Raw genomic sequence first — 131,482 nt, 5'->3', positions numbered from 1 at the left:
CAATGTTAACCACAAAAATAACAGATTAGCTAATAAGTCTGCAGTGAATATAAAATGACATCCTAAAACAATACCTTGAATGAAGAAACATAAATATATTTAAGAAATTGTGTCCCTAATGACTATGAAGCTGCAATACTAGCTGTGGACGGGCTGGGAAGGTTGCTCAGTGGTAGAGTGCTTGCCTTGCATGCATGAGGCCCTGGGTTCGATTCCTCAGCACCACATGAGCAAAAAGAAAAAAGCCGGTGGGGGGGAGGGGGGAGGCTGGGAAGGGATGTGAAGGGTAAACCAAAGGAGGAGGCTGCAATGCTTGGTAAGAAATGTACGCATTATCCTGCCCATGTAATTGTAACCCCTCTGTACAGTATGTTCACAAATAAAATAAAATTAAATTTAAAAAAAAAAGAAAAAGAAAAAAGCCGGAAGTGGCGCTGTGGCTCTAGTGGTAGAGCGCTAGCCTTGAGCTGAAGAGCTGAGGGACAGCACCCAGGCCCAGAGTTCAGGCCCCACAACTGGACCCCCCCCCAAAAAAAAAATACTAGCTGTGGACTCTACCTCCTGACTTTATTTAAGTTCACAGAAAAGCAAACTTCTATCTTGTTTGATGGCATTACTGTCTTACAGTCTACATTATGGACTGCTGAACCTAATCAGAGAAGTGACAAGCATATAGTAGTTTCATGAAATAAAATAAATATATTTCTTAGAATTAAGAAGACCCACACATTGCCAGTAAATTCACCATACTTCCTCAGCTCTATCCTTGACACTAAGTTCTTTTGTATAACATGATTTACTATTGCTTCAGTTAGCTTTTCTTGAAGGAGAAATTATGTGCAAATGCTTAAAAGAGACCTTAGGAGACAGTAAAATGATCAATATACCGTACTTTCAACTGAGTCAGGATCAGAGATATATGCTGGGGTTTGTGCTAAAAATTCAGGTTAGAAAATGAAGGTTATATTCATTTATATGTCAAAAATCTAAGAAGCCTCTCCTCTCCACTTTTTTTTGTGCCAAGCCTGGGGCTTGAACTCACGACCTGAGTGCTATCCCTGATATTTTTTGTTTAAGGCTAACACTATTCCATTTGAGCCTCCACCTTTTTTTTTTTTTTTTTTTTTTTGTATGTGTGTGCTTAATTGGAGAGGGTCTCACAAACTTTCCTGCTGCCCTGGATGGTCTTTCACTGAGATACTTAGATCTCAGCCTCCTGATTAGGCATTAGCCACTAGCTCTTGGCTGAGAAATCCTTTTTAAAATTATGACTTTACTTTCACCATACAGTTCTACATAGTCCTATGCAATCTGCAATCACTTTAATTCAGAACAGTTCAGTCATGGAAAGTGAGTGGGCCTCCAAATACCATCCACTCAGTCTATATACATAGTTGCTTATGTGTGGCTTCAAAGTTGGTATATACAGAAATCTAGTCATTCAGTAACAAAGTAAATTCTTGGAACTCAGATTTTAGATTTAAAAAAGAAAATTAAGTGCATTTCTTTAAAAAGTTTTGATCTGGGACAGCCAGGTGCTGGTGGCTCATGCCTGTAATCCTAGCTACTCAGGAGGCTGAGATCTGAGGAGCGTGGTTCAATGTCAGCCCGGGGAGGAAAATCCATGAGTCTCTTATCTCCAATAAACCACTCAGAAAACCTAAAGTGGCCCTATGGCTCCAAGTGGTAGAGTGCTATCCTTGAGTTGAAGAGCTCAAGGACAGTGCCCAGGTCCAGAGTTCAAGCCCCATGACCAACAACAAAAAAATGTTTTGATCTGGGAAGTTGACTGGAAAAATTCAAGAAGTTTCTTGTACCTATCATCTGACTATGTCAAAATCAACTAAAATTCTATTTCTACTCTTTCTACTAAAGAAATGCAGAAAACAGAGTTTATGGTATGAACATAAGGTTTTTGTTAACATAGTAAGAATACCTGCATTAGTTTGCTTTCCATAATTACAACAAATATCTGAAATCATCAGCATAGAGAGAAAAGGTTGATTTTGACTCATAGTTTTGGGAGTTTCAGTCCATGATCATTATCCTCATTGTCTTTGCACCTAGAAAGAGGTAGCACATCATTGAGCAGAACATACGGGGATGGAGAGCAGAACCACTCACTTCATGGCCAGGAAACAAAGAAAAAAGCAGGGAAGGGCTGGAGTTCCACTGCCCTCTTCAAAGGCATACTGTCAATCCCCTAAACTAGGACTCACTTCTTAAATGTCCCACCACTTCCTGCTTGCTTGGGAAGCAAGCCTTTACACATGGACCTTCGATGAATACTTAAGGTGCAGTACTTTTCTCTAGAATAACATTCAATAAATATAATTTGTTGGTAAATGATACAGAGGAAATTGGACATACCAGTTTTGTTTTTTTTTTTTTATAACTTGGAGAAACTGTTGGAAACACTTTTCTTCTTTCATGGCAAGTGTTTCCTCTGCTGCAAATGAACATATCTGTTCTGGTTTAGTCCAAAATGTTCATAGTTTATACTGGCAAAAGATTATATCCTTTTAGTTGGTTGAAAGTTGGTTGTTTTACCAAAAATTCCAAGCAGACTTCTTTTTTAGGACCAGGAGAACCTAAGTTACATATTGAACTCTTGCTGAGACTCTTGGATTTGAGATTGATAAGATTGTGAATGTGTGTGTGTGTGTGTGTGTGTGTGTGTGTGTGTGTGTGTATGTTCATTTTAATATTCAGATTCTCAGTAGATAATCTCTCCTAGCTTCTACCTTTCACATTCTTCTGAAAATAAAATTATTTTCTTCTAATCTTCTCAGTCTCCAAATAGCTCATAGTCAGTGTAGACTATGTTCCTATTTTAAACCTGTGAATGGCACACAATTTGAAGGCCTGGGCTTTCACTCAAAAGATTTGTAGGCCCCAAATGCTGGCTCTGACATTTTAGTTATATTTGGGAAATGTCAAAGACAAGCTAGTAAGATTTTAATGTTTTAAAGAAATATGCTTGAACACCAAAGAATAGCCTAGCACATATGTATGCAAACAGTTATTTTGGAGTAGCAAAAAGAAAATACTGTGAAAAGAGAGAAATGGAAAGCTGACAAGATTTAGATTGTGTTTCCATCCCTAAAATTGGTTTATTTGAGTATGGACTAATTGCACATATTTTTGCATCTCAGATTTTATTCTTTCATCAAATAGTTATTGACCATATCCACTGATTTCAGGCTATGGATATGGAAATTATTCACTTATTATCAAGTGAATAGATAAAGTACAATAAGCTTTTATAGTCACTGTCTTAGAAATATATTTTGTGAGAAATTAGAATGAATATAGAGAAAAGAGTCATCAGTTTTGTGTGAGAGTGAAGTCAGCCAATCAAGTCAGAAAGGAGGTGACTATTGAGATGAATCCTAAAAAATAAGTAGGTGCTAGCCAGGAGAACACGATTGTTTCTCACAGCCTGTGATGTCAAAAAAGGCACAGAGGGCGGCATAGCTGCTTACTGGGTGTGGCAATGACACTGAAAAGTGAGATGTGGGAAAGTTTCTAAGAGAAGAGTGCTGAAGTCATTGTATGCTATGCCGTGTCATACCAAGGAGTTTGGCAAGGAGGAACTGTTAAAAAATCTTTAGCAGAAGTGTGATACAAAATCATACTTGTATTTGATCAGAGTGGCTAGGTAAGAGAATATGCAATAATACAAATAAGAGATCATGGACAATCAAACAAGCCTTTACGTTTGTGTGTCTACATGCTCACCAACCTTTATTATTTTCTGTTGCTATCACTTTAGCTACCACATTATGGTTTGTATTGACATTTCTCTTATGATTAAGGGCACCTGTAGTAAGAAAGCCTAAATACTGGCCATTTGGAAATCCTGTCTCTGAATGGTCTAAAGTTAAAATTTTGCCTTTTTTTCCCCCTTAGGTTTGAAATTTTTACTTAGGTTTGAACTCAGGGTCTCACACTTGCTAGACAGGTGCTTTGGTACTTGAGCCATATCCCAACCCTTCTTTTGTTTCTTTTTTGATAGGGTCTCATGGTTTTGTTCAGGGCTGGCCTTGAACTGAGATCCTTCTAATGCCTGATTCCTATGTAGTTGGTATTACAGGTATGTACCACAAGGTCCACTCCCTAGTTTTCTGTTGCTTTTTTTCAATCTCTCTCGCTCTCTCTTTTTCTTCTGAACTCAACAATTATGAAATTTGGTATTTAGATTTCTTGAAGGAAAAAAATTTTCTCTACCTAGAACTCAGGGTAGATCATAAATTGCTATCTGATCAGTCTGATGGCACTTTTATAGCTCCTTTTCACTGAGTCCAGGAATTAGCAGAAGTCCTAGTTTAGCCCCTTCCCTGTAGGTTCACAGGAACTCCTGTCTCATATAAACATGGAAGCTCCAGCCACTAGCCCTGACACTTATATTTAGGTCACTGGCTACAGTTTTCCCTTGTCAAGAGGGTTCATTTTTCTCTTTATTTCTCAACTTCAGTTAGGTATTTCACTGTTATTTTTGTTATTATATTGATTCAGCATTTCTATATATTTACATCAGAAAGTTGCAGTTTATCAGCTCATTCTGCCATGATGTATGAACCTGGGATTAATGCAGGTCTTCATGAATGCTAGGCAAGCATTCTACCTTGTAGCCACACCCCCAGACCATGCAGGATCATATTTTTCATTCATTTTTGAAAACTATTTCAGACGTTTTGCTACAAGTTCCTATTTTATTCATTATCCAAAATATTTTCCTATTTCTAGAGTTATAATTTGGGAATTTAACACATTGTCAGGGAATACTGGGGAGGTGTGGGCCACACAGAGTGAGGTAGCAACTACACGTATATTTGGTAAATTAAAGGAATATAAATGTGTGACATTCAGTTTAATTCTCCCTATATCATCCCTACAGCCTGATAGGTACCACACAATCCCAAATTCTTTCTTGTTAGTTTCTTCTAGCCTCTGTCACTTTAGTAATTAAAATAGCAAATTGTTCCCTAAATTCAGTTTCTCTGTCTGTGATCTCCTCACAGACCTAAGTAGAGATATCCGGATTTTGCCATTTGAACTCTCCTGTTTGAGCTCTGCTTCTCTGGGGATGGATTCCCAAACTGTTACCACTTTAATATTTTCTCAGATGGATCCCCCAGGCAGTTTCAAATCCTGCCTTAATCATCCCATGCCTCCTGCCTCCACAGTTACCTCTTAGAGATCAGTTGCTTCACAACTGCACCCCACTGTGTCACTGTACAGAGCTCCCAGGCTCCCCACCGACCTGAGTCACCACACGCCCCCACCAAGTGTTACCAGCCCCCCAACCTCCGTCTCTACTCAGATAAAATCAGTATCACAGATTAGCATAGAGGCAGTTTCATTTCTAGACTTAGCTAGCCTAAGCTTTCTCAGTTGGTGGGAGACTTTTTTCTTCCTAAGGCATTATTCAAAAAGCTTTTTATTGTAGACAATTTCAACACGTACAGAATGAGAGAGTATAGTCTTAAGAACATCATGATCCCATTCTCCAGTTTTCAACAGTTTCAACTCATTCCAACACACCCATTGGATTATTTCCCAACAAACTCTAGGTGCCAGGTAATTTCAGCTATGTATTCAGAGGTCTCTTAAAAGATTTTTTTTCAAAGATTAAGTGCAATACTACTATCACATTTAAAATTAAAACCCTGAATATTTTCTTAATATCTTCAAATATTCAGACAGACTGTTTTGAATTGAAATCCAAATATGTATGCCATTGGTTAATGTATTTCTTACATCCTTCTTTCTAACACACACACACACACACACACACACACACACACACACACACACACACACACACCTTTGTAGTATGGAAAATTTCAGTGGCAGTAAAGGGGATACATGGTTAAGGGACATATTCTTCAAATATCAGCAGAGAAATCACATGTCTCCACTTTTAATACTCCTTACTACTCTTGTGCGCATGTATTGTTATAAAACTTTATTAACAAAAACCGTCAACTGGCTGGATTTGATCCATATGCTATAGTTCGCTTGCTTGTATTTTAACTTTTTAAAACATGCAATTAAATGCATATTTCTACATATTTATAGGTACAGTACATTAATTTGATATATTATACAATATGTAATGATTAAAGAAGAGCAATTAGTATCTCTTTCTCCAGTTATTATATCCATGTATTAAGCCCTACTACTATTCTTTTGGATGATGACAAGATAAAATGTATCACTAGACTTTTGCTTCACACACCCTTAAAATTGTCCTCTAGATCAGATACCCAATCTAAACCAAGCATAGTGATTCACACCTGTAATCCTAACCCTTGGGTAGCTGAGGAGGATCATGAAGAGTCTGGGTTCCATGGTAAGACCCTGTCCAAACAAAATGAAAACAAAAATAATCAAGCTTAACCCCATATAACCAACCTAAGAAACTTCTCAGAGTGATATCACAGAGAAACCCCTCTCCTATCTTGTCGGTCATGGGGCCTGACCTCTGGGCCTGAGCACTGTTCCTGAGCTCTTCAGTTCATGGCAAGCACTCTACCACTTGAGCCACATAATCACTTCTGGTTTTCTGGTGGTTAATTAGAGATAAGAGTCTCACGTCAGTCGTTCCTGCCAAGGCTGGCTTTGAACTGTGATCCTCAGCTTCCTGAGTAGTTAGGATTATAGGCGTGAGCCACTGACACCCAACTATCTTGGGAATCTTAACCATAACTCCTGTCTCCCCATGCTGGAGACCAGTTTACCTCTCAGACAATACTGGGATTTTTATTAGGTATCTTCCTTTTTACTCACTGTTTTTTGTTTGTTTGTTTCAGTCATGGGCTTACACTCTGGGCCTGGGCAGTCCCTGAGCTCTTCAGCTCAAAGCTAGCACTCTACCCCTTGAGCGACAGCACCACTTCCAGTTTTCTAGTGGTTAATTGCAGATAAGAGTCTCATTGGAAAGTGCAGGTAAGAGTCTCATTGGGGGGAGGGAGGAGGCTGGGAAGGGATGTGAAGGGTAAACAAAGGAGGAGGCTGCAATGCTTGGTAAGAAATGTATGCATTATCCTGCCCATGTAATTGTAACCCCTCTGTACAGTATGTTCACAAATAAAATAAAATAAAATAAAAACGAGTCTCATTGGCCTTTCCATCCCTGGGCTGGCTTCAGGCCACTATCCTCAGACTCAGCCTCCTGCTGTGCTTACTGTTTTTGCTCTGCAGATGTGATTTTTCTCTCTCAGGAAAGGGGAGGGGGGGAGGTGTACATGTGCCTATTTACAGATTTATATGTTTTTTGTCATGAACTCTGGGCCTTGGAGCTGTCCCTCAGCTCTTCAGCTCAAGGTGAGTACTCTACCACCTGAACCACAGTGCCACTTCTGGTTTTCTGGTGGTTAATTGGAGATAAGAGTCTCTCAGACTTTCCTGCTCTGGCTGGCTTTGACCTGTGGTCCTCAGATCTCAGACTCCTGAGTAGCTAGGGTTACAGGCATGAGCCACCAGCACCCAGCTTATATGTGATTCTTGACATTGAGAAGAAATTGTCAGAAGTCTACTGATGTTAGAATCAGAAGTCATGGTATGTCTTGATAAATAAGCATAAAAGGAACATAATAATGACAATGATTTGAAATAAGAAACTAAGCTCTTTTGCACCTTGACATTCAGATAAACCTTTGTTTATTCAATTTCTGTATTCAGTTGTTTGATTAGAGCTATAAATATATGCCATTTATGAGACTACTATCCTAAATATTTTGTTGCCCCTACTCTTCAATCATAACTATGCAGCCTCACTTCTTAACGGTTTTCAAATTCCAACCGATTATTCAACTGGAGGATTAAACCAGGCTAATAGTCAAAGACAAACAGACGATCATTAAACACAAAGAAATGGAACACATAATGCAAATATTTGACAATTTTATTCAATTACAAGATGATTTAGGTGTTAAGATTTATAAATACAAACACTGAATTTTTATTAATACAATGGTAAATGGTAGCCCTGGCTGTTCACATGGTTGGCCACACATGGATAAAAGTGACAAATATTTGTATGTTTGATAGAACAGGCAAACTGGTTGACTTAGGAGAAAGCTTTATATCTATCGTTGTGAATGAAACAGAGAAAATGGAGTCAAAGAGCCCCAGAGAAAAAAAGAAGTAAAAGGAAACCTTCTGAGCTGCCTATAATAAAGAAAAAGGAGAGGGAAGAGCTAGAGAAGGAGGAAGAGGAGTAGAAGGACGAGGAAGAAGAAGATGAGGAGGAAGAAGAAATCAAAAGTTCATAGAGTTTACTAGTAGAAAAAACTTTCAATTCATTTAAATAAATTTGATTATTTTCTTCTTCTGGCCTCAGAAGAGGCTAGAAGTAATACGAATGTTTTTCTGATCTGTGTAGATCTTAACATTGTATGTTAACTCTGAGTAAGGAATAAGTACTTGAATAGCTGACATAAATGTTTGAGGTAGTTATATGATTCCCCTTATTTTCATCTGAGTGTACAGAGCACCAGACAGAGATGAAATAATTTGCCTAAAATCACACAATAAAAAGTGGTACAGTCAGACTGAGTGCCAGTGGCTCATATCTATATCTATAATCGGACCTACTCAGGAGTTTGAAATCTGAAGATCCTAGTTTCTTTTTTTTTTATTTAATTTAATTTTATTTGTGAACATACTGTACAGAGGGGTTACAATTACATGGGCAGGATAATGCGTACATTTCTTACCAAGCATTGCAGCCTCCTCCTTTGGTTTACCCCCCCCCCCCCCCGCACCGACGTTGTAAAGCTCGTTTTGGACATGACAACTTGTACTTCTCATTGTTGCAACAGGTCCGCCTGTATCCTTAAACAACTGGTTTTCCCCCATCTCCTCCACAAGTTATACTGACATCAAATATAGTGAAAGCAGGGATTATACTGTGGGGGAGGGACATACAAAACAACAAAGAGATAATCTTATAAAGGCGTTAGAAACACATGCATGAAAGAAAAAAACATTAAAATACATATCTAAGGGTTCATTTTCCTGACATCACATTATCTGACCTTTTCCACTTGACTCATACCTATACTAGATATTGCAAATAAGGGAAACCATGGGACCTATGTTTCTTTGGGCCTGGCTTACTTCACTTAATATAATTTTTTCCAAGTTTTTCCATTTCCTAACAAATGGGGCAATGTCATTCTTTCTGATGGAGGCATAGAATTCCATTGTGTATATATACCACATTTTCTTGATCCATTCATCTACTGAGGGGCATCTGGGTTGGTTCCATATCTTAGCTATGGTAAATAATGCTGCAATAAACATTGTTGTGCTGGTAGCTTTAGTGTGGTCTTGTTTGTAAACATTTGGGTAAATGCCCAAAAGTGGGATTGCTGGGTCATAGGGGAGTTCTATGTGAAGTCTTTTGAGGAACCTCCATACTGCTTTCCAAAGTGGTTGAACAAGTTTACATTCCCACCAACAATGAAGTAAGGTTCCTTTCTGTCCACATCCCCTCCAGCATCTGTTGTTGTTAGAGTTCTTGATTTTTACCGTTCTAACTGGGGTGAGGTGATATCTCAATGTTGTTTTGATTTGCATTTCTTTTATGGCTAGGGATGTTGAACATTTCTTCATGTGTCTATTGGCCATCCTTCTTTCTTCTTCAGAGAAGTTTCTCTTTAAGTCTTTCGCCCACTCATTTATTGGGCAGTTGTTTCTTTGAGGATTTGTTGTTGGGTGGTTTAATTTTTTGAGTTCCAAGTATATTTTAGATATGAGACCCTTGTCCGTTGTATGGCTAGTAAAGATCTTCTCCCAATCCGTGGGCTTTCTATTGATCTTGCTAGCTATGTCATTTGCCCTGCAGAAGCTCTGCAACTTTATGCAATCCCATTTGTCCAACCTTTCTTTGATTTGTTGTGTTTCCGGGTCCCTATTCAAAAAATTTCGGCCTGAGCCAAGGAGACCTAGGGTTTCTCCTATTCCATCCTGTAATGTTTTCAGAGTGTCTGCTTTGACTTCAAGGTCTTTGATCCATTTGGAGTTGATTCTGGTGCAGGGTGATATATAAGGATCTAGCTTAAGTTTTCTACATGTAGTTAACCAATTTTGCCAGCACCATTTACTGAAGAGGCTGTCTTTTTTCTATTCTATTGTTTTAGCTCCCTTATCGAAGATTAGATGGCTATAGGTCTGTAGGTTCATTTCTGGGTTTTCAATTCTATTCCATTGGTCCTGAGGTCTGTTCTTATGCCAATACCAAGCTGTTTTGATTACTATGGCTTTATAGTAGAGTTTGAAATTTGGTATTGATATTCCTCCAGCAGTGTTCTTTCCGTTAAGGAGCGTTTTTGCTATTCAGGGTCTTTTATTGTTCCATATGAATTTTTGGATTGCCTCTTCTATTTCCTTGAAGAATGAGGTTGGAATTTTGATAGGTATTGCATTGAATTTGTAGATAGCCTTGGGAAGTATTGCCATTTTCACGATGTTAATCTTTCCAATCCAGGAGCATGGGAGGCTTTGCCATTTTTTTAGTTCTGTGTTGATTTCCTTTTTCAAGATTTTAAAGTTTTCATCATAGAGGTCTGAAGATCCTAGTTTCAAGGCAGCCTGGGCAGACAAATCCAAGATACTCTTTTCTCTAGCAGGAAATGGAGGTATGGCTCAAGTAGTAGAAAGCTAGCTAGGAGCAAAAAAAGCTGAGTTAGAGCACCAGGACCTGATTTCAAGTCCTGGTATTGGTACTGAGAGAGAGAGAGAGACAGACAGACAGACAGACAGACAGACAGACAGACAGACAGACAGATACAGAGACACAGAAACAGAGTTTGGATTCAAATAGTGTTTTTTTTTGGGGGGGGGGTTTGAACTCTGGGCCTGGGCGTTGTCCCTGAGCTCTTCAGTTCAAGGCTAGCGCTCTATCACTTGAGCCATAGTGCCACTTCTGGTTTTCTGGTGGTTTATTGGAGATAAGAGTCTCAAGGACATTCTTGCCCAGGCTGGCTTTGAACCGTGATCCTCAGATCTCAGCCTTCTGAGTAGCTAGGATTACAGGTGTGAGCCACTGGTACCCGGCTCAAATAGTGTTTTACTAGAGTCCATACTTTCAGGTAACGCTGTGGATGCAGTGGTGACAGTTATAAGGTTCCTGCTTCATAGTCTAGAAACTAGAGGAAAAAGTAAGAGACGGAAGAGCTAGCAGGAACAAGACCTGTCAGTGACAGCAGCACACAGGGAAGGAAACTAAGGACTAGAGAGCCCCAAACCCTTGACAATATATTATTGAACTCATAACCATTCTGTAAATCAGTGTCATCATTTTTCAGATGAAGAAACAAGCTTTAAAAACTTGAATAAGGCCAGGGGCAGAGACAGAAAGGATTGTGGCTGGCAGCCAGTTTGGGCAAAAGAAAAACGTTAACAACCCTATCTCAACTAAGAAGTCAGGCATAGTGGTTCCTTATCTGTGGTCTCAGCTATGCAGGAAGCATTGGTAGGCAGATTTCTAAGGTTGGCCCCTCGGGATAGGCAGAGAAGTGAGATTCTATCAAAAGAATACTAAAAGCAAAAAGGGCTGTGGGTATAGCTCAAGTGGTAGAGCTCCTGCGCAAACTAGCAAGTTCAAACTGCCAAAAATAAATAGAATAAATTCAAATTTTTTCTAAATTGCACAATCAGCAAAGCATCTAGAGCTGGAATTCAAGCTTACTTTCCTCCCCTGGTACCATTCCTCGTTAGAAACCACAAACAGGAAACTTTGAAATTATTCTACTCCATATATAAGGCAAGAGGCCTCAACACAACATGCCAGAATTTGAGGGATTTGGTGAATGCAGAGATTGTTCAGTGAAAAAAACCACACGAATGTGTGGCCCACAAATGTGTAGTCAAGCCCCACCCCAGTACCAAGAGACAGTCACATTGTGCTGACTACTGTCTGTTTAAGAAAGTAGAGGTATGTGTAGCATATTAAGAAGTAAAAAAATATGAATGGTTAAAATAAACCTTATCTGTGGAATTAGAGGAATGAGCTTAAAGTACCTAGAAAATTCTCCTACATAAAATACCTTCTTTCCTAATAATACCAGATTAAAATAAAGTTTTCTGTACTGGAAACCAATTCAAATAGATATACTAAATAAAGGCTATTACTATTTTGTGTCACAAGGCCCAACCAATACCAACATCATGTGTATTGAATCATACAGTATTTTTAAAGTATTTTTCAAGATTATAAAAACTCAAAATTTGTCAAAAATTCAAATTACTACAAAAATAAAATAATTGGATATTCTCCCACACTATAATTTTGTGGAAAAGAAAGCATATATATATTCTTGTTCATCTGTGTATGTCCTAGAACTCAGGGACTGTGTATTGTCCCTTAGCTTTCTGCTCAAGGCTAGCACTCTACCTCCTTGAGCCAAAGCTCTACTTCTGGCTTTTTGGTGGTTAATTGGAGATAAAGAGTCTTACAGATTTTTCTGTGCAGCCAGGGTTGGCCTCAAACTGTGATCCTCAGATTTCAACCTCCTGAGTAGTTAAAATTATAGGTGTGAACCACTAGCACTCAGCTCAGATATTCTTTTAAAAGCTTTGGAACTTAAATTCAGGAATATGTTAACAAAAGATACACTTAAAAGTAGAATGTATTTGTCCTGGGATGCTCTATTTCCTATACTTTTCCATCTCTACCGCTATAATGCTGTCTGGTCTCGTGATGATAATCATGATCTAACCTCTGAACAATAAAGACAAAATAATAAACTACTTCAATGCAACTTGGCGTGATATATTTGATTTCAATCTTTAAAATGTAGTTTCTGGGCACCAGTGGCTCACATCTGTAATCCTAGCTACTCAAGAGGCTGAGATCTGAGAATTGAGGTTCAAAGCCAGCCCAGGCAGGAAAGTCCATGAGACAATGTCAATAAACCACCAGAAAATCGGAAGTGGCGCTGTGGCTCAAGTGGTAGAGTGCTCGCCTTGAGCTGAAGAGCTGAGGGACAGTGCTCAGGCCCAGAGTTCAAGTCCCATGACCGACAAAATAATAATAATAATAATACTTGAAAGGAAAATGTAACCCAGGCAGAAAGTAACACAAAAGACCACATAGACAGAAGTCACGTAGAGGAAAAGACTTATTGCCAACAGAGTTAACAAGGCCAAGCTCTCATGAGAAAATGGGGCTGTCTGGTGCCTTGGAGGCTCCTTTTATACCGTGGGGGGCGTGGCTGAGGTGGGCGGTGCCTCGCCTACTGCGCAGGCGCCGTCTTTGAGGGCGGAAATTAGGTCTGTCTTTGAGGGCGGAAATTAGGTCTGTGTGGGGGCATTTCCTGACAATACTAATACAAGAAAAAGAAAAGAAAGTAGTCAACTTTGCTTATCTAGGTATGTATTAGAAAACTTTATTCTTTCTGGGAAATCTGAAAAATCTTTCTAGTTCCGTAAGAAATAAGTTTTTATCCATCGTACATCGAACAGTCCCTGACCCCTCTAAACCTGGGAACTGTGGGTCACCTGTGAGTCAGCAAAGGACCCACTGAGTTCATTGCCTTGATCTCCCCGCCTCTGAGATCTCTCCGTCAGTTGTGGTCCCGCCTCCCGGAGTCCCCTCCTCTTTCTCTTTTTCCTTACCATCTCTCTCTGCGTGCCTCGTCATGTGCACTTTGCTCTCCCCCCACCAATAACCTCTTTTCTGCCCCAACGTGTAGCAGTTTCCTTTTGAGGAACCTTACCATCTCTTTTAAAGTCCCCTATTCTGCTTAGAAGTTTGATGTATTTTAATGAGTAATTTTGGTAACTTAAAAATAGAATTTTTCAACTTGTTAGTGATTATAAATAGATAATATTTTAAAATGCCATTCGCTGCTGAATAGTTTTAACATTTTACTTGGGCCCCAGGAGGACTTTGTGGAGAAAACAATAACTAATTTTTTTCTGCGGGGAGTGGGGGGGAGAGTGTCAGTCTTAGGGCTTGAATTCAGGGTCTAGGCCCAATCCCTGAGCTTTTTTGCTCAAGGCTAGCATTCTACCGCTTTGAGCCACAGCTCCACTTCTGATTTTCTGGTGGTTGAGTGAAGATAATATTCTCATGGACTTTCCTGCCTGGGCTGCCTCTGAACCACGATCCTCAGACCTCTGCCTTCTGAATAGCTAGGCTTACAGACCTGAGTGGTTGGTGCCAGCCAGGCTCAGTTACTTAATTTTAATAGACCTGTGATGCATGTTCTCAAAAGTGTATGTGTCATTGACAAAAGCATGAGGCATGAGGCTTAGTTCTTCTGGTCAAGACCTATTACTGATCAGAATGGAATTAAAAAAATAAAAAGAATATTGAAGCTGGGCACTGGTGGCTCATACCTGTACTCTTAACTATTCAAGAGGCTGGTGCCTGGAGAATCATCATTCAAAGCCAGTCCGAGCTGAAGAGATCCTCGAAATTCCATCTGCAAATTATGATCAGCAAGAGGCAAAACTAGAAGCATGGCTCAAGCGGTAGAGTGCCTGTTATGCAAGTATAAGGTCCTCAGCTCAAGTACTGCTACTGGTTAAAATAAGAATATTGAGCTGGATAAGGTGAAGAGACTTCAGTAGGAAGATCCCAAGTTTGATCCCTTTGTTTTTAAATCCTGTCTCAGAATAAAATAAAACATAAATCAAAGTAAAGGATGTGGGCATATAGCTTAAGTAGTGGTATAGTGTTTGAGTGTGAGATCCTGGGTTCAGCCCCTAGAATAAAGACAAGATAATTAATGATCCAATTATGTAAAAAAAAACCCCACAAATTACACAAAGGAGTATGAATAAAGTATGATAGCAAGACATTATTTCCTTCAAATGTATTTATATGACAAATTAAAGATGTGTAGCTACAATGGCTTGTTCTAGTTTTTCCACGATAGTTTCAGTTTTAATAACCCATTTGAAACTACAAACTATTCATTTTGATTTTTGTCTTGAAGTGTTTGGACACTGTAGAGGGTCATACTCTGACATCGTTAGGAAAATATTTCTTATACTTTGATTTCAAATGATTTTAGCATTATCAGAACATTTCTAAAGATAATTTTCCCATGCATTAGAATCTTAGAATAATAGAGTAACTGATTTTTGAATAGGTCCTCTAATTGGCCTCAGAAATGTTATGAAATATGGTTTAGGCATACAGCAAAAAGAGATCTAGTTAAGAAGCTTTATTGTGCCAGAAATATCCTGACAAATTTTCTAGTCTGAGTCTTCATATAGCCCATTTATTCTAATACTTGAGTTAGGTAAGTCCATTATCTAATGCAAAGATAGCATTTCTACAATGTAAGGAAATATTTATATTTTCTTTTAAAAATGAAATTATTATTATTATTATTATGCAGTTATACAAAGGGGTTACTATTCCATAAGTCATGGTATGAGTGTAATGATTCCTGGTCAATGTCACCTCTTCCTTTGTTCTCCCCATTAATTTTAGAATGATTTTAGATATTAATTATATATCTACTTTTTAGGATGAATTTTGTAGTGATTCAATTTTGAATTGATAGGGTGACTTGTCAAAACAATGGAATAATTAGCCTAGAATAGAAATCTGCACACCTAGATGGAGTAGAGAAAGTAGATTCATTAAGAGAACAAAATGTCTTGTTTTCTTCCCCTTCAAAGAAAAGGAAGCATTTTGGCAGTCATGTATAAAGACAGGAGACATACAAATGTGGAAAGGGAACTTTGTCTTCACTTGCTTGATATCTTCTCAGAAATGCCTGTTTAATTTCCTCTCGTTTCTCTTTACAGTTTTTAATTGGTTTGTGTGTTTTAGACCTCAAAAAATAAGGTAGTCTTTTATTTTAAAGGGCTGTTTCTTTCCTTATGTCTATGCTTTGGATACAATTAGGTGGCTTCTGAGATATAATTGCTTATGTGTCGTGCTTATTTATATATCTTTTGTGACTGTTCTGATTTACTTCTTATATATCAAATCAAGGTTTTAAATTTACCTATTCTCTGAGATTAATTAAACAATTACATAGAAATGTTACATGAATGTAATCATTATTGCCTTATACTATGACCCTGAAGATTCTTTTTCTTTAGTGATAGAATCTTGCAATGTATACCAAATAGAAGAGCCCTTATGATCTTCTCTGTATTTAAGTAGAGTGGGTCTAAAGATTGTCACAGAAAACCAAAATCACGTCATGCCAGGGCACTGGAAATGAGAGAACATTCATGTCTATATCTGATTTCCTGGTCTTGTATCTTTATATAACTAAGAAATGATGCAAATTCACATAATCATGACTAATAGCTAGACCTTCCTCCAGCACCTGTGTGTGTGTGAATAACTGTATTAAGGATTCCTATCTATAGTTTATAAACATTTATGTCTAGACGGAAAAAATATAATGCAGTGGGTTGGGCATTACTTTTGATGTGCATAATCATAGTTTGCAGAGAACATCCAGACAGATCTAAAATACATAATTTACATACGGTGCTCTAAAAAGAACACCATCCCTCTATTTTTCCAGTCTAGAGAAAAAGATTACTCTTTTATTTAACTACTTTTCCTCTATGACTCAAGGGAACCTATGATCTGAATATATTTTTCTTGAGGTATTTTAAAGAACATATAAAATCAACAATAAATTTCAATTTAATTAGAGAAATATTTAAGAGTACAACTTATAGATATAATCTCTTGAAATAGAATAGTTGTATTCAAAAGTTCATAAGTATTTCCCTTTGTTAAAATGTCATTCAACTCTATAAAAAAATAAAAACTTACATACTGAAACATTATTGCATCTATTTATCATACATGGTGGACTATTTTGTGATTAAGTAGTTTAACCTGTGACTTGTGTAGATCATTCTCACTCAGCTGTTTAAAAGTCACACCAAACTAGATATTGATTTCTCTCTCTCTCTCTCTCTTTTTTTTTTTTTTTTTTTTTGGTCGTGGGGCTTGAACTCTGGGCCTAGACGTTGTCCCTCAGCTCTTCAGTTCAAGGATAGTGCTCTACCACTTGAGCCACAGCGCCACTTCTGGTTTTCTGGTGGTTTATTGGAGATAAGAGTCACACAGACTTTTCTGCCCTGGTTGTCTTTGAACTGTGATCCTCAGATCTCAGCCTCCTGAGTAGCTCGGATTACAGGCGTGAGCCTGTCTAGATATTGATTTTAAAACTTAAAGAAACCATTAATGGTTTCCTAAGTTTCCCCAAATAAAGTGAATCAACTGGGCAGAGCAAAACTTTTGGCCATCCTTTACAGTCACAATTCATGTTTCTATTATGTCATCCACTCCCCCTTCAGTGTTGCTAGGATGAGTCAGAAGCAGCTCCCAAGGCTCCCATTTTATCATTGTTTTATTATACTTTACTCTAACAATATTGTATCTCTTAGCTATAATGTTGGTAGTTCCCTCTCTATTTACTTTCCTAAAAATACCCACCTTAACCTTCCCTTTTCTGGCTAATTATCCCAACTCTCTTCCCATTCAAGCTTTTCAAAAGAAGGCTACATTCAGTCCTTCCATTCTTGTCTTTCGTGTCATGCTTTTGTTTTCTTTCTTTCTTATTATTATAGTAAATTAACTGTAACACAAACCTTGACATTTGAACCACTTTTAAGTGTATAATTCTGTGGCACTAGGTACATTTACATTGCTGTGCAGGCATCACTACCATTTCTCTCTAGAATGGTTTCATCTTCCCAAATGTATCCATTAAATACCAATTCTATTCTCCCTTCCCTGAAGCCTTGTCAACTACCATTTTACTTTCTGTCTCTGTGAGTTGGACATCTTGGGTACCCCATACAAGTAGAATCATACAGTGTTTGTCCTTTTGTGTCAACCAAGTTTCCTTGATGCTCTTTATTCTGACTCTGTCTTCTTCTACATCATTCTTGCCAAGGTCACCTGCAACTCTTCTTCAATCCTCTGAAAAATGGCCCTTCCAGTGACAGTCTAGTGTACTTGTTACAATTGTGTGTGTATGTGGCATATGAGTGTATTGTGTATGTGAGTGTGTGTGTGTGTGTGTGTGTGTGTGTGTGTGTGTGTGTGTATGTAGTTAAACCCAGTGCCTCGCACATCTTAGGCAAGTGCTATACATCCCAGTTGATGCAACCTCTTTTTGAAGACTTGACTCCCATCTTATTCCCTCAGGTCAAGCAAAACATCAGGTGCATGCTCAGATGCTTGTCTGCAGACAGGTCATTCTGACCTTGGCATAGCTGATAGCCCCCTCACCCTAGGTAGTGCATTCCACTCTGGGCCTGACCAAGGACACTGCCCTTGGCCTCCAAGACACCATAGCCCATTTTTTAAATTTTCTACTTCCTTGTTAAGCCCCATATAAACCCTACCCCACAATCCAAAGCCCATGGGAAAGTCTGTGTCCCTTGCTGGCAATAAACAATCCTCGTCTGTTGATGATTGAGTCCAGTCTATTCCTTTTCCATTCTCCTCCATTTTCCTAACACTCTTCACTTCCAAGATATCATTCTTTCTTGATTTCTCCTCTACATTTCTAAGACTCCTTGTAGGCCCCTCTTCACCTTAAATACTGCTTTTCTTCTGGGCCTCAGTCCCTAGCTGATCACACCCATTCCTGTGGCTGTGACCTTCTACCTATGTGTTAACACTAATTCTTTATCTCCAACCCAGATTTTCTCTGCTGAGCTCCAGGAAAGAGCCAGCATCTGTAGTCCAAGATCTCCACATGAATGTTCTAAAGGCAAGATGTTCATAACTAAATTTAACCATCTTTCTACCAGATTTTATGTCAACAAATGGAGGAAACTATCTCTGGAGACATTCCTGATTCATTGAGTGTACTTACTCAAAACATTTAATTATTTCTTAAGTTTTCTTCCTTTCACCCACTTAAGAGCTCTGGAATGCTCTTTCCTCTATTTTCACTGCTACTTCTATTTGCTAATTCAAGTATTACTCTCTTTTTCTAGAATCAGTGTCATGTCACAACCCCTTAAATAAATCTAGTACTCTTCAGTTTTCATCCTCATCTAAAATATTTTCTACCTGTTATCAGAATGACCTTTTGACAAAGAAAACATGGTCATGTCACTCTGAACAATTTTTGAATGTCTTCCATTGCTTTTAGATAGAAGTACAAAGTCCTCAGCATTGCATGCCATATTCTACTAGATCTGGTGTCAACCTTAGCCATTGCTCTCCCTCTTATAGTATTCATTCCTGCAGATACAATAAACTTCCCTGAATATACACTCCGCAGGCTATATCCCACTAAACACCAATTCATCACCCTGCTCCAGTCCTCTAGGAAATCTTCCTTGGAGGAGAGTGTAATGGATACTGTGGAGTAATGCTTGGATTCCTCAATCTCTTTAGGACAGAAGCACTAATTCTCTAATTGCTAAGAGTATTGATAACATAGATTTCAGTTACATTCCTTTCTAGGATTGTTCTTAGCCAAAGAAAGATTAAAGGCATACTTGCTTAAGGTTTTGCTTTTCTTTCCAGAAACAGCCAATATTTGGTGACTAATTAATTCATAGATATGAAAGCTTGGTCCTTTTGCTCCAGCGGGGGCAGCGCTGCAGGCCATCCTAGCTTTACGTTCTCTCATGGCTGGGCTGAGGCTTTATAGCAACCCTCACAACCCAGCTTCTCTTTCTGCCCCATTCAACTTCTTGTATTTGTCCCTATAGTGGCTGATCCTGAAAGCAAGACTCTTGCACACAAATTTCTGTTTGAATATTTCCGAAGAAACAGAATAGCAACCCTGGATTAGAGATCTTGATAGTACCACTTGCTTATTCCTATGGCAGCTCTTAAGCCACTGTATTATAATTGTCTGTTTACTTCAGTGAAAGAATTCTAGCCTTGTCTCTTAATCTGTAATTGCTTTTTATGCAGACTCATTACATCTTTTTGAACAAATGAATGTGAAACTGAATGCAGCAGAGATGCCATATTCAAAAACATCCTCATGATTTGGAGGTATTGAAGTGGGAGTTTGGGTTTGCCTGGCTCTATCTTGGCTACCTGGTGGATGGTAGGGTCTGGCATCTTGTCTTCAGGGTGGGGGGAAGGTGAAATCCCTGCCTCCCAGGTGATGGGTATTCGAATCCCTGGAGGCAGGAGTGGGGACTTGGATGCTAGGTTACTAAACCTGTCAGTCCAGTGCCTGGGAGACCAATTTCCTGTGACCCTGCCCACTGATCCTCACACTATTTAGGTCTGGACCAGCTCAGGGCCATTATGCCATGTCATGTCTCTGTGTTTGTGTCCTGTCTCCTGTCTTCTGGCTCTTCTGCAGTCACCATGGAGTCCCACTTCAGCTCTCCATTGGAGCTGAACTGGTTTGTTGGTATTGTTTTTGTTCTTTTTTTCATGGTTCAGTTCCCTGTGTTAAGTGTATTTGCTGGCTGCTGGTCTTTGAGACAGGAGTCCAACATGCATTTGCTGGCCTCTTAATAAAGACTCCCTCTCAAAATATGGCTTTTTCATTTTCTTACCATACAACAGTGTAACTTGGGGCAAATTCTATGACTTCTTTGTGACCACTTTAGCCAAGGGAAACTATCATTTCCTAGCCTGTAGATACTGCATTATGGTATAATGAAGTGATGGCATATAGTAGACAGTAAACTTAGCTGTTTCTTTTTAGATTGAATTCTACCTCCTACAATAACTTCCAGAGAAATAAATTGTAGTAATTTAGCCCTACTGAGGTGATCTTGTTAGCTCTCACTATCTTTTTTCTCCTCACATGCCCAGAATTCATCATTCTCTGCTACTGTTCTTATTTTAGAAGAGGAAATAAATGGCAACTGAAAGCAGCTACTCAGCCATGCAAGTCCTGGCTTGCTACAAGTTTAGATATTTATTTGTGAAGCATCAAATTTGCCAGTGGCAATAGGTGTGGCTAGGTGTGTCTGAGAGTGAATCAAGGGTAAGTATGTGACACAAATATAACACAGCAAGACAAGATGAGTTTCAGAGAAGTGGAGGAGGGGACAAAATGATTAACATAGAGCAATGGAAGGTTAAAGAGCAAGGTATCCCAAATTGAGGTACCTGATTTACCTGCTTTTCTAGTTTTCTCCTCAGTATTTGGAAAATCACTTTGCTCTGTTCTTTACAGACCGGTGGACCATGTTATAAACTTTGATAAACTGAGTAGGAGTAGAAGTATTGAGTCACAGCAGGAAGAAGCATCTAAGAGCCAGTGATCAGTTGTCAGGTAGGTGCAACCTAAAATGTTGAATGATATAGCCCTAGACATCTCACAAACCCAGAATAGAGTCTGACAAAAAAAAGTGAATTTTGCTCAAATTAAATAAATTTTGTTTTGTTAGATTCTGACATATTCATGTTAGTTTTTATAACTTCAAAATTTAGTCTTTCTTGATAGACACTCTGGGGCTCAGGAAACCTGAGACTAATCAGAAAAACCCCCCTAGGAACCCTACATACTTGTATCAGAGGGTAGAACTGGGGGTTTATTTATTTATTTTTGGTCAATCTCTTCTGTCAAAAAAGTGACTTACCTTTTCTCTCTGAACCTGCTGTTGTGTGTCTATTTCTGCTCTTAGTTTGAATTGCCTGGTACCTTTCTCTGTATTATTGTATTTTTTTCACCCTTATAAGAAATAGAACCCAAGCCGGGTGCTGGTGTCTCACACCTGTAATCTTAGCTACTCAGGAGGCTGAGATCTGAGGATCATGGTTCAAAGCCAGCCGAAACAGGAAAGGCCATGAGACTCTTATCTCCAATAAACCACTCAGAAAACTGGAAGTGGCACAGTGGCTCAAGTGGTAGAGCACTAGCCTTGAAAGAGCTGAGGGACAGTGCTGAAAAGCTGAGGGATAGAACCCAGGCCCAGAGTTCAAACCTATGATCAACCAAAAAAAAAAAAAAAAAAAAGAAAAAAGAAAAGAAAAGAAATAGAACCCAATTAGTCCAATTACAAAGTACTCTAGAATTAATCTATTTCACAGGCTTCCTTTGGATCAAGATACTAATTCCTCAGTTCTATTCACCACAGCACAGGGCTGCATCTCTGAAATAAAAACAACAACAACAAACATAGCTAATTATGCCAAATAAACTGTTAGGCCTCTGTCTCTGTCCGGACTGAGACAGGGGTTGTCCATATGTCCATATGCTATTTCCTTCAGTGAACTAATATACAGACTCTTCAGGCTAGGAAGAGAGTGGCTATATTGGATATATTGTTCTGTTGCTATGTCCTACTGACTACAGAACTGGTAACATGAATGTCTTGGTCTTGACTTAAAAATTGATCAGTGGCTTCTGAGTTGGGACAGCATTTAAAAAAAATTCCTTTTGTGGGCTGGGAAGGTGGCTCAGTGGTAGAGCGCTTGCCTTGCATGCATGAGGCCCTGGGTTCGATCCTCAGCACCACATAAGCAAAAAGAAAAAAGCCGGAAGTGGTGCTGTGGCTCAAGTGGTAGAGCCCTAGCCTTGAGCTGAAGAGCTGAGGGACAGCACTCAGGCCAAGAGTTCAGGCCCCACGACCAGACCCCCCCCCAAAAAAAATAAATGAAATAAATTTTCTTTTGTGTGGGTACAGGGACTTAAACTTAGGCCTTCGTGCTCACTTAGCTTTTTGTTCAAGGCTGGTGCTCTACCACTTGAACCACACCTCCACTTCTGATATTTTGCTATTCTGATATTTTGGAGCTAAGAGTTGTATGGACTTTTCTGCCCAGACTGGCTTTGAGCCACAGTCTTCAGATCTCAGCCTTTTGAGTAGTTAGGATTGCACACAGGAGCCACTTGTATTTGGCTATGAGAAGTCTTAAATGAGTCAAGAAAACTGGGCCTAGTGACCAAAGGTAAAAGCAGATTTCTGGCTTGTTACATACTTAAAGACCATGAACTTGATACTCTGAGAATGCTTTTGGATAATATTACACACAGAGGCAATTATTTTAGAGCAGTGAAATAATAACTTAAAATTGCTTTGATGTTAAAATACATATTCTAGACTATTTCACTTCATTTGGTAAACTCACTCATAAATAGCAAATACTTGCTGTTAGCATCATCATCCTACTGGCCTTATTCTCTTGAGAATAATCTTCATAATGTATGGTCTATATTTAATGTATAACTATTTGCTATTCTTTTAAAATGCTTATATCCATTTTATTGTCCTGTATTGCATTTGGGGTGTGTGTGTGTGTGTGTGTGTGTGTGTGTGTGTGTGTGTGTGTGTGTGTGTGTGTGTGTGTGTGTGTGTGTTGGAAGTAGGGCTTCAACTCAGGGCCTGTACTCTTGCTAGATTTTCTTGTTTGCAGCTGGTACTCTACCACTTGAACCACTCCTTCAGCCCAGCAGTTTGCTGGTTAGTTGGAGATAGAGTCTTGCAGACTTTTCTGCCTGGAATGGCTTCAAACTATCCTCTAAGTCTCAGCTTCCTGAGTAGCTAGGATTGTAGGTCTGAGCCACCAGTTCCCAGTACTTATTTTCATATTTAACTGCACTCCATAATATACACCTTTCTTGTTTTGTACAGTATCCCAAAATATCCCACTGTCTTCTCAAAAGATTTCAAATCCCTAATTATTCTCCACCTAATTGTGCATCAAAACTCTCATTGTATTTGAAGTTATTTTTGGTTTGAGATTAAGAGGAAAAAGGCCAATTAAACTACAATAAACTGAGCTATAGATTATTATTACTTGTACTTGTCTTTCAAAATAAAAGCAGTTTTTTTTTTAAAAAAGAAGAGATGTAGCTGGGCATTGGTGGCTCACGCCTGTAATCCTAGCTACTTAGGAGGCTGAGATCTAAGGATAGAGGTTCACAGCCATCTGGGGCAGGAAAGTCTGTGAGACTCTCATCTCCAATAAACTACCAAAAAAAGGCAGAAATACAGCTGTGGCTCATGGTAGAGCACTAGCTTTGAGCAAAAGAAGCTTAAGAACAGCATCTATGCCCTGAGTTCAAACCTCAGGACCAGCACACACACAACTCCCTCCCCCCCCCACCACCACACACACAACTGAAACAGAAAAACCAGAGATGTTGTCTTTCTAACTTATCACAGTACATTATTCCAACTTCCTTTCTCCACTAAGGACAGAATGGAGGTCTCCAACATGAGCTCCTGGTCTGAGGTGATGATCTGTAAGATAGGGATGGTAAATTTTTAATATTTTTTGAAAAACTATTGCTATAATTCATGAAATTTAGGGAGCTATTGTGTATAAAATTTACCCTTATTTGGGGGATGTTAAAAAGCTGAGAAAGGTGTGTCATAAATTCTACTGGGATGTGGTGCATGCGTTGGTACATTGTGGGGCCATGAGGGAGTAGAATGAGGACTGTGTTTTGAGACCAGAGTTGACTTCTGCTATTGGAGCTGTCACCAATATGGTAGTGTTGGGAGTTGACCACACTATTAAGAGGTGAGGCCTAGTGAATGAAGTTGAGGACACTGTCTCAGAGGGATTTGCTTTAGTTCTCTCTAGAAAGGGTTGTTATACAGTTAGTTTTCTCACATGCTTGCCATTTTGCATTTGGCCATTTCCCTCCCCACTTCTCTGCCATGTGATGATTTTGAGCCAGCGTCACCCAAAAGTACTTTCACCAAAAGGCATGCAGAAGAGGTTGCCTAATCTTGGATTTTCAGTCTCCAAAGCTATGAGCTAAGCAAACCTCTACTTTTATGAAATATCTAGCTTTAAGCATGTTGTTATACCTAAGTACACTAATACAGCTTCTACTCCTGTCCCTTATTAACTGTGTAACCTTAGGCAAAGAATTTAACCTCTTTGATCCTAAGTATCTATTTCTGAAAAGTGAAGAAAATAATAGCCATTGAGTGATTGGAGTTCTCAACCCTAGATGCTGCATGTGAAAGAAAGCTCCTAGCACCTAACATGTACTTAGTGGATATGAGCTGAATCTAAATCTACTTTCTTATAACAACCTTTAGACTTGAAGGGAAACATTCTTCTTTCATTAAGGAGGTGGTCAAGGACCAGAAAAACTCTTCAGAAAAGGCCTCAGCCATGTATCCTCCACCCCCTTTATGCTGTTATTTTTGTTCTTTTTGTGCTGGAGATTGAATCCAAGGCCTTACCCTTTGTAAGCAAGTGCTTTATCACTTAAGTTTGAGCTACACCCCAGATCTTTTGATTTTGTTTTGTTTTTGAGATATGGTCTTTCACTAACTTTGCCCAGGCTTGCCTTTAAACTCATGATCCTCTTGCTTCTAAGTAGCTGGAATTACAAGCATGCACCACCATGTCAGGCTGACAATACTGTTGACTCCATTAATAATATCTTGTTCTTTTTTCTTTAATCATGTATCTAGACTATTATATTTTCAGCCCCTATTGTTTGGTCAGGCACTAGTGATAAGAGGTAAATAAAGCATGATAGTATAGCTGGATTGCAGTCATTAGAGACAGGAAGGCATATAAGGGAGGAAGGCAGACCAGTGATAATCAATTCTTTTAAAATTCGCAAACTTGTTAATTAAAGAAACAATTCTTAAAAGGTAGCTTGCCAATGGCTCCCATAATTTGTAAAGCTTCGTGAAACTAGGTGTGATTTAAAATTCATTCTCTCATAAAGAAAATTCCCTTCTTTACCTTTTCCATCTTGCTTTTCTTCTCTCCTACTGTGTTTGTTATCTTCCCTTTCAAATAGAAAGTAACCCATCACACAAGGAACAAGCATGTACCTAGAATCTGAATCAAAATCGGTAGGAATGATTTTAGATTTATTTGTTTTTGTTTTGTGCTTTTGCATAAGGATTACTTTATAAAGTGCTCACTTTTCTTGGTGAGGTAATATCAGTCGGTGACAGAGCAGAGTGAGAAGCATACAGGCTGAGGAATCTGCAAAAAATTCAAATTTTGGCTTTGCTAGTTTTATAGACAAATTACCTAAACACATTGAGATTCGGCTTCCCTATTTGTTAAAATGCATGATAATATTTGTGGGATTATATTAACTATCTATGCCTATACATAGTACATCTTTGAACAAATTTGTTATTGTAATTCACACCAAGAACACAATCAAGATGGTTTGTTAGCCCTTGTATAATTGTACAAAATGCTCGACTGCATTAGTATAACTGAAGTGTATATATTAGGCACAGAATTTAACCGGATCTAGCTATAGCATAGTGAACTCTGCAAACTGGAATGGGTATATAATGGAGCTTTACTGAGTGGAAGGCAAAAACCTGGCTCATAATACAAACAAGCCTGAAGGTCTCTGGAATTAAATACTGGGTCAAAGTCTATTTTATGTCTGATCAGAGGTTCAGAGCAGTTTTGCTTTTAGTGCCTGAGCTCCTTTTTGTTTTAGGGAGTTCTCATCAGCAGAGGATGGATTCACTTCCCACCCCTAGAATGGAAGACCATTGATTCAGTTTCCATGTTCTTTGAAATGAGGACAGGTCATATGATATAGACCACTAAGAATTCTTGCCTGGAAAAGAAGTTCATTTGGGTAAAAGTGACTGTGGCAACCGTATCAAGATTCAATGAGGGGCTGGCAATGTGGCTTAATGGTAGAGTGTTTGCCTGGCATGCACAAAGCTCTGGATTTGATTCCTCAGTACCATATACACAGAAAAAGCCAGAAGTGGCGCTGTGGCTCAAGTGGTAGAGTGCTAGCTGTGAGCAAAAGAAGCTAGGGACAGTGCTCAGGCCCTGAGTTCAAGCCCCAGGATTGGTAGAAAAAAAAAAAAAAAAAGAAAAGAAAAGATCCAGTGAAGACTGGGATGTAGTTCAGTGGCAAAGTGCTTGCTTGGTAAGTGCAATGCCCTGGGTTTGATCCCCAGCAACAAAGAAAAGATAGGAAAAATACAGTCCAGGTCCGATGACATCAGGATCCAAGGGCCACCCAGAAGTCATTTTTCCTCCTTGTGACATAAAGAAGGTGTATATAATATATAATATATAATATATAATATATAATAGATATAGATATAAATAGATCCAGTCTCTTGGTCACTCTTGGTTCTGGCTGATTTCTTTTTTTTTTTTTTTTTTTTTGCTGCTGAGTGGCTTTAATGTTTAACACAACATCTAGGGAAGTTTATTTGTATTTCTCTAAATGGTACACTTTTCTTTGGAAAACAAGCCCTGTAGAGTTCCATCAAGTTGTGTCAGCCTAACACATATTTCTAGAGGACTAGCACATGCAGCATTAACTACAAGGATGGAAAACTAATTGGACCCTCTCTGATGAAACTCAAGCCATTTCAACAAAAACATTTCTTTAAACATCAAGGTAATGTGTCAGAACACATCAATGACAAAAGATTTGGTCTGCTAAGGAATCTGGCTTAATAGCTAAACACTTGAGACCATAAACCAGGTCACGTTAGAGCTTACAACAAACATCTTCACCTGCCCAAAACCAAGGTGAAACTAGAAAAAAGCGTTACTAATCTGCTTCGCCTACGGTGTCACAGTTATCACTTACAAGTAGAAAGAAATCTTGAACCTGGTTCCTTGGACTTTTAATTCACTTTAGGAGCTACTCTAAGTCTGCTAATATATTCACTGTCTGCTGAAGATAAAGTGCATTTCAGTTTTTGTGTCTAAAATATTGACTCTACCAGAGCTATGGAAATATCACCATGTGGGAAAAGCAAAGGCCAAAACTTTCAGGCACTTGATGAGGAGGTAAAGAAGGGGAGCTTGATGATGATGATGATGATGATCCGTGCAAAAAAGTGAAACCTTCCTCTTCTTCCTCCCCTTCCTCTCCTCCTCCTTCTTCCCTTCTGTCTCTGTTTCTCTCTGTGTGTCTGTGTGTGTCTGTCTCTCTTTTTCTTTCTAGACAATTGCTCTACCATTTGAGCTATGTCCCTAGTCCTTTTCTGCTTTACTTATTTTAAAATTAGGTTTTGTGTTTTTGCTTGGGGCTGGCTCAGACGGTGGGACCATATCTCCTATATATCTTGTAGTAAGTATGTAGGAAAGCTTTTTTTGTTAAGCTTGAGGTCCCATTGACTTTTTGTCTGTGCTGGTCTCCAATCAAAATGCTTCCCATCTCTGCATTCCAAAGAGCTTGGATTACAGGTGTGTACAACCTTATCTGGCAGATCTACCTTTTGTCTTAAAGATAAACTTTTTACACCCTTCTCACAGGAAGCAAGATCTTAGCTGGTGATGAGAAGGTTGGAAATCTGGTTTCAACCAAGATCCTTTTCTTAGGCAATACTCTAAGGTAGCTAAAATAGCCAGCCTCACTGCTGTGGTAAGCAGTACTGCACCAACATCATGATTGCAAGTAACTCCCACCTTCAATTCCTCTTCATTGGTTGCTGATGATGTGGAGTCAGTGCTAAAGAAGGAACAAGTAGCTATCATGTTTTCTGTATGTCCCTAAAGGTTCTAGAATTGAAGTGAAGCTTTAAGGAGAAAGGATCTTAAAAAGAAGGGATGATCTAAGGCAAAAAGATCACATCTTCTATTACTGTCTTCTGGAAAAACCTGTTCTCTTGGTATAATCTTGCCAAAAGCTTGCTGACCAATGCTTGAAAGCAAGCCAAGAATCATACCATGAGAGGTTGTATGGGATGATATTGGAGGTTAGATGCTTTGTCCTGAACGTCAGGCAGAATGTCCTCTGGCCTCCAAGCACATTAAGACATTTGAAAAGCACTTTCTTTACCCTGTATGGGGATATTTTTAGTCTTAGCTGTCTCAAAGTAGAAAATAAAAAACTCAATTGAATTTACCTTGTTTTTAATTTCTATGTTTCCTTGGCAACTATAATACTATACATAGGAAATATCTAGAGTAAACCAAGTAGTCACATGGACAATGACTATTTCACACCTCTATTTTGGAATTATGTGCAAAATTTGCCATATCCCATGTGTGGAATATCACATATTTAAATTGATAATCACCCCAGTTGAACATGATGTACTGTAATTAAATTATTAGTCATTGTTCTGTTGCATCAAAGTATTTGATTTCTGAACTCATAGATAAAATCTATAGTAAAGGTGGCTGCTTTACAAGCATTTTATCACTGACTTATATAAGGCTGTAAAAACAAATTAACAATGACTAAAGAGCGGGTAATTAGGGAAATTATTAGGTCCTTTAAAAAGCAGCAACAACATACTTACATAAAAATTTAGTCCCAATTTCTTTTTTTTTTTTTTTTTTGGTTGAATTTCTTTCATTTCCTTTCTCTTTTTGTTTTCTGTTCAGCTCAAGAAGAAGAAAGGAAAAGTTGAATTGAGACCCATTAATCTGGGGACAGATCATGAATATGGAGTTTTAAGCACTCACCTGATTGCATATGACATTAGGCTCAATTTCTTTTTTTTTCTTTTCTCTTTTTTTTGTCAGTCGTGGGGCTTGAACTCTGGGCTTGGGCACTGTCCCTCAGCTCTTCAGCTCAAGGCAAGCGCTCTACCGCTTGAGCCACAGCACCACTTACGGTTTGCTAGTGGTTTTATTGGAGATAAGAGTCACAGATTTTCCTGCCTGGGCTGGCTTTGAACTGTGATTCTCAGATCTCAGCCTCCTGAGTAGGTAGGATTACAGGCATGAGCCACTGGCGCCCAGCTAGGCTCAATTTCTAATAAGAGTAAAACTAAAAGTGTATTTGCTTCTCAATGACTGGGCATTAGAACTTTTTAGTCATCTGGCATATTTTAGTCATGCTTGGAATTCCTCCTTTATGAAAAAAAAAGGGGGGGATGGATTGTCAAACTTGAGCACCCATTCTTCACCTCTTTCTTTCTTTCTTTCTGTTTCTTTCTTTCTTTCTTTCTTTCTTTCTTTCTTTCTTTCTTTCTTTCTTTCTTTCTTTCTTTCTTTCTTTCGTTCTTTCTTTCTTTCTTTCTTTCGTTCTTTCCTTCCTTCCTTCCTTCCTTCCTTTCTTCCTTCCTTCCTTCACAACTCTCTCTCTCTTTCTCTCTTTCTTTCTTTCATTTTTATTGGTTGTGGTGCTTGAACTCTGGTCCTGGGCACTGTTCCTGAGCTCTTCAGCTCAAGGCAAGTGCTCTACCACTTGAGTCACAGCGCCACTTCTGGTTTTCTGGTGGTTTATTGGAGATCAGAGTCTTATGGGCTTTCCTGCCCTGGCTGGCTTTGAACCTCGATCCTCAGATCTCAGACTTCTGAGTAACTAAGATTATAGGCGTGAGCCACTGGCGCCCGGCTTTTGCCTTTCTTCTCTCTCCAATGTTCATCTGGCTCTTATGGCTCCCTCCTTCCTTTCCTTGTCATCTCCTGTTCCTCTATATTCATTATCTTCTAAGTTAGATGTTTTTTTTCTCTTTCCCTTTCTTCTCTCTCTGTCTCTCTATCTCTGCATAATGTTATCAAGAACAGATTAAGATTTCACTTCTAGCTTGTGGTTCACTAACCAGGTGACCTCAAGACACTTAATCTTACTAGATGACACTATTGTGTATCAATTGAAGTTTAATTGGGGCAATAGAGCAGTCACTGTGAGACGCACTGGGGAGTAGAGAGTCTGAAGTGGGTACTGGAAGATCAGAGGGTCCACCCATCAGTCTGTCGGAGAAAATGGCAAGTCCAACTGGTGAAATGGGATTACAAATGTAAAGTTGGTGGAGGATCTCTAAGGAGCTCTTGCATCAGAAGGTTTACAGTCAAGCAATAGCTATGTTTGATCAGTGGGGCCAGAGGGTCCTCCAAAGAAGCAGGATATGGAATGGTATGGAATCATCAGTTAGAACCTATTAGTACCTCTATCATTGTTTCTAACCACTATGATCTTCAGAGTGGCTGCTGCTTTACACCTGCCTTCCAAATAGCAAGCAGTGGGTCAAATCAGACCCAGAATCATACAAGGAAAAGGGTTCTGGAAAACTTAGGTCTGGCTCAACTAGATTGAGGGAGTGAAAAAGAAAATCACCACATGAGTCATTTCAAAATGAAGTTCGTGGGAGTTCATTAATGATATGAAAAGTAAATGGGAGGTCTGGGAAGGTGGCTTAGTGGTAGAGGGCCTGCCTTGCATGCATGAGGCCCTGGGTTCGATTCCTCAGCACCACATAAGCAAAAAAGAAAAAAGCCGGAAGTGGCGCTGTGGCTCAAGTGGTAGAGCGCTAGCCTTGAGTTGAAGAGCTGAGGGACAGCGCCCAGGCCCAGGGTTCAGGCCCCATGACTGGACCCCCCCCCCCAAAAAAAAAAGAAAAAGAAAAAGAAAGAAAAGTAAATGAGATTTCATACAAGCACCTAATAAATGTGAATTGTCATTTCTGTTTCAATCCATTTTTTTCTCATCTACACTCATCTACCTTATCTACCTTAGCACTATCAGCAAGTTTCTCCGTGTGGTGACTGGAATCCCCAGTGTTCAGAATGAGGAGTAAATGACTGGGGAAAGTGTAACAGACAAGATGTTATGTATTCTTTTCTAGCCAACATACACATGATGATTTTAACAACCTATTGACTAGGTAGCATCACCATTCACATTAAAAGATAAGGAAACTGAGTGGAGATAGTATTTACTTGCCCAAATTACATAGGGCTTAAACAGTACCAGCTTACATTAGAGTAATATAAGCCCAACCAATTTAAATACTGTTTCCATTAGGAGCAGGAATACCACCTGTAGGAAAATCTTCAGAGATACAGTGCCTTTAAAGCCAACAGAGGATTTACTACACAGTTCCTTTTTGATGGCTATTGTTTCACCCAAAGTTTGGACAAATTATATAAATGTTCTCCATGGTTTGGGATAATACCAGTAGTTAGAAAGAACTTGGTATGAGACATTCACTAGTGTAGCCTTGATCAAGCCAAAAGAATGTAGAAGTATTTGGAGAAGGAGATGAAGAAAACTGAAGTGAGTTAGCTGATAATGAAATATAATTTTATAAGCTAAAACATGAAAAACTTGTGCTCCAAAGGGACTCCCTAACCACTTTTAATGCATTCCTTGTGACATTTACTGAAACAAAATTGTCCTGAAGTTATTCTAGCCAATGTCTATCTTGTCCCTACCCTAAGTTCAAGCTGCCTCTTCAAGTTGGACTTGTACAGTCATGTGTGCGTGTATGCATGCGTGTGTGTGTGTGTGTGTGTGTATGCCAATGTTAGGGCTTGAACTCAGGACCTGGGCACTGTCCCTTAGCTTTTTCACTCAAAGCTGGTGCTCTACCATTTGAGCTACAGGTACACTTCTGGGATTCTGCTGGTTTATTGGAGATCAGACTCTTAAGAGTGAACAATGCAGCAGTGGTACTCACTGGACACTATGTTAAAAATGAGCTATATAACTTGTGTGTAAGGATGGGAGAGAAAAAGTGGGAGAGAGCGAAGGAAGAGGTACAGAAAGAAATGTACTCATTACCTGGCTATGCAACTGCAACCCCTCTGTGTATCATCTTTATAACAACACCAAAAAGAAAAGTCTTAAAAGGCCTTCCTGCCTGGGTTGGGTTTGAACCATGATCCTCAGATCTCAGCTCCCTGTGTAGCTAGGGGTTAAGGCATGAGCCATCAGAGCACAGCATGTACAGTCTTCGAAATACTTGCTTAAAAAAAGGTTAAAATGTAAAATGTTTCCAATTGGGCTTATCACAATTTCTCCTTATTTTTATTTACCATCTCTCTTTCTCAGCTTTACCTCATTGCAACTGCTTCTAACCCTCACAAAGTAGTGGTCATTAGTGTGACAGACTGCTAAGGGGTTGGCTGGTCCTGGATGTCCATCTGGAAAATCCATAGATGTAACCCATGGATTATCCATGTGGATGAAGCTGCTTAGACTTTCCAGTTCCTAACTCATCTGACTCTTATTCTTCCTATCTCATTCTTCAAAGTTCCTTATGGGTAAACTTGCCTCTAAGGTTATCCTCTAAGAAACAAAACCTGATATATTCAAGAAGTCAAGTGGGTAAACCATGCAATTTCATGTTTGTCAATTTTGACATTCATTTGATAAGTAAAAAATCATGAAACATAAAAGTTTACTAGTCACTGGAAGAGTAAATTGAAGAACGAATCTAAGAGTTGCTCCTAAGTAGGTACAGGTATAATCCCTGTAAATATACTTTAAAAAGATTAATAAATGCCCAGGTGTAGGATTGTTGGATTATAGGGGGAGCTCTATGTGTAGTCTTTTGAGGAACCTCCATACTGCTTTCTGTACTGCTTTCCAGAGTGGTTGAACCAGCTTACATTCCCACCAAGATGTAGTAGCGGTCCCTTTTGGCCACATCCCCACCAACATCTGTTATTGTTTTCTTTATAATAACCATTCTAAGTGGGGTGAGGTGGAATCTCAATGTAGTTTTGATTTGCATTTCTTTTATGGCTAGAGATGTTGGACTTTCTTCATGTGTCTATTGACTATTCTTATTTGCTCTCCAGAGAAGACTTTTTAAAAATTCTTTAGCCCATTTATTAATGAGGTGGTTGTTTCTTTGAAGATTTGTTATTTGAGGTATTTAATTTTTTGATCTCTAGATGTATTTTTGATATGAGGCCCTTGTCTGTTGTTTAGCTAGTGAAGATCTCCCAATCTGTTGGCTTGGTTATCTTGCTAGCTATGTCCTTTGCTGTGCAGAAGTTCTGCAGTTTAATGTGATCCCATTTATCTAGCCTTTCTTTGATTTGTTGTATTTCTATATATTTATTTAGGAAGTTTTGACTTGTGCCAAGGAGCCCTAGCATATCCCCTATCCCTTCCTGTAATATTTTCAGGGTATATGCTCTTGCCTTGAGGTCTTTGATCCATTTGGAGTTGATTCTGGTGCAGGGTGATATATAAGAATCTAACTTCAGTTTTCTACACAGTACAACCAATTCTGCCAGCACCATTTGTTGAAGAGGCTATCTTTCTTCCATCTGACAATTTTGGTTCCCTCATCAAAGATGAGTTGGCTATAGGTCTGTGGGATCATTTCTGGGTCTTCAATTCTACCAAAATGATCACATACAAGGCCACTTTAAAGCTCCCCACACAACCATGTTCATTGCAGCATTATTTGCCATAGCTAAGATATGGAACCAACTCAGATGCCCCTCAGTAGATGAATAGATCAAGAAAATAAGGCATATATACACAATGGACTTGTATGCTTCCATTGAAAGCATGGCATCACCCCATTGGAAATGGAAAGACTTGGAAAAAATCTTATCAAGTGAAATAAGCCAGACCCAAAGAAACATAGGCTCCATGTTTCCCTCATTTGTAATAATTAGTACATGTCTAGCATAGTCCTAGCAGAGGATCACAGTAGCTTAATAGTTATGTACATATGACCATAAAAATGATGTTAATCAAAATGAATGAAATGAATTCCAAGATATAGAAACCAGAGGTATTTTTTTTTAATGTTTTGTGTGAAGTTCTTTTTTCTTTCAGGTTTTTCCTTTGGTTTATCCCCTGTTATCACTGTTTGTTTGTTTTTTTTAGTTTTGGTACCCTGATCTTGTATATACAATTATCTGATTTGGGGAAGGGAAGGGAATAACAAAATAGTGAAACAAAGGACAAAGCATGAACCAATGCAGCAGTGATACTCACAAGACAATGCATTTGAAATACATTTGAGTCGGGGGGGGGGGGGGGCGGGGAGGGAAAGCGAGAGAAAACGAGAAAGGGGGTAACATTGTTCGACAAGAAATGTACTCACTACTTTTGTAACTGTAACCTCTCTGTACATCACCTTTACAATAAAATAAAGTAAAAACCTTTAAAAAAGGATTAATAGTCTAATTTTCTGTAGTATGGAACATGTGTGGTATGGTATGAAAGATTATGCTAGATTAACAAGTAGTTTTGGTGTGTGTGTGTGTGTGTGTGTGTGTGTGTGTGTGTGTGTGTGTGTGTGTGTGTGTGTGTGTGTGTGTGTGTGTGTGTGTGTGTGCGCATGCGCGCGTGCTGGTCCTAGAGCTTAAACTCAGAGCCTGGGGCACTGTCCTTGAGCTTTTGTTGCTCAAGGCTAGCACTCTACCACTTGAACCTCAGCTCCATTTCTGCCTTTTTCATAGTTAATTGGAGATAAGAGTCTTACAGACTTTAGCCTGCCATTGGCTTCAAACCACAAGATCTGACTTCTCAGTTCTCAGCCTCCAGATTAGTTTAGATTACAAGTGTGAGCCAACAGCACCCACCCAGTTTTGGCATTTTTTAAAATTTATTTTATTTTATTTTATTATTATTTTTTGGTCCGGTTGTGGGGCCTGAACTCTGGGCCTGGGTGCTGTCCCTCAGCTCTTCAGCTCAAGGCTAGTGCTCTACCACTTGAGCCACAGCGCCACTTCTGGCTTTTTTCTTTTTGCTTATGTGGTGCTGAGGAATCGAACCCAGGGCCTCAGACATGCAAGGCAAGTGCTCTACCACTGAGCCACCTTCCCAGCCCCTGGCATTTTTTTAAAAGGAGGTTGCTTGTCAACAATACTTGTATTACGATGTCACTTGTCTATAATGCTTGAGCCTGGTGTAGTGGTACACATCTATAATCCCCTCACTTGGAAGATTGAGATAGGAGGAGAGGAAGTCTAAGATGAGTTAGGGTTACATAGTAAAACCCTGTCTGAAAAAAAAAGTAATGTGGGTATTCATTGTTTTCATTAACTTAATGAAACCAGGAAAGTACAATGAAATGACTTATTTAGAAGATGGATTTAGCATTTTATGATAAAGATTGGCAAAAAGTTATGGCATCTGATTTAAAATGTGGGTTGTAAAGCCAATTATTATTTTGCTGGCTAGAATCTTCCATTTTCTGTTGAGATACGGAGATAGATGGGACTATGAAGTCCTAAGGAGCCATGGTACTTTGATCTCTCTCTAAAAGAAACCTGGTAGGTATTTGCATTTTTAAATTTCTCCTGGTTTGCTCACTTTACCCTGGTCTGTGTACCTGAATCTGAGCACTTGACCTATTCTTCTACCATCTTCACTATTCTGTTATCCTTTTCTAACACTGACATTACTAGAGAGGCTTTTGCTAGAGCTGAGGGTATAGCTCAGTGGTAGATCATATGCTTAGCCTGTACAAGGCCCTGGGTTTGCCCACTAGCACTGCAAAAAAACAAAAAACAAAACAAAACAAAAAAATCCCCAACAACAACAAAACAAAACGAAGAAGCTTTTGCTTGTTTGGTATTTATATCAAATTACCACATTTATTTGAGTGTATATGACACTGTTTTTCTAACCTGTGGAAACAACTAATTTCTGCCCTCAATAAATAAATGTATCATTTATAGAATATAATAATTGGTATTGAAGTTCTTGATTTAAAAAATAGAGAAGCTAGGTGTGATAGAATACACCTATAATCCTAGCATTTAGGCTAAGGAAAGAGTACTCCAAATTTGAGGCCAGTTTGGACTACATTAACAAGATCCTGTCTCAAAAAAGACCTATATCTAAATAAATAAAGCTGTTGAAACAAAAAGATCTCACCAAACTGATATTATTCTTTTTTTTTGTCGGTCGTGGGGCTTGAACTCTGGGCCTGGGCGTTGTCCCTGAGCTCTTCAGCTCAAGGCGAGCGCTCTACCACTTGAGCTACAGCGCCACTTCTGGTTTTCTGGTGGTTTATTGGAGATAGGAGTCTCACGGTCTTTCATGCCCGGGCTGGCTTTGAACCGCGATCCTCAGATCTCAGCCTCCTGAGTAGCTAGGATTACAGGCGTGAGCCACCAGCGCCCGGCTCTGATATTATTCTTTTGAAAGACAATATTAGCTTAATGTATAATTAAAAGTTCAGACTGTATGAAATCATGAATTTATGTAATTAAATAAATTAATACAAATCCCAGTCTTCATAACACTAATAAAGACTTCCAGGGTACATTGCATTTTTCCCATGTCTATCCATAGCATATTCACTATAATGCACTTTTAGAAAAAAGGTCAAGGCTTTTTTTGAAGGCTAAGAAATATGCAAAGTACCATGGAGAACTATGGACCTTAGAACCTGACAAATAAAAGCAGCCAAGTAATTTATTATATATTCTGGGAGAACAAGAAGCAAAATATTTGGATTATCTTCATCATTGAGTGAGGAATGTTCTAGAAAAGGAGTTTAAGTAACTAACAATTCTACAACAACAGCAATGATACTGATGATTTATCCTAAACAATATTCTCCTTGGCTAGAATTTTAGGATTACTTGATAATTTGAGTCTTTTTTTTTTGGTCTGGTCGTGGGGCCTGAACTCTGGGCCTGGGCGCTGTCCCTCAGCTCTTCAGCTCAAGGCTAGTGCTCTACCACCTGAGCCACAGCACCACTACCGGCTTTTTTTCTTTTTGCTTATGTGGTACTGAGGAATCGAACCCAGGGCCTCATGCATGCAAGGCAAGTGCTCTACCACTGAGCCACCTTCCCAGCCTTTTAGGATTACTTGAGTTGTGATGTAAAACAGAATTACCTGCAATGATATCAATACTCTAATTGACACTATCAAGTTTTTTAGCCACTAGCCATGTTGACTACTGAGCATTTGAAATGTGACTAAATGTGACTGGATTTTTAATTTGTTTTAGTTTTAATCAATTTACAGTTAAGATTAAATAGCCACACATATGCACAGCTCTGTATATCTGTATATCAGTATGTATATATGTATTTGCATTTGTTTTGTTATATCCATATATACTTGCTAGTAACATTTTTCCTCATGTACTAAAAGTGTAATGATAGTGGACAACTATGCTTGAGGCCCTACTTTCATAGAACTTTAATGTAGGTTCATGGACTATATGGACATATAGGAAGTAATCACACAACTAGTGGGAATTGGAAGACTGAAGGTTGTGAGATTATCCCCTATGGTTGCTACATGTGAAGAAAACCAGTCTTTACAACACCCTGAAGTCTTCTGATTTCTCCTAAGGAAATGATCTCTGACCTGGATCAGCAAGGCATTTGGCTCTCTGAAAGGGATGCATTTTATCAGTTTATGCTGCGGAGATCAAAGATCTGGAAGAAAGAAATTTAGATAATTATCATCACATTGACTACACATGTAAACAAAAATCACTGCTTCTCTTTAGAAAGAAGAAGAATGTTGGGAGCCTGCTGACTTAGGAGCATTAAAGCTATCAAAACTGAAAATAGAACAGTTGATCACAATATATCCAGGGAGTTTCCAATCATTTTGATTCAGAGTGTCCAAGATGAGGCCCCTTAAGAGCTTCTTTCTATGCTATTGAAATGAGTATAGAAAGCACACATACACACATGTTCATGAACACATATGCACTGGGGTAGAATTAAGAGGTCAAAGGCCAGATGCATTACATTTTCTTAAAGAACTATTTTGAGATGTTCTTGGAAAGATATATCCCTACCGAATACTAACTAGGTTTCCATATAGGTGAATTATGTCTCTTGTCAACATGTTGTATGAAAGAGTGCTATTCTCTTCCATTTAAATTTTCCCAGTATCCTAGGATAGTTATCTGGGGAATAGCTGATCTGAGGGTTTAGGAAACAAAACCATCAAAAGGAAAATAAATAAGAATTCAAATCTATATTGCATGTACAATTCCAATCTCCCTGGAAATTCTAGCTCATAATCATATTTAACTGTGAAATGATACATGGTAATTTGAAGATAATTATGTACTCTCAAATGAGAAGCCACTAAAGTATGGCAGCTCAGAATTAAAGTAGCATGTGACACTCTGATTTTACTAGCTGTAACTTTGAGTTTGGAGTCAGGGTGGCATTGCTCTTCAAAACATCCTGAATCTCATAAAATATCCAGACAGAATTTCCAGGACATACATTTTTGTTCTCTTCAAAAGAGTAAACAAGCTGAGTGCTGGTGGCTCATACCTGTAATCCTAGCTACTCCAGAAGCTGAGATCTGGGAATCATGGTTTGAAGCCAGGCAAGGCAGGAAAGACCATGAGACTCTTATTTCCATGTAACCATGAAAAAGCCAGAAGTAGAAGTGTGGCTCAAGTCGTAGAATGCCAGTTTGAGTGAAAAAGCTAGCTGCCTGAACTCTATTCTCTTCTCTCCTGTCTTCTCCTGATCAACCTGAGAGTATTTGAATCAAGTGACACACATACCTATATCAGAATTAATGTTGCATTTAATAACAGAAATCATCATGTACCATACCTACAGAACATTCTGGGAGTGTGTGCTTCATGGAGCCACCGAGAACTCTTGAGTCAAGGTAGCACTTACCCTAGGCTCAAGACCTCCTTGAGAAATGGGAGTGACAAGATGTGGCTCCACAATTCAAGTCTGCAGATGTCCCAAAGCCTCTGAACTTTATCGCTTGTACTGAGTTCAATTTTCTTTAAAACCTACATGGATTTTAAAAAAAAATCAGAATGTGTTCTCAGTCCTTCCTGGAAGTACTATGGGTCATAGTTAAAAAATGCATCGTACCATATCCCTCTCTTTCTGGTAAAGACCTCATGCATGGTGAGAAAAAAACGCAGAATGGCCTGTAGGTATGTATGGTAGAGAGGAAAAGAGAGTTGACCCCTTATAGCATTTTTTTTTTTTTTTTTTTTTGCCTGTCATGGCGCTTGAACTCTGGGCCTGGGCGCTGCTCCTCAGCAATTCAGCTCAAGGCTAGCACTCTACCACTTGAGCCACTTCTGGATTTTGTTTTTCTGCTTATGTGGTGCTGAGGAATTGAACCCAGGGCCTCATGCATGCAAGGCAAGCACTCTACCACTGAGCCACCTTCCAAGCCCCCCCCTCCCCTCCATAGTATTTTTGAGGGGAACAATTAATCCATTCAAAAGTTCAGATCCCTATGTCCCCACCAACTCTCACCACTGTTCCATTGGGGCCCAAGCTTCCCCATGAGTTTTGGTGGGGATGAAACATATTCAAATCCTAGGATTATTTTATTAGTTAATTCTCACTGTATTATTTTAATTAATCCACTCAAGACCATACAGCTAGTAAGAAATGGGTAGGATTTGAAGATTTGATCCTAGTACTGTCTGACTTCACAGAAAATGTCTTTGTCACTCCTGGGATGCTGCTTTATTTGAATTTCTGTGAAACTTTGGACAGAAAAGTAAACTCTTAAAACTTTAAGGCAAATGTCTTTTCTTTCAATTACATATTGCAATTGTAGTCATATGTAACAGAACTTGGGACATACATAGAATATGTATATAGAATAATAAGAGTGCTCAATGTAGGCAAGTTAAAAGAAGGACAAACGTTTGAAGACATACTCATTCTAATTTTAAATCACATAAGACTAGTGATCAGATAGGAAATCAGTATATTCAGAGGATAAAAACTATTCAGAGATGGGCTGGGAAGGTGGCTCAGTGGTAGAGCGCTTGCCTTGCATGCTTAATGCCCTGGGTTCGATTCCTCAGCACCACATAAGCAAAAAGAAAAAAGCCAGAAGTGGCACTGTGGCTCAAGTGGTAGAGCGCTAGCCTTGAGCTGAAGAGCTGAGGGACAGCGTCCAGGCCCAGAGTTCAGTCCCACGACTGGACCCCCCCCCCAAAAAAAAAACAACAACTATTCAGAGACATTTTGTAACACTAATTTTAGTGACATAGCAGGAAAGCATTCCTAAAGGTACAACTCCTATGTCACCTATAAAAATAATGCCATCAAAATGTGTAAAATTGAATCCAAGTTTGGTGGTGCACACCATTAATACCAATATCCAGAAGGCAGAGAAAGGAGGATCACAAGTTTGAGGCCAGCCTGGGTTATCAAGGCCTGTATTATACTGAAGGCCTACATGGGCCAGTTCTTGCCTAAAAAATAAGTGTATGTTGGGCTCCTGTAGTTAACACCTGTATTCCTAGCTACCCAGGAGACTGAGTATCAGAGAATCTCAATTGGAAGCTAGTCCAGGCCAAAAAAAAAAAAAAAAAAAATCCAAGAGATTCTGATCTCTAATTAACCAGCAAAAACTGGAACTATAGGCATGGCTCAACTGGTAGAGTACTAACCATAAGTGAAAAAAGGTGAGTGAGAGCACAAAGCCTTGAGTTTAAGCCCTAGTACCTGTACACACACACACACACACACACACACACACACACACACACACACACACACTCAGAAAAGAGAAAGAAAAAAAGAAGAGGAGAAAGAAAAAAATTTGAAATTTTTCTTAAGAAGATTGTATATGAAAAGATTAGTTGCTGGGTGCTGGGGGCTCATGCCTATAATCCTAGCTACTCAGGAGGCTGAGATCTGAAGATCACAGTTCAAAGCCAGCCTGGGCAGAAAAGTCTGTGAGACTGTGATCTCCAACAAACCACTAGAAAATCGGAAGTGGCGCTGTGGCTCAAGGTAGAGCGCTCACCTTGAGCTGAAGAGCGAAGGGACAGCACCCAGGCCTAGAATTCAAGCCCCACGACCAACAACAACAAAAAAGATTCGTTTTGGCTAAGCATTTAGGACATTGCCTAGGACATAAAAACTGTGGAATAGATATATGCTGAATAATGTGAAGTATCTAGCATAAGATACCCAATGTATTATTCATAATCTAAGATGGTGTCTAATGCTTAAATATTAAGAAGATACTGTTAACTACTGAGAGTATATATTTTCTTTTTTTAAATCTTATTTTGGTACTTTTTTTGGAATCTATTTTTGTACTTTTGGAAACTATTTCTCGTATTAGTTTTCATTAGAACACACCATTAAGATATAATGCTTTCACAGAATGTACAGGGCTCTGGGTCTGATCCCAAGCAGCTGAAAAATAAAAATATGAAATAAAAATTTTACTTTGCTGAGCATGATGGTTTATGCTTGTAATTCCAGTGCTCTGGAGGCTCTCAAGTTTGAGGTCAAACTGGGCTATATAGCAAGAACTTGTGCCAGAAACAGAGAAGGGAGGGAGAGGGGGGAGAGGAAGAGGAAGAAGAAGAAGGAGGAGGAGAGGAGGAGGAGGCGGTAGGAAAGAAGGAAACTTCTATTAAAATATTCAGGTTGACAATTGAAGTTTGTTGTTTTGTTCCCTTTGAATAAAAATATTTAGCTTTGTTATTCTAGAAAATGTAATCCATCCTGGAAAGCTATCTTTAAGACAGGGCTGGCATTGCTAATCTTACAAGCTTCCATGATCTGGATACAGATTTACTGTAGTAAAGAAAAATTTGAGTCAATTGTCTGAGGAACAGGGTGTGATTTAGTTAACATTGCCAAATTTGTTTCAGCATGTTTAGAAAAGTTGCCCCCGAACCAGCTGTCATGGGTATTTCTTAAATTAAAATAATTCCCACTGAAATGTTCTGAGATTCTTGGTGTCCAAGAATCTCCTAGAATAAGGCATTATAGAGTCTCATGAGGACAGAAGTGTTTGTCTTTTACCTCTGCAGGTTAAGGGCAGGCAATATACATTCATGCTGATTGTGGAAGGAGGGGAAATTATTTTTGCCACAGTTTGGCCATATAATGAACCATATTATTGTGTTTAAGTTTTGGGTGATAACCTTGGTTATTATTATACAAGGTGGATATGACAAATATAAGCCTGTTTTAGGACTGTCACATGGACTTGGATTCTGTCACAGCTAATGCAGACCCAATATGGTATCAGCTGGACAAATGTTAAACAGAACAATTGCTGCCTCCTGTTGCTCTTAACACAAGTGTTTGGTGGGGTGGGAAGAAGGACAGTGGATTTGCTATTCATGGACAGGCTCTTTTCTTTTTCAATCTGCAGGCTTTGTAAACTAATAATTAATTGTGCATGATTCTTAAGGCTGGACAGATGAGTTAGGTTTGGTTTGGCTATGGAGTAGGCATATCTCCCAAGGAGATCCTCTGGGAGAAAAAATTCTCCAAAGGAAGCACAATATGACAGATGAGCTATCAGGCTGAAACAGGAGTCTAAATGGGTTCATCTTTGTCTCATCTTTAATGGAAGGAGCTAATGAATTAAGTTGCTCCTGCTGCATTAGAGTGCCTCAGTTTCCTCTGCTTAACCAGTCACTTATACCATTGGGACAACTGCTTGCAGAGGGAGAAGATACTCTTGCATGCGAAGCTCAGTATGAAATTAGTTCACATTGGAAGGCAGTATAACCAATGAGTTATCAGTTGTTCAGGCTTTCCCTGTGACACTAGCCAGAGGCCAGGCCATCTCAGGCTCAGGAAACAAAGGAGACTGAAGACAGCCAGGCTTCCATTTAACAACCCCCACAGTATAAAAGTACACGAGGAGGAGGGCAAGTGGGGGCTTGGTAGGATAAGATTTGAGGAAAGGGACACCTTTCCCAGATGTGTTTAGAGCTGTGGTTGAACTGACCACTCACCAGCTGGGAAACCTTATACAAGTTATTAATTATCCTGGATCTGGCTTTCCTCTTTGTAAAATGATAAAGGGAATAGCTATGCCATCAGCTTGTTATGAAGTCCTAGTGAATATGTGTAGAACATTCAGGTCTGTGCCTGGCAAACTGTAAGTGCTCAATAAACATGAGCTCTTATTATTTCCGGCTCAGGCTCCCACTCATGATGTGACTTGGTTGGTTCATCTAAAGCTTGAACCAAAAGAGGATTGTTTCAGAATACAGAGGTGCTTTTGAGTCTACTTCATAGATGGAGTAAAATGTACACAATCCTTCGGAAATAGCCTTAAGTAGGATCACACCTGCAACGAAGTGTTATTTGGCTAATTCAATATTAAGAGTAATAAAGAGAATCTAACTAATTTTCCTTTTCTTTTGGTTGGATATAAGTGTGAACACAGGGCCTTGTCCTCGAATTCCTTTGTTCAAGGCTAGTGTTCCACTTCCAGCCTTTGCGTGGGTAATTGGAGAAAAGAATCTCCCCAAAACTTTTTCCTCCCAGGCTTCAAACCAACGCCCTCAGATCTCAGCCTCCTGAGTAGCTAGGATTACAGGCATGAGCCACTAGTGCTTGGCTAGTTTTCTTACATCTATATTCACTTAATAATAAAATAAGATATTTAGTGTTTTACATCCTCATCTGCTCAAGAAAGACAAAGAACTTAACAAAACATTGGATTGTTAAGAGCAGTTTCTTTCCTTTGCTGAAATGCCTGGTCTTCACATACTTAACCAGCCCACACATGGCCAGGAAGTTGGAGAGGAAGTTAACTTGACACAGATATCTGTACAAATCTACACAAGGGTCTGAGTCAAAAGGCTCCCACACAGAGTGAGAATGTGAACTTCCAAAAGCTATCTGGTCAATTCAGACCTGAAATTCCACATATCATCAAGACCAACACAGCCTGTTGAGAAAATGGGTAGACATTATTCTAAATGTGTCACATTAACGGTCCCAATTAGAAAAAGGTGGCAATGATGTGTGTGTGTGTGTGTGTGTGTGTGTGTGTGTGTGTGTGTGTGTGTGTGTGTGTGTGTTTGTGTTTGAAATTCAGGTGTGGGAAGAACTCAACAGCCTTCTAGATTAATCTTAGCTACCTCCTTTTTAGACTTGTCAAAACACAATTTAAGATCATTTTGGAAGTTATATAGAAACAACATGGAAGCATAATTCAGGACATAAATGACAACAAATGATTTTTGTTTGTTGTTTGTTGGTCATGGGGCTTGAACTTTGGCCTGGGTACTATTCCTCAGCTCTTCAGCTCAACACTAGCCCTCTATAACTTGAGCCATAGTGCCACATCTGCTTTTCTGATGGTTTGAAGAGTCTCATGGACTCTCCTGCCTGGCCTGGCTTTGAACTGCAATCCTCAAATCTCAGCCCTCTGTGTAGTTAGGATTACAGGTTTGAGCCACTGGCACCCAGCTAAAAGACTTGGCTACAGTTTGATCTAAAAAGATATCCTGAGTACATTTTGACCCAAGTTTAGCTTCCTGGTATAATCTAAGGAAGGAACTAGTAACACCATCATAAAATGTTATTGGAAAGTCATTGTCATAGAGTGTTGCTTCTCTAATTAGGCTATGATAATAGATCTCTGACAAATCAGCTCTGAGAAGAGCACTGTAGAAAACCTCGGCCTTAGTAGCCATAGAAGGTAAACACGGAAGGGGGTTGTTACTACATAATTTTCATTCAATATGTTTTCGGGGGAGGGGGGAGTCCGGTCCTGGGCCTGCTCTTCAGCTCAAGGCTAGCGCTCTACCACTTGAGCCACAGCATCACTTCAGGCTTTTTTTTTTTTCCTGCTTATGTGGTGCTGAGGAATCGAACCCAGGGCCTCATGCATGCAAGGCAAGCACTCTGCCACTGAGCCACCTTCCCAGCCCCATTCAATCTGTTTTCTTCTTATTCAAAGAATGATGTTTCCAGGACAAATTATGTGAATACTTTATAAATAAAGCTCAAAATCAAAATGCTGTAGTTCATAAGGAAAGAAAGTTTAAAAAAAAAAAAGACTAAAGGAAGAAAAGTTACATTTGACCATTTGAAAGCTTGGATACTACCCTACAGCAATGGTAGGATCCACCATAAACCACTTAATTTTTCCTGTGTAGGGACTTGAGTAAGCTAATCTTTCAGGTATCAATTAGGAACAATTTGTGAACATTTCTACCGCGACAACACAGCACAAAATAAAGTGATTGCTGATTATTCGGCTTAGGTGATCAGTGGAGACAGCAAACCAGTCAGACAAGTTTGAGATTGATTGACTGCCTGTCTTGATGACTGACAAAGCTTTAATTAGCCAGTTAATTGCAAGCTTCCCTTACCCTTTAGTGCTCAGCATATCTGACTGTGGAGTTGTGTTCTTTTCTTGGTGAAAATGAGCCATGTTCATATCACTAAGATCTTAAAAATAAAACCACAGTAAAGGTGATTGCAAACTAGAGAATGGAAAGTTTTTTGTTGACTTTCCATTTTCTATTTCTTTTCTGCCTCCCAAAGATTGCCTCCTCATTCCCTTAGGTCACTTACCTTGTGTCCAGTGGCTGCAGATTTGAGGGACTATCATAAACCAGATGGCTGGCTCTCACTTGCAGTTTCTGACTGAGTAGATCTGGGGTGGGGCCTGATAACTTGCATTTCTAACAAGTTCCCAAGGGATACTGATACTGCCCATTGTGGACCTGACCACAGTTTTCACACAAAGGAAATGGGCCCTTTGGTCAGTTTCTGATTTGCTTTCCTAACAGTCAGTGGCTGGCCCCCATAACCCTCTGCCTTATACTGAAGTAGGCCTGGATCCCAGGCCTCCTGACAGTCTCTTTGGTGGCCCCCAGTGGGAGCTGATGTGGAGGCCCAACTTCCCCACATCTACTCCAATACAAAAGTCTATATTTTATATGGTTTGTGCAAAGTGAGGCTTGAACTCTTGCTTGTCTTTGCTTGCTTGGCTGACACTACCACTTGAGCCATGCCTTCAGTTCTGGCTTTTTACTGGTTAATTGGAGATAAAGAGTCTCTCAGATTTGGGTGCCTGGGTTGGCCTCAAACTATGATCCTTAGATCTCTAGCCTCTTAAGTAGCTAGAATTACTGCATGAAAGGACAGTAGTGATGAGGGAATTACACAGGAACAAATAATATGAAACTGAAGTTATACCTAATTGTTTGCTATACTGTCCTTCAGCCTTTTCTTTCTCATCATCATCTCCCATAAGGAGATCCTTTAGATATTTTCCCTCAGATTATGCCCCACTTCAAATCCCACCCCTGCCTAGGAAATTTAAGTGCCACAGTTACATCGTGTGTTTATTTACTGTGGAAGTTTGTGCATCGTTAATCCCTAGGCTTTTCTTCATCCACCAAGAGGCAATTTTTACCCCTATGAGGATGACATCATCTCAAATGAAAACTGCATGTCCTAGTAGGGCAAGGTGAAACCATGATGGAAACTTAAAACTATTCCTGGTCCCCCATGTAGACGTCTGTCTGTTCTAACCTTGTATCAGTGTTCCCAAGACTTCCCTGTTCTGTCTGAGAGAAACCAAGAGCAGCTTAGCTCTTGCCGATTTTCCCCTTTTTGTTTGAGACAGGCTCTCTCTATGGAGCCCAGGGTCACCTGAATGGAGCTCACTGTATAGCCCAAGCTGGTCTCAAACTTGAAATTATTCTTCTTCCACCTGTCAAGTACTGGGACTATAGATATTCTCCATCACACCTGACTTGTTCCTTCTCTTTTACAAGAAATCCTTCCCATTATTTTCCTTTCAGGGTTGGAAAGTGGGAAAAGGATAGTGGTAAAGTCAAGCCATCTAGAAGATTAATTTTTTTCCAGCAGTACTGCAATTTGAATTCAGAGCCTTGTGCTTGCTCAGTGACTTGCTAGGCTGACACTTGACCGCTTGGGGCATGCCACCTGCCCTGTAGTTTGCTAGTTATTTTAGAACTGAAGTCTAGTGGGTTTAACTGCCTGGGCTGGCCTTAAACTATGACCCCTCCCACCCTGCAATGTCTCATGAGTAGTTAGGATTACAGGGATAACCTATAATCACCTGGCTCACCTGGGAGATCTCAACTTTGCTTTCCTTCTTAATTCCTAATAAATGGCCTTAGGTTCAACCCTGTTTCTTTTTTGTCTGACCTTGGAGTCTAATGATACCACAACAGCATTTCCCAAAGTCTGAGTGATCCAGTCAGGAAGAACCCTGTTGGATTTTAGTGAGACAAGTCTCTAGCAAGCTCTAGTCCTCTGGGAAATATCCAGATCAAAGTTTCTTCTCTGCTGGGTTGTGCAGAAAGTTACAACTGTCCCTGCAGGCTTTGGTTAGGTAACTATGTGAACGTCTTTCCTTTCCCTCCTCCTCCTGCAACACTTATTCATGATGGCTGCCCATACATGTGCCAACACAGAGAAAAAGCAGCAATTTTCAGAGACAAAATTGTCTAAACAAAGGACAAGAAACCCTTGTTTCCTCCTTAAATAAAACAAACATATCTGTCCCATAGTACTGGGCCCACAAGGGAGATTGTTTTCCATTTTGTTATGCAGAATGTTTTCAGTTCTTTTCTTCTCTTACCAGATAATTCCTCAACCCTGAGGAGCCTGTTAGAACATCTTGGCAGCCAACAGAACCCTCGACCCCAACTGAAGCTTAGAAGTGGAAGCTTTCTCTATCTGAGGCTGTTATTTCTTTTATTGAAAGCTAAAGTAGAGGACAAGAAGCCTGCTGTCCTGCCTAGGGTAAAGCTCTGGAGAGAACAGGCAGGTGGTTGTCTAGGAAAGTTTTTTTTGGGGGGGGAGTGTCCGGTCGTGGGGCCTGAACTCTGGGCCTGGGCGCTGTCCCTCAGTTCTTCAGCTCCAGGCTAGTGCTCTAACACTTGAGCCACAGCGCCACTTCCGGCTTTTTTTTTTCTGCTTATGTGATGCTGAGGAATCGAACCCAGGGCCTCATGCATGCAAGGCAAGCGCTCTACCACTGAGCCACCTTCCCAGCCCTGTCTAGGAAAGTTTTGTTCTACTTGTCACATTTGTAAAAAGTAGAAATCTGTTTTATGAGCATAGAGTGCTCACTTATGCTTTTGCTAAGTGGTTAAGTGGAAGAAAGATCACTTAATTCACTAGGGAAGATTTTAGATCTTGCCCAAGTGATAAGTTGCCAGTCAAGACTCAAGAAGACAGATTGGGTTGAAAACCATCACTGATACACCAGAAATATTGGATACTTTAGAATGGCCAACATCTGCTATATCAGTGGCTGCATATTAGACCTGAGTAAGTGACCTAGTTAAATTATTTCTCCTCCTTCTCCTCTTCCTCCTCCTCCTCTTCCTCCTCCTTCTTCCCCTCCTATTTCCCCTCCCTCCCCCTTCCTTTCTTCCTTCCTTCCTTCCCCTTCCTTCCTTCCTTCCTTCCTTCCTTCCTTCCTTTCTTTCTTTCTTTCTTTCTTTCTTTCTTTCTTTCTTTCTTTCTTTCTTTCTTTCTTTCTTTCTTTCTTTCTTTCTTTCTTTCTTTCTTTCTTTTCTTTCTCTTGAAACAAGGTCTTGCTATAGTCTGTAACTCACTATATATCCTAGTTTGGCCTGTAATTGTTGATCTTCCTGCCTCCAGAGTACTGGGATTACAAATATGAATCACTGTGCCTGGCTTAGTGTCCCAGTTTTAAGAGACAAATAAAGTTTGAGAGCAAAACCTAGTAACAATTACAGGTACCCTAACTGAGCCCCTCATTCTGCAGTGAAGAGTTCGATCCAGACAGTTATCTAGCTTGTGAAGGAAGACCCAGAACTCAAATCTGAACTCTTCTAATTCCTGTGTAGATGGTTCTTTCTAGCACCCCGTGTTAGTTCCCTGGGTTCCTTCCTGTTTTTTTTTCTTTTGTTATTGTAAAATTGGGGCTTTCACAGATATCTCTTAGATGTGATAGGCCTGAAAGGCCTGTCTAGCTTTTGGTTCTAAAATGTTGAAGAACTAAAAAGGAGCAGGATGACTCTTTTGACCTCTGTGTGTGAGTGGGGATAGAGAGAGGAAGCCACAGAGGAGGTTCAGACTAATGAGGAGCATCTTCGTGTAGTTACTTCATGAGCAACATGGGAACCAAGAAAGGAAACAGGGAAGCTAAGGGCAAGGGCAGGCCCAGGTTTCCCTTTTCTTCTCGTGTTTCCTTTCTAGCACGTGAAGCAGTAGCAGCAAGACTGAATGACATCAGCAGCTTTGCTGAAAAGGAAAACAGAAGTGGAGGGTGTATGGGAAGAGAATGAGCAAGCTGGACGTGCCTGACCTAGAAAATGCAATATGGTTATCCTGCAGCTTAATATGTAGAAGGACTGTGGCCTAAACTGCAGACATGGTGCCCGCCTTCATCTGTAATTTGACCTAATTCAAATAAAAATAAAGAAATGCTAAACATTGATTATAAGTCAGACAAAGGTTATGGGAAATATATATATATAAACAAATATAAATTTTATATATTTATAATGTCAGGAAGGTTATTATTGAGGAGAGGTGCTTACTAGTACTCAAATTACTAAGACAATGTAACTGGTATTGGAGGCAAAAACAAGATTCTATGGTATCCAGCATTAAGGCTATAAATTACAGACACCATCAGAACGTTTAAAGAGAGAAGTGAAGGGTCCATTCTAGATTGTGGATTGAAGTTGGTTGAGGGATTTGGTGATGAAGAGGTTATCAGGTGACTGTAAGCAACTGCTTCTAACTAGCGACTTGAGATCACTGCCTGTTTTCAAATTTAGTCTTAAATATTTGCATCCCTAGTTTTCGTGAAGGGCCCTCTTGCTACTCACAAATCTGCTTATAGATGACTAATTGTTCTTTGCACTTGGGTAGTTAAGCAATCGAAAAGGTTGTATGTGCAAATTCAGGGATTTAGAGACAAACATAACTGTGTTCGTGGTTATGTAACCCGAAGTTGAAAATGGAAAATTCATAGGCAACCTGTGAAAATCATTACTAATGTTTTCCTCCAAAACAACCAAGAAATAAAATTACATACTCAGTCACTAGAACACGATAAATGTGAAAATTTTCTAGTGGCTGGTGCCTTGTTATTTGAGTTATAGGATCTATATTAAAACAACACATAGTCAAGCAACAACAAAACTCCCTAATTCACAACATTCTGAAAAGTGATTTGGCCATTCTATTTCAGGATAAGTGGGTGTAGAAATAAAGCTTAAGCAAGTCCAGGATAGTGATTTTGTATGGCAGTAACAACTAATGAATCACCAAAAAAGTTATTTGTTTATTTTTTCACAGTAGAGTTGTTCCAAATGGCTTCCAAGACTTTACCATCTTCTTCCTCCCCAACTCCTCACTGCCATGTGGTCATGAGTCACATGCACAGAAGGGGTATGTATCTCTTCTAGGCCCAGTGTTTTAAGAAGTGAGTGGGGCTTAATTTTCTCTTCCACATCTATTGGTTGGAAGCAGATGGTAGAACCACACAGGAAAATTTGAATGGAAAACTGTTCTGAACCGTGTGAGGACATCTTGAGGTATTCCACTTTGTCTTTCCTAGCATGTCCATATCTTATTCGCTACCCTCCTGAAAGTCACTTAGTAACGGTTTCCATTGGTTATCAGGTATCACAGTGTCTGTATATGGAGTTTGCAGATTTAGGACTCCATTGGAAGTCTTACAACAAATGCCTGACACTTGGACATTATAAATTCTATAGGACTCTAGACATTTACACAGTGAGACCAAAGGAGGATATTCTTATGAGGGGATCACAAAGGTTTAATAGCTATGGGCATATGATCATATAAAATAATATTTATTGAAATGAACCCCCAAAAATAGAAACAAGAGATTTCATGTTATTTTGCTTCTTTTTTTGTCTCCTTCTTTATCACTGTTTTTGATTTCTGTACCTTCTGTATGTAAGTTTACCTGTTTTGGGGAGGGTAAGGGGGAGAACAGAAAGGGTGGGACAAAAGATGAACAATACAGCAGTGACACTCACTAGACACTATGTTAAAATGAACTATACAACTTGTTGGGGAGGAGAGTGGGCAGGAAACACTAGGAGAAAATGAGGGAAGAGGCGACACTGTTCAAAAAGAAATGTACTCATTACCTGACTTACATAACTGTCATCCCTCTGTACATCACCTTTACAGTAACAATAAAATAAAAAAATATTATTTTGGCTTAGCTTAAAAAACCCCAAAATCAAATGCCTGTAGGATAGAGAAAGAGTATGGTATTTAATATGACAGTTTCTTGGCAATGTTAATGGATGTTTTCTAAAGTGGAAAAGTGGGTAGTGCCAGCAGCCTGGCTCAAGTCCTCCCTGTGCACTGTGTCCTTAGAGTGTTACTTTCAATATGCTTGATCTACACCATCAGCTCCAAATTCAAAATACTCATTGAACACTTGAAGCTTAAATTATTCCAAAACTAGTCTTTGTTTTATTATAAAGGTAGTTGTATGATAATTAGGAGGTTGGTTTATGGTGTTAGTTGTAACCTTGGTAACAGGATGTAAATGAAACATGTGCCAGTAGATAAGACCAAAAGTCCGTTGGTGCAATGCTTATTCTTATAGTCTTTAGTAAATAGAATAGGCAAAAAGATAACCTGGTAATATTTTTCCTATTTCCTTTCACCTGATAGGCAGGTAATAAAGTCCATTTGGTTAGGACTCTGTGTGTGTGTGTGTGTGTGTGTGTGTGTGTGTCTTTTAAGGTACAGTAACTGGATGGGAAATGTGCCTCAGGTGGTAGAGTGCAAGGGTGAGGCCTTGAGTTCAAGCCCTAGTACGGCCAAAAGGTAAAAATTAAAAGTAATTAATTGAAAAATACAGCAACAGATTTAACATGCTAAATCTTGGTGTTAACAAAGCACAGTGAGTCAAACTTTATATTTTGTTTAAAGTAGTTTTATGTTTGTATTGCTATTATTCCTAGACCAAGCCTTCCCACAAGAGTGGACCAGAGTTAGAGGTGAGGGAGGTGACAGAACAAGAGGTCATAAAAATGATGAAAGGCCCCTTAGGGACACAAGAAACTAAATATTGATCTTTGTTCTTTCGGTAAGGACTCTCAGATTTCTAAAGCAGTCATTATAGCCATGGTGGCAAGGGTTCATCTGATATGCCTTTTAGCTGTAGTCCCTTTCAGCACTGAAGAATGGCTTGTTGGTGGGGGTCAGCTGACAACCAAGGAGTTCTCTAAAGTATGGCTTAGAATAAGGGTACTTACACATTCTTCCTCATGTGTTATGTAAGGTATTTGGGGTATGCAAAGAAGAAAGCAATGGTGCAAATTCAAATGATTACTATCCTTCCAGGAACACAGTTGGGAGTCATAGATTGATCCTAGCAAAAACACTGCTCTAAGCACTTGTGGAACTGTAGCTTAGAGTCCTCTCTAGAGCCAAGGTTATAGTCTACAAACTCCTTTGGGCTAAATAGTGACTAAATAGTGATTTACCTTAGAGTTAGCATTACATAGAAGATTAGTTTTTTGTTTTTCTCCTCTCTGTAAGTTAATTCCTAATAACATGGGATATTTTGTTAAAAATCAAATAATCACTTATTTACCTATTAGTTTACTGATTCAGTAAATATTCATTGTGTGGCCCCATATGCCAGGATCTGTTAGAAGGTGTGAATTCAGAGATGCACAAACGGAACAGTTTCTACTCCATAGGGGCTGATACTGTAATAAGAAAGTGTGAACAAACCACTCCTACAACACCATGCTTACAAATTAATAAAATACTTATAAGTGGTATGAAGAAGATAGAAGATGGACTGGGCCAGAGGAATAACATGAAGCAATGAGTTTGTTAAATGGGCAAGATGACCTTTAAGCACAGATTCAGTATATTTCTCTTTCTTTCTTTGTATGTCTTTCTTTCTTTGTATGTCTTTCTTTCTTTGTCTGTCTTTCTTTCTTTCTTTCTCTTTCTTTCTTTCCCTTCCTTCCTTCCTTCCTTCCTTCCTTCCTTCCTTCCTTCCTTCCTTCCTTTCTTTCTTTCTTTCTTTCTTTCTTTCTTTCTTTCTTTCTTTCTTTCTTTCTTTCTTTCTTTCTTTCTTTCTTTCTTTCTTTTCTTTCTTTCTTTCTTTCTTTCTTCTTTATTTCTTTGGCTGGTCCTGAGACTTGAACTCTGGGCCTGGATACTGTCCCTCTTGCTCAAGGCTAGCACTCTACCACTTGAGCCATAGCACCATTTCCAGCTTTTTCTGTGATTTAATTGAAGATAGGAATCTCATGGACTTTACTGTCTGGGCTGACTTTGAACCATGATCCTCAGATCTCAGCCTCCTGAGTAACTAGGATTATAGCAGTGAGCCACTGGTGCCTGGCTAAGTTCAGTCTTAAAGGAGATACACACTTGCCACAATTGGGTGTATTCAAATAAGTAATCTTTTATTTTGGAAGACAATTTTGAGACTAAAATAGACTGTAGAGCTCACTCTTCCCATAATAAGTTTTCTTTCTGTGGGATATGAGATTGATCCTAATCAGCTAGGTGATCTTGAACTGTACCATTTCAGTGACCCCAAATAATCTGTTGGGTTGTCTGTGATAGCAAAACCTTGTACCTTATTTGCAACCTTAACTGGGGACAGCATTACTTTCCCCTTCCCTTTCTTCTCCTTCCCCTCCCTTTCCCTGCTTCCCTCTCCTTTCCATTCCTCTCCTTTCTGTCCCTCTTTTTTCTCTCTTCAACCCACACACTTGTACCCACACAAGTATACATAGTTTATTTTCTCAGTACAGTCATTTTCACTGTCCAAACTACAAGGCCCAGGACCTGTACTTTCCTTCACTAAGGACATCAGAGTCACCTGGTAGATATAAAGAGAGGGCATGGCACCATTATTTGCAGGCCAAACTGAGGCAGCATCAGCACCACAGTTGGTTTCTCAAATTCTTCTCCAAGATGACACTACCAATCTTGAGAAATATTCTGAAGTTGTATCCTAGTTTCATTAGAACTATTAATAATATCTACCATGGGCATGGGATGGAGTAATATAATGTCAATGTTTCCATTGTTAGCAATGCAAAGTTTGATCAACAGGTCAAAGAGGCATCTGCCAGGTTTCACCATGCTGCAAATATTGTACTCCTTTTATAATTAAGAAGTATTATAACAGGTAATATTTTGAATTTTTTATTCTTGGACAATACTTTTTGCCAAAGGATTTGCTGCTCTATTTCCAATTCCCAGATCCATGAATTTGTATTGACTTTCTTGTGCCATTCACAAGCACATGGATATTTCAGAAAGGTTGGGAGTGAAGAAGTAAGGACACTAAGAAAATCTAGGGGCTATTTGTACCTTTTCAGTTTATTAAGTGCATTGAATAATAAAGGTTTCATTAATAACTCATTTAGTGGTAAAGAATTACATTTCCCTTGATGTAGCTAAGAAATAAATTATAATAAGGCTAGATAGATAAATTGTTTCTAGTATTACTGAAAGAAACAGATGATACAGCCAAGTCTTTTGTCCCTCAAATATTCTTAAACAAGTTTGAATCCTAAATTTCCTTTTCTCTTTATGTCTTTAAATGCCAGGGTAGATTTATAGAACAGAAAACTCTGTGGTGAGCATAAGTAACAGTATCTTTGCTTACAATCATTAACCATAAATCTAGATCAGGTAGATTGATTTTTCAATATCACTTTCAAAAATCACACTGCAGTGGCTTGTGTGTGTGTGTGTGTGTGTGTGTGTGTGTGTGTGTGTGTGTGTGTGTGTGTGTGTGTGTGTGTTATTGGGGTCTTGAGCTTGCTAAGCAGGTACTCTACTACCTGAGCCATTTCCCCAGTTCTATTTAGTGGCTTTTATGTGATAAAAATCTGATTTGAGTCTTTCTAAGCACCAGGAGCTGTCTTGAAGACTTCCTGTGGCAATGTAATCCATGGGGATAATTGTATTAGGATAATAGGGTTGAAATGCTTCATAATTTAATGAGTTTGTGGATTTCTTATTCCCAGAATTATAAAAGAACCTCTGTGAATGTCAAATCCAGTAATTATCAAATGGAACAGAATTTGGCTCTCTTTAACCAACTGGCACACTCTTTGTAGATAACAACATGATTTGATATTTATAAAGTGCCTCTTCCCCACACCCACTCTTAGATAACAAAAATTCATTAAATATAAAGTTTTACATAATTCGATAAATTCAATCTTCTAGATTTTTCCTAGCCTTTCAATTAGATATTAAAGAAGAGCTATCATTCTTTTGGAATAGGCATTCAGCTTTTCCTAGCACAGGAACTGGCCTGCATTTGCCAGAACCTGCTGAATAAGGGTGATAATAAAATGCAAAGTCCCTTTGGTGTTGGAGTAATAAATAATTGAGGAGGAGATGAGAGCAGGATCTAGTCTATAAGTGGCCTAAGGCCCAGTAGATTCCTTTTGGTATTAAGTATACATATTTATGTTGATTTGGATTAGAAACTCACTCTTTCCAAATGTCCAAAGAAATAGAGAGATGGATAATAATAATAGGCCACATTTACCTTCTAGTTATTTAACATGAATATCACCTATTCCTCATCAACAACCCTAAGAAGAGGTACAATAATTACTTTCCCTCTTTGAAAGATGATAAAAACTGGGACCCAGAGAGATTAGGCAACAACATCCTGGAGAGAAATCTGGCTGCAAACCCAAACAAACAGTATGACTGCAGAGTCTGAGATCATGAGGACAGCCAATATTACTTCCCTCTCAAATGCTGGGGCCTCTTCATGGAGGGGGAGGGAGATTTATGGCACTTTTCATAAGAGGATCAATAAGTGCTTTGCTAGTACATAATGATCACTTCCCACAGCAATCCTTTAACTTAATGTTTATACCAAGAACTGGAGGCATGTCATATGGTAAAATGACTTGAGAAAGGCATGCCCTGTACTCCAAGCAGATTCAGGAAGAAAGTGGAGATGCTCTACCTCTGTTCCTGAGAGTTTACCATGAACCAGGGCTCTTCTCCATTCCACTTCATGAAATACACACCACATTATTCCATGTAGCATGCTCATCCGATACTCATTCTGCATTTCTCCCTAGGGGCCAACATTCCTGGCAAAGAAGAGTGAAACTAGGATAATAGCCATCATAGACATTATGAAATTGCTTCTTATCTGAATTCATACTCTAACCCTCTTTAGTGCTTTCATAAACCATCACAGGTGATAGATTTTTTTTATGACTTATGGGTCTATTTTGCCTTTCCATTTGTGCCTTCTTCACTTTTAGGATAGAGATCAGATAATAAAGAACGAAGATTCACCCTGTAGTGACTGCTACATGAGATTTTATTTAAACCTAATAAGTAGACAGAGAATCTAAAAATGCAGTACATTCAATATAGTTTTACTAGGTACTAAATACTTCCAAAAGTTGTTTTTTTTTTTGTCGGTCGTGGGGCTTGAACTCTGGGCCTGAGTGCTGTCCCTCAGTTCTTCAGCTCAAGGCGAGCGCTCTACCACTTGAGCTACAGCGCCACTTCCGGTTTTCTGGTGGTTTATTGGAGATAGGAGTCTCACAGTCTTTCCTGCCTGGGCTGGCTTTGAACCGCGATCCTCAGATCTCAGCCTCCTGAGTAGCTAGGATTACAGGCATGAGCCACCAGCGCCCGGCCAAAAGTTTTTATTAAAACGTTACCTAATGATAAAAATCCTTTCATCTACCAAGTATTTGTTTTTCTTCTTAGATGTAAAGCACTAAAGTGGATGCTGAATAAAACAAATAAAAACAATATCCTTGCTCTTAAGATACACTCTTGTGTGTATTCAGCCTGTCCGGGACAGTCTTGTTTTACATGTTTCCCTAATGTAATTATTTCACTCTCATAAGTATCTCAATTCGCATGATAAATTATGTATACCCCAGTAGTATCTTCTCAGTAGATGATGTTTTGAAATACTTGTAATTCTCAGACATAAATAAAAAGTACAATCAGGGAAGGTCCAAAAACATGTATTGACATTCAGTCTTCATTTTGGAATCACTATTTCTGTCACTCAGGGTCAATTTAAATAAGTTCATTGGGAAAGGGTGACATTTCATTTTTATATTATTTTTTAAAAAGCAACTATTGTCCAATCTCTAATAGAAAATACAATGGGATATAGAAAATTTAACATGAGAGAATATTGTAGTAAGTAAAGACCGTATGTATGCTATGCTTTGCTCCAGTATTGGCAAGAGCAAAAGGTGAACAGGACACAGTAGGCCTTTGGAGCAAGAGCAGTATCAGGTAGACCAGCAGAAGCAATGGTCAAGGACATTGATGTCAAAGCCTCTGATCTTAGAATTCAAAATGACCTCCATCTTTTCAGCTTGGACTCCTTGGTCTTTACCCCACTTCTAAAGGTACTGGTTTTAAAAGCTAACTGTGACATGCTAGGTGAAAGTTTGGTGTCTCTAGAACTTGTAATTATACATCATATTATGTACTGTTGCCCGAATATGTATATATGTATGTATTTTGATATTGAAGACAAGCTATTTTTAGTTTCCTTTTGGGTATGTTTGGAGAAACTCTTAACTGTTGCTATGCTGCTATGGAAACGGTATCCACGTATACTGACATGTTTACAATTGTTTAAAACACTATAAACTTTCCAGGGCAAAGGCAAACAGCTTAGTTCTATCAAAGTTGCTTCATGTTTCTTCTCTTCCTCCTCCTCTCCCTCCTCCTTCTTCTCTTCCCCCCTTCCTCCTTTTTCTTTATTAATTTTTCATTATTCAAAACCATGATGGAATCTATTTCATCGGTGACTGCATAAAAGATATCTTTCTTTTTTCTTTTTCTTTTTTTGTGTGTGGAAGTGCTCATCATTTAATACATATCACATTCACAACTACAGCATTGCTGAGAGCACATGAAACTTTTTTTTAATGAAATCAGAAATATTCTTTGGTCTGGTTAGGAATTGAGAATTAAATGCTTCCTAGATTTCCATGTGAGAGGTGTAAATAATACCTTTTTTTTTTTTTTGGTCCAGTCATGGGGTCTGAACTCTGGGCCTGGGTGCTGTCCCTCAGCTCTTCAGCTCAAGGCTAGTGCTCTACCACTTGAGCCACAGTGCCACTTCCGGCTTTTTTTTCCTGCTTATGCGGTGCTGAGGAATTGAATCCAGGGCCTCATGCATGCGAGGCAAGCACTCTACCACTGAACCAACTTCCCAGCCCTAAATAATACCTTTTGAGGGTATGTTGATAATCTGTCAGGTGTAGGAGATTTTGGTAGAAGTTTAAGTGATCGTAATTGGTGTATGCAAAAATGAATATAAGGACTATTCTAATTGCTAGGAAACATGCAAACTCAAACAAGAGTCTTCTGGACTTTTTCCAAAGCATAGGGGAAAGTAGGTGCCAGACAACCTTTACATTTTATTTTATTTTATTTTTTTGCTTATGTGGTGCTGAGGAATTGAACCCAGGGCCTCAGGCATGCAAGGCAAGCGCTCTACCACTGAGCCACCTTCCCAGCCCCAACCTTTACAATTTTTGGAGAGAGATTTAACAAAGCCATAGGAATGGAAGTGAATAAGAACACGTTTGTTTAAAGATCCAGAGAAATGATTTCACCAGGGTATTTTCTAAGAGTCTAAAAATATTTGAAAGTGGAATCTGTCATTGTAAATCATACCATGGTAGGTCTGACTACATGAAAAAGGACAAACACACCCTACTAGAGCACAATTCTCATAGAATTTTAGAGCCAGAGTACTCCCCCCCCATTAAAATGCCCCCTTTCCAAGATCCCCCCCATTAAAACGTTCCCTCTTTCCAAGATTTGATCTCTATTTTTTGAAAGTATATACTAAAGGAAATTTAAGCTATTATAGAGTCTGTTTTTCTTTCTTTCCTATTAAAATCTCATTTTTGCCATCTTTCTGAAATGGTCATTTTAATTCACACATAAAAGACAAAACAAGCATTGACAGAAGTCTCCTGGGAGCAGAGCTTCGGAGCACGCTGGCTGCAGCAGCGAGCTACATCTGCCTTGCATCTGTGAACCAGCCATCCAGAGCCAGTTCTGCTCCCTGGGCCCTTTCCCAAAAGCATTAACGCACTGTCTCTGCTTCAGCTCACCAGCAGATATTTCATTCTAAACCCTTCCTAGGACAAGGTTTATGTGATTTTTTTTTCTTCCCCTTGGGAAGGATTCCTCCCTGCTTCTTGGAGCTTAGTAGGGGCTAAGAAATGTGACCCCAAGGTCATGTTCAGATTAGAACCCAGTAAAACCTGATGGGCTTGTTACAGAAGGGTTAGGATTGGGGGAGTTTCACTAGGGTGATCAGAGAAGGTTCTAGGGGAAAGTGAATCTAGTTTAGGGGCAGCTCAGGAGGCCAGGAGATGAGGCCTTGATTCCTAAGTGGGGAGCCTGGGAATAGTAGTGCTGGCAACTGAATCTTCTCTGGATGATGCTTGAATCTGGATGAAAAGAGGCAGGAAGGCAGGAGCAGCACTGTGGCTTTACCCAGACTGCTCTCCCAGGCAGCCAATAATTGGCTTACTCATTCAGATTTCTCTTCAGAAGCAGCTTTCCATCTCCTCTGATGCCTCAGAGGGGATTTCCCAAATTAACCTTTTCTCTAAGCTTTGTTGAGAGACTGTTTTTGAGGGCTGATGAAGGAATTTCCCTATTTTGACCTAACTCTTGTCTAGAGAGACTGTTGATCTTCATCTGGGGATTTTCTCAATAACACGTTGCTACTTTCTGTTTCCCAGGAGTTCCTGCTCTCTGGGAACTAAAAGAATTTGCAAGAGAAGGGGGCAAACAACTTTTAGGAAAAAAGGAAGGAGAGTGTCTTTCATATAGTAGTTCCCCCTCTCCCTCTTTTTGGCTACAGTGATACTGCATTTGAAAATGAGGCCAGGAGACCTGGCTGAGAGCTTTAGTGTTGCTTACACTAAGTATTTAGATTGTAGTTATGATGAAACATATAAGTGATTGTTTAACTTGAGTATCTCTCCTAGTTTGGGATGGATAGGAATTCATATGTTAAAAGAAACTACTAAAGAAATAGTTTCTGAGTGCTTTCTGTGTGACATATAATATATGCTGTTAGGGACTTCTCATTTGATCCTGGTAACAACCTTGACAAATAGGCCTTATTATGACCCATCTAAACAGATTAGCAAACCAAGGATCTCAGAGGTTAGCTAACAGCCCTATTTCCCAGCTGATATTAAGCAAAGCTCCACATCTGTGGGAATCCCAGAACCCTGTGTTGATACTTAAATAGCTGTAACTTTCTATGCAGTTTGGGATTTGTTTCATGGGTCTTTGAGGTGGGAGGGACCTTGAGAAGCAGATCTCCCAAAACCAGAGGCAAAAATGTTTTCAGAAGTATATAGGCATGAGCCACCAGCACCCAGTTCTGCCCTTGACTTCTTATTGCATCACCTGCAGATGATGCTGACTGGGAGATCTTAAACAAAATGTATAAGATGCTTCAATTAAATCCATTCGTTAGCTCTTCAGAGAACCTTCATCTTATCACTGCTGTCATCTTGCAGCTAGTGTTGTTAGTTTTATCAAGGTTCTGAGGGAGAATTCCTTGGGGACTGGTCTGTGGTGGCTTAGATCCTGGGAAAATTGTGTTCTGGAGTTAATTTACCTTCTTGATTCTTGATTTGATTTCCTCCAATCACGTGTGTGTGTGTGTGTGTGTGTGTGTGTGTGTGTGTGTGTGTGTGTGTGTGTGTGTGTGTGTGTGTGTGTTTCTCAAGGGAATAGGTTATTAGCCACAGTTGATCTTTGCAATGATCTGAAAATATTTTCAGTTCCACCATAGGGGTAATCAGCATGTGAAGTGCTACAGGCCTCCTGGGAGGCAGCAAGGCTGAGGTTCTGGGAGTTCCTGAATAGACGTTGCTGCACTGGCTGCTAGACCTACCTTGCCCATGGTGCACTTCACTGCAGTTCTTCCTCTCGTGGGTCTGTTGGGAGAATCTTGCCATGTCCTCTTCAGTGGGCCCTGAGAGTCACCAAATGCTGGGTGCTAATTGCCAAGTGATTTACCCACATTAACTTGCTTGATCCTTGTACACGAAGGTAGGCGTTCCTTTTCTTACCTATGAGGAATCCAAGGCTGTGGAGGGTAATGATTGGCTCAAAGCCACCTTGTTGGTAAGTGTAGGAACCAGAATTTAAATATTCATCAGTCTCATTTCTAGTTGTGGTTTTATTGGGTATAGGGACATAAGCCATTTTCACTTACTTCATTTTATTCCATTTTAATGTTAGGGATTGAATCCAGGGCTTTTCATTTGCTAAGTAAGCAATAAAGTACATAAAGTACATCCCAATAAAGTACATCCCAGCTACTAAATCTTAGTTTTTAATCACTAGGAAAATAGTGCAGGCACACATACAGGCTATGTTATCATTCCAAGTAATCATGCAAAGGAAAGAGAACAAGAACCAATCAGTAAGATGCATGTGCCTGGGAAGGGGATGGCACAGGCCAGAGGCCCAGGTTTAACACAACACAGCATTTGATAAAGGGGCGGGGGGTGGGTTGGGGGGTTGTCTCTACATTGTGCTAGAGGGGCATGACTTTGTTACGTCCACTGTTGCCGGGGCACCTCTTAGTGGAGCCCTGCAACTTCAGGAGACTAAGTAAGCAAGACCAGGGTTAGGCTTTCATCCTATTCTGTTCAAGTACTCTCTCCCCCCAGATCTTCCCAAATGTAGCACAACGCTTCCTAACCAAGCAGCCAAGCATTTACCTTTGGTGTTCACTCTCAGATATGAGTACACATGATCAAAATTACCTTTTCTTTCAAGGATGGAGTGTTAATGCCCTTTCCACCATTTTCCTGCAGGTAGATAGAAGTGTGGAGGGAGAATCAGGAGCCTGTGTCAGGTGCCAGGGGAAGGGGGTGGATCTGATTCCCATACCCATATCGTTGATATGGGCCTCTCATGTATTTCATAGAGTCCAGGCTGAAAAATGTGATGTGTAGGAATCTCAAGAAAAGCACAACCCCCCCCCCCCAACCAAGCTGTGTCTTGGTGACAAATGGGCACATTAAAGGAAGCCTCTCAAAGTGCTAATCCTGAACCCCCTGTCCCAGTTCTGTATTTTACATGATTTTAAGCTCTTGAATATTAGAATCAACGCAAAATATCCTCCAAGTCCTTTTTGCTCTCCAAATTAGAAATGATCTCATAGCTTTTGTTTCATGGCTGCCAGAAAAAGGTGCATTTGACTTACTGTTATAAGGTGGCATTTCTAACATATAGTGGCATTCCTGGTATATGAGAGGTTGGCAACAAACAGAATTATACCTCTTCAAAGTCCAGACCACTAGCAGAAACCTCCCAGCTTGCTGCTACCTGGGCACCAAGAACAATTGGTACCACAGAGGGCCCTGGCTTGATTTGACAAGGGGGAATCTACATTGTAATAATGAGCTTTCAGGCACTGAAATGTGAGCTACAGAAAAAGCTGAAATGACTCTTGATCCTAAATGTGCCATGAATCTCTTCTATTTCTACTTCTTTGGATTAAAGTACATACTGGAACCAGTGGCAAGTTGACATATTATTCAAACGTGGTGTACTTGTTGATTTCTTAATTTTATTGAAAAGATGGAACACTCCATTCTTTTAAATAGATTCCTGCTCCTACGTCTGGCACTCATTGGTAAAGATGCTTATTTCCTTTTACCTTTTTGATCATAAAAAGCAGTTCATGTTTTCTGTATCCATCCAATGGTGGGCTTTGTTGTGGCAGGTGTATGGGGGCTGGCTGCTCCTGGAATGTCTCCAACTGGCAGGTCACCAGGGCCTGCACATGTGGTACTCTGTGCTCTGCTCCCACTATTGCACAGAGGCCTGGTTGCCTCCAGAGGAGCTGGTATTGCGTGAGAGCATGAGGCCCTGAATCCTTCTGAGGTTCATTGTCACTTCCCAGGTCATTGTAATCCTTGCTGCTCTCAGAGTTAGTGTTCTTCATCATTCCGCTGTAATGGAATTGGATAGTTGTTAGTGTAGAAATGAGTTTTCTTATAGTTTTTCTGTCCTCTAGATTGAAATTATTTTATAGGTAATTATAATCCTAAAAATTAGTAGTTGTTAGTTGTTTTAAAATACCTTAGCAATAAGTTCTTCTCTGCAGTATATTATTAAATATGATTTCAACATTTATTCTTACAAAATGAAACTAGGTGAGAAATGAGCTGTGTACACGAGAAGTGATAAGACATATTCCTTTGGGTGCGGGGATACTGTCAAAACTATTTAAATCGACTCAGATTTAAAACAAAACTGTGCAAATATTATACCTTAGATGTTGTTTGAATGTGATAATGAGCAAATAGGTAAAGCTCCTTATTCCCACCCCTCCAAAAGAAAGAAACAAATACAAATGTACCTTTGGGTTTGAAAACATTGGAGCAAAAAAAGAGAATTACACCCAAAAGTAGTCACTAGAGTTAGATCTATCAGCAAAGACCTATTCCTCTTTCATTTCTGTCTTTTCCCAGCCCTTTTCTCTTGCCCAAGGCTCAGTTCCTGTCCCATTGTGTTGGTGGAAAGGAGACTTGGGGTATAAGCAATGCTGAGTGCTGAGTAAGTAGACAAGCTCTGGGCTCATGCTTTACCAAGACATTTCCTCTGAGATAAATGACAACATTTTGAGAAGGATGGAATTTGAAGCCCTAAAAATTTATAGATTTAAGAAGGCGTATTTTGTATATGAATGATCTTTTATAATAGAGATGAATTTTTAATCTCTGAAATGACCTTGTCCAGAAAAGAGGATTCATAGTTTAAGTAATTCCATAGCAAATTAATTTTCTAGTAATTACACAGTATTTACTAGACACTTATTAGATACTAGACATGTTTGCTTACTTGAAAAAATAAGTCATTCACTGGGCAATTACTAATTTTTCACATTAATACACAAAGCAAACATTAAAGATAAATGGGGTAGCTACAGTTCAATTATTTTGCATCTTTTAAAGCAACATTTTCTCAATTTTTTTCTAATAAAAATTGCATTTACTTAGAAGCATTCAGAATGTCAATGAAAAGCTACAACTTTTTTTTCAATTACAGAGTGGTGTTCAGTTAACAGAGCAACAATTATTTCATATAAGACAATTATTTTGTAACTTCAGACAACTAAAGATGATAAAACTACCATCCCTATATATGACTAATTTATGCTGTGCACCAAGAAGAACCTGCATTAAATTTCCATGCCAATTTACAACTGCTATACTGTACCAGGTAAGATTAGTGGCTATTGAAAATATCACTAGGATAGGGCTATCTAAAGACATTTTGTAGTGTGTTAACTGTACAAAAAAAGACATTGGACCATTTGAAAACAAATCTTACTCAGCCTTACATTTCAATTTTTTTCTTTAAAAGGAGTGAGTTGTGTACAGGGAGGTTAAATGCCTTATAGACAAGGAAAAAACAACAGTGCTAAAGCCGACTTATTCATCATGATCCTCTTCATCTTCCTCCTCATACTCTTCATCTTCCTCCTTTTTCTTTTTCTTTTGTTTTTTTTCTCTTGGGGGGTCTCAACTATGTTTTATCATTTTAAAAAATGTACAGAGGGGTTATATACATAACCTCTTACATACATAAGGCAGACCTCCTTTTTCTTTAAGTAGCATTTTCTAAAGGGTGGTATTCATTTTCTCTAACTTCTCTAACTTCTCCCTCTGATCACCTCTTAACTTTTCTCCAAACAGATTTTTTTTCCCTAGAAAAAAAATACTGATCTTTTGAAAGCCACCAAAGACTTACACTTTTCTGAGTTCAGTGGTCAGTTCCCAGGCCATATCTTTAGTTCCACTGACACAGCTATATCTGTAGTATGTGACCCAGCTGATGTGATGATTCTTTCCTCTGAAATAGTCTCTTCCCTGGGCTTCAAAAACACCATTTATTCATCTATCTCCTCTTCACTAGGCATTTCTTCTCAGATTCTTTTGCTAATTCTTCCTCTTCTCCCTCACCTCATAATCATGAAAGGTTTCAGGGCTTGGTCCTCAAGCATCTTTTCCTTCCTGTCTTGGTGACTTCGCTCAGTCATGGTCTTGAATGTCATGTAGAAGGTCCCAAATGCATTGTCTGTAACGCAGACTTATCTCCTGGCCTGCAGACCTATACCAAATGCTTGCTAGATGTGTCAAATTTAAGTCCAAACCTGGACTCTTATTTTTCTGTTTGAAACTACCTATAACTTCAGTTAAAGATGACTCTATCCCAAAACTTTAGAGTCCTTTTTTCTCTCCTCTCACTTTTTCTTTTGTTCCCAAATATTGTTGCTTCTTCCTTTAAAATACAGCCTAAATCCATCAACTTTTCACCACCTCTACTGCTGCCACTCTCACCTCTCTCTTGGATTATCACAACAGCTTCTTATTGAGTCTCTCTGCTCTGGCCTTAGAGTTCAGTGATTAACATGATGCTTTAAAAATGTAAGTCAATCATATCTCTCCTTTGCTCAAAGCTTCCCAATGGTGCCCCATTCCACTCAGGATAAATGTGAGTCTCATGTCCTCTTCACTCATTCCATTCCGGCCACAGTAGTGCTCTTACTGTTGCTCAAACATACCAGACATGTTTGATCTCTCAATCTGAAATTTCCTGTCTCCCAGGAATACGTAGTCATGTCCTTCACACTGTTCTCAGCTTCTCAGTGAGAAGCCACCTACTCTGTCACCTACTTACAACTTGCCTTGCCTTCCCTCTCCACACTCAGCACTCCTTATGCCTATCCTGGTCTACTATTGCCCTTTCCAATTACATGTATCCCATCTTATAACATGAGATATAGAAATCACTTTCTTATACTTCTAGTTTATTTTTGTCTTCTACCCAGACTGTAACTGTATAAGCATTATCATCTTTGTTTTATTCATGGATGTATTCTAAGCACTAGATTCCAGTCTGCCACATGGCAGGAAATCAATAGATATATTTGAATGACTGAAAGTCAAGACTTCAAAGATGAGAATGAAAGGAATGAGAAAACTGTAACTTTTTTTTTGGTCTGGGTTAGATTGGGAGAGTGGCTGAAATAGTAGAGCACTGCCTAGCAAAGCACCAAGTCCTGAGTCAATTCTTTTTTCCTTTTTTCTTTTTTGTCAGTCATGGGGCTTGAACTCTGGGCCTGGGAGCTGTCCCTCAGCTCTTCAGCTCAAGGCTAGTGCTCCCACTTGAGCTACAGCGCCACTTCTGGTTTTCTGGTGGTTTATTGGAGATAAGCTTTTCATGGCCTTTCATGGCCTTTTCCACCCCGGCTAGCTTTGAACTGTGATCCTCAGATCTCAGTCTCCTGAGTAGCTAGGATTACAGGTGTGAGCCTCTGGTGCCCGGCTCTGAGTCAATTCTTAATACACAAGGGAAAATAAAATTCATATCTGTGTTGATTCAGAAACAAGATTTTTAATCTCTAACTTTCTGATGACAGAAGTGAGCATATGACTGTATATCCACAACCCCTTGGTCATCAGTGGCTTTTAAAGAACTTGCTAAACATCTCAAATTTTCATCCTTCTTTTGTAACCTCCTTTTAAATTTGCTAAGTATTTCTACTTTAGAGTCTAAAGGATGGACTTGATCAACTTTCATGTTCCAAACAGCTTCTCAGTATTCATTCTATACTGCCTTTTAAGAATAACAGTATGAAGACTCTGGATAGTATTATTAGTATTCATAGCACTGTTAGGAACTTGGAACTCATGTGATCTGTTTTCTCACCTGAGAGCAGGTTGAATTCTAACACCAAGTTGGTTTGTGTGCAAGATCATCATCAACCTAGGTCTCCAGGTCTGATGACTGTTAGAACTGCTACATGTTGTGAGACAGGCCTGACATAGTCTAAGTTATTCTCTAGTATTCTCACCCATGTTGGACCCTTTTCCCTCCTTCTAGAAGGTTTTAAGTGGATTTGCTGTAATAACTGTGTTATGCATGTGATAGATAGAATCTATATGTTTAAAATAAGTGACTTACATTTTTACAAAACAACTGTTTATTTCTAACGGAGATTCTATTACTTAAAGAAACTCTACTTGAAAAATAAAAGCTTCTCACTCAATTTTTACCAGGGTTTAAAATTACTGTTTTACTTCTAAAATTAAAAACTCTAGGACTAGAATAATGTTATAGAAAGTTTGGAGTGATTTAAAAAAGTTATCCATAATTCCTTCTGACTATTATGATCATTTGTACGTATTTCCTATATGCATACTGAATACTAAAAAAGTAATACCAACATCACTGGAACATAAAGGCTTCGAGAACTCAAACCTTTGTACTTTCCTATAGTCCAGTACAGAACTCAGTACACCTTGAAAAAATTATTACCAAAGGAATGAACGAATATTAAGGTTTGCTGAAGATCTGAAACTTAATTAAGTACAAGCAATGCTGGTTGATGACTCTGTTGGTTCACAAGGAGAGAGAGACCAAAGTCCTAACACTCAACAAATATCAGCAATTCTGTAATTTCCTTTTGTGCTCAGACATCTAAGAGTAGTAGCACAGAGGGAGAAGTATGAAATCAGGTGGTGACGTGGTTACTCTTTTACCTTGCTTAAAAGCATAGCACTAATTCCTTTTACTTCTCCATTCTTTGTCTGCAGGTTGCCTGAGCCTAGAATGGCCTTCAATCTTTGTGACAGGAATGGAATGTTAATAAATCGGATGCTATTCCTAAAATAAAATTGCAACTCAAATTTGAGAGGTAGACGTAAAAGCCTGAGAGACATAGGTTTGTTGTTCATTTAGATCACAAATGTCATCAAAATTAGAATCCAAAAAGGTTAGGTAATTTCTAAATTGAACACTCTTTCTTAGAATAATTACCATGTTACAGCATCTGTGTACTTTGGTAGAATATGAATAACACTTTATTGCTCAGAATAATGTTCTATTCTTGTCTCCGAATAATACTTGACGCATTTGCTCTTATACTCCCTGACTCCAGGAAGGGTGTTACCCCATGGGGCTGCCACACCCTCAGCAGCGAGGTTTAGTTTTGCTGGAACTTTTCAGATACAAAAAAAAAAACAAAACAAAATAAAAATCTTTCTCTACTCCCTATTTATTCACAGGCATGAGACCTGAACTTTAGATAGTTTTTTTTTCCTAACTCTAAATTGACTGATTCAGGCTCATGGCAGTCACCATAAAAGATGGTAGCATGGAGAAGATTATAGAAATCTCCCCACCAAAACATGTTATGGGAAGGAGAGGCCCACCAGTCATAATTTGAAAGGCCTTTCATGGAGTCTTACAAATTCTCATTGCAGCAAGCAGTGCATAGATACTTTCCTTGTTGAGCAAATACACCTGGGCATTCTGGACATTTCCATTTTGATAGTAGGTGAAGGAGGTTGCTGAGCTTAAATAATAGCTTGCAGAATTTCATGTTTCTAAGACTGAGTCTGAACTTAAGGAATGCTAATCTGTCTCCTTTTATAGCACAACACCCACAGAATTATACAGAATTTTGTCTAAAATGACATGAACTTGTCTCAGTCTGAAAGATGATCACTTCTTGCTAGGACACAGCATTGCCTCTAACTTAAAAGGCTATAAAGGATGTAAGTAAATAGTAACTGCTTTTAGGACATTTTCCCAGTACTTTAGTGTATTTCAATTTCAAGTACAGGAGTATGAGATATGAGTTGTTTTTACTAATCTCTACTTCATGTTCTTTAATGATGACTGCCTTTTTCTTGCTGTTAAAAAGAAAATCTTTTACTGTGCTCATGAAGTAATGCATCTTTTTTTTTCTTTCTTTTCTTTTTTTGCCAACAACCCATTGTATTTTATATTTCAAAATTGCTAGTAGATAAATCAGGCACCTGTGGCTCAGGCCTGTAGTCTAAGCTCCACAGAAGACTGCCATCTGAAGACTGAAATTTGAAGCCAGCCCAGGCAGGAAAGTCCACAAGACTTTTATCTCCAATTAACCAGTGAGAAGCTGGAAGTAGTGCTGTGGCTCAAGAGGAAAAGCACCTGCTTTGAGTGAAATAGCTAAGGAAGAGGGCCCTCGCCCTGAAGTGAAGCCCCAGTACCAGCATATACACAACACATGTAAGATTTTTAAGGTCTTCAACACAGAAAACAATAGGATACGTTAGTGAGGCGATGGATAAGTGGTGTCAGTCAGATTTTTGCTGCTGTGACAAAATACCTGGGAAAATCAACTTGAAGGAGGAAATATTTATTTTGGCTTATGGTTTCAGTCCATAAAGCACTGTTTTAGAGTCTCTGAGCTAGAACATTATGGCTCAGAGTGTGTGGTAGAGCAAAACTGCTTACTTTATGGCAACCAGGAAGTCGAGAAAGAAAGGAAGGGGCTGAGATGATATATGGTCCCTGAGGACATGCCCCGAAGGACCCATTCCATTCAACCTACAACTCATCTCCCAGATTTCATTCACCTCCAACAGCCCATCAAATTATGAGCCCATCAATGGATTATGCCATTGATCAGAGTCTTCATGACCCAATTACTTAGATCGAATCACCTGAATCCAGTTCACATGGATCTAATCACTTCACCAAAGTCCCATCCTCTAAACCTTGCTGCTTTGAATATTATACCTTCAAAATATAAAGCAGCTTTGGGGAACATTCCATATCTTACCTATAACAATAACCAAATTAGCTTGTTTGATTCCTTTCTACTCCGTTGTCCTCCATAAATACATGCAATTATTTAAAAAAGAAAAAAAATGTTTGTAGCCTTATATACCTTAAAAATGATCAATGGAGACTGTTGTTGGTCCTTATAGATGTATCGTCCTCTTCTTCCATAGTTATAGAAACATGACTTTTTAAGCTTGGATGGGGAGTTCCAGGAAAAAGGAAAAGAGTCTCCTCTCCAGTTTCCTTTGCCGGGGACTAAGAGCAACAATTGCAGGTTGTTTCCCTTATCAAAAAAATGTTTGGAACCAGAAGTTTCTAGGACTTGGACACTGTGTTTGAATTTTTGAATGGTTGCATGTACATAATGAGACATTTTGAGAATATGATACAAATTTAAATGTGAAATTCATGTTTATTTCATATACACGTAGTCTGAAGGTAATGTAGTATTTTTAAAAATAATTTGGGGCCCGAAACAAAGCTTCAAGGTGGGGAACTTTGGAGCTGTTCACAATTTGGATTATTGGGTTGCTCAACCTAAATACGCCAACTTCTGGAACTTTACTTAAATGACAATGGTGTTCACTTCTTGCCCTTTTTTACTCCTCCTCCCTCTGCTGCCTGTATTAAAGATGATGATGATGACAACGTTGCATATGAGAGCAGAAAGGCCATAACAGTCTCCTATTATTCCTATTCCTTTCTATTAAAAAATACACTATTTTGACCTGATATGGTGTGTATGCCTATAATCTCAGGTATGCAGGAGGCAGAGGTAGGAGGATCATGGTTTGAGGCCCCCAGGGAAAAGTTAGTATGAGACTCTATCTGAAAAGGACTTGGGGTATAGCTCAATTGGTAGAGTACTTGAGTAGCAAGCATGAGGCCCTGAGTTCAATCTCACTACTGCAAAAGAAGACAAAGGTGGAAAAAAGAGAAAAAAAAGACACATTATCACCTTATTTTGTTTAAATGACCATTCTACTTCCTAAAATAAAAGAAACATCTAATGTGCACAATCGCATGCAATAGAAGACTAAAAATTCTGTTTAGCAGAATCCTGTTGGCTTATTAGCACAACATCCACTTTCAGAATTAATCTATGTTCTTTATGTTGATATGGTTATAGTGAGAATTACCAAACTGTAGAACATGACCCCACTTTTGGTTAAAGAATGAGCCTGAAACCCAGGCACCAGTGGCTCACACATATAATCCTAGCTACTTAGGAGGCTGAGATCTGAGAATCACCATTCGAAGCTGGTACGGGAAGAAAGGCCCATGAGACTCTTATCTCCAGTTAGTTCAGGTTCCACGACCTACAAAACAAAACAAAGCAAAAAACTCCCAACCAACCAAAAACATGTAGGAGAACCATATGAGGGTGAGTTGCTGAACAGCACTTTGCTGTGTCTAATTTCCCTTTACTCTCACTATTCCTTTTAGATCTTCTTTCATCTTACCCATTTTGGAGCGTAAGATGCTGATTTTTTTTTTTTTTTGTCAGTTGTGAGGCTTGAACTCTGGACTTGAGTGCTGTCCCTCAGCTCTTCAGCTTAGTGCTCTACCACTTGAGCCACAGAACCACTTCTGGTTTTCTGAGTGGTTTGTTGGAGAGAAGAGTCTCACGGACTTTCCTGCCCCAGCTGGCTTTGAAAGGTTATCCTCAGATCTCAGCCTTCTGAGTAACTAGGAGTACAGGTGTGAGCCACCAGTGCCTGGCTTGCTGATGATTTTTAAACTATTGCTTCTCTTTAGTTCCTTATTTATTTCAGTGCCAGGATTATAATAAAGCTTCTCTTAACAACTGGATAGATGAAAACTTGCCCTAATATGAGCTCTTTTTGGAATTCCTTCCTGCAAGTCTTGTGATCTATATATACAATTCAGAACTTGACACATGAGATGTGACTGTAACATATCCAAAAGATTTCCGCACACATGCTGCAGCTCAGACATCCAATGTATTTCATCAAATGCACTCACAACCGGGAGTTTTAGTACAGCCACGTTGCCATTTCTTAAATTATCTTTGAAATTCCTCCAATTTCCTCATTGCCCTCATTTTCTTTAAACATCTGATATTGATGGAGATATATTACATTGTCACACTAGGCTTCATTGGGAATTACTTCCTGCCATTTGCAAACACACACACACACACACACACACACACACACACACACACAGATTCATCTTAATATTTGCAATTATTGAGTATTTTTCTTTTTCCTCTCTTTCCTTTCTCATGTAATTATCAGATACACTTGCCAGTCCATCTTTTCAAAATTTAAGAAAGAAGAAAACAAGTAAGTTATAATATAACTTGAATTTGTCTAGGGCTTTAACAGTCTGCAAGTACAAATATGGTCCGTATAAGAGAAGAACCATTGTTCTGCAGATGTTGCCATGTTACATATGAAAGGACTTACCCTCTGCCAAGCCTTGTGTTTTATTTCCTTGCGATGCTAGAGATTGATCCCAAGGCCTTGTGCATGCTAAGCCACCAGTTCTGAGCTACGTCCCAGACCACAGACAGTAGCAGGCTTTTCACATGGGCTTCCACAAGGAAAGACTATATGTACTTCTCCATATTAGCTCTGTTCAGGGCTGCTGCTTTCAATTTCCAACCATGTCAGGACTCTGGAAGTTCTTATTTTCAGTTTTTAAAAATTAATGGTGGAAAATTAATTCTGGTTGGTCTACTTAGTTTACAGCTTTGCACATTGTTTCTCTAAACTTCTAGAAAACATGTTATTAGAGTTCTCTGTAGTAGGCAGTCTGACGGGCAGTCAATGTCTAAGCTCAGAGTAGAGAATTCTCATTGTTTTCCTAACCCTGTGAACACATGTGGTTAAAAGACAGAGTTCAAGGGGGCCACAGAGAGACTGGGACCACACGTCCTTCCTTCTTGAGCTCAGCCTCCCTCTTTTGCTTTTTTCTTTTTGGGGGGGGGCAGAGAGGGGTCCAGTCATGGGGCCTGAACTCTGGGCCTGGGCGCTGTCCCTCAGCTCTTCAGCTCAAGGCTAGTGCTCTACCACTTGAGCCACAGCACCACTTCCAGCTTTTTTCTTTTTGCTTATGTGGTGCTGAGGAATTGAACCCAGGGCCTCATGCATGCAGGGCAAGCACTCTACCACTGAGCCACCTTCCAGCTCCCTCTTTTGCTTTTTGATCTTGATAGTTTTTTTAATTTAAATTTTATTTTATTGTAAAAATGATGTACAGAGGGGTTACGGTTACATAAGTCAGGTAATGAGTACACTTCTTTTTGAACAGTGTTACCTCTTCTCTCATTTTCTCCTAGTTTTTTCCCCTCCCTCCTCTCCTCCCCCACAAGTTATACAGTTCATTTTCAACATCTTCAACATCCTGTCTAGTGAGTATCACTGCTGCATTAGTTCACCCTTGGTCCCACAATTTCTGTGCTTCCCCTTCCTCTTCCTAAATCAGACAAACTTACATACAAGACAAGAGGTCCAGAAATTAAAAAAAAAAAAAACTGTGACAGAAAAATACTGATACTTTAAAAAAGAACACAAACACTCTGTTGCAGATGAGATCTCCTGGCCATCACACAGTAGCAGAAAGATCCATGAGACTGGGAGCCTTGTCCATTTTCTTTAGGTTTCTACTCAGTGCCAGTCATCTACTAGTTGCTCAGTTCTTATGTTAGACCACCACGGTCCCCAGCTGTCTTCCATGTAGAAATGGGAGAAGGTTTTCTGAGTCCAAATGCAAGAGAATTAGATAGCTCCTTTTCTTCCAAAGTTCCTGATGATCACAGTTATTTCCAAGTTCTCCCTTAATCTCTTTTCTCAAAGGACTTAGACTTTATCTTCCAATCATTGCTGGGAAACAAAACATCCCCAACTCTATCGAAACTCAGACTTAACTTCCTGACTGATATACAGCATAGAGTGATAAGAGCTCTACTAGATGAACATAGAGGGCCAAATCATAGGGCAAAGAAGCTGAAGCAGCAAAAAATGATGGACAAAACTCTGCTTGCTGCATATTTTTGCCTTTGACTTGTCCTCTGTATTTGGTCTTTGAAACCTGACTGTAACTTCCTCCTCATTGTTTCATAATTTCCTCTTTCTGACTATGCAGTTCTTAAATATTGGCCCACTGGTTGGCAAAGAGAATTGAAACGTTGGTGGAGTCCCACTGCTTTCCTCCTAGTATTTGCCTTTCCATATTGCTTGCTCCAGCCAAACTGGGATATGAGATAATGGACAATGAGAACTCCATAAACTCCCATGTGTTCAAATCAGTGGCCACTGACAGACTGCACACAATGTGTCACAGAGACTAAAAGAAAGCTGGGGTATAGTGATAGAGATAAAGCATGTCAAATCACTTTATTTTAAGGTAGAGTTCTAGCTAGAACTCTAGAACATCATATGAAAGAAAGAACCCTGGAAGATAAGATGAAATAACACAGAAGAAGCAAAGAGAAGTTTAGAGTGTGCTATGAAAAATGAATAGGATTTTAATCGGTGGAGTGGGGTGAGAGAACCATGTAGGCAATGACAACCTGACCACAATTCAATCTGCCAAAGAACATATGATGTAAATGCTTCTAGTATTCTCTTCCCACCTTGATCTGTAATGTCAGTCTCTTAAAAACAACCTCCTAATGGACACTGGTGAGGAGAACCACAGCCAGTAGAACAGGGGCATGGCACGTGTTCACTAAGGATAGGGCTCCACTGAATAATGCTGCTGGCAAGATTTTAAAAGGAAGAGGAAAGTAGCATGCTGCATGTCAACTGTGTGGTCCAATTTTTACATGCAAAGCAGATGGCTGTTAAATGTTTTATCCCTGGTATCATCTGCCTTTATAAACGCCAGAGAAAAATTGAAATGGAGGATTCTATCACGTTAAAGAAATTTTTGCTTATAATTTGTTTATAACATAGTCTTGACTAACAGGCAAGCTCCCTGGTCCCTTGGGCCATACTGTAGGTGCACACACATTTCAGAATGATTAGCCTTTCCCTCAGAGCCCTATAAGCCATAGGAATCAATATGTGGAATGATTTATCACAGACAGATTAACATTTTCTATTGATTTCTTCTGGAATGGGAATTTGTGCCCACCCCAGGAGCTTTATTATTATTATTGTTTTGTATAGACAGCTAGAAGATCCGTTGTCATTTCAAATTTTGCCATGCTTTGATAATGGTTTTTATGAACACTCACAAGAGGCCCTGGTACTTTCAAAGTCTTGCTAAGATGTATAGAAGTAAATTTCACTTGCCTGTCGGTGCCAGCAGGGCACCTCTTGTCTCCTGAAGTAGAGGCTCAGTCCCTTACCATGAATCTGAGGTCTACTGTCAGCTTGGGGGCTTTGAAAGACTGGAGAGAACCTTTTCTTTCTTCCTTTTGGAAAACCAGTGTCAAGTGGAAATACAATCTTAGGTTGCACATCTTCAGAAAAACCAGGCAGTGGTGCCCATAGGATCTGGCTTTCCAGCTGGCTTCAGATAGTGCTTTTCAGACTTGGACTTTTGCAGGACTCTTCTGGGAACCTGATTAAGATATAAATTCTGATTCTGAGATTCTGCATTTCCAACTGGCTCCTTAACCTGTTCCAGGACTTTAAGCTTATCCTTTCCCTGGTTGGGTCCTTCTTGAAGATGAGATTGTAAGAACAGTTTGCTGAGCATGCAAAGACGACTTGATGACAAAAAACCCTGGCCAAATGTATAGACCTGTCCCATCATTCCTTCTATTCAGAGTGGTTTTTGAAATTAAATTGTAAGATCTCATTAGGTTTAAAAGGAAAAGATGTTTCAGGAACAGATCTGAAAGACAGAGTGAGCTTGTTCCTACTTAGGTGTATCTCTGTCAGGGTGAGGTTAATAGAGGAAAAGAAAGAAAACAAATGGTCTATTCCTCTTTTCTGTACTTTTAATTCCCTACCTTGTTCTAGACATGTTAGGCACAGAAAATATATTATAACAGGAAAACCAATATAGAAATAGTCTATTTTGGAAAAGCAGACATTGAAAGCATTTCCTTTCAGCCTCTTTATTTTTGTCAGGAAGCTTTTACTCCAAGAGACCCTACACACAAAATACCCAGCCGTTGTTCAGCATTTCCCAGCAAACAACATTATCTGTCATTGTTCTTTGTGTTCAAAGATACTTCTAGCAATGATGTTACTATTCCTGTGTATGAATCTGGCAGAAAGCCCTAAGATGTGACCTAATTTCCAAATCGCTTGTCCTTCTGGTGAGTTGTGATTAGTAAGACCTGATGGATTTCATAGATGTACCCTACAGACTCCTACAGACTTTGAAAAAAAAAGAGTTGGGAGTGAAAAGGTTTCCAGATGAGTTAGCTTGTCTGACTAGATGATTTTTTAAAAAATAATAGCTTTTACCTATTATTTGAAGGAATGAGGTAGAAATCAACTCCCTATCTTTTCCTTTTTTTTTTTTTGTCGGTCGTGGGGCTTGAACTCTGGGCCTGGGCGTTGTCCCTTAGCTCTTCAGCTCAAGGCGAGCACTCTACCACTTGAGCCACAGTGCCACTTCTGGTTTTCTGGTGGTTTATTGGAGATAGGAATCTCAAGGTCTCTCCTGCCTGGGCTGGCTTTGAACCGTGATCCTCAGATCTCAGCCTCCTGAGTAGCTAGGATTACAGGCGTGAGCCACCAGCGCCCGGCTTCCCTATCTTTTCTTTCTGTTAAAAGCTTGGGAGTGGAAGAGGATTAGGTGATTTGTTGTTAGTTCTAGAAGGGTACATCTTGGTACATTTATACTCAGGCTAACCAGAGGGAGAATGCTTCTGTCAAGACTCCTATCCTGAGTGGATCTTGCAAGTTAAATTATAACATTGCATTATGCTTAAGAGGGAAGAATGCTTCATAGAGAAGGCATTTACCAAGCTTTTGAGGGACTGCTGTGCACTGATTAAATGACAGATGGTGCTCAGCTTTTACAATGTAGGAGTGCTGAAAGAATGTGGGGTCACCAGGAAGCCATAGAAAATCATAAAGTAAAATATGGTGTAACTTGTTGTCAGCTTGGCATAATAAGGGGAGGTTCCAAAAAAAATCCCAATCACAAACTGAGGAAAGTAAACTGAGATGGAAAATGACGGTACTTCACATTTAAAGGCAGTTCCATCTCTAGTTTAGCTATGAGATGTTGGGTAGTGTTTAAGGGCCTTACCCTGACAGTAACTTCCCTTGGTCTTCTGCAATTCTAACTAATTAACTACTTACTATTTGTTGAATGCACACTTGACTTTTTTTTTTGGTCATCCCTATGTAACAGAGAAAAACTAAGATTTAGAGAGTTTAGGAACCCAGGCCAAGCTTAAACAGCTAATGGAAAACAAAGCTGGCATTTGAGAATAACAGTCTGACACAATGCATAATTGCTTTTATGTTCCTAAGACTTTTGTTATTGTTGGTGGTTATGGGGCTTGAATTCAAGCTGACACGTTTCAGATTCTGGCCCACCCAGTGGAGCCCTAGTTTGTCTATGCCAGTTTGTTTATGAGGTGACAACTAGGATTTGTATTCTTGTCTCTCAGGGCTGTTTTCCCTTTCCTTCCTCCCTTCCTTCCTTGCTTCCTTCCTTCCTTCTTTCCTTTCTTTTTCTCTCTTTCTCTTCTCTCTCTCCCTCCCTCCCTCCCTCTATCTATCCATCTCTGTCTCTGTCTCTGTCTGTCTGTCTGTCTGTCTGTCTGTCTGTCTGTCTGTCTGTCTGTCTGTCTGACTGTGATAGTCCTGGGACTTGAACTCATTGTGTGGGCACTGTCCTTGAGCTTTTGTGCTCAAGATCATATCTCCACTTACTTCCAACATTGTTTTTGGTGGTTGATTGGAGATAAGACTCTCATAGCCTTTCCTGCACAGGTTGGCTTTGAACTATGATCCTCAGGAGTCAGCCTCCTGAGTACTGGGATTATAGGCATGAGCCAAAGGTACTAGGCTCTCCCAGGCTTTTTACATCCTGGGAATCTAAAGAAGTGTTGGACTACCGAGGGCAGCTTCCACTCACTCTCTTCCCTTACACTTTCTCATGCCCATGTGATGGAGCTCTTCGCAGACTAGGGTTCTGTATTAAATACCGTTCTGCTTGGGTGGGTGGGGCTGAAACACCCTCTTCACCCTTAAAGGCAGGTGGCAAAGGACAGTGGGAGGGGGAATAACCTAATGATTTTTGCTTATCTACTTCCTGCTTAGTCCATAGTCTACACTTATGTACCTTTTATTTTAAATATATATATACTTGCATTTTTGAAGAAAGAAAATTTCAAGGAGTTTTACAATTTTTAAGTTTTATAATTTAAGCCTTATGAATTGTTTTGAGTTATCATTATTATTGTTATTATTTTGTCAGTCATGGGGCTTGAACTCAGGGCCTGGGGACTGTCCCTAAGCTTTTTTGCTCAAGGCTAGAGCTCTACTATATTGAGGCACAGCACCACTTCTGGTTTTCTGGTGGTTAAGTGGAGATAAGAGTTTCATAGACTTTCCTGTCCTGGCTGGCTTTGAACTGTGATCCTCACATCTTGGCCTCCTGAGTAACTAGGATTATAGGCATGAGTCACCAGTGCCTGGCTTTAGTTAATATTGTATATAAATGAAGGTATGGATTATAGTATTTTCTTTTTGCATGGAAATCTCCAATTAAAGTACTAGTTACTGAAGACTATCTTTACTGAATTAACTCCATATCTTCTGTCTCTTCCTTGAAAGTTAGGTTGAGTTATTTATTCTTTTTTGTTAGTTAGAAAAACAAAGTATGAACTGCTTTTCATGAACCTTTTTTGGGGGGTGAGGGGATTGGATTTACTTAGGAGCATTCAGAGTATCAACAAAACAGCTGCAACATTTTTTTCAAATACAGAGTGGTATTCAGTTAGCAGAACAACAATTATTTCATATAAGCTGCATCAGACAACTGAAGATGAAAAAACTACCCTCCCCACATATACCTAATTTATACTGTGCATCAACGAGAACCTGCATTAAATTTCCATGCAGTTTGCAGCCCCTATACTGTACCAGGCAAGGTTAGTAGCGATTGAAAATACCACCAGAACAGAACTATCTAAAGACACATCCAGTAATGTGTTAACTATACAAAAAAAGACACTGTACCATTTAAAAACAAATCTTACACAGCTTTACATTTCAATTTTTTTTCTTTAAAATGAATGAGTAGTGTACGAGGCAATTAAGTATTTTAAAGACAAAGAAAAGAAACTTTGCTAGAGCCAACTTATTTATCCTCCTCCTCTTCATCTTCCTCCTCTTCCTTCTTTTTCTTGTTCTTTTCAGCCTTCATAACTCTCCCCCCTCCTTTTTTTGGCTGCATCAGGTTTTCCTTTAGCTCAGTAGGAAGAATATCCTTTTCTTATTTTTCCTTCAGCTTAGCGGCCTTCTTTTCATAAAACAGCTTGCCATCTGCAGCGGTGTAGTTCCACATTTCCCCCAGCCTTTTCACAACATCACCAATAGACATGCCAGGACGTTCCCCTCTGAGGTTAGGGCCATACTCAGAATAGAAGAAAAAGAAGATTGAAGGAGGCCTCTTGGGCATATTGGGATCCTTTAACTTCTTTTTGTTGTTGTTGTTTCCCCTTTAGGAGGGATGAAGGTTTTCCTTTCTCTTCCATAAAAAGCCTTGTCTGCCTTGACCATGTCTTCAAATTTCCCTTTCTCTTCAGCATTTTGAGCATTTCATAGAATTAGTTCTTCTTGTGCTCTTCCTGGCAAGTTTGCACAAATAATGCATCTGATGACATTTTGCCTCCTGGCTTCTTAGGATCTCCTTTGCTCCTTTATGTAGTTTTCCCTCCTTGAGGCAGAGTTGCTCAGTGCCCTCTCCGGCTCTCACTCCTCTGCTCTGTCTCTATGGAGCTTCAATGTACTGCAATGCCACTCATGTAGCTTAAACTATTATTTATTTTAGAAGTAGCTACTACTTCCATCCATTAGCTTCAATTCTAAGCTTGCTAAATATCTTTGGACATTATAATTTAGTCTTTTAATGATTTTTTTTTTACTGGTCCTGGGACTTGAACTAAGGGCTTGGGCACCATCCCTGAGCCTTTTTGTGATCAAAGCTAGCTCTCTACCACTTGAGCCACAGTTCCACTTCTGGTTTTTTGATGGCTAATTGGAGATAAGAGTTTCATTGACCCTCCTGTCCAGGCTACCTTCAAACTGTGATCCTTAGATCTCAGCCTCCTAAATAGCTAGGGTTACAGGCATGAGCCACCAGATGTCCAATTTGTATTTATTTAGTCAGTCGTGGGGCTTGAATTCTGGGCCTGGGCACTGTCCCTCAGCTCTTCAGTTCAAGGCTAGTGCTCTACCATTTAAGCCACAGTGCCACTTCTGGTTTTCTGAGTGGGTTATTGGAGATAGAAGTCTCCCAGACTTTTGTGCCTGTGCTGGCTTTGAACCATGATCCTCTGATCTCAGCCTCCTGAGTAACTAGGATTACAGGTGTGAGCCACTGGCACTTGGCTGTATTCATTTATTTATTTATTTATTTTTGGGTCCGGTTGTGGATCCTGAACTCTGGGCCTGGGCACTGTCCCTCAGCTCTTCAGCTCAAGTCTAGCACTCTACCACTTGAGCCACAGTGCCACTTCCAGCTTTTTTCTTTTTTCTTATGTGGTGCTGAGGAATCGAACCCATGGTCTCATGCATGCAAGGCAAGCGCTCTACCACTGAGCCACCTTCCCAGCCCTATTCATTTATTTTTTGAGACAAGATCTTATTATGTAGCTCAGGCTGTCTTTGAACTCATGGTTCTCCTACATAAGCCTTGCAAGTGCTAGGATTACAGTATGTGCCAACATGCCCAGTGAGCTCAAAGTTTCTAAAGAGGCAATAGAGTGAAAAGAAGGTTGAACTTTTTTTAGAAGTGAAATAAGTGGGCATTTATAAAGCAATATTATTAAATATTAATCGATCTCATTTGTGATTCACTACTTAAGGGCTCCTGTGACCAATGTACAATTTCCTTCATGTGATCCCTATTTGTGGTTAGGACCAAGCAATGCATGTACTGGATGCCATACATATACACATAAAGATGTATAAACAACACACACACACACACACACACACACACACACACACCACACACACACACACACACACACACACACACACACACACACACACACACACACACACACACACACTGAGCTTCATCCGCATATAGCCAGATGTCTCCTGACAGCTGCCTAGATGTTAGACTCACCTTGTATATATCATGGATCTCTTCATGGGAAAGCTTTTCTGCTTTCTTATTTTCTTTATTGATGCCAAGGTACGTCCTCTCAGGTTGAAACCTGAGCAAAGTGCTATAAGAGCAGTAGCTGCTTGCTTGCCTAGCTAATCTAGGATTCTTCTGTGGATCAAATTTATTGTTTAATTTATGAAGGCATTTTTAATGTCTTTTGTCCAATCCTTGCTATATTCATAAGATCTCACAGGCTGTTTTCAATGGTTCTATTCTCATATCTGTATAATTCTTTAGTGCTTGGGGATGGAAGTAGGTGAGTAGGTGAAAGTCTTCACACTATATTCACACTATATTTTCTCTTGTTCTTTGGTTTACTCTCAATAATATTATTTCTTCCATTTCCAGTTTGTAGGGAAGAAGTAGAGCCTGTGTTTTGATGGAGGGGTTAATGGAAATAGAAGTACTCAGTGAAGTGTTCAATAATTTCTTTTGAGTGAACTTACAGCAAGCACTCTACCACTTGAGCCACCCCGCTATCCTAAGAGAAGTGGAGAGGGAATACTTAGGGCAACAACAATAAACAATGGATCTATGTCCCAAAATGCTCATATTGTATTAAAATTAATGAAATGCATTAGGGAATATTTTACTCTTTCAGGAGCCACATCTATGTGAGGTTAATCTCCTAATTATATCTCACCTATATACAAGATTCTATGTGGGTTTTTTTTGTTGTCAGTCGTGGGGCCTGAACTCTGGGCCTGGGCGCTGTCTCTCAGCTCTTCAGCTCAAGGCTAGCACTCTACCACAAGAGTCACAGCGCCACTTCCCGCTTTTTCTGCTTATGTGGTACTGAGGAATCGAACCCAGGGCCTCATGCATGCAGGGCAAGCACTCTACCACCGAGCCACCTTCCCAGCCACAAGATTCTATGTATTTTAAAAGGTTTTGTTTTTTTGTTTTATAAGTTGCTTGCCTTATAACATAGAATGACACAGATACCACAAAGATTAGCTCAATTAATATACTCAGGAACATGTATAAGAGGGGAACATTGTTCATGCAAATGTTTAACTGGATAAGAGCTATGATGACAATGCTTAATTCTTAGCAATCAGCCCAGTCTCCGTTATTTTCGTATTTCAGGGCTTGAGAAAGAGCCGGTTTGTGGAACACTAGTGATTGCACCTTGTCTGTGTTGGAATGGTGGACATGGCAAGTCTTAATCCAGTACAAAGAGTAGGGAAGCTCCCTTTATAAAATTGTCCCTCGCTGAATTAAAAACCAGGGTCTTTGAATTCCTTTAGAAGTTCTGACATCCCAGCCCCCAGCACAAAGCATCTTGAATATTCATCAGGGGGCGTGGCCCGTCTACAGACTGGACTCTGGCAGCTGCAAGCAGCAGAAAACGCTCGCCAGCTGCGCCTAGGGAAAACAGTTCCTGTTTTGTGTGCTGACTGCACGTCCAGCCTTCAGACGGCCACATTGTGCTTCTGTGGGAGGGCCTTTGTGAAGGCGAATGGAGGTTTCAGCGTAGGACCTAGAAGCTGCAATTCAAGAGGCCTCAAATGTCCCTACCACCCACCTGCCATTGCAAGTGAAATTCCAGCAAGAAAAACTCAGGCATATCCTCTCCATTTGTCCCTTTTTAAGAAACAAATAGCCCTGTGTGAATAATTGTAGGCTTTTTATCCTGTTGTGGCTCCTCCCTCTTTTGCTATTCTCTTCCTTCTCAGGGATTACAACTGCTCCTCACTTAAAAAAAAAATAAAATGATGTCATGAAGTCATGTCTCTATCTCCCTCTACTCTGCTTCTTCATCCTGACCTGCTCCTTACCTTAGTAATATAGCATAGTGCATAGTGGCTAAGAGCTAGACATTTAAATTCAGAGTCCAACTTGACCACTTATACGTACTATCAAAGTGTCCCATTATCCTCTGCCTCAGTTTCTTTATCTGCATATGGAGAAAATACCATCTATTTTGTGAATTTTCTCTAAGAATGAAATAAATTATTTATAGAAATGCTTGAGTGCCTGGGATGTAGCAAACACTTAGTGTTAATTCTTATTATTTCACCTTTCACTCAATAAGCCTGGCAGATGATGGCTGAGAGTTAAACCAACTGGGAGTCAGCCAGAAGTACACTGGAAATATTGGATGTGGAACCCCACAGAAGCCAAAGGCCAAGAAAAAATATCCTCCAAAATCAAAGAGGAGGTTTGGACCTCAGATAAAAGAGAGATGAGTCTGGGATGCAGCTGAAAGGGAGAGCGAGGGTGGAAGTGTGGGAAGCCCTTAGAGGAAGGATCCCACAGTGTCTGGAGGTAATAACCACATACCACAATGAGCTGCTTAGTTTGCTTTTAGGTCTGTCCCAGATCCTAGTCTCCACTCCACTGGTTCTGAAAACTACTGGAAGCCTCAGGCTCTGGAAGCAGGAACTTACCCTTTAACTTGGAGTTTTCAGGTTCAGAAGTTGAGCTCTTAGATACTCCACTGCTCAAATCTCCCTGTCTTTGTGCTGCCATATTATCCTCAGCATGACACTCCCGTAAATGATCCCAATGACTTTGGTTTTACCTACTTTCCCAGATGTTCTGTGTGTCCCACCACACTCTGTCCACAGCACATTTTATCCCCTTGTAATTCCCACTAGTTTCCAGGTACATCAGTCTTATATGTATAAAATAAAGTAGTTAACCCATTGCATGTTTAGAACGATTATATATAGTTAACCCATTGCATGTTTAGACCAATTTTATACATATACATATATACTATATATAAAATATTTTATAAAATTGGTCTAAACATGCAATGGGTTAACTACCTTATTTTATCTTCCCAAGCAAAGGAAAAAACATGGCGTAGTTTTGTGCACACATGTGTGTGTGTGTGTGTGTGTGTGTGTGTGTGTGATTTTTTTTTTTACAGTTAGGTTGACCAAATTTTTGACAACAGATATAGGATATTTTGGTTCCAGGAAACTAAGGGAGGGTCTGAATTTCTTTCTCTTTTAACTTTATGTATTTATTTATTTTTGAGGGTCTGAATTTCATAGTCATTCTCTCTTGTTCATATGCCTGTACTTGTGCCACTCCAAAACAGTGAATTTTACAATGGAAACAGAACTGATCATAACTGTAGCTGTTGCAGAGATGCAACAGATATATTATTTTAGTGATTTTCTTTGTTACATCAGCATATCTATCTAATCTTAACTACTAATATGCCCACTGCACTCTCTTGTTTTGGTGACTCTATAATCACATTCTATTACTTGAACTTACTCTCTGCCTTCCTACCCTGCAGTAGATTGCTAGTATCCTTGGAGTCTCCTCTGTGCTCTTCTAGCACTGTGTTCAAGTTTCTACCTGGTAGGATGGATCTTGGCTTCAGCAAGGAAGATGGAAAGCAGGAAGAGAAGTATATGTGGCAGAGAAAAATAGGTGCATGATGTGGAAGATGAGTTTGAGAATGGACATCCAGATGAAGGTAGGGATCCCCCCCCCAAGTGTATTGTTCATAATCAATAACATTAATAGCTTTCAGGCAACAAAAAACTTCACTCTTTCTTAAATCTTTGAGTTAATTAGGGATATCATCAATCCCAAGAATCAGTTATAAAAATGCAGTTTACAATGGCAGATGACATACCATCATGGTATATTTGCTGAGCATAATAAAAGGAAGGAAGATACAGAGAGAGAAGAAGAAAGAGAATGAACAATGAATAAAGGCCAGTTTTCTCTGGGTCAGGGGCACTGCTCCAAGGTGACATCTGCTCATGAGCTGCTGGATGACTTTTTTTTTCCCATACTGGAAAAATTATCCTTGTGATCTGCAGATCAAATTCCTTATCCATGGGCTTATTAATTATTTTAGACTTCTTTTAATCCAGTCAGGGGAAACCTTCACATGACCTCTAACTCTCTGATGGCTCTACTGTTTTTACTGGAATCGTCATCACCAATATTTTATTTGTTAGCTTTTCACTGAGTGCCAATTAGAGCCAAGTCACCCTGTCAGGGGCTTAAATCACATCCTCAATTTCCAGACTCTCTAAGATGATCTTCATTTTCATTTTATGGATGAGGAAATTGAGTTTTGGAGACATTTAGTTGCTACAGGTGAGTGATAAGAGTTGGGTTTAAAGCCAAGACTGGTTGTCTTCTAGCTCATGCCCTGTGAGATTTTGCTGCTTCTCAGAGTCTTTCTTAGGCCCTCCATCTGGGCCTTTGTTTAGCAATGTCTGTAACTTGTGGGGCACCTGGGAGTGCTTCTTGACTGGTTTATTCCTTTGGTTCTCCAAATGTAAAGTGGACATATATTAAGGATGACCTGCTTTCCTGAGGGTTTTCATGGGCTGGATAATTAGGCACTCAACTGCTTGTTGGAACTCTGAAGCATATTAATTCAGTCAATTAACATTATTAAGTCCCTGCAATGGGTAGGATCCTGAGGCAGGTGAAGACATGGGAATACTGATCTGTGGATACATTATGTTATCCATTTCCTCCTTGCTTTGCAGTTCTGTACAACACCCTCTCCCCCCGCCCCAACCTTTAAGTGTGCCTTTACCTCTATTTACATGTTTTTTTTTTCACTTCTCTATATGCCATTCCTGAGCTCTTCAGCATCCTTGCTTATACTAGTTTGTTGGCAGTAGAACATAGCACAATTTCCCCATAGTCTTTAGGAAACACTACTAGAATTTAACTAGTAAGCTAGTAATGTTTCACTCCTTGGGTTGGAATGTACCAAAATCAATATATATATATAATCTATGAGCTTGAAGGAGCATATTTAAAACTTTTTTATTTCAAACATGGTACCTAACCTAAAGTGGGTTATCCCACAGCAGTTAGCAATAGTAATGATAGAACTTTCATGTTTGGGGCTCTTCACTAATGCAATCATAAGCCCAAGATACAACAGTCCTCTGATTCCCAGTCTGATCTTTCTCGGTCTCTGTTCCAACCCATGAGATAAATTCAGCTGTGAACAAGTTCAGGATCAAGTTCACCCTGTCTTGAGCCAGCTCTCTAAAGATGAAACTGTATCTTATTCTATTGAGCTCATTTTCTTACATTTTCATTTTGTATTTAAAAAAATACTTTGGTTCCTCATTTTAAAATTTTGGTTAATAACTTAGTTATATATTTATTTTTAGCAGCTAGACAGCTTCTTAGAACTTTGCTTTGAAAAAGTTTAGAGTTTTTTTTTTTTGTTTTAAACATGTGTACACATTTGCTTCTGTTCCTTTTCTGGTGACTACCAAAAGAGTAAGCCTGCAGTTGGCAGTAAGCCTGGGATAATTTAATTTCTACTATTTGGATTGCATTAAGTAATATAGTTAACATTTCAAATATTTCATTATCTTAGGGACATAAGAAGGAGATCTTCAGAGAATAAGTAATATGGTGAAAGGTGCCTTGATAAAATGTGTGTTGAGAAAAAGGAGCATCTCTGTGGGCCCGGAGCCAAACTACTAAGAAGAATCAGTGGTGAATACTAGCCCTTGAGGAAAAAGACAGTGTGGGTATTCGTGCTTCTCTTCATCAAGTCTGTGTCTACTTCTTAGAACATTGGGCCTGTGCTAAGTGTTGTTCAAAACTCCATCTAGTGACCTGAAGCCATAGACTAAAGGGAGAACTACCATTCAGAGAAACAACGGTATTTAAACATTTGAACTAGCCCCACAAAGAAAAAGATTACTGTTAAATCTACTTCTTCTGGCATCATCTCTGGAAACTAGATTTTTATCAGAAATGTGAAGATGGGTTACGATTTTTAAACTAGTTGTTGTCTATTGGCCTTTTTCTTTCAGGATCCCTTGACTATCAGAGCTTTGTCATGGAGGATTCAAATTCAGCCTTATGGGCTTTGTCTTAACCCTTGTATCAACTCCCCTGACAGCTTGTAGGTTTGAAAGATGAAAGCCAGAAGGGAGGGTTTCATAAGCTGAGGATCAATTAGTGATTTCTATGATTAGGATCGTTTTTAGAACAAGGTTTTCATGTGATGATGAACATGACAGAAGGCCTGAAAGATCATAAATGTCAATCATGGATCAAGGAGTTCAATGAGTCTCATATGTTCCACTTTTTGTCTGTGATTATTTGAGATAATCATGGATAAGAATGATGGCTACTGAAACTCATCCTTCACATTAGGATTTCTTTTTGAAACACCATGGCTCCTTACTTACCTTCATTTCTACTATTAACTTTGGAGGAAATTTCTCTCTAGGAATGTCAGCCATGCTGACCTTCAAGCCGATTCTGCTGTCTGTGAAATCAATGATTCTATTCATCATTAAGTCACTGTAGGTCTGGTGTTAGCTAATTTTAGAAACTCTTCTTTCCAGGGAAGCCATCAAAGGGCTTGGTTTGCCTTTAAGAAGGTAAGAAATTGAAATACTCAGCTAAGAGTTTAAAAAATTCTTACTAATATAGAAAACTTGAGATTTGCTTGCTTTAATATCATTCAATTACATAGATTTTTAAAACCTTCTAGAATTAGAAGAAATACTATGGTAAATGTCTTAAATATTTACTCAAGGATATTTATTTTCACAGGACCAGAATGCTGTCATTTCCAGATGGCACTTCCAAACTTTCTTTCAGTTTGGAATTGGTAACATTTTGTTGTTTTACTAAAGCAAAGCAAAGTAATAGTAAGGCAGCTCAAGGCAAGTAAGAAGAATGTATTTTCAAATTAGTTTTTTAAAGCTGTTGTCTTTGTGTTCTCCGAGTCTACATCTCAGGCAAGTGGAAAAGAGCATGTGTGATGTCATGTATTCCTAAAAGCAACTAGAAATATTTGTCAAGCCGGACCCTAGTTGTTCACATCTGTAATCTTAGCTACTCAAGAGGCTGAGATCTGAGAGTTATGGTTTGAAAACAGCCGGGGCAGACAAATCAAGAGATTCTTATCTTCAATTAACCAGCAAAAAAGCTAGACGTGGAGGTAGGGCTCAACTGGTTGAGTGACAGAAATGGCTGAGTGAACAAGCTGAGCAAGAGTGCAAGGTCCTGAGTTTAAGTCCCAGTACTGGCATAAAGAAAAAGAAAAGGGAAAAAAAAGAGAAATATTTGTCCCTATAGTTTTGATATCGTCAATATATTTAAGCAAATAATTAGTGATGTGTGCAAAGATTTTACTACAAGTTGGTAGTAGTTAGAAGTGGGAAGCAACTTAAATGTCCAACATTAGGAGAATTTTAAAATAAATACAGGCACATGCAGGCACAGTGAAATTCTAGTGGTCACTGGGAAGGGTGCTGCAAGGGGCTATTTAGTGGCAAAAGCAGGGGAGAAGATGTACTGACTGAAAACATGATCTGCAAAATAGTATAGACATTGAGTTTAGCATTTTGAATCACATACCTCTCTGAGAATCCAAGTGAAAGTGTCCCTTTACATTGGGTCTCCTATGTGTTCTCTTGTTTTCTTGACTATGGTTAGTTAATTGGACCACATGGTTGTTTTAGCCATGGTGGGATTTTCCAAGTTTCCTTTGTCAGTTTACTTTTTTAGTTGTTGTTGGTCCTGGCGCTTGAACTCTGGGCCTGGGCGTTGTCCCTCAGCTCTTCAGCTCAAGGTAAGCGGTCTACCACTTGAGCCACAGCACCACTTCTGGTTTTCTGGTGTTTAATTGGAGATAAGAGTCTCATGAAGTTTCCTGCCTGGGCTGGCATTGAACTGTGATCTTCAGAGCTCAGCCTCCTGAGTAGCTAGGGTTACAAGCCTGAGCCACTGGCAACTGGCTGTCAGTTTACCTTTAAAATAATAGTTTTTCCCTCATTTGCAAATTGGGTACATCATATAATACTAAACAAAAAAAAGTTCATGAATAACTTTTAGACGAGATCTTCTATTCATTCAGATGTTTTATATTTTCTCAGTGCTTACTTTCAATATTCACTCATCCATTCATTCTCACACGTAAAACACTGCACACAGAGCCTTGCACATAGTAAATGAGCATATAAATGTTAGCTTTTACTTCACTGGCATGCATTGGTTTATACATTTGAATCTTTTTGAACAACTACTTTGCACTTGTCTAGCCAGTGATTAAATCAGATAGGATTCTGCTTTTCTGTAGCTTCTTTAGACATCAACTCCTAAGAAAAATAGGGATACTGTCACAAGTAGAGATGAGGTATAATCTGAGGGCGTACTTTGGACGCTTACCTCTTCTGAGGTGTCAGGGAAACTGAGATCCTAAGTGTCAACTGAAACTTCATTGAAAGTTGGTGGTGGGGGTTGGAGAGGAAAGAGCAATGCAGGCAGAGGGAACAGTATGTGAGAAGGGCCCTAGACCTGGATTCCTAAAGGTTTTCAGAATTTAGAAAAGTTATACTCTTAGTCATTGGTAGCCAAAGGAGGTATAAGTGTAACTAACTCCTCTAAAGTGAACTCCATTCTGTTTTCTTCCTTAATTCTGCTTAGAAACTGGGAGAATAGATGCTTGTTGCATTTGTGGTGAGCTTTTCAACCACTCCAAGGGTCTATAGGATGTATTAAGGGAAGTCAGCAAGCAAGGTTAAAAGTATCTTTAATTGGAACACCTGGCCCTGAAGCCTAACTTTCCCTGGAAATTTCAACAACGTTATTTCAAAATTATGTTTGGGGGAAAAAAAGTGTCTGCTTGTCCCTGTAGTATGTATAGATGAACTGACTTGCTTTCTTTGGAGCTATTTAAACTCTCCAATAACTGTAGGGATGGTGGACATTTCTGTAGGTGCATACGGTTAAGGTGGACCTTCTTATCAAGTTTCAGTTAGATCAAATTTTACAGCAGCCTTGAGTCTCTGCAACCAGACTTTCTGGAAGAGAAATTTCAGTGTAAGTTCAGAGACAGTGGTTGTGGAAGGACCATTTTGCCAACATGAAAGATTTAAAAAATATTGTTTCCTATATTTAAGCATTACTAGCTTTCAAAATGCCTTGCCTTTTTTCCCCTCTCTCTTCCTACATAGTATCATGCAAACTAATATTACAAATGAATACTCAGGATACTGAATTATTATTATTATTATTTTGTCGGTCATAGGGCTTGAACTCTGGGCCTGGGTGCTGTCCCTCAGCTCTTCATCTCAAGGTTAGCGCTCTACCACTTAAGCTACAGTGCCACTTCCGGTTTTCTGGTGGTTTATTGGAGATAAGAGTCTCACGGACTTTCCTGCCCAGTCTGGCTTTGAACCGTGATCCTCAGATCTCAGTCTCCTGAGTAGCTAGGATTATAGGCATGAGCCACCGCGCCTAGTGCTGAATTATTTATAAGAACAGGCTACTGATGTGGATGGGAGAGAAGAAATAACAAAGCAGGAAATAATAATGTGATTGAAACTGATAGAGTAAAGGGACATAAGCAAATGCAGTGAACAATGTCTCTAGAGATTTACACCCACGGAAAAGCTGTGTGCTGTCACTTGGTTCATGTAGATCTTGACTTGAGAATAGAAACAACACCTGGGGAATTAGCTGCACTGTATTATTTAACATCTTATTTATAACTTTCCAGCAATTTCCATAAGCAGCATTAGTTAGTTACAGATGTCTTCAAAATCAAGACCACAGACTCTGATAGCCATATTTTGTAAGAAAGACGATTTGTAGTACCTTTCTGAGGTTTGACAATTTGGAACCTTCCGGTTCTTGCCTATTCACTATTGTATTCTTACAACAGGCTACGTCAGCAGTGGCAATTAGATTTAGAAGCTCTATTTAGGGATCTTTCCAAAAGAAATATCTAAAATCTGTTTCTAAGGACTTTCTTGTTCTTTTTTTTTTTTTCAGATGTGAGCGGCCAAGACAGTATTTAGATTTGGGCTATGAGCCAACAGGAAATCTCTAGGGCTGTCCTTGAGATTGGGGTACAGAGGAGCCAAAAATCTTCAGAGGGGCGGCTCTCTTTGTGGAAAGTTATTCCATGGTACAGATGTGGGCCCCATGCTTCCAAATGAACTCGATCAAGTAGGTTCTTCCAATTTTCAAGGTCTGAATCTGATTTCTTCATCATGCAGAGAAAGCATATTTAAATTATATTATAGCCTTAAAATTAAAATGTAGGCCATTCTCTTCACTTCTACTAAGGATTTCAAAGGCATACAAAGCATCTCACAATGTGTTTGCCCGTATGCAGGCCAGGATGTCTTCAAGAGGTCAGATATGCCTTTTTCTCACTCTGGCTTGCTCAGGGTCTGGCATAGAGGGGCCCTTCATAAATGTGAATGCAAACAATACAACAAGTATAGAACACATTGTATAGCCTATACTTACAGACCTCTGTAGTGGGACCACAACATTAAGTCACATTTAGTATCCCTTTATGAAAGCTTTTGGTGTCTCCACCGGGCTCTACAGGAAGTTAACCCCCATCCCATGCTCTTAGGTGTTCCTTAGAGGCTTCTAGACTGAGAGCTCATGTGTGTTCAGGAAGAGGACTAAAAGCTTCTTCTCTAATCGTATTTCTGAGCCACCATACTAATTGGCTCTATATTGTTAGCCTTCCCAGGACCAATTCCCACCCCAAACCCCAACCCTGCCTGTGGCATCTTGACCACTCTGCCCCAAGTCTGGTACATATCCTTTTCTTGTTTCCCATAGTACAGCAGGGCTACGCTGTAATTTAGGGCAAGACCAGATTGAATGTTTAGTGCTTGGGGCTCACAGCACAGAGAAGATGCTAGTGATTGCTGCTAAATTGAGCCAGAGGCTCAAGTGTAGCCTCATCACACTCGAAGCACTCAATCTGCCTCCACATGGCAAAGGTCAGCTCATTCCCATTGCTGAGAATCCCTTGAGTTGTCTTAACAAATTAAAATCCAAGAGTGGGAGAGAAGGAAGACCTCACCTGACCTCCAGATCCCCAGGAGATCAAAGACTTTTCCTCCCCAAGTTCCAATTTCCTGTCCTTAAGAACTGTCTTTTCCCAGGGCAATAACTACAAGAATATTCCTTCACTTGTTTTAAGGAAATCCCCTTTTCTAATCATAACCCTCAATGCCAAGCAAAAGCAACAATGTCAGACTATACATAGCTTTAATTCAACTAAATTGTGAAAGTGAACTCTTAGTTTATTAGCTGAGAACCTACAACTAAGACAACTTAGGTTTACTGAGAAAGTGTTTACATCTATGTAACTCAACAAGGGATAGGTTTGCTCTTACAAAAAAAATCAGTATCTCTTACTGTTTTCTTGAAAAACAAATCTTTTACAACTCTTAAATAGACAATTTTCCAGTTTCTTGTCATTTAATTACTTAAGAATGCTTTCTACCCAGGACACTATATTTCAATTACAACAAGCTAGAGGAACTGAAATGTAGTATCTTAGAAAAAAAACAGAAGAAAAATATGGTGCCACCCATACAAAGTCTGTGGTATAGTTGTGCACCAAGGTTAAATTTCAGTTTTGGTAGTATTGTAAATTTGAGGTAGCCTGGGCCTGGGCCAAGTAGCCAAGAAACCAATGAGTTAGTGGCTCATGCCTGTGATCCTACCTATTCAGAAGGCTGAGATTCAGAAGGTTGAAGTTTGAAACCAGCCTGGGAAGAAAAACCTGAGAGATTCTATCTCCAACTAACCAGCACAATACTGGACTGGAAGTGTGGCTCAAGTGATAGAGCTGAGCAAGTGTGAGACCCTAGTTTCACACCCTGGTACTGATAAAAAAAAATCACACGAGCCGGGCGCTGGTGGCTCACGCCTGTAATCCTAGCTACTCAGGAGGCTGAGATCTGAGGATCGCGGTTCAAAGCCAGCCCGGGCAGGAGAGACCGTGAGACTCCTATCTCCAATAAACCACCAGAAAACCGGAAGTGGCGCTGTAGCTCAAGTGGTAGAGCGCTCGCCTTGAGCTGAAGAGCTGAGGGACAGCGCCCAGGCCCGGAGTTCAAGCCCCATGACCGACAAAAAAAAAAAAAAAAAAAAAAAAAATCACACGATTTCTTCATTTTGGGAAGATATACCAAAGTTAAGTGCAATGTTAACATTAGGGGAAGTTGGGTGAAGAGTATAGAGTAACTATTTGTAGTATGAGTTCTCTACAAATACAAAATTATTCCAAACTAAATACATTATAACATAAAACAAACTGGGACATAGATTTCAGGCACCATAATTAAACAACCGGTTAGTTGAATATTATATTTAGTGTCAGTCTTTTTATTTTTAATTATTTTAATTATCTTTAAGTAGTTGTACAAAGGAGGTGCCCTATAACAAAGCAGTTTATGAATACAGTGCATCTTGATCAGTGTCACCCCCTTCAATATTCTAACTCCCCCTTGATCCATTCCTTCCCTTACTTTTCTTAATTTTGTGGTATATAAAGTAAACTTGTGACTGCATTCCCCCTCTCTTCCCTCCTTCATTTGTCTGCCTTCCCCTTTTCCTCACCTTGGATATATCCATTTTCCAGTGTTGATTTTGTTAGGCTTTGACTTAGTCTTTCTAAAAGATTTTACTGCTTGAGCTTACCATAGAATCTACTATACTTCAGTTCATTCATGTGTAACCACTTGTATATAGCCCAGCCTAAAGTGTTTACTTCTATGTCCCTATAAATCTTTTTTTTTTTTTTGGTTGGTTGTAGGTCTTGAACTCTGGACCTGGGTGCTGTCCCTGAGGTCGTGTGTGTGTGTGTGTGTGTGTGTGTGTGTGTGTGTGTGTGCGCTGTCCCTGAGGTCTTGTGTGTGTGTGTGTGTGTGTGTGTGTGTGTGTGTGTGTGCTGTCCCTGAGGTCTTGTGTGTGTGTGTGTGTGTATGTGTGGTTTTTTTTTTTGTCAGTTGTGAGGCTTGAACTCTGGGCCTGGGTGCTGTCCCTGCACTCTTTAGCTCAAGGCTGGCGCTCTACCACTTGAGCCACAGTGCCACTTTCAGTTTTCTAGTGGTTTATTGGAGATCAGAGTCTCACGGACCTTTCTGCCTGGGCTGGCTTTGAACCATGATCCTCAGATCTCAGCCTCCTGAGTAGCTAGGATTAAAGGCGTGAGCCACCGGCACCCAGCTGTGCCTATAAATCATATAGGCACATTCTATCTACCACAAATTAAGGAAATCAACCATGTAACCTTTGTTTCTCTGGGTCTGGCTTACTTCGCTTCACATAATACGTTCCGGATCTTTTCATTTCCTTACAAATGGTACAATATCACTCTTTCTAATACATTAGTAAAATTTCACTATCTATCTATTTATCTATCTATCTATCTATCTATCTATCTATCTATCTATCTATCTATCTATCTATCTATCTATCTATCTATCTATCTATCTATCTATCACATTTTCTTGATCCATTTGCCCATTGAGGGGTATCTGGGCTGATTCTGTAACTTGGTTATGATGAATAGTGGTGCTCTGAACAAGTTCTAGTCTTTTTAGAAATCAAGACAATTATAGGAACAAATAGTTTATTTTATGTTTGGTTGTTTGTTTTGTTTTATTTTGCTTGAGACTAAGTCTTAATTATGTAAGTAAGGCTGGTCTCAAACTCTTGATTTTCCTGCTTCTATTTGTGTACATAGTTCTTGTAAGAAAAAACTACTTTCACTTGAAGGTTAAAATGTTATAGTTCAGGATTTCAGAAGGAATTTACTTACTATGAGATGATTTTGAAAGAAACCTTACAAATGGCTGGTTGTTCTTCTTCCACTTTAAATAGGCTACATGGACCCCATAAGAAGAACTATTCATATCTCATAATGTATCTTTGAGTCTGCTCAAATAACCTTATAAGTGTATAATTGAGTGTTCTGCTGCACCAATTTTTGTGGAACAGATGATTTGGGCTGGAACATTTTTATGAGTAACTAATGCCAATCAGCCACCCAGATTATAAACACACACACTTTAGCGTGTTCCTGTAGAATGTCTGCCTTGGAGTAAAGCTGTATCCTACAGATTCTTTACAAGACTCTATAACTCTAGTGGTGGCTCTCTGCCAAAATCAGTGCTCTTATTTCTTAGGCTGCTTTGGAGTAGAAGAGGCTCTGCAATTCAGCATCATAAATGGATTCAGGAGAAAGTGACACACTGAACTCCCACCTTATTTGCTTAAGAGGAATCTCTGGGCCTGGACTGCTATCTCTCCCCTTCTTGGACAAACCCCATGGAGTCCCATGTTGAAGATGGCAGAAGTGCTGTTAGGCCTCATCCCTTGGCTGATCGTATGGTATGATGCTATCTGGTGTCCTAAGCCAGTCCCCTAGCCTGAGACATGACAGAACTGACCTACAGGCTCTCTGAATTAGTGGGTTTTAGATAAAGCCCCATGAGTGACTTCATCTAGAGACCCTGACAAGTTGTCCTGGGGAGTATGACCTGGATCTATGATCTTCCATCTCTTTCTTGGGACTTACAGAGTCCTGTGTACCTGTGGGCCTGTGACTGATTCCAGCCATGATCCTGACCATCTCATTTGCCTATTCAGAGCTGACTCGGTGGGGAGTAGACTGGCCTTTCCTTGTGAGAAGCTTTTCCTAGTTTTCCTACTAGATGAGGATATGCAGCACAAGGATGGGCAAGAAGAATTTGGTCTAGATAAAGTGGAGCCAGTTCCTCTTTTTATGAAACCTGAAACTTGCCATCCCTGGCTTTATCAGTGTTGAGTTCTGATCAATCGGATCAGTCATTCCTCCTTTGTGAGGATGGAGAACTAGATGGGAAGAGAATTTGGAAATTCTCCCAAGAAGGGAAGAAAGTGAAGGTCTGTAGAGGAGATATGAGTAGGATATACCTATTGATTCAGAGTGCTTGAGGAAGTTGTTAAATGTGCTTCCTGAGTAAATCTGTTGGATTAGCCTAATTGGTCAATTAGTCTCATGTCAATATTTAAGAAACCTTGCCAGACATGATGACTTTGGTTTCATTGTTTGCTAACCCTGGCTTTTTTGGGCCACACCTTCTGGGAGAGAAACTCCAAGTGAACATTGCATAATAGATACAAAGGTAATGGATCCCCAAGTAGCCAAATCACAGCCACATACCTCTACCCAGGGCCTGCCTCAGACAGGGTTCGAGTAACTCATAGGTCACTCTAACATTTTTGGGGTTTGAGACAATTATCTATGGAGTTACATAAATGTTCTGGATTACAGTAGTTATGACATCAAATATATTTTTGAATCACAAGTTGGAATATTAAAAAAGGAAGAGATTGATTTCTGAAGAAACTGGTCTGTCTTTTTTTTAATCATTCATTTCTCCCACTCATGCTCCTTAAGAGGAAATATTGGGTAAGTTAGGTAGGTAAGTTCTTCTGTTATTTAAGTCTTTGGCTGCTTAAATCCTGCCCACCCTCTGAAGTAGTGTAGTGTCTGTCTCCAACATCTGCAGCAGCAAAACTCATACTCTTTGATGGTATTTGGATGCCAGGCAAGAGAGGTGGGAATGTGTCCCTGGGGTCCGAAAGGAGTAAGTGAAGAGAATTGCTAACTATGCCTTAGGTCTCTGTAGGCCAGAGGTGAAGTCCAGATCCAGAGCATCAAAGCTGGTCATGTGTGCTTAAAATGGTTTCTCTGTGTTCATGTGGGGAATGGGCTCTTCCAGAGCATGGCCCCTCTTGCCTGGCTTGGAGGGTAGTCACTGTATCTTGTACTCCCTCCCAGGAGGCCTCCTTGGAGGAATTCTTGCAGTTCTGAATGGAGCCACCCTTGCTGTGTTGTCTGCAGACTTGTCCTGCTGCTCTGACTGAGGGTGAGCTTGCTTTCCAGCCTTTCTTTCAGGAACATCCAGAATGAATAGATTATTTTCAATTCCCTGCTGGTCTGTTTTTTTGCAGGGGTGGGGGGAACTGGGAAGACCTGTCCTAGAGTTGGGTCTGGGGCTGGACATCATGATCCTGTATCACCACACTGTGGTCAGCCAGGGCACCAGGCATACTCCAGGAATTGCAACACTTGCCCCTTCCCAAGCCTGGTTAATAGTCCTTTCCCTCAGAGTTGTCCTTGCCATCATTTCCTTTCAGATTCACTGAGGCCCCCCACAAAAACTTGATAGCCAAAACCTAAGCTGGGCTGGAAATTACTATGTTCCCTTCCCCAACCCTTCATTTCCAGCTTCTAACTTGGCTGTATGCTTTCTTTTTAAAAAGTATTATTGGTATTTTATTTTTGTTGTTTGTGGGGTTTGAACTCTAGGCCTGGGTGTTGTCCCTGAGCTCTTGAGCTCAAGGCTAGTGCTCTACCACTTGAGCCACAGCACCACTTCCAGCCTTTTCTGTTTATGTGGTGCTGAGGAGTCGAACCCAGGGCCTCATGCATGCGAGGCAAGCACTCTACCACTGGACCACCTTCCCAGCCCCTGGCTGTACGTTTTTATAGTAGTTGGATAACAAGTACAGCTGTGTCAAAAGTGTGCCCAAGTCCCTAATAAACCTGTATCAGTACCATGGAACTCCCAGTCTTTTCTATTCTATTACATGGATGCTAATTTATGCTCATGGCTCTACCAGATAATTTATGCAGACACTTAAAGGAAAGGGAGGGGATAACATAAGTTCTGCCTTACAAGATTTAAAATTGGTATTTTATCTGTTGAAACACTATTTCTATCCACCCTAGGATGGGCACATACATTTATACAGAAGTTATAGCCTGAAACACATGATTTTGTTTATAGACTCAAGATATCTTGTGGATTTCAAGACAGAAATGATGCTGTCCATAATCATACTTTTGTTAAGATGAGGCAGAACATTATGACCAAAAGGGAAACATTAAAAGCTAAATTTGAAGTTTGACACTATTAGAACAACAGGGTTGGCCCTTAAGTGCTGTATGTTGAGAACAAATTGATATTCAGTCTTAAAGATAGCATATTTTTCTCAAAACTTTGAAAGACTGGGACATCTCCTTTTTGAATATGGGATGGATTGCACTTCAGTATTCTCCTGAGAAATTCATACCTCTAAAACTATTTAGGAAACTCAGCGATGGGGTAGACAAGGAAGCTTCAGTGTGAAACTATTAGATAAAAGCTGTTGCTACTTGAGTGATACAGAGGTGAGCTGAAAGATGGTTCTCATGTTGGGGGACACCGTATACAACACCTGCTTTGTGGGCTAAACAACTAAAGGGTTTACCCTGAAGAGAGAATGCCCCTGACTGTGCAAAAGGCCGCACTCTATGGTATACTGGCTTCCCATTCACCCATCAAGTTAGGATACATTTTTTTTCTTCTGTCATTAAAAAATTATTTAGGAATTCATAAAAATTCTTTCATCTCACTTCCTATCCCCTGTTTAGATTTAGATTTGCTTCTGATTGAAATACAACTGAGGAATCACACAAGCCTGCTCCATCATAAACACCTTATTTGTAAATAAGCAAGGAAGAGATTATAGAACAATAATGAGTTCTACAGCTTTGGGCAATGTGAACCCTGTGAGCAGCACATAGCATTTCCTCTTCTGTCAGCATGGAGCTAATTGTGTATCCTGGAAAGAGGAGTTTGATGAAGCGCCTTCTAACTCATGCAGGCCTTGTTCTCATTTGTGGCTGTATATACTTGGAATAGATCAGTGCTTCCACTAGGGTCTTTGTTTTGTTTGGTTAGTAGTTCCTATGGCACTTCCTTTTATGTTTCTTCTCTAGTCCTTTCTAGCATGTAAATTGCTCCTATTGAAGACAGGAGGTGCAGTTTAACAGTAAAGAATGAGCATATTGGAGGCAAATGGACCAGCCCTGTCACTTCCTTTCTAGCTGTATAACCTTGGGTAGGTCAAACAATTTCCCAGTGCAAATTCTGTCAGGTGAAGAGGTAATTTCTTCATCCAGGCTTAATGAGGATTAAATGTAAAACTGTGTGAAAGCACTAGGCAAAATGCTCACCACATGGCAAACGCTCAAGAAGACACAGCTGCCATTATTAACCTTTAACTTTGGTCCTCCATGGGTCTGCTTTATTTTCTTTTCTTTTTAAATAAATTTTATTGTCAAGGTGATGTACAGAGGGGTTACAGTTGCATACATAAGGTAGTGAGTACAATTCTTGTCAAACTTGTTACCCCTTCCCTCTTTTTTCACCCACGTTTCCTCCCCCCACCCCTGCCCCAAGTTGTATAGTTCATTTCCAACATAGTGTCTTGTGAGTATCGCTGTTGTATTGGTTTACCCTTTGTCCTTTGTCTCACCAGTTTGTTGCTCCCCTTCCCTTCCCTGATTCAGATAAATGTATTTGCAATACCAAGGGTACCAAAATCAAATACAGTGATATCAGGAGACAAACATAGGGGAAAAAAACTAAAGAAAAAGAAGCAACTTAACATAGTACATCAAAAACCACAGAAATAAAGAAAAACTTCTTGTAATTAATTTCATTTAATATCATCTTACATGATCACATGTGCACAGCTTTTAAGCTATTGTGGTCCTCTGCTAGAATTATCTGAGACATATGCTAATGGTTACAAATGAGGGAAACCAGGCAATCTATGTTTCTTTGAGTTTGGCTTACTTCACTTAGTATACTTTTTTCCAAGTCTTTCCATTTCCTTGCAAATGGGGCAATGTCATTCTTTCTGATGGAAGCATAGAATTCCATTGTGTATAGATACTACATCTTGATCCATTCATCTATGGAGGGGCATCTGAGTTGGTTCCATATCTTAGCTTTGGTAAATAATGCTGCAATGAACATGGTTGTGCCGGTAGCTTTAGTATGGCCTTATTGTGGTCATTTGGGTAAATGCCCAGTAGTGGGATTGCTGGATCATAGGAGAGCTCTATGTTTAATCTCTTGAGGAACTTCCATACTGCTTTTCAGAGTGGCTGGATAGGTTTGCACTCGCACCAACAGTGTAGTAGCATTCTCTTTTGGCCATATCTCCACCAGCATGTCCAAGTGCATTTTTAAGTCTTTTACCATTCAGTGTGTTTACTTGTAGATTTATAGACACATTCTAGTTACAACAAATAAGGGAAACTATGTAACCTTTGGGTCTGGCTTACTTTATTTAATATAATTTTTCCAACTCTTCCCATTTCCTCAAAATAATAAACACAGAGCTTCTGTATGACCCAGCAATTCCACTCCTGGGCATTTATCCAATAGACCACAAACAAGGCCACACTAAAGCTATCAGCACAACTATGTTCATTGCAGTATTGTGTATCATAGCTAAAATATAGAATCAACCCAGATGACCTTCAAAGGACAAATGGATCAAGAAGATGTTTTATTTATATACACAATGGAATTCTATGTTTCATCAGAAATAATGTTATCATATCATTTGTATAGGTTCTTTTTTTGGGGGGGGGTCCGGTCATGGGGCCTGAACTCTGGGCCTGGGTGCTGTCCCTCAGCTCTTCAGCTCAAGGCTAGCGCTCTACCCCTTGAGCCACAGTGCCACTTCCGGCTTCTTTGTTTTTGCTTATGTGGTGCTGAGGAATCAAACCCAGGGCCTCATGCATGCAAGGCAAGTGCTTTTGACATGATACTTCTAAGGATTCATTTTTACCAAGGAAACACTAAATAACCAGTACTAATGTATGTGCATATGTATGTGTACTCATAGGTTTGTGTTTTATGTATATATATATGTATATACTTAAATATGGAATCATTTAGAACTGCAAATACAATAATAACTTGATTAAGAACTAATAAAGGTGTGTTTCTTAGTTCCAGATTATAAAACATTATGAAGTTAAAATAATAAAAAGAAAATTGTACTGTCACAAAAATAGACCTATTCAATGGATCAGAACAGAAAGCCCAGAAATAAATGTGCACATACACGGTCAATTGTAACAACAATTCTAAGAATTCAGAATAGGAAAGATTTTATTATTCAAAAATAGTGTTGGAGAAAAATACATATGAACCTATGAAGAAATGGATGTGTGTCACATATGTCATATATGTCACATCTTGTCGGGAGCCAAAAGTTGAGTCTCTCAACATAATAGGCTTGACTATCTCACTGGAACATCTTGAGGCTGAGTTTACAGAATCCGACCCTCATCCTGCCCTAAGTAAACATCCTGCAACTGCTAACGACCACCCTTTCCCCCTGTCCTAAGCAAACATCCTGCACTGCTATGGCCAATTAAAAAACTTCCTTAACGGCCAATGAAAAAGCTTCCTTATTCCAAGCATATAAATACCTGTGTGAAAAATAAAAATTTGCAGCTTGATCAGAACCCTTGTCTTGCTGTCATTCTTCGTGTCTCTTGTCCCTTCATTCCTTCTAGCTTAGGTTCATTGCCCTCGTTGACGTCCTGCAGGTCGGGACAACATCTGGCACATGTGTAACACAAGTAACACCTGTCACAGATGTCACACATGCCATATGTGTTGTAAATGCCATCCGTGTCACATGTCATTGTGTCACATATGCCATATATGTCATCCTTGTTGCACATGTCACATTGTGTCATGGATGTCACATTATGTCACACATCATGCCACATATGGCACACATGTCACAGTTTCCACAGGTGTCATGTCTGACACATGCCACATGTGCCATGTATCACATGTCACAAATGCCACATGCCATATATATCATGTGACTCACATGCCACACATGTCATATATGTCAATATGCTGCATGTGTCACAGCCACACATCACAGTTGTGACGTAACATGTCATATATAGCATATGTGCCACACATGCCGTACATGTCACACATGCCGCACATGTCACACACATCACACGCATCACATATGTCACATGTCATATGTGTCACATATCTTATACCTGTCTCCTTGCCACACATGCCATCCATGTCATGTGTGTCACAAATGTCATATGTGCCATGTATGCCATGCAGTCACACACCATACATGTAGCAATTGTCACATAAGTCACACATGTCCTGCATGACACACGTGGCATGTGTGACCTGTGCAGCATGCATGACATGTGCCATATGTGTCATGCATGCCACATATAGCGTGTGTCATGCATGTTGGGAGCCACATATGTCACACCTGCCATGCATGTCATGTATGTCACGATTCTACATGTCACAGGTGATGTGCATGTCATACAGCACATGTATAACACATATTATATGCTATACATGTCATGCATGTCACATGTGTCAAATATGTTATATATGAGATCTAAGGATAGATTATGTGCTATTCTAATATTCTTTATATATATATATTTATTGTAAAGATACTGTACAGAGGGGTTACAGTTACATGAGTAAGGTAATGAGTATATTTCCTATTGAGCATTGTTACCCCCTCCTTTGTTTTGCCCCTATCATCCTTCCCTCCCCCATTCCCAACTCCTCCCTCCCCTGGAAGTTGTAAAGTTTGTTTTCAACATAGTGTCTTGTTCTAATATTCTTAAATTACACCAAACTTGGAAATGTGTTGTTATTATTTCAATATGTAACTAAAGAGGTGTTAAATTTATTTAAATAGGTATAAGAGGAACATACGATTCCTGAGGCTAAAAGTGCAGGTGACTTACTTGAAACCCTTTCTATTCAGAGCCATGGGACTTTTACTATTGCAATGGTATAAAACATGTTTTTAACTATCCTATTGTTCCCTCAATACTTAAAGTATTAAGTGAAGCTGTCTTAATGTAATTCTCTCTCTCTCTCTCTCTCTCTCTCTCTCTCTCTCTCTCTCTCTCTCTCTCTCTCTCTCTCTCTCTCTCTGACAAACAGCTTTATTTAGTGACTGAAATAACTCATTTACCCAAATCCCAGAAATAAAGTTTTCCACGACAGTCAGCATTTCTGGTTTTTGATAGGACACTCTAAATGAGATTCTTACGTTTTTAATGCCAGTGAAAAGGAAATCATCCACTGTGAGAGCAATGTGACTTTGCTTTTCTTAGTCCATTTGAGCAAGTCACCCTTAGGAACAAGTTCCCAAGTTAGAGAATTGGAACCACTTGCTGCTATTTATCATTACAAACTTCAATTAAGGAAACAGGACCTGTGAGAACAGTGAAACTGCGTGTTTCTGACAGCTCCTGACAGCATTATCATAAAGGGCCAATTTGATTAATGTCTTGTGTGCTATGAGAAAATGAAGGCACACAAAAATCTGGGTAAACTTAGCCCCAAGAGTGTGTCACATCCAGACAGTTCTTGCTGTGATGGTAGATTTTGCATTCCCACATCTATCTGGGGGAAGTAGGTGGGATTTGCTCATTAGTTGAGATGGATATGTATATCTGTTGCTTATATAGGCATATAATATTGACCCCATTTCACATTTGAATTTCTAGAATTATCTTTAAGTAGTTGTACAAAGGAGTTGCCATTTAATAAAGCAGTTTATGAATACAATATTCTTTTTTTTTTTTTGTCAGTCATGAGGCTTGAACTCTGGGCCTGGGTGCTAGCCTTCAGCTCTTCAGCTCAAGGCTAGCACTCTACCACTTGAGCCACAGCATTACTTCCAGTTTTCTGAGTGGTTTTATTGGAGATAAAAGTCTCACGAATTTTTCCTGCCCAGGCTGGCTTAGAACCATGATCCTCAGAACTCAGCCTCCCGAGTAACTAGGATTACAGGCGTGAGCCACCGGTGCCTGCCTATGAATACAATATTCTTGACCGATGTCAGCCCTTTCACCATTCTCACCCATGCCTTCCCATCATACCTCTTTCCTTATTCTTAATTTTGTAGGATATGCATTGGATTCTTGTGCAGGGGTCATGCTAATGTTCTCTGTATCATTCCAATATTAACAGATGTACTGTCAAAGCAAGTGCTACTTTTAAAAAAATACATAATTACTCAGAGAAAAACCATGGACCCAAGAATAAAAGAATAAGACATTGAGCACCCCCAAATAGTTATCATTAAACTCAGGCTTCAGAGATCTGGTAGGTGTCCCTGGGAGTTTGGAGATATTCAAATGTAATGTTAGAAGACCCCCCAGCATTGAGATTCTGAGTGTGTACTCAGACTAATCCAGAGCCACAAGAGTGGCTGATGTCCATGGGATAGGTTGGCAACAGAACCTCCACTGGACCTCAGGTAGAGTCCAACATTCTCCCTCTAGGATTGAAACTATTAATTCACTAGTGATAGAGGGCTTTGTTGTAGCACTGTAAGAGGACTGATTATCCTTTCTGTTTCAGCCATCTTTAAATTATAAGACACAAATGAGAAAGAGAAGGGGGGAAAATCTAGTCACTAAGACCAAGGGTCACTTTGTCCTACGTCAACTCTAAAAGAGTAAGCTGAAACTATAAGCTCAATTAAATTTGCTTTTTTTTTTTTAAAGCAACTGATAACACTTGAAAAATGATGGAAGCAAATTGAAAGACATTACAAGATATGGAAAGGAGAATTTACAAAGCAAATCTAAAAATAGTGGTTAGAGAGAAAGTCGTCTTGCTGTGCTTCTTTTAAGTAAACAATTTAATCTCATCTTCAGTGCCTGTTTCTCTTCGTTGTTATGATGAGTAAATGATTGAATGCATGGATAGTGAATGAATGAAAGAGTCAGCACCTTCCACTCACCAACTACTGAGTTAAACTGAGTTAAACACACTTTCCCGCGTTTAAAATAAAATCAGAGCCTCAGTGAGCAGATGGTGGAAGCTTTTATTTCCCAGGAGACAAAAAAACTACCCTTCAACTCAGCAATGGAGGCTACTGTCTGCGCCCTGTGTGAAGTCACCCCTAGTAAATCACAAGTTGTGTCAGGGAAGCCCGTGCTCAGCATGATATTTTTAATTTTATTCAGATATCAAAAATAGCTTTTCAGTTAACTATATTTGATTTTTACTTTTAATTAAAATTAATACTTTTGTATGTTTTTTTAACTTTCATTCAAATTAATCTGAAAAAAAAAAAAAAACCAGAACAACTCTGAATTCTAAAAAGAACAACTAGCTTTGCCAAAAGGGAAACCAGGCAGGAAAAAATTTAAAATCTCAGTGCATGGAAGTAACATTCTGTCAATGTTACTAAGTTCTAAAAATATTTAAACTTGGTGACATGGACCAAAATACGCCTCTTCCCTTCATGTGGCATCTTTAAAAAGTATTGTTTTAAGGAAGACAACTGGAACACATTGCTTTCTGTAGTTTGATGGTATGGGATATTTGCGGTTATCAGAGTCTCATTGTTTGTGAAGGACATTTTTTACTTCCTAATGTGAATGTGATATACCTCCTTTGGGGTCAGAAGCATGCATAAAGATATATATCATTTGTCTTTTAACAGAGCTTTCTGTGACGTTACAGTTTTAAATAGTTGTAAATGCCTCAAGTATTCCTTACTGAATGTTTTAGCTATGTCCTTTGCAAATATGGATGGAAATAACTGTAGTGAAGATGGCTTCATCTGATGATGTTACTCTGGAGAAAATCTGCACCACAAGGAACATTTCCAGTAAAGTATGGCAGAAACTGCAGGGTAATCAAAGTGCAAATTTCAATTTATTTAAGCAATATTGTTCTTGCTTCTCCATTTCACAAAGCTGTCCTTTCTCATTTAAGTTTTGAAAGAGAAGGAATGCATTTTACCAGCACAAATTTGAATGCTAGTTGACCTTTGTGAAAACTGCCTTGAACACTGGGCATCAGCTGTCTTTTTCCACACATGGGGACAAAAGGAAGAAAATGAGGTTTATAAGGAGTAAACTGAATATATGCAAGACTTGAGGCCATCCAACTAAGCTTTTATCTGAAGTGAAGTTTGTGTATATTGAGGAGAATATATTTGTTGATGGCTTTGAACAAGATATGTGTCTGGAGATTTTTATGTGCTCTGTGGCTTTAATTTGATCAGGCCATTGATAGACACACTGTATCCAGTACCTTTTGCTGTATGGTAATGAGTAACTAAATGAGTATAACTGAATTTGGTCACAGTTGTATCTTGGTTAAAGTTGGTCAGAGTTCAGTGCCTTTGATTTAATAGTCTATTTTGTTTTTACCAGATGTTTATTAAGCATCACTGATGAACCAGTCTACTAGGTAGCATGATTACAACATTAAATAGACTAGTTCTGCCCTAAATGTGCTCATCATTAGGAGTACTCTTATTAACTAAGCAGAAAATTTAAATATAGTGTGGTTACCTCTGTGGTGTAAAGAGGTCTAGGTATTCTAGAAATGCCCAGAAAGGATCCTGGCACAGAAATAGTGGTATCTGATTTGAGTTAATAATGGGATAATCAGGAATGGGGAAAGTGAAAGAGAGTCAAAGCAAAGAGACCAGTGTTTTCAAAGCACCAAGTATAAGGAATTATGGGGAAAATAGAGCATAAAGGTACTTTGCTGGAGCTGGGGAAGACAATATATGAAAATGAGTAAAGCATTCAGTGGGAAAGAAGACAACAAGAATTTGAATTTGTCTTTGCCATTTTATTAAACATACATTGATTCTGTTGTAGAGATAAAGGTTAGTAATTGATATAATTGCTCTTAGTCAGAGTCTTGGGGCAGGGGCTCTGTCTCTGGGACTTGTGCTTTGGAAGACCTGCATTTTACCATCACCTAAACAGATGAAAATTATGGAAGAACACATGACCACTTCTTTGCTGAGATTTGGTGGTCCCAACTCAACACATAATCATAAGCATCAGCCCTTGTGAACATTCAGGCCCAAGTGGACATTTCTATGTGTATCTGCTGCCAACTCTGGGTCAATGGGTCCACTCGGTTCAGAAGTGCTACAGATGTGGCTATGCCAACCCTGGAAAGACACTTTCTTAGAATAGAGAAAATGGGGGGCTGGGAAGGTGGCTCAGTGGTAGAGCACTTGCCTTGCATGAGTGAGGCCCTGGGTTTGATTCCTCAGCACCACATAAGCAAAAAGAAAAAAGCCGGAAGTGGCGCTGTGGCTCAAGTGGTAGAGCGCTAGCTTTGAGCTGAAGAGCTGAGGGACCAGCACACAGGCCCAGAGTTCAGGCCCCAAGACCGGACCCCCCCACTCCCCACCCCCCCCCCCAAAAAATAGAGAAGATGGAGGGGTAGAAACCGGAAGTACTGTTTTTTTCATTTTTTTTTGGGGGGGGTGTCTGGTCGTGAGGCCTGAGTGCTGTCCCTCAGCTCTTCAGCTCAAGGCTAGCGCTCTACCACTTAAGCCACAGCACCACTTCCGGCTTTTTTTCTTTTTGCTTATGTGGTGCTGAGGAATCGAACTCAAGGCCTCGTGCATGCAAGACAAGCGCTCTACCACTGAGCCACCTTCCCAGCCCCAGTACTGGTCTTTTCAAAACGTCCAGTTAACATTCACACAGTACATTCTTACATCGGAAAGGACAATTTCTGAATCAGTCAAGAAGAAAATCCATTTGCCCATTTCTCTTTATAGTTTAGATAGTGAAAAAAAGATATGTGTAAATTAGAAGTCCCCAAATTTGCACATAACATCTAAGAGATGTATGACAAAGTTAAACATGTCAGGACTGACACACATGTCACAATTGACAAGCATGGCACAAATGTTGCCCATGTTCAAATCAACACACCTGACACAAATGGCACACATATCGCCAATGATAGGAATGTCAAAATTGACACACATGTCAAAATAGGCACGACACGTCACAAATGACGTGTCAAAGCCAACTCATGTCACAATGGACACACATGTCAAGATTGACACACATGTCACAAATGCAGCACACCTCATAAATGGCACAGATGTGGAATCAACACACGTCATAAATTGCAGGCTGGCAAAACCAACATCCATGTCATAAGCACCACACATGTCAAAATCAGCACATGTGTCATAAATGACACACACCAAAACTGACACACGTCAAAAAGGCACAAATGCTACAGTCACCACATGTCAAAATCAACATGCAACACGTGCTAAATTGACACACATGACACACCTGTTGCAAATGACAGATGCCAAATCAACACACATGACACATTTTCCACACATGCCAATATATGCCACACGTGTTGGACCTCTCAGTCACATTTGTCATACGTACACATGTCATGCATGTCATCCATGCCACACATGCCCCATGTGCTACATTGCTACATGGATCACATATGTCAGCAAATACTACACATGTCACACATGTCTTATAGGTTGTATATGTCACATGGACCATACATCACATACCACATATGTCTCATGTGCTGCACACATCATGTCTCATATGTGTCATGAAAACGTCATGCATGTGTCACACATTTCACGTGTCACATCAACATGTGCATATATTAACATATATGTTGATATAGATTGGCCTATATATTTTAATGATGTGTGTATATTCTGTGTATATATTTTGTTTATATGATGTTCTGTATAAATACTGTATAATGTTCTCTATACATTGAGAATATATACTAATAGATGATATATAATATTCTTTAATTGGATTTATTATTTATCACCATCTCCTTTTACTTTTCACCCTACCTGATGGCCCTCTAACATTTCTTCTTTTCTTTTATTTATTTTTTAATGTAATTTTATTTTGTTGTAAAGTTGATATTGATATACAGATCGGTTACAGTTATATACGTAACGTAATGAGTACACTTTTTTGTCAAACCTTGTTACCCCTCTCCCTCCTTTTTCTCCCAATTCCCTCCCCCCCCCACCCGCAGTCTTGGTCCCCAGGTTGTAAAGTTCATTCTCCCTATCCATGAGCATGGGATGTTTTCCTACATCCTTAAATCTGCTTTAATTTCTTTTTTTTTTTTTTTAGGTTATTAAAGTTTTCATTATAGAGGTCCTTTACCTCTTTGGTTAATTCCTAGGTGTTTTTTTTTTTTTTTGAGGTCCTTACAAAAGGAGTTGTTTTCCTGATTTCAGCCTTGCTTTTCTTATTATGAGCATACAGAAAAGCTACTGGTATTTGTGGGTTAATTTTATACCCTGCTACTTTGCCAAAGTTTTTGATCAGCTCAAGTAACTTGGGAGAGGAGTCTATGGTGGGTTTTTTTTTTTTTTTCAGTAAGTCATGGGGCTTGAACTCTGGGCATGAGCGCTGTCCCTGCGCTCTTTAGCTCAAGGCGAGCGCTTTACCACTTGAGCCACAGTGCCATTTCCTATGGCGTCCTTTAAATACAGGATCATGTCCTCTGCAAAGAAGGAGAATTTTACTTCTTCTTTTCCTATTTGGATCCCCTTTCTGTTTGCTCAACATCTCTGTCCATAAAAGAAATGCAAATCAAAACAACATAGAGATTCCACCTCACACCAGTTAGAATGGCCATTATCAAGAAATCTAATAATAACAGATGCTGGTGGGTCTGCTTTCTTGATAGAAGAATTTTCTAGCTGGGCATTGGTGGTTCACGCCTGTAATCCCAACTACTCAGGAGGCTGAGATCTGATGATGATAATTTGAAGCCAGTCCAGGGAGGAAAGTCTGTCAGACTCGTATCTCCAATTAACCATCAGAAAACCAGAAGTGGTGCTGTGCCTCCAAGTGGTAGAACACTAGCCTTGAGCAGAAAAAGCTCAGGGTCAATGCCCAGGCCCTGTGTTCAAGCCCTGTACTGGGAAGAAGAAAAAAAGAAAAGAGTTTTCTTTCTTCCACCAAAACCGAGCAAAAGTGTGGGTGAATCTTTATGGTTTGGTAAGTTCAGTGTGTGTGTGTGTGTGTGTGTGTGTGTGTGTGTGTGTATACCAGCATTTCCCAAACAGCCATTGCTTTAGTCCTCTTCCTGTTCTGTCTCTGCCTCTCACTCCCTACTCCTTACTCTCCATTGCTAAAATCAGGATAAAGGATACAGCCATGCTACTAATAGTTTTCAGTATATTTTAGCTAAAAAAAAAAATGCTCTTTCACATAATCTTCTTCCTGGGTAGTTTCTAGTAAAACAACAACAAAAACTCATCTATTCATTGTGCAGACTAAAGCCGTACTTGGTGGCTGAAATGTTCTATTTCTTCCAACTAGTCAACTAGTCATGCAGTGAACACTTCACATAACTCTGAAGCTCCCTGCGAATGAATTAGCAAGAACCACGAGGAAACATTATGAAAATTAAAAATTCCATTTAAAGCCTTGTTTTTGAGCCAAGACTAGTAAACAAAGGATGGGAATGCCAAAGAGTCAAAAGGCGGGGCTGGGGGTTTAGCCCAGCGGAAGGGCGCCTGCCTGGCGCGCCCAAGGCCCTGGGTTCGGTTCTCAGCCCTGGTTTAAAAAAAAAAAAAAAAAGAGTCAAAAGGCTTGTTCCTCCACTCAAGAAAAGTGACCTGGAAGGGGTGGAGAGGTCACATTGAGATGACTTCAGCCAACCTTCCTGACTTCCCTGGAAAGGTGTCCACTCCCAAGGGGTCATCACATCCCCACTCTCCATCCTTTGATGGTTAAGCCCACAGCAGCCTCATCAGTGCAGTGGTCCAGCTTGCCATCCCAGGGAAGCAGTATGGTCACAGCACTTTCTGGAAGAGATGATAGATCTGGAAAAGGAAAATAGACTGTGGTATAGTGGGCAAAGCACAGTGTGGAGAATCCTGTGTTGATCTGCATTTAAGTCCAGGCTCTACTCCATTGTGGCTGCGAGTTCTAAGCAAATCAGTGACCTTCTTAAGGCTGACTTCTTTGTAAAGCACTGCTTCTTTTATTCATCATGAGATACTTAATGAGTACTTACTATGTGCCAGGATTTGCTCTAGATGGCCACTAGAAAGTGGGCAGGGAAGAGGGTGAGGAGCTGAGGGCATAGAAAGTCAGACAATGGTTCACTGAGAAGGTGATAATTGAACAAAAATGAAGAATGTTCCAGAGGAGAAGGGAGAGTGAGCAAACACAATAGCAGTAGATGAGGTCTAAGAAGAAACAAGAAGGGAGCTATGTTGGGTGAAGTCTTGTAACCATGTTGACGTGTTGGATTTTTTTATTGAGATAGGATGGATTGTGAGCCAAAGGCTTGTGCTTTGGGATGCATTGAGAGTAATGCAGGGGGTGGGAGAGGCAAGAAAAGGAGGAGCAGTGAAAAACAAAGGCTGTTGTCTTCAGGTTAGAAATGACGGCGAATTGAACCAGGAAGTTGCTTCAGAGGTAATGAGCAGAGGTTGGATTCGGAACACATCTGGAAAGTACAAAGAATAGTATTTGCTGGTGGATTGCATAGGAATGTGAAAGAAAGAACATAGCCAAGCTTCTCATCCGGGACAATGGAAGAATTGTGTTGCCATTAACTAAGATGTGAAAGCTGCAGGAGAGTTGGAGGGGAATAGATGGAGAATTTAGTCACAATAATAGTTGCTCTGCCTCCCTCACAGGATCAAATATGATGATTTCTGTACAATTTGCTCTGCAAACACTTTCCTGTTACTCACATTCAAAAGCCTTGTTCCTTCCTACTCAGAAGGAGTGGACGGTCTCTTTTGCTCCACAGGTGGGCCCAGTTGCTGGTAGGACCATGTTCCTAGCACGGGACTCTTGGATCTAGCAGGTACTTATCTGTGCTATGTTTAGGTGGGTATTTTAGGATCAGTTCTCACAACCATGACTCAACAATGACTTACAGTTAATACCTTCATTTCTGCCTCACAGAATATTGTTTCTAATTTTCCTTTTATATAGCAACTGATGTTGCCATGCAGATCTCTTGGTTGTTATGAGATTGTGGCATTCCTCTGCCTGGTGATTGGCCAATGCTTCCTATGCTGCGTGGTTCTCATGCGGGCCACTGACACAGAGCTGTTACTATGGTGAACTTTACAATTTCCTTTGATTGGTGGGATTTCAGAAATAGGCCATGCGTGGAATTCATTATACTCAGCTAAGTAAGAGATGAAAAATAAATATCACAACTTTCCCCCATCACCAATGTGAAGAAAATGTGACACTTAATGACATAATGAATCATTGTTAGATGACATAAGATCCTTTAGAAACATGAAGAGTGATGATAATCCTTTGCCAAATTTGGGTGGGAAATATTTTCTGTCTTGTTTTGAGTAGATTGTTTGGTGTTTAAGAGCATTGGGCTGACCATAGCTAGAAGTCTCAGAGGGGAGGGGAGGAATGAGGCCTGGATGAACTCTCTTCTCTTTGGGTGATAGGAACTACAGCCTGGGTGTTAGGGGGTGGGAGGCATACTGATTAAATTTGCATTTTAGAACAGTGTGCTCTCAAATGTTCCTCCAGGCAGGAAATCTACTGAGAGCTGTGGCTAGAGATGGCTTCATGGGAGTCAGAGAGTTAAAATAGCTTTGTGCTTTCTGAATTTTCCTTCCTTCCTCTCTGGCTTGGGCTGGGCTCCGTTTTCCTGGTTAGATAGGTATAGGTCCTGAAAGGTCAGGTCTCTGTTCAGAGTGGAAGACTGAGTTTTAACTCTTCTAATTTCATATCCTAATTCTCTTCTTTCTCTATAAGGAAAAGTGGAAGGGAAATAGGAGATGGGAGATGTTTCAGATCTTCCTCTCTCTCTCAAATGTGTTCTATTTGCCATGATGAGGTCAGGGATAGGAGAAGGATGAGCATGTATGGGAGAGTCATGGAGCCATAGAACAAAATTGGTAATGGGGCAAATATTTGACACACCGAGTAAAGGTTTTCTATGTGACAAAATTACTTTTAATAATAATCATAAGATGAAACATGATGATTCAGAATATCTTTATTAATTCTTGTATCATACTAATAAACATAGAAGAAATATTATAGTCCCTCAAAGGAAAACAGTTACAGAAATATTTTCCTTAACATATTTTTTGAAGAAAAGGATAAAAACTATATATCACCAATACTAGTAAAGTGTTGGCCTACCTTGACTGTAAAACACTTTTAAAAATCAATTTTAATTTTGAAAATAAAGGCATAGATTAAATAGGAAGAAATGTCTTCAACAAAAGGCAATGTTTGGTATCAATGCATAAACACCCACTTCACAATAAATTCTAGAAAATTTAGATACAACTAACAACTCCAAGCAGTCACAAAGAATGACAGAATTGAAGTTACTCAAATTCTGATTGTCTACAATCACTATGCTATCATTGTGTAGTCTGAACTGACTAGAATATCTAGTACTGTACCAGGGAGAGTAAGATATTACTTGTGCCCAAAGCAAGCTCTGTTATATGCAGTGGCTCTCAAAATAAATGCAGGGAGTTCATTCTCTAAATCAACTTCCATATAGTATGCATTGTTTACCCAAGGCAAAGCTACTAAATTGAAGCTTACATTTATACTGTTAAAAACTCAACTGCAACTTCAGTGATTGCTTGGAACTTAGAGCAGTGAAAGATTTTATTTATTTGTTTATGGATTTTGGTGGGGAGAGCAAGTTAACACTGACATTATTTGGAATTGCTTGCTGTGGTAAGAATAAAAAGCAGACTGTTTTTCAGTAGGTATTTTTATTATTTTTTGTCTGTTTTTCTTATGGCTGAGCCTGGGGGTTAGACTCAGGGCCTGAGCACTGTCCCTGAGATTTTTTTCTCTCTCAAAGCTGGTGTTTTACCACTTGAATCACAGTTCCACTTACTACCTTTTGTTGGTTAATTGGAGATGGGAGTCTCATGGACTTTCCTGCCCCAGCTGGCTTTGAACTATGATACTCAGGTTTCAGCCTTCTGTATAGCCACTGGCTCCTGGCTTTATTATTGATTTTGAGTTCTTTTCAGGCAAGGTACCTGGCTTACCCCTAGTAAACCTCTCCTCCTTTCTGCCCTTGGTCCTAGGCTGCAGAAGAATTCCTGTAAAAGTCTTGCTGAATGTGGAGAAGGCCATAAGAGGGAACAATGTACTTGTTGTAAGGACAACAGACATTAACATGCAATTGGTCAGCAAATGTCTGGCAAATTCTCTTGACTCTGACCTAACCAAATGACTTACTTCTTTTCTTCCTATCAAACAGAAGTAGTATAAAAACCAAGCATCTCATAAAAGCATTAGTGATTCCTGTAGATTTTTTTAAATTGTATTTTATTTTATTTGAGAACATACTGTACAGAGGGGCTACAATTACATGGGCAGGATAATGCATACATTTCTTACCAAGCATTGCAGCCTCCTCCTTTGTTTACCCTTCACTTCCCTTCCCCGCCTCCCCCCACCCAATTTTACCCCCCTCCCCCCACCCAATTATACCCCCCTCCCCCCCACACACCGACATTGTAAAGCTGGTTTTGACATGACATTTTGTACTTCTCATTGTTGCAACAGGTCCACCTGATCCTGTAGATTTTTTTTTCAAGCTCTTGTGCAGCCTCATCTTTTCATTCCAGTAAGCCCATTCCTCCCATAATATTCAGTGGCATTGCTTTTTGCCTTTAGTTTCATATCACAGTGATCTGGGCACTGGATTTATCTTTGGCCACAAAATGTGTAAAACATGTTTTTCTGAGTCTTCCCAACTGTGTTGGTGACATGGGGCAGTGGCATGAGACAGACAAAGTTGCAGGAACCAGTGTGAAAGGAGGAAGGGGAGGAGGAATTAAAAATAGCAGAAACCATGACTTACCCTTCAAGGTTGGCTAGGTATGACATTCCCTTTTATGCTTGTCACCTCATCATCAGAAAGATATATTTAGATCCACCTGTGCATTAATAGATGGCTTCCTGGGTAGGGTGGAGTGGTTTCAAAAGCACTGGTACCGAAAATACTACCATTTTTTTGTGTTTTCCTTTAGGTTAGAGCTGTTTGGGTTCCATGGGCCTCTGGAAAGGAGTTTTCTCTGGACTACAGATATCTGTGAGATAGGACATATTTCAGGTCCTGAACATTTTTATTTATTTATTTATTTATTCATTTATTTAGTCCATCCTGGGGCTTGAACTCTGGGCCTGGGCACTGTCCATCAGCTTTTCAGCTCAAGGCAAATGCTCTACCTCTTGAGCCACTGTGCCGCTTGCAGTTTTCTGGTGATTGTTTGGAGATAAGAGTCTCACTGAACTTTCCTGCCTGGGATGACTTTGAACCACGATCCTTAGATCTCAGCTTCTTGAGTAGCTAGGATTACAGGCATGAACCACTGGTGCCCGGCACCTGAACATTTTGGTATAAATGAGCAGTCTATCTGCTCATTACTTCCTCTGCTTCCTCTGCTATCTGATCATCTGGATGGGGACCATGGATACTTTGAACATCATGAAGATGCATCTCGGTGCAGCTCTGAATGTACACATTTGCTTTATGAAATTCTAATGCCCACTTTCAGGAAATCCACAGAAAGGGGCCATTCTATTTGAAGAGAGGTCTGAAAGAATTTCACATGTAGAGAATAGCATGTTTTAATTTAATTTGCTTTCCTAAGAACCAGAACATTCTCTTGGCCAATGACACGGCCCCCACTTTGTCCCTAGTGTGCTGGAGGCTTCGTGCTCTCATTTGTGTCTCATTCGGATTCTGCTCACACATGTCTGGGGAGAGGGCCCTCTGAGATTCCTTCTTGGCTATGCTTCAGGATTTGTAATAGCAATGGATCCACATTTCTTATTACAGCAAGGATAGATGGCAGCAAGCCAGAGTGGCCTCCACAGGATGATTGTGCAGGAGTGCCATTTGCAGTATATATTAAAAAAATCAGGAGCGAGACATAACAAAAGCCTATATTGACAGTTGACTCTAAAAAGGGTTCCTGCATCCAGGTTTTAAAAAAGAAAGAAAAGCATTTTCTTTTCTGTTAAGATTCTATACTAAATTTTGTCCCAGTTGCGTGTGCATGCACACGTACACATGCATATGACTAGTTTCTCTCACAGCTGCTTCCTGAAAAATCACCTAGGCAAGTTATAAAAACAGAACTTGAACTTGGAGATTAGGAAGAGGCCAACCGAGAAGGCAGCCACAAAAACTAGCAAGCACAAATGAAGTGTCATTGACTTGACTTAAACCTCTCAAGGTTTAAGAATATACTTGTCTCTCTATATAATACAATGTTTTCTAATTGCCTATCTGGAAGATAATTCCCTTAAGATATATATATATATATATATATATATATATATATATATATATTTCAAATCCAAGTTGTTCAGAGGTGCCATCTTTGGTTTGGATGTAAGTTTTCATTATTCTACAGTGTGTATCACACCTTAGAAAAGCAATACCATGTAAGTTCATACTCCATTTCATAAATGAACTATTGTTCTCCACTGGTAATGTTTTCCCAGGGATAAGTGCATAAATTAAGTACTTTTAAGCAAAACCATATGTTGATTACTTAAAAAAATTAAAGTCCTGTTCAGAGTTTTTCTTTCTCCAAGTATGAATTGGGAACAAGAGGGTCCCTCTGTCCTAAGCTTTTCATCTAAAAAAGCACTGGTGGCTCAAGCCTGCAATCCTACCTATTGAAAAGGCTGAGATCTGAGGACTATAGTTTGAAGCCAGCTCAGGCAGGAAAGTCTATGAGACTCTTATCTCCAATTAATCATCAAAAAGCCAGAAGGAGTGGTGGCTCAAATAATATAGTGCTAACCTTGAGAGAGAGAGAGAAAAAAAAAAAGCCTTAGGGATAGTGCCCAGACCCTGGGTTCAAGCCCCAAGACTAGGAAAAAAAAAATCAGAGGACAAGTATAAACAATGGAAGATTTTAAAAACTGCTTACCCATGTTCTTAGTCTGAGTTCTGAGAGTTGTTCTATAGTGGGAATAATCAGCTCCCAATGTCTCCATCACCTTTTAAAATGTGGGGTTTTCACTCTTTTCTGCCTTGAGAGGAGCTCATTGCGGGATGGGACGCAGTGTTGGGGTTATGAAAGTTCACAGGGATCAACAGGAAGCTAGAGACAGGAAGAGAAGCTGTGAGACAAGTCAGCATTTCACCCAGACAACCCAGTTCTGGAAAGCAGAAGCAGAATCACTACTGTTACTTGGAGCTTTTGTGTAGTGTCTTGTCTGTAGGGAACACCCAGCCATGGGGACAGAGCCATGAGAATTTCCTGGAACCCACAGGCTGTCTGTGCAAGTAGCTGTCCTGTGGGTGTCCACATGGGAGAAGAGTCTGTGACCTGTGATTACAGGAAGTGATCCTTAGGGTTAGTGCTGGGGGTAGGGTTCCCCAATCTTTACTCTGTGTTTTTTCCCCAAACCAAAAAGTTCCCTGAATGAGTTTTTCTTCCAAGTGTTTCATGTTGGGAAATTGAAAACCTTTCCCTTGGTGATAGTAACAATGGAGTCATTTTGTATTACTGGTGTTCTTTTTTGTTTGGCAGGGGGTGGGGAGAGGAGGGAAAACCCATTCTTTTAAATAGGGCAGATTGGCTAAGCAATATTTACTAACATATTTTGATAATAGAATATGCCTGCCACACCAAACCACATGCAGAAACAATGTGGTTTAGTTTAACCCATTTTCTGCACATCCTCCCTGTGTGAGCAATGTGCCAGGGAAGAGGAGATTAAACTTTCCTTGCTGTATTTAATACTCCCTGATGTCCCCTTCAGTGCCAGAACTATTTTCCAGAAACACATATCTGTTTCTTCTTACCTAGGATTTTTGTGATGTATAGTCACCCCTTAATAAATTCCAATCTCTCTTTAGTTGGTTATAAATCATCACATTTACTGAGATTCTATGTTCTATATTTTGCCTCAATGTTAGCAGTAGTTTTTTACTAATGTTTGTTTTCTAAAACAGTCTTTAATTCATACCATGGCACTGGATTATTTAATCACCATTGGGTTATCTACAGTTAACATGCTAAATATGGCAGATGCTATCATTTACCATAGGGAAGAGAAGAGGATTTATTCTCACACTGGAGGCTCTACTTTTTATACATGATATCAAAAGATTGGGATTTTTTTTGTTTGTTTACTTGTGCTGGTTACAGGGCTTAGACTTAGGCCTTTTTTACTTATGGCTGATGCTCTACCACTTGAGCCATATCTCCAGCTCTTTGAGGGTTAATTGGAAATAAGAGTCTCTTGGACTTTTCTACCTTGGCTGGCTTTGAATCTCAATCTTCACATCTCATCCTCCTGAATAGCTAGGGTTATAGGTATGAGCTCCCAGCTCCCAGCAAGACTGTGTTTTTAAAGTGATAGTTTTCAAAAACTATGTCTCTTTTAAATAGTTGCAACAAACCTTATAACATCACAAAACATTCCTTGGTTGTATCTTATAACTTTGGATGAACTGATGAGAGGAAATACCATAAAGACACAATCTAATCATAAGGGGGATATTCCCTCCAAAACACCATAGAATGTGAGCTTTCTAGATACTTCTTTATCAAAAGTTGATGGTTAACCTGCAGTCCTAGCACTCAGAAAGTTGAGACAGAAGAATCACAAGGTTGAAGCCATCCTGTCCCTCTCCAGCTAAAAAAAACCAAATCCCTAACAGGCAAAAAAATGTAGTTTGTGATTAGCAACCCAGAGCCATTATATATATACATACATATATACACATACATATATACACATACATATATACACATACATATATACACATATATATATACATAAATATATATAGTATGATATTGAAAATGGCAACCAAACTTTAAATCATAGAACAAGATGATTAAAATCCACATCTGAGTATGTTACTAGACCCTATGTTGAAAATGAACTATACAACTTGTGCATGGGGACCAGAGGGAAAAACTGGGAGAGTGAAATAAAGGGTGACAGGTGACATTGTTCAAAAAGAAAAGTACTCTTTACCTGTAAAGAGTACTGTAAGCCCTCTGTACATCACCTTTACAATAACAAATAAAAGAAAGAAAATAGAGTTTTAAAAAGAAAGGGGTAGAAAAGCTCATACAATGTTACTGAAGCAAGATTACTTGCTTAACAAGATTGGAGAGATTTGAGGTACATTGCATAAATGGAAGGCCATGTACCTTATAAATTAAGCCCATTTGATATAAATTAAACATTTTAGTCTATGAGTCTAGTTCTACCCTCTTGCTGAACAATCTTGTTTCCCGTGCTTCTTGGTTATGGCCTATAAAGGAGTGGCTATGATTAACTCTGTACCCAGCTCACTCTACTTCTCTATTCCTAGTATCTGTACACCAAGTATGACTTTTTATTCTGGTCTCCCAGGGTTAGTTAAAACCATTATTTTGTTCTTGGATTCATTCTTCTTTCAAATCCTATGCAACACAGCTCCAAAAGGGATTATGGGCTCCCACTGCCTTTGATCTCTGAGCAGGAAAGGTGACTCGAAAATGATTAATGAGCTCAGCTGGACCTTGCCCAATGGCCTAAGGGAAGTTGTGGGCTCCCCAGAACACTTAGAGGAGTAGGAAGGGACCAGTGTCTCTGTTCCAGAAACTGTGTTCCTGTCACTGTGCAACACAGACATGTAGAATAGGGTGGTTGCCCACCAGCACACCCCTCTGCTAGCTGGATGTTCCTCTGATTTGGGGGTGTTCTTGTTAAACATGGCAGCATCTGAATGAATGCAGGAGGATGGCTTGAATGGGATACAGAGAGCTGCTTTGCTAAGAGGGAGAAACAAGGGGGAGGGGGATGCTCTGGTCACTGACAAGCCCAGTTCTCTAGCTCACAAGGGCTGTTATCACTAAGCCATGCTGAGCTTAGAATATGACCGATACCTTCTTGGTAAGCTGGCAGTGTCCATCGTGCTGTGTAGATTCAGTTCTCAACAAGCTTTTCTGTCTTTTGAGAAATGTTCCCACTTGGTGAAGTGAGATCTCTGGACCCAGCAGCCATGGGATTCTTGTATCAGCTACATCTGGACAGTGGTGCCTTGTCTGGGTTGTAGGACTTGAGTTTGGACTGGATCTAGCTTGCTTGGCTTGCTGTGTGGTACTGTTGCAGGGCTGGGTCAACTGGGGGAGGAGGACCTTGGTAGAATTGATCTTCCTTTAGCTAGCTTGCAAAGAGACCCATCAGGTTCTAGTGATGTGTGATCACTTTCCTAGGAGAGCCCAGGAGGCACACAGCACATCTTGACACTCAACATGCATACCTCAGGGCTGCACTTGAACATAGCCTATTCCTCTCCAGGCTGCTACTTACCGCTCTTGTACCTGGACAGGGACAAAATCTTGGGCTTCTAAAATTGAGTGAAAGTGGGTGTGTGTGAGGGCATGTAGAAGGCTGAGGCAGGAGGATTAAAAGTGCAAAGCAAGCCTGGCATCTTTAGCAAGACTTTGTCTCAAAAATAAAGAATGAAGCTGGGTGACAGTGGCTCACACCTGTAATCTTAGCTACTCAGGAGGCTGAGATCTGAGGATCCAGCCCAGGCAGGAAAATCCATGAGACTCTTACCTCTAATTACCTCCCCCCAAAAAACAAGCAAACAAATGGGACGTAGAGTTGTGACCCAAAGTGATAGAGCTCTAGACTTAAGCAAAATAGCTCAAGGGCAGCACCCAGGCCCTGAAAGCCCCATGACCAACAATAACAACAACAAAAACAAAAAGTTGCCCTAACTGTACCCAGTGAGACCTAGCATCTCCTCAGTGTGGGCCAAGGAAATAAAACCTCTACCCAGAGATAGTTTAGAAGACCTGAATTTTTTGTTTGACTCTATCCCTTACCGCTGTTTGATCTAGAGTGAGTCATTTAACCTTTTAGATCCTCAGTTTTCTTAACTGTGAAATGAAGATGACAATTTTCACATCAAAGGATTGTCCTGAGGACTAAATGAAAGAAGATTTTTGGAGAAGATTATGAGATCTATAATATCCAGAACAAGCACAAATGTTAAGAGCATTGCTCCCCCATGTACACCTAGCCTCTGATTCATCTCAGGATGACCACTGCTTTTCAGTCTTGCCCCATCGGTTTAATGATGTTGGTGTGAAGCAAGTCCAGGGCCTTGCTTTTATGGAGGAGTCCTTTGTAGAGATAAATACCACCTTTCACGGGAATTTTAGAGACAAAAATCATCCACGTGCCATTAAATAAAAGATTTACTATCTTTGTAAGATATAACTATCTATGAAAAGTAAAAAGGGAAACGTTAAGGGCATTGCCAAAGACAGCAATCTGATTCCTTTAAGTAGACCTCAAAATGTCTGTTGGTGGACATATGGTACACATCTGTAATCCCAGCTACTTAGGAGGTGGAGCTAGGAGGACTGAAGTCTAAGGCCAGCTTGTGTAAAAGCATGTAATCCTACCTGAAAAACAATCTAGCAGTAAAGGGACTGAAGATGTGGCTCAAGTAGATATGTAAGGCTCTGGGTTCCATCCCAAAGTAGGGGGAAGAGAGAGAGAGACAGAGATAGAGAAATGGGGGGGGGGAGAGGCAGAGAGGCAGAGAAACAGATAAAGAGAGAGAGAAATCACAATCATAGCTCTAGTATTCCCTCTTTTTCAGCAATTCCAACAGCTCTCAAATCACCCTTTCTGGTCTCTGTTCCTACCACCATTACCTCTCAACTTTTATTAAAAATCTTTTATAGATGGACCCATAACTTGGAAGAGGCAGTAAATGAGCTTAAGAAATTCTCCTAGCCCATAATATCTCCTGAGTATCCAGTTGCTAATGGCTGGAATCCTCTTATTAGCCACTAATTCCTTTCGATGAAGAAATTATCTCCCTATTAAAATCCAGTGCACCTCTGGAGGAGAAACATATTAAAACTGCCATACTTTAATGTGAAGGGACTGATTTGGGGCTAGGAAACTTTCTGTAAAAGATTTGATGATAGAAAAATCTTTAGGTTTGATGGGTCCTAAGGTCAAATCTGTCTTTGTAGGGCAGAAGGCAGACATAGATAGATGGTAAAGAGACAAATGAGCATGGCTTATTTCTATAAAACTTTATTTACAAAAACAAGAGGTAGGCTGCTTTGGGCCCATCCATGAGCCATAGTTATCCTACCTCTAATGCAACTGAATCCTTCAAAGATGCCAATCAGATGAGCGCTCAGGAAGGGGAGAGAGAAGGCACTTGATAGAAAACAGAATGAATACTCAGGAGACTGAGATCTGAGGATTGTGGTTCAAAGCCAGCCTGGCCAGAAAATCTGTGAGATTCTTATTTTCAATTAACCACTAGAAAACTGGAAGTGGCACTGTGGCTCAAAGTAGTTGACTACTAGTCTAGAGCAAAAATTGCTCACGGACAGTGCCCAGGCCCTGAGTTCAAGCCCCCAATTGAAAATAAAAATAAAAAAGAAAGAAGGAAAGAAAGAAAATGAAATGGGCCTCAAAACCAAACTTCATAAGAGCTAGTCCTGTTAAGTCATCTTTTACTGGGTTGAGATTACTTGGATTAATCAATTTGTTTACTACATATATTCATACTTTTTTATTTGTTGGTAATAGAGGATACTTTTCCACCCACTGGCTCTAATTTTATTTAGCATATCATTTCTATTTCCTATATCCATTTAATAGTCACAAGACAAGGCATTCTACCATTAACAGCTTAGACTCTATTCATGCCATAGAAATTGCTAAGCATTAAAAGGGAAAGGCTTTTGAATACAAATAAATTTCAAACTGCATTGCATCTCCCTTTCCTCTGTCCGTGCTGAGCATTTTGGATACTTGAATTACTCTGTGGATGGCATTCTGTGAGTGGTATTCTGATTTCCTAGAAGCTGTGCATAAAGAAGCTTTTTCCTTTTTTGTCCAGACAGCATTTTTTTTTTCAGGATCAACAGTGCTTTCACTTGATACTTATTCTTAGTCATAACATGTTCTTAAAGTAAAATGAGATGATTTGGAAGCCTTTTCAAATCTCATTCCGATGTTGAGCAGGCATATAGGGACCGTGTGTCTCATCTGCAGTGATGGGCTTTGCCCAGTAGATGACATGAGCTCCAGGTAGCACAGGACAGGGTAGGCTTTGAACTAAGACATTGCTCTCTGTTGCTCAGACTCTCCTGGGACAGTCAGGGCTATGTGGAAGATGACAAATTCACAATTTGTCATGAACATAGTAGAGTACAGTCAGAGAGCCACAGCCACCAAGAAGACTAAAACTGACCACTAGAAGAGGGAGGGTGTTAGCGCCATTGAATTGCTTCCTTCATTTTACCCAGAGATAGGCTGGTGTCTCTCTACCTTGGGGAATAAACCCAATGCTTTTTAGACAGTCTAATTATCTTTTTATATATTCTAGAAGTTTATTTTTGGTAAAGGTGCTTAAATTGGAATATACTTGATTGGGTTCCCTTTGAAAAGTAATTTGGGACTCATCACCCAAATTACATTACAAATGCTGAAATGCATTTCAGTTATTACCTACTCTAGTCTACTTCTTACTGTATCAGGAGATGCAGTAGAATCCAAATGACTGAGTCTACATATATTTTGTGTCCCTAAATAACAATTAGTAAGAGAGAACCCTTCCCTATAAAAGGGACAATTCACATCATTTGTACACAGACTCCTTCCTCTTGTTCTGCAGAATATTGTAAGGGATTTGAACACAGAAAAGGCAAAATGCTCATTTCTTGTGTCATGCACAGATGGACCCTAGAGGAAAGGGTGACAGTGCACTTGCACTAGTAAGAAAGAGAGAGCGGAGGAGAGAGAATTGGTCCTTGTTACTCATAGTAGTTATATTGTAAAATACCACAAACATTTGAATTAGCTAATAGTGAGGTAATAGTGAGCCATTGCTACTAGGAGAAATACAGGGTGAGGTTTCTGAGAGCCTCTGATCACATTTTCATTAACCAATCAAGGTAGAACTTTGTGTAATGTATGTTTCTATTTAAGGATGCCTCACTTACTATATAGTGTCGATTCATTAAGGTTGCACTCACAGCCAACACTATAATTCATGTCTGAATGAAGCTTATCTCACACATCTGTTTTCTATAAGACACATCACAGTCCTCTTGGTGCTGGAACATTAGACAGTCCTTTCACATGGAGCTTAGGGGCCATTTTAAACAGTGACATCACCAATGAAAGGCAAAAAAAAAAAGTGAAGAGCATGGCATTAAATGGATCACAAAAAGGACACTTTATAGTCTGTGAGCTGAAGACACAAAGTGCCACTTCATTCAACCTCGGCTGGAAATGTGTGCAATGGGTGATAAAAAGGTTTTACTGCTTCAAGCATAAAGTGATCATGGCAAATAATCATGTAAGGGCTGTAAGTATTGACTTCAACCAGGAAAATCTACAAATAGTGAATCCACAAATAATGAGACTGGCTCTATCTGTTAACAAGACAGATTTCAAAGAACTGGCCCATCTGATTGTGAGGTCTGGTAAGGCTGAAATGTACAGGGCAAGCCACAAGTTGGAAACTCCAATAGCTACAGTAGACAGCATTTCTTCTTCCTCAGAGAAACTAGGATTTTCTCTTGCCTTTCAATGGATTAAACAAGGCCCACACAAATTATCAAGAACAACTCTTTGACTTAGAGTCAATTGATTGTAGATGTTAACCACATCTACCAAGTACCTTCATCAAGACACCTAATATTTGTTTTTACTGAACAATGAGGGGTCATAGCATATTCCTAGAAATCTTCCACTTAAATCTTTCTAGAAGGCAAGTAGGGTGGCCTGAATCACAGCTTTTATTCAACAAATTCCAGATTCCTTCTATTGTAGAACATCATCAATGCACTTCTCTAGTTGAGGTGATAAAGGATCTTTAAGCCCTTAAAAAGGTACAGAGACTAAGTTTATCCCTGTGATCCACCAATATGACCCACTTTTTTGTTCTATTAAATAATTTTCTTATGCCAATTGGTTGAAGCTATTTCTATTCTAAGCTTAAACCAGCAGCCAGTTCCTATGGCCCTTCCCTAGAATGAGTGTGAGGTTTCCACTGCTCCTAGCCCACAGAATGATGCATCTTTTCAGAAGTACTGTTAGGGAGTAGTGCTGTGATTATTCAGGCTCCAGGGGACCAGGCTTCTTCATTCTCTTGGATCTACGACGATTGAGATAAAAAAGGGAGGGGATCTTGTCCTGTATTCTAACCCCTCAGTATACCAAGGGTGGTACATGACCCAGCAGCATCTATCATTACCTAAGGATTTGTGGGAAATATAGAAGCTCAGGCTAACTGGATCAGAACTGCATGAGTAGTAAGATTCCAATGATTCCTATGCATAGTGAGGTTTGAAAAGCATGCTTCAGGTAGCTCTCTGGAGCCCATTGTCCTTCAACTCTCATTCTTTAGTTCCTGAGCCCTGATCTATCTTTCCATTTATTTTGAACTGGTTACTCCAGAATACGCATAGATGTTTACTTTAGTTTTGGTTCCCACAATCGGAGATCTTGGACTATGCCCACCTGCTAAATTTGGCCTGAAGTTGTCCTTCCCCTGCATGGGCATGACTCAAGGAGGGCCAGTCCCTCACTTTCTCTCCCCACAACTACCCTATCATGCCCCGTATTCTTTCCATCTCCCCTCCCTCTTGAGCTCCTTTAGAGTTCTACATGGTAGAGTGTGTGGTGAGAAGGGACTAGATCTTACCCTGGATCTGACTTTGATGGATTCAAGCACTGATGAATGTAGTTCTTAGATGAAGTAGGAACAGCTGAGGGATTTGGGGAGTGATCTGGGAATCACCATATCACTTTCACTGCCTCAACTGTAAATTGCTGGGAAAGCTACCTTTGAACACTGTGAAACCCATTAAACCAGTTTGAAATCTTAAGGGATCTACATGCATTTTTTTGAGGCCAGTTTAAAAAGGACCCCGTAGCCAGCAAAGAGTTACACTGTTTACTTTACTAGAAGTTTAATGGTTCCTTCTGCTTTTATTAAGCATAGAATCCATTAACCTGTCATTATGGGATCTCTCCATGCCATGGAGTCAAATGGTTAATTGAGTGGCCTGTCTTTAATAGTATACTCTGTAATTATCAGAGCTATTTTCAAAATCCCACACATGATCATTCCCAGAGAAGGAAGATTTCTCACTGTGAAAACCCGCTTCAGGCTTGGGCAGCAATTACTCATATTTCCTTTTGCTGGCATTAGGACTACAAGAGTAGACAAGGGATTGGTTCCAAAAACAATCTCAAGCTTTTCCCACTTAAAGTATGACAATTTCTAGGCTTGTCTCCCATGTCTTCAGAAGTGGAAAACATATTGTCACAAGCTACTCAACCAACTCCAACCTGCAGTTTGCAGAGGGTTATTTTCTGACTAGTCTGAATGGTTGCATGGCTAATTTGATTGTCATCATGTCCAGCCGGACTAAGTATATGTCAGCAGTTGTGCAAATTGACTTTCACAAAGTAAATTAATTACAAAAGTGAATTGACACATGTCTGGAACACTCTGAGCTAATGCAACTGTACGGCCCTAGGGGCACCACTGTTTTTGTAAATGGAGTCCAAGAGATTAACTACTACATAACCTGCAAAGAGCCTCAGGATATTCTTCTCCAGATTATGGTAAATTGGTGCCTGGTCATCCATTTGATTTAACTCAAATATTACCTCTGCAAGAAGCTTCCAGGACCTTTGTATCCAAAGGAGCCAAGAACTTCCTCCCCAATCACATAGTTTATTTTTTTTAATGGTATGCACAGTCTGAAATTACCTAGTTGAGTTTCTGCATCTCTACAACAAACTGGATTTCCAGAGGGAAGAGATATTGGTCTACCTATTCAGAAATAAGTTTGATACACAGTAGATACTTAGCGTTTGTTGAATTGTGAGAATTAGATACTGACTAAGTATACTTGAAACAAACCCTCTAAAATGGGAGATGACTTTAGGAGTTGTTCATTTTGTCACCAGAACCCTAAAGCAAACTTTGTTCAACAGAAAGCTAGAGACTGGATAATTTATAAAGTTAAGAGATTTCTTTGGGTGCATAGTTCTAGAAGCATAATACCAGAATTCCCTAACTTCTGGAGAGGATCCTCTTGCTTCATCATGACATGGTAGAAGGCATTACACAGCCAGACAGAACAGCCCTCAACAAACCATTAACGTGTCAATGGTAATATATGAGTGAGTTTACCTAGTGTGCATGAGGGTTTTGCTTCCTACCTCCACATATGATTTGGGGGTTAAAGTTCCAACATATGAAATCTGGGAGATATATTCAAATCACAGTCATGTTCATTCTGGAAATTAAAATTATTTTCTATCCTGTATTCCTTTCTATTGGCTTTTTCCCCCTCTGCCATCTTGATTAAGGTGTGAAATAATAACCTTAAACCTCTTTTAAAAGAACAAATGGGCCTTTGAGTGCCTGCTGAATATCAAACTCTACCAAAGTGAAGATTATGGTCCTTTTATCAGTGATGAGCCAAGATGTAAACATCAGATGCTGATACTTAAAAATTATTCATGCTATTCCTATGCTCTTGAGGATTGACAAGGAAGGAGACTAGCTTTCTTGATTTTCCTTTCTTTGCTTAATATGCTCAGAATAAAAATGACTTTTATACATGTATATTTTTAGTACAATAAAATATGTAACACCAATTTGGAGAAAGAACAGAAGTTGTCACAGGAAATACATGATTAATTACCAAATTAATTGTAGAACTACGGCTGTTCAGAAGCCTGTGAGCTTATTCAATTTGACATAGGGATGATTTTATGAAGACTGGCACTATGTCTCAGGGTCTTGAAGGGTATTAAGTGGGATTTTTCATTTGAAGCTAAACTGTTTCCACCAGCAGGATTAGAGTATTTTTGATTATATCTGATGATTCATCCAGGAAACTAGCTCTCAGATGTTTACCTGTGTAAGTCACTTGTCAAAAATAGCTTCTATAGAGGGTCAGGACAGATGAATAGGAAGGACACCACAGGGTCAGATGAGGGCTCTACCAAGTCAACAGACTCTGATCTGGACTTACAATGGAAAATGTCACAGGAACCTGGGTAGAGTGGCCCAAGCCTATAATCCTAGCTACTAAAGAGGAGGAAGTAGAAGGGTTACAAGTTTGATTGAGGCCAGCCCAGGCAAAGTTGGCAAGACCCTGTCTCAAAAGCAAGACACATGCTTACTAGCATGTGGAAGGCCTTGGGTTCAGTGATCAGTAGAAATAAGCCAAAGTTTCTGCTTTCAGGGAAAGAATATTACTCCCTGGAATCCCTAGCTTCTTGAGTATTATAGTCATGAAGCCATTAGAAAAAACAAATTTATGATATTCATGGAAGACCTACGCAGAAATGTCTGACAATGAAAGCATAGACATGGCAGGTGGTGTTGGAGCAGGAGAGGGAAAACATAGGAGAGGACGCATGTTTGTTGTGTGTTGTGAGTACACATCAAATATCTCCTGGGGTTCTAGAAGTCCTGCATTATTCAGGTGATACTAAGTAATGCAAGGAGCTCTTGTTGGACCAATGAAGCAAGACAAACTAAGGTTATTTGGAGAGAAGAGTTGGGCACATAAAGTGATGGAAAAGTTGGCAATAGAACAGGCACAGCACCTTCCAGGTTTGTAGGAGAGTGAGAGGAAATTAAAGTATGAAGATGAATTGCAGCCCTTGTCATCGTGTGAATGTTCATCTCACCCCTTAAATTCAGCTTTAATTCTAAACCCAAAATGGTGGCTTAAGAAAATGGAGCCTTTAGATGGATGATTAGGTAAAAAAAAGACAGGTCCTCACCTTGATCTTGAACTTCTAGCCATCTAGAACTGTGAAGAAGAAGTTTCCACTGTGTACAGGCTGCACAGTCCCGTGGTATTTTGCTAGAGCAGCCTGAACTTACTAAGCCCTAAATGGCCAAAGTGAGATGAGTGCCACTGAAGGCTGATTCAAATGAGAGTGATGGAAAGAAAGCAGGATTTGGGGAGAGTTTCCTGGCATAGGTGTTCAGCAATAGCTTTGTTGTTGTTGTTGGTGGTGGTGGTCGTCGTCGTCGTGAGGCTTAAACTTTGGGCCTGGGTACTGTCCCTGTGCTCTTCAGCTCAAGGTGAGTGCACTTGAGCTACAGCGCTGCTTCCGGTTTTCTAGATAAGAGTCTCACAGACTTTCCTGCCCAGGCTGGCTTTGAACCGTGATTCTCATATCTCAGCCTCCTGAGTAGCTAGGATTATAGGCATGAGCCACCAGCACCTGGCTTCAGCAATAGCTTTTGGACATGCTGTAGTAGTAGAATTATTTTGTGGAATAAAATCTAATGAGGACAATTCATAGGTATGAAGTAAATCAGACCAGAGGGATAAAAAGGGAGTATAAGGGGAAGAAAAAGATGTAGCTTGGCATGCAGTAACCCCCCCCACACACACACCATAATTACTTCCAGGTGGTAGAATAATACATGAGATAACGTTTTTCCCCTAACCTCTAGTTTCTAATTCTCTGTAATAAATACTTTCTATGTTTTTGTAATAAAAAAAATCATTGGTTTGCTTTTAGAACCAGTTCATAGCTCATGTCTCCAGAAAAGTTTTTCTTCCTATTCTGAACCTCAGATTCCCTCTAGCTCTTCAGTAACTGTATGTGTTGGTTAGTGTTTCAAAACTTGATCAAAATGCCTGAGAGACAAATTATTTATCATGGCTTAGTTTCAGTTCATAGTTCTTGGCCCCATTGATTCTGGACCCATGATGAGACTGAACATCATGGTGGCAGGAGCTTGTAGAAGAGCCCTTCAGGATATTCCTAATGTTCTATTTCCTCCAGCAAGGTCCCATATCCTACATTTCACCATGTCCCAATAATGTCATCATATTGTGATTCTATCAATGGATTGATCCATTGGTTAAGTCATGGAGGAGAATGACAGGCAGGCTGAATCTGATCAAGAACACTGGACACATAAATGGACATGTTAAGTTGTAACCCACTTGTACAATTATTTGTTGTTTAAAAAACTAAAACAACAACAACCAAACACACCACACTGAGCTTACTCAGGAGAACTTATTTTTTACTAAGTTACAGTAGAAAGAGGTGTGGGAGGCTAGATGCTGATATAGGTTGGACCTAGGGAAATGCCAGGGTGATGGGTAATTCATACCTGTGTTACTTGCAAGCACCACACCTTCCAGACATGCAACTCATAGGTATTGCAAGTCCCTCCTCCACCTTCCCACACAAGGTTGCTTTGTTCTCTCATTCTCTTGTTCTGGCATCGCACATCTCTCTCTCTCTCTCTCTCTCTCTCTCTCTCTCTCTCTCTCTCTCTCACACACACACACACACACACACACACACACACACACACGGGCGCGCGCGCACACACACACACACACACACAATGTTGTATTCTTCTTTGTTAACTCTTCCAATAAGCTTTTGGTTTTATAGATTAGAGGTTTCAATTAAATACTAGTCATTTAGGGCCATGAACTATGCAGAAGCTATCTTGTATGCCTATTTTTTGGTTTGTCTTCTTTTTATTTCTTTTTTTCCCCTTGCCTTCCCTCCCTCCCTCCCTCTCTCCCTCCTTCCCTCTCTCCCTCCCTCCCTCCCTCCTTCCCTCCCTTCTTTCCTTCCTTCTTTCCTTCCTTCCTTCCTTCCTTCCTTCCTTCCTTCCTTCCTTCCTTCCTTCTTTCCTTCCTAATGCCCAGATAAGGATCCCCAAAGACCACCAAGGAGCAGATACCGATGTAAGCTCAAGAGAGTCATTTATTACAAGCTCGAGCCTGGACTCACAACCATCACTGATGCAGTGGGTCAGAGTTGAGAGCCCTGACCCTTCCTTCAGCAGGGTTTTTATAGGGTTTCAGGGGCATTCTATATACCATAGCATCACTTAGCAAATCATATCACACAGCGGGAAATTCATAAAATAATTCTAAAAGATGATTAGTTTAACCAATGGCGGGAACCAACCAGGGACTGGGGGTTGACTGGTTCATGGGGCTGATGCTCTTTGGAATGATTGGCTAAAGCAGATGATCTGAGCTGCAACCAAGGGTCTTTATCTTGCAGGAACATTTGGAACTTAGCTGTAGTTAGTGGAATTGTTCCTGGAATTTGGGCTCAAGGGGAGTTGCTGATACAGTTCCTGGAGTTTGTTATAGTGACTTAACAGGATGGAATCTAAACCTAAAATGGCTATATTATATTTTGTTTGGCCTTCACACCTTCCTTCCTTCCTTCATTCCTTCCTTCCTTCTTTCCTTCCCTTTCTCTCTTCCTTTCTCATTCTTTTTTCTCTCTTTCTTCCTTCCTCTCTTTCTTTTTTTTCTTTCTCTCTGTTTCTTTCTTTTTCTTCTCTGTTGTTGTTATTTTTCAGATAGTCTCACTACTTAGGATCGCCTCCAATTTGAGGTTCTCCTGCTCTAGCCTCCTGAGTGCTGGATTACAAGCATGTACCATCATGCCTGGCTTCTTGGTTCTTCTGATAAGAGCCTCAGAAAAAAAAAAAAAACAAAGAAGAAAAAATAACAAAAGTCAAGAAACATTTCCTGAGGTCTCTTCTCATTGAATTCATTTCGTTATGTAACAAGAACAAAAAGTCCTAAATAAGTGGAGGCCATGATGACTTAGAGATGACTTATGCTTTCTGATATTAGTAAGTCTGAAGGAAGCTATGGTGACGTCAGAGATTAATACTGCTGAGTCCCTATATGAATATCTGATCTATTAGCATGATTGGCTTTCATGGGATTTGT

General features: G+C 39.7%; 1 long non-coding RNA gene, 1 other non-coding gene and 1 pseudogene across 2 annotated transcripts; 1 reads left to right on the top strand and 2 right to left on the bottom strand.

Moving 5' to 3' along the window:
- Positions 1-13,299: 13,299 nt before the first annotated feature.
- LOC138839048 (uncharacterized) lies at positions 13,300-68,025 on the top strand. The gene is made up of 4 exons (XR_011375821.1): positions 13,300-13,386; positions 21,129-21,227; positions 64,370-64,543; positions 67,924-68,025. It is a non-coding gene; the product is annotated as an uncharacterized lncRNA (long non-coding RNA).
- Positions 68,026-79,192: 11,167 nt separating this feature from the next.
- On the bottom strand, positions 79,193-87,444 carry LOC138839053 (high mobility group protein B1 pseudogene; annotated as a pseudogene).
- Positions 87,445-103,783: 16,339 nt separating this feature from the next.
- Positions 103,784-103,890, bottom strand: LOC138839056 (U6 spliceosomal RNA). Its single transcript, XR_011375824.1, has one exon. It is a non-coding gene; the product is annotated as a U6 spliceosomal RNA (small nuclear RNA).
- Positions 103,891-131,482: the final 27,592 nt, after the last annotated feature.

The sequence above is a fragment of the Dipodomys merriami genome, unplaced genomic scaffold (assembly GCF_024711535.1).
Source record: "Dipodomys merriami isolate MVZ:Mamm:240054 unplaced genomic scaffold, mDipMer1.0.p SCAF_290, whole genome shotgun sequence".
Lineage (NCBI taxonomy): Eukaryota > Metazoa > Chordata > Mammalia > Rodentia > Heteromyidae > Dipodomys > Dipodomys merriami.
Note: the sequence above shows the minus strand (reverse complement) of the source record. Positions and strands in the feature narration are given on the sequence as shown.